Below are 144179 nucleotides of genomic sequence, written 5' to 3' on the forward strand. Positions count from 1 at the left end.
TCCCCTAATCCTAACGCGTACACCCACACTAACCCGCGCCCTCACACGTACGCTCCCCCTAAACCGTTGTCGTACCCTCACCTGGACCCTAAACCGTCCCCGTCCCCTAACCCTAACCCTAGCCCGAACCCTATCCCTAACCCTTCCCCGAAGCCTTCCCCTCACCCGTCCCCTAATCCTAACCCGTACGCTCACACTAACCCATGCCCTCACACGTACGCTCGCCCTAAACCGTTGTCGTACCCTCACCTGGACCCTAAACCGTCCCCGTCCCCTAACCCTAACCCTAGCCCAAACCCTAACCCTAACCCTTCCCCGAAGCCTTCCCCTCACCCGTCCCCTAATCCTAACCCATACGCTCACACTAACCCGCGCCCTCACACGTACGCTCCCCCTAAATCGTTGTCGTACCCTCACCTGGACCCTAAACCGTCCCCGTCCCCTAACCCTAACCCTAGCCCGAACCCTAACCCTTACCCTTCCCCGAAGCCTTCCCCTCACCCGTCCCCTAATCCTAACCCGTACGCTCACACTAACCCACGCCCTCACACGTACGCTCGCCCTATACCGTTGTCGTACCCTCACCTGGACCCTAAACCGTCCCCGTCCCCTAATCCTAACCCTAGTCCGAACCCTAACCCTAACCCTTCCCCGAAGCCTTCCCCTCACCCGTCCCCTAATCCTAACCCGTACGCTCACACTAACCCGCGCCCTCACAAGTACGCTCCGCCGAAACCGTTGTCGTGCCCTCACCTGGACCCTAAACCGTCCCCATCCCCTAACCCTAACCCTAGCCCGAAGCCTAACCCTAACCCTTCCCCGAAGCCTTCCCCTCACCCGTCCCCTAATCCTAACCCGTACGCTCACACTAACCCACGCCCTCACACGTACGCTCCCCCTAAACCGTTGTCGTACCCTCACCTGGACCCTAAACCGTCCCCGTCCCATAACCCTAACCCTAGCCCGAACCCTAACCCTAACCCTTCCCCGAAGCCTTCCCCTCACCCGTCCCCTAATCCTAACCCGTACGATCACACTAGCCCGCGCCCTCACACGTACGCGCCCCCTAAACCGTTGTCGTACCCTCACCTGGACCCTAAACCGGCCCGGTCCCCTAACCCTAACCCTAGCCCGAACCCTAACCCTAACCCTTCCCCGAAGCCTTCCCCTCACCCGTCCCCTAATCCTAACCCGTACGCTCACACTAACCCGCGCCCTCACACGTACGCTCCCCCTAAACCGTTGTCGTACCCTCACCTGGACCCTAAACCGTCCCCGTCCCCTAACCCTAACCCTAGCCCGAACCCTAACCCTAACCCTTCCCCGAAGCCTTCCCCTCACCCGTCCCCTAATCCTAACCCGTACGCTCACACTAACCCGCGCCCTCACACGTACGCTCCGCCTAAACCGTTGTCGTACCCTCACCTGGACCCTAAACCGTCCCCGTCCCCTAACCCTAACCCTAGCCCGAACCCTAACCCTAACCCTTCCCCAAAGCCTTCCCCTCACCCGTCCCCTAATCCTAACCCGTACGCTCACACTAACCCGCGCCCTCACACGTACGCTCCCCCTAAACCGTTGTCGTACCCTCACCTGGACCCTAAACCGTCCCCGTCCGCTAACCCTAACCCTAGGCCGAACCCTAACCCTAAACCTTCCCCGAAGCCTTCCACTCACCCGTCCCCTAATCCTAACCCGTACGCTCACACTAACCCGCGCCCTCACACGTACGCTCCCCCTAAACCGTTGTCGTACCCTCACCTGGACCTTAAACCGTCCCCGTCCCCTAACCCTAACCCTAGCCCGAACCCTAACCCTAACGCTTCCCCGAAGCCTTCCCCTCACACGTCACCTAATCCTAACCCGTACGCTCACACTAACCAGCGCCCTCACACGTACGCTCCCCCTAACCCGTTGTCGTACCCTCACCTGGACCCTAAACCGTCCCCGTCCCCTAACCCTAACCCTAGCCCGAACCCTAACCCTTCCCCGAAGCCTTCCCCTCACCCGTCCCCTAATCCTAACCCGTAAGCTCACACTAACCCACGCCCTCACATGTACGCTCCCCCTAAACCGTTGTCATACCCTCACCTGGACCCTAAACCATCCCCGTCCCCTAACCCTAACCCTACACCGAACCCTAACCCTAACCCTTCCCCGAAACCTTCCCCTCACCCGTCCCCTAATCCTAACCCGTACGCTCACACTAACCCGCGCCCTCACACGTACACTCTCCCTATACCGTTGTCGTACCCTCACCAGGACCCTAAACCGTCCCCGTCCCCTAACCCTAACCCTAGCCCGAACCCTAACCCTAACCCTTCCCCGAAGCCTTCCCCTCACCCGTCCCCTAATGCTAACCCGTAAGCTCACACTAACCCACGCCCTCACACGTACGCTCCCCGTAAACCGTTGTCGTACCCTCACCTGGACCCTAAACCATCCCCGTCCCCTAACCCTAACCCTAGACCGAACCCTAACCCTAACCCTTCCCCGAAGCCTTCCCCTCACCCATCCCCTAATCCTAACCCGTACGCTCACACTAACCCGCGCCCTCACACGTACGCTCGCCCTATACCGTTGTCGTACACTCGCCTGGACCCTAAACCGTCCCCGTCCCCTAACCCTAACCCTAGCCCGAACCCTAACCCTAACCCTTCCCCGAAGCCTTCCCCTCACCCGTCCCCTAATCCTAACCCGTACGCTCACACTAACCCGCGCCCTCACACGTACGCTCCGCCTAAACCGTTGTCGTACCCTCACCTGGACCCTAAACCGTCCCCGTCCCCTAACCCTAACCCTAGCCCGAACCCTAACCCTAACCCTTCCCCGAAGCCTTCCCCTCACCCGTCCCCTAATCCTAACCTGTACGCTCACACTAACCCGCGCCCTCACACGTACGCTCCCCCTAAACCGTTGTCGTGCACTCACCTGGATCCTAAACCGTCCCCGTCCCCTAACCGTAACCCTAGCCCGAACCCTAACCCTAACCCTTCCCCGAAGCCTTCCCCTCACCCGTCCCCTAATCCTAACCCGTACGCTCACACTAACCCGCGCCCTCAGACGTACGGTCCCCCTAAACCGTTGTCGTACCCTCACCTGGACCCTAAACCGTCCCATAACCCTAACTCTAACCCTAGCCCGAAACCTAACCCTAACCCTTCCCCGAAGCCTTCCCCTCACCCGTCCCCTAATCCTAACCCGTACGATCACACTAACCCGCGCCCTCACACGTACGCTCCCCCTAAACCGTTGTCGTACCCTCACCTGGACCCTAAACCGTCCCCGTCCCCTAACCCTAACCCTAGCCCGAACCCTAACCCTAACCCTTCCCTTAAGCCTTCCCCTCACCCGTCCCATAATCCTAACCCGTACGCTCACACTAACCCATGCCCTCACACGTACGCTCCCCCTAAACCGTTGTCATACCCTCACCTGGACCCTAAACCGTCCCCGTCCCCTAACCCTTACCCTAGCCCGAACCCTAAACCTAACACTTCCCCGAAGCCTTCCCCTCACCCGTCCCCTAATCCTAACCCGTACGCTCACACTAACCCACGCCCTCACACGTACGCTCCGCCTAAACCGTTGTCGTACCCTCACCTGGACCCTAAACCGTCCCCGTCCCCTAACCCTAACCCTAGACCGAACCCTAACCCTAACGCTTCCCCGAAGCCTTCCCCTCACCTGTCCCCTAATACTAATCCGTACGCTCACACTAACCCACGCCCTCACATGTACGCTCCCCCTAAACCGTTGTCGTACCCTCACCTGGACCCTAAACCGTCCCCGTCCCCTAACCCTAACCCTAGCCCGAACCCTAACCCTAACCCTTCCCCGAAGCCTTCCCCTCACACGTCCCCTAACCCTAACCCGTACGCTCACACTAACCCGCGCCCTCACACGTACGATCCCCCTAAACCGTTGTCGTACCCTCACCTGGACCCTAAACCGTCCCCGTCCCCTAACCCAAACCCTAGCCCGAACCCTAACCCTAACCCTTCCACAAAGCCTTCCCCTCACCCTTCCCCTAATCCTAACCCGTACGCTCACACTAACCCGCGCCCTCACACGTACGCTCCCCCTAAACTGTTGTCGTACCCTCACATGGACCCTAAACCGTCCCCGTCCCCTAACCCTAACCCTAGCCCGAACCCTAACCCTAACCCTTCCCCGAAGCCTTCCCCTCACCCGTCCCCTAATCCTAACCTGTATGCTCACACTAACCCGCGCCCTCACACGTACGCTCCCCCTAAACCGTTGTCGTACCCTCACCTGGACCCTAAACCGTCCCCGTCCCCTAACCCTAACCCTAGCCCGAACCCTAACCCTAACCCTTCCCGGAAGCCTTTCCTTCATCCGTCCCCTAATCCTAACCCGTAAACTCACACTAACCCGTGCCCTCACACGTATGCTCCCCCGAAACCGTTGTCGTACACTCACCTGGACCCTAAACCGTCCCCGTCCCCTAAGCCTAACCCTAGCCCGAACCCTAACCCTAACCCTTCCCCGAAGCCTTCCCCTCACCCGTCCCCTAATCCTAACCCGTACGCTCACACTAACCCGCGCCCTCACACATACGCACCCCCTAAACCGTTGTTGTACCCTCACCTGGACCCTAAACCGTCCCCGTCCCCTAACCCTAACCCTAGCCCGAACCCTAACCCCAACACTTCCCCGAAGCCTTCCCCTCACCCGTCCCCTAATCCTAACCGGTACGCTCACACTAACCCGCGCCCTCACACGTACGCTCCCCCTAAACCGTTGTAGTACCGTCACCTGGACCCTATACCGTCCCCGTCCCCTAGCCCTAACCCTAGCCCGAACGCTAACCCTAACCCTTCCCCGAAGCCTTCGCCTCACCCGTCCCCTAATCCTAACCCGTACGCTCACACTAACCCGCGCCCTCACATGTACGCTCCCGCTAAACCGTTGTCGTACCCTCACCTGAACCCTAAACCGTCCCCGTCCCCTAACCCTAACCCTAGCCCGAACCCTAACCCTAACCCTTCCCCGAAGCCTTCCCCTCACCCGTCCCCTAATCCTAACCCGTACGCTCACACTAACGCGCGCCCTCACACGTACCCTCCCCGTAAACCGTTGTCGTACCCTCACCTGGACCCTAAATCGTCCCCGTCCCGTAACCCTAACCCTAGCCCGAACCCTAACCCTAACACTTCCCCGAAGCCTTCCCCTCACCCGTCCTCTAATCCTAACCCGTACGCTCACACTAACCCGCGCCCTCACACGTACGCTCCGCCTAAACCGTTGTCGTACCCTCACCTCGACCCTAAACCGTCCCCGTCCCCTAACCCTAACCCTAGCCCGAACCCTAACCCTAACCCTTCCCCGAAGCCTTCCCCTCACCCGTCCCCTAATCCTAACCCGTACGCTCACACTAAACCGCGCCCTCACACGTACGCTCCCCCTAAACCGTTGTCGTACCCTCACCTGGACCCTAAACAGTCCCCGTCCCCTAACCCTAACCCTAGCCCGAACCCTAACCCTAACACTTTCCCGAAGCCTTCCCCTCACCCGTCCCCTAATCCTAACCCGTACGCTCACACTAACCTGCACCCTCACACGTACGATCCCCCTAAACCGTTGTCGTACCCTCACCTGGACCCTAAACAGTCCCCGTCCCCTAACCCTAACCCTAGCCCGAACCCTAACCCTAACCCTTCCCCGAAGACTTCCCCTCACCCGTCCCCTAATCCTAACCTGTACGCTCACACTAACCCGCGCCCTCACACGTACGCTCCCCCTAAACCGTTGTCGTACCCTCACCTGGACCCTAAACCGTCCCCGTCCCCTAACCCTAACCCTATCCTGAACCCTAACCCTAACCCTTCCCCGAAGCCTTCCCCTCACCCGTCCCCTAATCCTAACCCGTACGCTCACACTAAACCGCGCCCTCACACGTACGCTCCCCCTAAACCGTTGTCGTACCCTCACCTGGACCCTAAACCGTCCCCGTCCCCTAACCCTAACCCTAGCCCGAACCCTAACCCTAACCCTTCCCCGAAGCCTTCCCCTCACCCGTCCCCTAATCCTAACCCGTACGCTCACACTAACCCGCGCCCTCACACGTACTCGCCCCCTAAACCGTTGTCGTACCCTCACCTGGACCCTAAACCGTCCCCGTCCCCTTATCCTAACCCTAGCCCGAACGCTAACCCTAACCCTTCCTCGAAGCCTTCCCCTCACCCGTCCCCTATTCCTAACCCGTACGCTCACACTAACCCGCGCCCTCACACGTATGCTCCCCCTAAACCGTTGTCGTACCCTCACCTGGACCCTAAAACGTCCCCGTCCCCTAACCCTAACCCTAGCCCGAACCCTAACCCTAACCCTTCCCCGAAGCCTTCCCCTCACCCGTCCCCTAATCCTAACCCGTACGCTCACACTAACCCGCGCCCTCACACGTACGCTCCCCCTAAACCGTTGTCGTACCCTCACCTGGACCCTAAACCGTCCCCGTCCCCTAACCCTAACCCTAGCCCGAACCCTAACCCTAACCCTTCCCCGAAGCCTTCCCCTCACCCGTCCCCTAATCCTAACCCGTACGCTCACACTAACCCACGCCCTCACACGTACGCTCCCCCTAAACCGTTGTCGTACCCTCACCTGGACCCTAAACCGTCCCCGTCCGCTAACCCTAACCCTAGGCCGAACCCTAACCCTAAACCTTCCCCGAAGCCTTCCACTCACCCGTCCCCTAATCCTAACCCGTACGCTCACACTAACCCGCGCCCTCACACGTACGCTCCCCCTAAACCGTTATCGTACCCTCACCTGGACCCTAAACCGTCCCCGTCCCCTAACCCTAACCCTAGCCCGAACCCTAACCCTTCCCCGAAGCCTTCCCCTCACCCGTCCCCTAATCCTAACCCGTAAGCTCACACTAACCCACGCCCTCACAAGTACACTCCCCCTAAACCGTTGTCGTACCCTCACCTGGACCCTAAACCATCCCCGTCCCCTAACCGTAACCCTACACCGAACCCTAACCCTAACCCTTCCCCGAAGCCTTCCCCTCACCCGTCCCCTAATCCTAACCCGTACGCTCACACTAACCCACGCCCTCACACGTACACTCGCCCTATACCGTTGTTGTACCATCACCTGGACCCTAAACCGTCCCCGTCCCCTAACCCTAACCCTAGCCCGAACCCTAACCCTAACCCTTCCCCGAAGCCTTCCCCTCACCCGTCCCCTAATCCTAACCCGTAAGCTCACACTAACCCACGCCCTCACATGTACGCTCCCCCTAAACCGTTGTCGTACCCTCACCTGGACCCTAAACCATCCCCGTCCCCTAACCCGAACCCTAGACCGAACCCTAACCCTAACCCTTCCCCGAAGCCTTCCCCTCACCCGTCCCCTAATCCTAACCCGTACGCTCACACTAACCCGCGCCCTCACACGTACGCTCGCCCTATACCGTTGTCGTACCCTCGCCTGGACCCTAAACCGTCCCCGTCCCCTAACCCTAACCCTAGCCCGAACCCTAACCCTAACCCTTCCCCGAAGCCTTCCCCTCACCCGTTCCCTAATCCTAACGCGTACATCCACACTAACCCGCGCCCTCACACGTACGCTCCCCCTAAACCGTTGTCGTACCCTCACCTGGACCCTAAACCGTCCCCGTCCCCTAACCCTAACCCTAGCCCGAACCCTATCCCTAACCCTTCCCCGAAGCCTTCCCCTCACCCGTCCCCTAATCCTAACCCGTACGCTCACACTAACCCATGCCCTCACACGTACGCTCCCCCTAAACCGTTGTCGTACCCTCACCTGGACCCTAAACCGTCCCCATCCCCTAACCCTAACCCTAGCCCGAACCCTAACCCTAACCCTTCCCCGAAGCCTTCCCCTCACCCGTGCCCTAATCCTAACCCGTACGCTCACACTAACCCGCGCCCTCACATGTACGCTCCCCCTAAACCGTTGTCGTATCCTCACCTGGACCCTAAACCGTCCCCGTCCCATAACCCTAACCCTAGCCCGAACCCTAACCCTAACCCTTCCCCGAAGCCTTCCGCTCACCCGTCCCCTAATCCTAACCCGAACGCTCACACTAACCCGCGCCCTCACACGTATGCTCCCCCTAAATCGTTATGGTACACTCACCTGGACCCTAAACCGTTCCCGTCCCCTAACACTAACCCTAGCACGAACCCTATCCCTAACCCTTCCCCGAAGCCTTCCGCTCACCCGTCTCCTAATCCTAACCCGTACGCTAACACTAACCCGTGCCCTCACACGTACGCTCCCCCTAAACCTTTGTCGTACCCTCACCTGGACCCTAAACCGTCCCCGTCCCCTAACCCTAACCCTAGCCCGAACCCTAACCCTAACCCTACCCCGAAGCCTTCCCCTCACCCGTCACCTAGTCCTAACCCATACGCTCACACTAACCCGCGCCCTCACACGTATGCTCCCCCTAAACCGTGTTCGTACCCTCACCTTGACCGTAAACCGTCCCCGTCCCCTAACCCTAATCCTAGCCCGAACCCTAACCCTAACCCTTCCCCGAAGCCTTCCCTTCACCCGTGCCCTAATCCTAACCCGTACGCTCAGACTAACCCGCGCCCACACACGTACGCTCCCCCTCAACCGTTGTCGTACCCTCACCTGGACCCTAAACCGTCCCCGTCCCCTAACCCTAACCCTAGCTTGAACCCTAACCCTAACCCTTCCCCGAAGCCTGCCCCTCACCCGTCCCCTAATCCTAACCCGTACGCTCACACTAACCCGAGCCCAAACACGTACGCTCCCCCTAAACCGTTGTCGTACCCTCACCTGGACCCTAAACCGTCCCCGTCCCCTAAGCCTAACCCTAGCCCGAACCCTAACCCTAACCCTTCCCCGAAGCCTTCCCCTCACCCGTGCCCTAATCCTAACCCGTACGCTCACACTAACCCGCGCCCTCACATGTACGCTCCCCCTAAAACGTTGTCGTACCCTCACCTGAACCCTAAACCGTCCCCGTCCCCTAACCCTAACCCTAGCCCGAACCCTAACCCTAACCCTTCCCCGAAGCCTTCCCCTCACCCGTCTCCAAACCCTAAGCGGTACGCTCACACTAACTCGCGCCCTCACACGTACGCTCCCCCTAAACCGTTGTCGTACCCTCACCTGAACCCTAAACCGTCCCCGTCCCCTAACCCTAACCCTAGCCCGAACCCTAACCCTAACCCTTCCCCGAAGCCTTCCGCTCACCCATCCCCTAATCCTAACCCGTACGCTCACACTAACCCGCGCCCTCACACGTACGCGCCCCCTAAACCGTTGTCGTACCCTCACGTGGACCCTAAACCGTCCCCGTCCCCTAACCCTAACCCTAGCCCTAACCCTAACCCTAACCTTTCCCCGAAGCCTTCCCCTCACCCGTCCCCTAATCCTAACCCGTACGCTAACACTAACCCGTGCCCTCACACGTACGCTCCCCCTAAACCGTTGTCGTACCCTCACCTGGACCCTAAACCGTCCCCGTCCCCTAACCCTAACCCTAGCCCGAACCCTAACCCTAACCCTTCCCCAAAGCCTTCCCTTCACCCGTGCCCTAATCCTAACCCGTACGCTCACACTAACCCGCGCCCACACACGTACGCTCCCCCTCAACCGTTGTCGTACCCTCACCTGGACCCTAAACCGTCCCCGTCCCCTAACCCTAACCCTAGCTTGAACCCTAACCCTAACCCTTCCCCGAAGCCTGCCCCTCCCGCGTCCCCTAATCCTAACCCGTACGCTCACACTAACCCGAGCCCTCACACGTATGCTCCCCCTAAACCGTTGTCGTACCCTCACCTGGACCCTAAACCGTCCCCGTCCCCTAACCCTAACCCTAGCCCGAACCCTAACCCTAACCCTTCCCCGAAGCCTTCCCCTCACCCGTGCCCTAATCCTAACCCGTACGCTCACACTAACCCGTGCCCTCACATGTACGCTCCCCCTAAACCGTTGTCGTACCCTCACCTGAACCCTAAACCGTCCCCGTCCCCTAACCCTAACCCTAGCCCGAACCCTAACCATAACCCTTCCCCGAAGCCGTCCCCTCACCCGTCCACTAATCCTAACGCGTACGCTCACACTAACCCGCGCCCTCACACGTACGCTCCCCCTCAACCGTTGTCGTACCCTCACCTGGACCCTAAACCGTCCCCGTCCCCTAACCCTAACCCTAGCCCGAACCCTAACCCTAACCCTTCCCCGAAGGCTTCCCCTCACCCGTCCCCTAATTCTGACCCGTACGATCACACTAACCCGCGCCCTCACACGTATGCTCCCCCTAAACCGTTGTCGTACCCTCACCTGGACCCTAAACCGTCCCCGGCCCCTAACCCTAACCCTAGGCTGAACCCTAAACCTAACACTTCCCCAAAGCCTTCGCCTCACCCGTCCCCTAATCCTAAACCGTACGCTCACAGTAACCCGTGCCCTGACACATACGCTCCCCCTAAACCGTTGTCGTACCCTCACGTGGACCCTAAAACGTCCCCGTACCCTATCCCTAACTCTAGCCCGAACCCTAACACTAACCCTTCCCCGAAGCCTTCCCCTCACCCGTCCCCTAATCCTAACCCGTACGCTCACACTAACCCGCGCACTCACACGTACGCTCCCCCTAAATCGTTGTCGTACCCTCACCTGGACCCTAAACCGTCCCCGTCCCCTAACCCTAACCCTAGCCCGAACCCTAACGCTAACCCTTCCCCGAAGCCTTCCGCTCACCCGTTCCCTAATCCTAACCCGTACGCTCACACTAACCCGCGCCCTCACACGTACGCTCCCCCTAAACCGTTGTCGTACCCTCACCTGGACCCTAAACCGTCCCCGTCCCCTAACCCTAACCCTAGCCCGAACCCTATCCCTAACCCTTCCCCGAAGCCTTCCCCTCACCCGTCCCCTAATCCTAACCCGTACGCTCACACTAACCCATGCCCTCACACGTACGCTCCCCCTAAACCGTTGTCGTACCCTCACCTGGACCCTAAACCGTCCCCATCCCCTAACCCTAACCCTAGCCCGAACCCTAACCCTAACCCTTCCCCGAAGCCTTCCGCTCACCCGTCCCCTAATCCTAACCCGAACGCTCACACTAACCCGCGCCCTCACACGTACGCTCCCCCTAAATCGTTGTGGTACCCTCACCTGGACCCTAAACCGTTCCCGTCCCCTAACCCTAACCCTAGCACGAACCCTATCCCTAACCCTTCCCCGAAGCCTTCCGCTCACCCGTCTCCTAATCCTAACCCGTACGCTAACACTAACCCGTGCCCTCACACGTACGCTCCCCCTAAACCTTTGTCGTACCCTCACCTGGACCCTAAAACGTCACCGTCCCCTAACCCTAACCCTAGCCCGAACCCTAACCCTAACCCTACCCCGAAGCCTTCCCCTCACCCGTCACCTAGTCCTAACCCATACGCTCACACTAACCCGCGCCCTCACACGTATGCTCCCCCTAAACCGTGTTCGTACCCTCACCTTGACCGTAAACCGTCCCCGTCCCCTAACCCTAATCCTAGCCCGAACCCTAACCCTAACCCTTCCCCGAAGCCTTCCCTTCACCCGTGCCCTAATCCTAACCCGTACGCTCAGACTAACCCGCGCCCACACACGTACGCTCCCCCTCAACCGTTGTCGTACCCTCACCTGGACCCTAAACCATCCCCGTCCCCTAACCCTAACCCTAGCTTGAACCCTAACCCTAACCCTTCCCCGAAGCCTGCCCCTCATCCGTCCCCTAATCCTAACCCGTACGCTCACACTAACCCGAGCCCTAACACGTACGCTCCCCCTAAACCGTTGTCGTACCCTCACCTGGACCCTAAACCGTCCCCGTCCCCTAAGCCTAACCCTAGCCCGAACACTAACCCTAACCCTTCCCAGAAGCCTTCCCCTCACCCGTGCCCTAATCCTAACCCGTACGCTCACACTAACCCGCGCCCTCACATGTACGCTCCCCATAAACCGTTGTCGTACCCTCACCTGAACCCTAAACCGTCCCCGTCCCCTAACCCTAACCCTAGCCCGAACCCTAACCCTAACCCTTCCCCGAAGCCTTCCCCTCACCCGTCTCCAAACCCTAAGCGGTACGCTCACACTAACTCGCGCCCTCACACGTACGCTCCCCCTAAACCGTTGTCGTACCCTCACCTGAACCCTAAACCGTCCCCGTCCCCTAACCCTAACCCTAGCCCGAACCCTAACCCTAACCCTTCCCCGAAGCCTTCCGCTCACCCATCCCCTAATCCTAACCCGTACGCTCACACTAACCCGCGCCCTCACACGTACGCTCCCCCTCAACCGTTGTCGTACCCTCACCTGGACCCTAAACCGTCCCCGTCCCCTAACCCTAACCCTAGCCCGAACCCTAACCCTAACCCTTCCCCGAAGGCTTCCCCTCACCCGTCCCCTAATTCTGACCCGTACGATCACACTAACCCGCGCCCTCACACGTATGCTCCCCCTAAACCGTTGTCGTACCCTCACCTGGACCCTAAACCGTCCCCGTCCCCTAACCCTAACCCTAGGCTGAACCCTAAACCTAACACTTCCCCAAAGCCTTCGCCTCACCCGTCCCCTAATCCTAAACCGTACGCTCACAGTAACCCGTTCCCTGACACATACGCTCCCCCTAAACCGTTGTCGTACCCTCACGTGGACCCTAAAACGTCCCCGTACCCTATCCCTAACTCTAGCCCGAACCCTAACACTAACCCTTCCCCGAAGCCTTCCCCTCACCCGTCCCCTAATCCTAACCCGTACGCTCACACTAACCCGCGCACTCACACGTACGCTCCCCCTAAATCGTTGTCGTACCCTCACCTGGACCCTAAACCGTCCCCGTCCCCTAACCCTAACCCTAGCCCGAACCCTAACGCTAACCCTTCCCCGAAGCCTTCCGCTCACCCGTTCCCTAATCCTAACCCGTACGCTCACACTAACCCGTACCCTCACACGTACGCTCCCCCTAAACCGTTGTCATACCCTCACCTGGACCCTAAACAGTCCCCGTCCCCTAACCCTAACCCTAGCCCGAACCCTAACCCTAACCCTTCCCCGAAGCCTTCCCCTCACCCGTCACCTAATCCTAACCCGTACGCTCACACTAACCCGCGCCCTCACACGTACGCTCCCCCTAAACCGTGTTCGTACCCTCACCTTGACCCTAAACCGTCCCCGTCCCCTAAACCTAACCCTAGCCCGAACCCTAACCCTAACCCTTCCCCGAAGCCTTCCCTTCACCCGTGCCCTAATCCTAACCCGTACGCTCACACTAACCCGCGCCCACACACGTACGCTCCCCCTCAACCGTTGTCGTACCCTCACCTGGACCCTAAACCGTCCCCGTCCCCTAACCCTAACCCTAGCTTGAACCCTAACCCTAACCCTTCCCCGAACCCTGCCCCTCACCCGTCACCTAATCCTAACCCGTACGCTCACACTAACCCGAGCCCTCACACGTATGCTCCCCCTAAACCGTTGTCGTACCCTCACCTGGACCCTAAATCGTCCCCGTCCCCTAACCCTAACCCTAGCCCGAACCCTAACCCTAACCCTTCCCCGAAGCCTTCCCCTCACCCGTCTCCAAACCCTAACCTGTACGCTCACACTAACCCGCGCCCTCACACGTACGCTCCCCCTAAACCGTTGTCGTACCCTCACCTGGACCCTAAACCGTCCCCGTCCCATAACCCTAACCCTAGCCCGAACCCTAATCATAACCCTTCCCTGAAGCCGTCCCCTCACGCGTCCTCTAATCCTAACCCGTACGCTCACACTAACCCGCGCCCTCACACGTACGCTCCCCCTAAACCGTTGTCGTACCCTCACCTGGACCCTAAACCGTCCCCATCCCATAACCTTAACCCTAGGCTGAACCCTAAACCTAACACTTCCCCAAAGCCTTCCCCTCACCCGTCCCCTAATCCTAACCCGTACGCTCACAGTAACCCGTGCCCTAACACGTACGCTCCCCCTTAACCGTTGTCGTACCCTCACGTGGACCCTAAACCGTCCCCGTACCCTATCCCTAACCCTAGCCCGAACCCTAACCCTAACCCTTCCCCGAAGCCTTCCCCTCACCCGTCTCCAAACCCTAACCTGTACGCTCACACTAACCCGCGCCCTCACACGTACGCTCCACCTAAACCGTTGTCGTACCCTCACCTGGACCCTAAACCGTCCCCGTCCCCTAACCCTAACCCTAGCCCGAACCCTAACCCCAACACTTCCCCGAAGCCTTCCCCTCACCCGTCCCCTAATCCTAACCGGTACGCTCACACTAACCCACGCCCTCACACGTACGCTCCCCCTAAACCGTTGTAGTACCGTCACCTGGACCCTATACCGTCCCCGTCCCCTAACCCTAACCCTAGCCCGAACGCTAACCCTAACCCTTCCCCGAAGCCTTCGCCTCACCCGTCCCCTAATCCTAACCCGTACGCTCACACTAACCAGCGCCCTCACATGTACGCTCCCGCTAAACCGTTGTCGTACCCTCACCTGAACCCTAAACCGTCCCCGTCCCCTAACCCTAACCCTAGCCCGAACCCTAACCCTAACCCTTCCCCGAAGCCTTCCCCTCACCCGTCCCCTAATCGTAACCCGTACGCTCACACTAACGCGCGCCCTCACACGTACGCTCCCCGTAAACCGTTGTCGTACCCTCACCTGGACCCTAAATCGTCCCCGTCCCGTAACCCTAACCCTAGCCCGAACCCTAACCCTAACACTTCCCCGAAGCCTTCCCCTCACCCGTCCTCTAATCCTAACCCGTACGCTCACACTAACCCGCGCCCTCACACGTACGCTCCGCCTAAACCGTTGTCGTACCCTCACCTGGACCCTAAACCGTCCCCGTCCCCTAACCCTAACCCTAGCCCGAACCCTAACCCTAACCCTTCCCCGAAGCCTTCCCCTCACCCGTCCCCTAATCCTAACCCGTACGCTCACACTAACCCGCGCCCTCACACGTACACTCCCCCTAAACCGTTGTCGTACCCTCAGCTGGACCCTAAACCGTCCCCGTCCCCTAACCCTAACCCTAGCCCGAACCCTAACCCTTACCCTTCCCCGAAGCCTTCCCCTCACCCGTCCCCTAATCCTAACCCGTATGCTCACACTAACCCGCGCCCTCACACGTACGCTCCACCTAAACCGTTGTCGTACCCTCACCTGGACCCTAAACTGTCCCCGTCCCCTAACCCTAACCCTAGCCCGAACCCTAAACCTAACACTTCCCCGAAGCCTTCCCCTCACCCGTCCCCTAATCCTAACCCGTACGCTCACACTAACCCGCGCCCTCACACGTACGCTCGCCCTAAACCGTTGTCGTACCCTCACCTGGACCCTAAACCGTCCCCGTCCCCTAACCCTAACCCTAGCCCGAACCCTAACCCTAACACTTCCCCGAAGCCTTCCCCTCACCCGTCCCCTAATCCTAATCCGTACGCTCACACTAACCCGCGCCCTCACACGTACGCTCCCCCTAAACTGTTGTCGTACACTCACCTGGACCCTAAACCGTCCCCGTCCCCTAACCCTAACCTTAGCCCGAACCGTAACCCTAACCCTTCCCCGAAGCCTTCCCCTCACCCATCACCTAATCCTAACCCGTACGCTCACACTAACCCGCACCCTCACACGTACGCGCCCCCTAAACCGTTGTCGTACCCTCACCTGGACCCTAAACCGTCCCCGTCCCCTAACCCTAACCGTAGCCCGAACCCTAACCCTAACCCTTCCCCGAAGCCTTCCCCTCACCCGTCCCCTAAACCTAACTCGTACGCTCACACTAACCCGCACCCTCACACGTACGCTCCCCCAAATCGTTTTCATACCCTCACGTAATCCCTAAACCGTCCCAGTCCCCTAACCCAAACCCTAGCCCGAACCCTAACCCTAACCCTTTCCCGAAGCCTTCCCCTCACCCGTCCCCTAATCCTAACCCGTACGCTCACACTAACCTGCACCCTCACACGTACGATCCCCCTAAACCGTTGTCGTACCCTCACCTGGACCCTAAACAGTCCCCGTCCCCTAACCCTAACCCTAGCCCGAACCCTAACCCTAACCCTTCCCCGAAGACTTCCCCTCACCCGTCCCCTAATCCTAACCTGTACGCTCACACTAACCCGCGCCCTCACACGTACGCTCCCCCTAAACCGTTGTCGTACCCTCACCTGGACCCTAAACCGTCCCCGTCCCCTAACCCTAACCCTAGCCCGAACCCTAACCCTAACCCTTCCCCGAAGCCTTCCCCTCACCCGTCCCCTAATCCTAACCCGTACGCTCACACTAAACCGCGCCCTCACACGTACGCTCCCCCTAAACCGTTGTCGTACCCTCACCTGGACCCTAAACCGTCCCCGTCCCCTAACCCTAACCCTAGCCCGAACCCTAACCCTAACCCTTCCCCGAAGCCTTCCCCTCACCCGTCCCCTAATCCTAACCCGTACGCTCACACTAACCCGCGCCCTCACACGTACGCTCCCCCTAAACCGTTGTCGTACCCTCACCTGGACCCTAAACCGTCCCCGTCCCCTTATCCTAACCCTAGCCCGAACGCTAACCCTAACCCTTCCCCGAAGCCTTCCCCTCACCCGTCCCCTATTCCTAACCCGTACGCTCACACTAACCCGCGCCCTCACACGTATGCTCCCCCTAAACCGTTGTCGTACCCTCACCTGGACCCTAAAACGTCCCCGTCCCCTAACCCTAACCCTAGCCCGAACCCTAACCCTAACCCTTCCCCGAAGCCTTCCCCTCACCCGTCCCCTAATCCTAACCCGTACGCTCACACTAACCCGCGCCCTCACACGTACGCTCCCCCTAAACCGTTGTCGTACCCTCACCTGGACCCTAAACCGTCCCCGTCCCCTAACCCTAACCCTAGCCCGAACCCTAACCCTATCCCTTCCCCGAAGCCTTCCCCTCACCCGTCCCCTAATCCTAACCCGTACGCTCACACTAACCCTCGCCCTCACACGTACGCTCCCCCTAAACCGTTGTCGTACCCTCACCTGGACCCTAAACCGTCCCCGTCCCCTAACCCTAACCCTAGCCCGAACGCTAACCCTAACCCTTCCCCGAAGCCTTCCCCTCACCCGTCCCCTATTCCTAACCCGTACGCTCACACTAACCCATGCCCTCACACGTACGCTCCCCCTAAACCGTTGTCGTACCCTCACCTGGACCCTAAACCGTCCCCGTCCCCTAACCCTAACCCTAGCCCGAACCCTAACCCTAACCCTTCCCCGAAGCCTTCCCCTCACCCGTGCCCTAATCCTAACCCGTACGCTCACACTAACCCGCGCCCTCACATGTACGCTCCCCCTAAACCGTTGTCGTATCCTCACCTGGACCCTAAACCGTCCCCGTCCCATAACCCTAACCCTAGCCCGAACCCTAACCCTAACCCTTCCCCGAAGCCTTCCGCTCACCCGTCCCCTAATCCTAACCCGAACGCTCACACTAACCCGCGCCCTCACACGTACGCTCCCCCTAAATCGTTGTGGTACCCTCACCTGGACCCTAAACCGTTCCCGTCCCCTAACCCTAACCCTAGCACGAACCCTATCCCTAACCCTTCCCCGAAGCCTTCCGCTCACCCGTCTCCTAATCCTAACCCGTACGCTAACACTAACCCGTGCCCTCACACGTACGCTCCCCATAAACCATTGTCGTACCCTCACCTGGACCCTAAACCGTCCCCGTCCCCTAACCCTAACCCTAGCCCGAACCCTAACCCTAACCCTACCCCGAAGCCTTCCCCTCACCCGTCACCTAGTCCTAACCCATACGCTCACACTAACCCGCGCCCTCACACGTACGCTCCCCCTAAACCGTGTTCGTACCCTCACCTTGACCGTAAACCGTCCCCGTCCCCTAACCCTAATCCTAGCCCGAACCCTAACCCTAACCCTTCCCCGAAGCCTTCCCTTCACCCGTGCCCTAATCCTAACCCGTACGCTCAGACTAACCCGCGCCCACACACGTACGCTCCCCCTCAACCGTTGTCGTACCCTCACCTGGACCCTAAACCGTCCCCGTCCCCTAACCCTAACCCTAGCTTGAACCCTAACCCTAACCCTTCCCCGAAGCCTGCCCCTCACCCGTCCCCTAATCCTAACCCGTACGCTCACACTAACCCGAGCCCTCACACGTACGCTCCCCCTAAACCGTTGTCGTACCCTCACCTGGACCCTAAACCGTCCCCGTCCCCTAAGCCTAACCCTAGCCCGAACGCTAACCCTAACCCTTCCCCGAAGCCTTCCCCTCACCCGTGCCCTAATCCTAACCCGTACGCTCACACTAACCCGCGCCCTCACATGTACGCTCCCCCTAAACCGTTGTCGTACCCTCACCTGAACCCTAAACCGTCCCCGTCCCCTAACCCTAACCCTAGCCTGAACCCTAACCCTAACCCTTCCCCGAAGCCTTCCCCTCACCCGTCTCCAAACCCTAAGCGGTACGCTCACACTAACTCTCGCCCTCACACGTACGCTCCCCCTAAACCGTTGTAGTACCCTCACCTGAACCCTAAACCGTCCCCGTCCCCTAACCCTAACCCTAGCCCGAACCCTAACCCTAACCCTTCCCCGAAGCCTTCCGCTCACCCATCCCCTAATCCTAACCCGTACGCTCACACTAACCCGCGCCCTCACACGTACGCGCCCCCTAAACCGTTGTCGTACCCTCACCTGGACCCTAAACCGTCCCCGTCCCCTAACCCTAACCCTAGCCCTAACCCTAACCCTAACCTTTCCCCGAAGCCTTCCCCTCACCCGTCCCCTAATCCTAACCCGTACGCTAACACTAACCCGTGCCCTCACACGTACGCTCCCCCTAAACCGTTGTCGTACCCTCACCTGGACCCTAAACCGTCCCCGTCCCCTAACCCTAACCATAGCCCGAACCCTAACCCTAACCCTTCCCCGAAGCCTTCCCTTCACCCGTGCCCTAATCCTAACCCGTACGCTCACACTAACCCGCGCCCACACACGTACGCTCCCCCTCAACCGTTGTCGTACCCTCACCTGGACCCTAAACCGTCCCCGTCCCCTAACCCTAACCCTAGCTTGAACCCTAACCCTAACCCTTCCCCGAAGCCTGCCCCTCACGCGTCCCTAATCCTAACCCGTACGCTCACACTAACCCGAGCCCTCACACGTATGCTCCCCCTAAACCGTTGTCGTACCCTCACCTGGACCCTAAACCGTCCCCGTCCCCTAACCCTAACCCTAGCCCGAACCCTAACCCTAACCCTTCCCCGAAGCCTTCCCCTCACCCGTGCCCTAATCCTAACCCGTACGCTCACACTAACCCGCGCCCTCACATGTACGCTCCCCCTAAACCGTTGTCGTACCCTCACCTGAACCCTAAACCTTCCCCGTCCCCTAACCCTAACCCTAGCCCGAACCCTAACCATAACCCTTCCCCGAAGCCGTCCCCTCACCCGTCCACTAATCCTAACGCGTACGCTCACACTAACCCGCGCCCTCACACGTACGCTCCCCCTCAACCGTTGTCGTACCCTCACCTGGACCCTAAACCGTCCCCGTCCCCTAACCCTAACCCTAGCCCGAACCCTAACCCTAACCCTTCCCCGAAGGCTTCCCCTCACCCGTCCCCTAATTCTGACCCGTACGATCACACTAACCCGCGCCCTCACACGTATGCTCCCCCTAAACCGTTGTCGTACCCTCACCTGGACCCTAAACCGTCCCCGTCCCCTAACCCTAACCCTAGGCTGAACCCTAAACCTAACACTTCCCCAAAGCCTTCGCCTCACCCGTCCCCTAATCCTAAACCGTACGCTCACAGTAACCCGTGCCCTGACACATACGCTCCCCCTAAACCGTTGTCGTACCCTCACGTGGACCCTAAAACGTCCCCGTACCCTATCCCTAACTCTAGCCCGAACCCTAACCCTAACCCTTCCCCGAAGCCTTCCCCTCACCCGTCCCCTAATCCTAACCCGTACGCTCACACTAACCCGCGCACTCACACGTACGCTCCCCCTAAATCGTTGTCGTACCCTCACCTGGACCCTAAACCGTCCCCGTCCCCTAACCCTAACCCTAGCCCGAACCCTAACGCTAACCCTTCCCCGAAGCCTTCCGCTCACCCGTTCCCTAATCCTAACCCGTACGCTCACACTAAACCGCGCCCTCACACGTACGCTCCCCCTCAACCGTTGTCGTGCCCTCACCTGGACCCTAAACCGTCCCCGTCCCCTAACCCTAACACTAGCCCGAACCCTAACCCTAACCCTTCCCCAAAGCCTTCCCCTCACCCGTCCCCTAATCCTAACCCGTTCGCTAACACTAACCCATACCCTCACACGTACGCTCCCCCTAAACCGTTGTCATACACTCACCTGGACCCTAAACCGTCCCCGTCCCCTAACCCTAACCCTAGCCCGAACCCTAACCCTAACCCTTCCCCGAAGCCTTCCCCTCACCCGTCACCTAATCCTAACCCGTACGCTCACACTAACCCGCGCCCTCACACGTACGCTCCCCCTAAACCGTGTTCGTACCCTCACCTTGACCCTAAACCGTCCCCGTCCCCTAAACCTAACCCTAGCCCGAACCCTAACCCTAACCCTTCCCCGAAGCCTTCCCTTCACCCGTGCCCTAATCCTAACCCGTACGCTCACACTAACCCGCGCCCACACACGTACGCTCCCCCTCAACCGTTGTCGTACCCTCACCTGGACCCTAAACCGTCCCCGTCCCCTAACCCTAACCCTAGCTTGAACCCTAACCCTAACCCTTCCCCGAAGCCTGCCCCTCACCCGTCCCCTAATCCTAACCCGTACGCTCACACTAACCCGAGCCCTCACACGTATGCTCCCCCTAAACCGTTGTCGTACCCTCACCTGGACCCTAAATCGTCCCCGTCCCCTAACCCTAACCCTAGCCCGAACCCTAACCCTAACCCTTCCCCGAAGCCTTCCCCTCACCCGTCTCCAAACCCTAACCTGTACGCTCACACTAACCCGCGCCCTCACACGTACGCTCCCTCTAAACCGTTGTCGTACCCTCACCTGGACCCTAAACCGTCCCCGTCCCATAACCCTAACCCTAGCCCGAACCCTAATCATAACCCTTCCCTGAAGCCGTCCCCTCACGCGTCCTCTAATCCTAACACGTACGCTCACACTAACCCGCGCCCTCACACGTACGCTCCCCCTAAACCGTTGTCGTACCCTCACCTGGACCCTAAACCGTCCCCGTCCCATAACCCTAACCCTAGGCTGAACCCTAAACCTAACACTTCCCCAAAGCCTTCCCCTCACCCGTCCCCTAATCCTAACCCGTATGCTCACAGTAACCCGTGCCCTAACACGTACGCTCCCCCTTAACCGTTGTCGTACCCTCACGTGGACCCTAAACCGTCCCCGTACCCTATCCCTAACCCTAGCCCGAACCCTAACCCTAACCCTTCCCCGAAGCCTTCCCCTCACCCGTCCCCTAATCCTAACCCGTACGCTCACAGTAACCCGCGCCCTCACACGTACGCTCCCCCTAAACAGTTGTCGTACCCTCACCTGGACCCTAAACCGTCCCCGTCCCCTAACCCTAACCCTAGCCCGAACACTAACCCTAACCCTTCCCCGAAGCCTTCCGCTCACCCGTTCCCTAATCCTAACCCGTACGCTCACACTAACCCGCGCCCTCACACGTACGCTCCCCCTAAACCGTTGTCGTGCCCTCACCTGGACCCTAAACCGTCCCCGTCCCCTAACCCTAACCCTAGCCCGAACCCTAACCCTAACCCTTCCCCAAAGCCTTCCCCTCACCCGTCCCCTAATCCTAACCCGTACGCTCACACTAACCGACGCCCTCACACGTACGCTCCCCCTAAACCGTTGTCGTACCCTCACCAGGGCCCTAAACCGTCCCCGTCCCCTAACCCTAACCCTAGCCCGAACCTTAACCCTAACCTTTCCCCGAAGCCTTCCCCTCACCCATCCCCTGATCCTAACCCGTACGCTCACACTAACCCGCGCCCTCACACGTACGCTCCCCATAAACCGTTTTCGTACCCTCACCTGGACCCTAAACCGTCCCCGTCCCCTAACCCTAACCCTAGCCCGAACCCTAACCCTAACACTTCCCCGAAGCCTTCCCCTCACCCCTGCCCTAATCCTAACCCGTACGCTCACACTAAACCGCGCCCTCACATGTACGCTCACCCTAAACCTTTGTCGTACCCTCACCTGAACCCTAAACCGTCCCCGTCCCCTAACCCTAACCCTAGCCCGAACCCTAACCTTAACCCTTCCCCGAATCCTTCCCCTCACCCGTCTCCAAACCCTAACCTGTACGCTCACACTAACCCGCGCCCTCACACGTACGCTCCCCCTAAACCGTTGTCGTACCCTCACCTGGACCCTAAACCGTCCCCGTCCCCTAACCCTAACCCTAGCCCGAACCCTAACCATAACCCTTCCCCGAAGCCGTCCCCTCACCCGTGCCCTAATCCTAAGCCGTACGCTCACACTAACCCGCGCCCTCACATGTACGCTCCCCCTAAACCGTTGTTGTACACTCACCTGAAACCTAAACCGTCCCCGTCCCCTAACCCTAACCCTAGCCCGAACTCTAACCCTAACCCTTCCCCGAAGCCTTCCCCTCACCCGTCTCCAAACCCTAACCCGTCCGCTCACACTAACAAGCGCCCTCACACGTACGCTCCCCCTAAACCGTTGTCGTACCCTCACCTGGACCCTAAACCGTCCCCGTCCCATAACCCTAACCCTACCCCGAACCCTAACCCTAACCCTTCCCCGAAGCCTTCCCCTCACCCGTCCCCTAATCCTAACCCGTACGCTCACACTAACCCGCGCCCTCACACGTACGCTCCCCCTAAACCGTTTTCGTACCCTCACCTGGACCCTAAACCGTCCCCGTCCCCTAACCCTAAACCTAGCCCAAACCCTAACCCTAAACCTTCCCCGAAGCCTTCCCCTCACCCGTGCCCTAATCCTAACCCGTACGCTCTCACTAACCCACGCCCACACACGTACGCTCCCCCTCAACCATTGTCGTACCCTCACCTGGACCCTAAACCGTCCCCGTCCCCTAACCCTAACCCTAGCCCGAACCCTAACCCTAACCCTTCCCCGAAGCCTTCCCCTCACCCGTGCCCTAATCCTAACCCGTACGCTCACATTAACCCGCGCCCTCACACGTACGCTCCCCCTCAACCGTTGTCGTACCCTCACCTGGACCCTAAACCGTTCCCGTCCCCTAACCCTAACCCTAGCCCTAACCCTAACCCTAACCCTTCCCCGAAGCCTTCCCCTCACCCGTCCCCTAATCCTAACCCGTACGATAACACTAACCCGTGCCCTCACACGTACGCTCCCCCTAAACCGTTGTCGTACCCTCACCTGGACCCTAAACCGTCCCCGTCCCCTAACCCTAACCGTAGCCCGAACCCTAACCCTAACCCTTCCCTGAAGCCTTCCCCTCACCCGTGCCCTAATCCTAACCCGTACGCTCACACTAACCCGCGCCCTCACACGTACGCTCCCCCTAAATCGTTGTCGTACCCTCACCTGGACCCTAAACCGTCCCCATCCCCTAACCCTAACCCTAGCCCGAACCCTAACCCTAACCCTTCCCCGAAGCCTTCCCCTCACCAGTCCCCTAATCCTAACCCGTACGCTCACACTAACCCACGCCCTCACACGTATGCTCCCCCTAAACCGTTGTCGTACACTCACCAGGGCCCTAAACCGTCCCCGTCCCCTAACACTAACCCTAGCCTGAACCCTAACCCTAACCCTACCTCGAAGCCTTCCCCTCACCCGTCCCCTAATCCTAACCCGTACGCTCACACTAACCCGGGCCCTGACACTTACGCTCCCCCTAAACCGTTTTCGTACCCTCACCTGGACCCTAAACCATCCCCGTCCCCTAACAGTAACCGTAGCCCGAACCCTAACCCTAACCCTTCCCCGAAGCCTTCCCCTCACCCGTGCCATAATCCAAACACGTACACTAACACTAACCCGCACCCACACACGTACGCTCCCCCTCAACCGTTGTCGTACCCTCACCTGGACCTTAAACCGTGCCCGTCCCCTAATCCTAACCCTAGCTCGAACCCTAACCCTAACACTTCCCCGAAGCCTGCCCCTAACCCGTCCCCTAATCCTAACCCGTACGCTCACACTAACCCGCGCCCTCACACGTACGCTCCCCCTAAACCGTTGTCGTACCCTCACCTGGACCCTAAACCGTCCCCGTCCCCTAACCCTAACCCTAGCCCGAACCCTATCCCTAACACTTCCCTGAAGCCTTCCCCTCACCCGTCCCCTAATCCTAACCCGTACGCTCACACTAACCCGCGCCCTCACACGTACGCTCCCCCTAAACCGTTGTCGTACCCTCACCTGGACCCTAAACCGTCCCCGTCCCCTAACCCTAACCCTAGCCCGAAACCTAACCCTAACCCTTCCCCGAAGCCTTCCCCTCACCCCTCCCCTAATCCTAACCCGTACCCTCACACTGACATGCGCCCTCACACGTATGCTCCCCCTAAACCGTTGTTGTACCCTCACCTGGACCCTAAACCGTCCCTGTCACCTAACCCTAACCCTAGCCCGAACCCTAACCCTTGCCCTTCCCCGAAGCCTTCCACTCACCGGTCCCCTAATCCTAACCCGTACGCTCATACTAACCCGTGCCCTCACATGTACGCTCCCCCTAAACCGTTGTCGTACCCTCACCTGGACCCTAAACCGTCCCCGTTCCCTAACACTAACCCTAGCCCGAACCCTAACCCTAACCCTTCCCCGAAGCCTTCCCCTCACCCGTGCCCTAATCCTAACCCGTACGCTAACACTAACCCGCGCCCACACATGTACGCTCCCCCTCAACCGTTGTCGTACCCTCACCTGGACCCTAAACCTTCCCCGTCCCCTAACCCTAACCCTAGCCCGAACCCTAACCCTAACCCTTCCCCGAAGCCTTCCCCTCACCCGTCCCCTAATCCTAACCCGTACGCTCACACTAACCCGCGCCCTCACACGTACGCTCCCCCTAAACCGTTGTCGTACCCTCACCTGGACCCTAAACCTTCCCCGTCCCCTAACCCTAACCCTAGCCCGAACCCTAACCCTAACCCTTCCCCGAAGCCTTCCCCTCACCCGTCCCCTAATCCTAACCCGTACGCTCACACTAACTCTGGCCTTCACACGTACGCTCCCCCTAAACCGTTTTCGTACCCTCACCTGGACCCTAAACCGTCCCCGTCCCCTAACCCTAACCCTAGCCCGAACCCTAACGCGAACACTTCCCCGAAGCCTTCCCCTCACCCGTCCCCTAATCCTAACCCGTACGCTCACACTAACCCGCGCCCTCACACGTACGCTCCCCCTAAACCGTTTTCGTACCCTCACCTGGACCCTAAACCATCCCCGTCCCCTAACACTAACCCTAGCCCGAACCCTAACCCTAACCCTTCCCCGAAGCCTTCCCCTCACCCGTGCCCTAATCCTAACCCGTACGCTAACACTAACCCGCACCCACACACGTACGCTCCCCCTCAACCGTTGTCGTACCCTCACCTGGACCTTAAACCGTCCCCGTCCCCTAATCCTAACCCTAGCTCTAACCCTAACCCTAACACTTCCCCGAAGCCTGCCCCTAACCCGTCCCCTAATCCTAACCCGTACGCTCACACTAACCCGCGCCCTCACACGTACGCTCCCCCTAAACCGTTGTCGTACCCTCACCTGGACCCTAAACCGTCCCCGTCCCCTAACCCTAACCCTAGCCCGAACCCTATCCCTAACACTTCCCCGAAGCCTTCCCCTCACCCGTCCCCTAATCCTAACCCGTACGCTCACACTAACCCGCGCCCTCACACGTACGCTCCCCCTAAACCGTTGTCGTACCCTCACCTGGACCCTAAACCGTCCCCGTCCCCTAACCCTAACCCTAGCCCGAAACCTAACCCTAACACTTCCCCGAAGCCTTCCCCTCACCCGTCCCCTAATCCTAACCCGTACCCTCACACTGACACGCGCCCTCACACGTATGCTCCCCCTAAACCGTTGTTGTACCCTCACCTGGACCTTAAACCGTCCCTGTCCCCTAGCCCTAACCCTAGCCCGAACCCTAACCCTTACCCTTCCCCGAAGCCTTCCGCTCACCCGTCCCCTAATCCTAACCCGTACGCTCATACTAACCCACGCCCTCACATGTACGCTCCCCCTAAACCGTTGTCGTACCCTCACCTGGACCCTAAACCATCCCCGTTCCCTAACACTAACGCTAGCCCGAACCCTAACCCTAACCCTTCCCCAAAGCCTTCCCCTCACCCGTGCCCTAATCCAAACCCGTACGCTAACACTAACCCGCGCCCACACACATACGCTCCCCCTCAACCGTTGTCGTACCCTCACCTGGACCGTAAACCGTCCCCGTTCCCTAACCCTAACCCTAGCTCGAACCCTAACCCTAAGACTTCCCCGAAGCCTGCCACTCACCCGTCCCCTAATCCTAACCGGTACGCTCACACTAACCCGCGCCCTCACACGTACGCTCCCCCTAAACCGTTGTCGTACCCTTACCTGGACCCTAAACCGTCCCCGTCCCCTAACCCTAACCCTAGCCCGAACCCTATCCCTAACCCTTCCACGAAGCCTTCCCCTCACCCGTCCCCTAAACCTAACCCGTACTCTCACACTAACCCGCGCCCTCATACGTACGCTCCCCCAAACCGTTGTCGTACCCTCACCTGGACCCTAAACCTTCCCCGTCCCCTATCCCTAGCCCGAACCCTAAACCTAACCCTTCCCCGAAGCCTTCCCCTCACCCGTCCCCTAATCCTAACCCGTACGCTCACACTAACCCGCGCCCTCACACGTTCGCTCCCCCTAAACCATGTTCGTACCCTCACCTTGACCCTAAACCGTCCCCGTCACCTAACCCTAACCCTAGCCCGAACCCTAACCCTAACTCTTCCCCGAAGCCTTCCCCTCACCCGTCCCCTAATCCTAACCCGTACGCTCACACTAACCCACGCTCTCACACGTACTCTCCCCCTAAACCATTGTCGTACCTTCACCAGGGCCCTAAACCGTCCCCGTCCCCTAACCCTAACCCTAGCCCGAACCCTAACCCTAACCCTTCCCCGAAGCCTTCCCCTCACCCGTCACCTAATCCTAACCCGTTCGCTCACACTAACCCGCGCCCTCACACGTACGCTCCCCCTAAACCGTTGTCGTACCCTCACCTGGACCTTAAACCGTCCCCGTCCCCTAATCCTAACCCTAGCTCGAACCCTAACCCTAACACTTTCCCGAAGCCTGCCCCTAACCCGTCCCCTAATCCTAACCCGTACGCTCACACTAACCCGCGCCCTCACACGTACGCTCCCCCTAAACCGTTGTCGTACCCTCACCTGGACCCTAAACCGTCCCCGTCCCCTAACCCTAACCCTAGCCCGAACCCTATCCCTAACACTTCCCCGAAGCCTTCCCCTCACCCGTCCCCTAATCCTAACCCGTACGCTCACACTAACCCGCGCCCTCACACGTACGCTCCCCCTAAACCGTTGTCGTACCCTCACCTGGACCCTAAACCGTCCCCGTCCCCTAACCCTAACCCTAGCCCGAAACCTAACCCTAACCCTTCCCCGAAGCCTTCCCCTCACCCGTCCCCTAATCCTAACCCGTACCCTCACACTGACACGCGCCCTCACACGTATGCTCCCCCTAAACCGTTGTTGTACCCTCACCTGGACCCTAAACCGTCCCTGTCACCTAACCCTAACCCTAGCCCGAACCCTAACCCTTGCCCTTCCCCGAAGCCTTCCACTCACCCGTCCCCTAATCCTAACCCGTACGCTCATACTAACCCGTGCCCTCACATGTACGCTCCCCCTAAACCGTTGTCGTACCCTCACCTGGACCCTAAACCGTCCCCGTTCCCTAACACTAACCCTAGACCGAACCCTAACCCTAACCCTTCCCCGAAGCCTTCCCCTCACCCGTGCCCTAATCCTAACCCGTACGCTAACACTAACCCGCGCCCACACACGTACGCTCCCCCTCAACCGTTGTCGTACCCTCACCTGGACCCTAAACCTTCCCCGTCCCCTAACCCTAACCCTAGCCCGAACCCTAACCCTAACCCTTCCCCGAAGCCTTCCCCTCACCCGTCCCCTAATCCTAACCCGTACGCTCACACTAACCTGCGCCCTCACACGTACGCTCCCCCTAAACCGTTGTCGTACCCTCACCTGGACCCTAAACCTTCCCCGTCCCCTAACCCTAACCCTAGCCCGAACCCTAACCCTAACCCTTCCCCGAAGCCTTCCCCTCACCCGTCCCCTAATCCTAACCCGTACGCTCACACTAACTCTGGCCTTCACACGTACGCTCCCCCTAAACCGTTTTCGTACCCTCACCTGGACCCTAAACCGTCCCCGTCCCCTAACCCTAACCCTAGCCCGAACCCTAACGCGAACACTTCCCCGAAGCCTTCCCCTCACCCGTCCCCTAATCCTAACCCGTACGCTCACACTAACCCGCGCCCTCACACGTACGCTCCCCCTAAACCGTTTTCGTACCCTCACCTGGACCCTAAACCATCCCCGTCCCCTAACACTAACCCTAGCCCGAACCCTAACCCTAACCCTTCCCCGAAGCCTTCCCCTCACCCGTGCCCTAATCCTAACCCGTACGCTAACACTAACCCGCACCCACACACGTACGCTCCCCCTCAACCGTTGTCGTACCCTCACCTGGACCTTAAACCGTCCCCGTCCCCTAATCCTAACCCTAGCTCTAACCCTAACCCTAACACTTCCCCGAAGCCTGCCCCTAACCCGTCCCCTAATCCTAACCCGTACGCTCACACTAACCCGCGCCCTCACACGTACGCTCCCCCTAAACCGTTGTCGTACCCTCACCTGGACCCTAAACCGTCCCCGTCCCCTAACCCTAACCCTAGCCCGAACCCTATCCCTAACACTTCCCCGAAGCCTTCCCCTCACCCGTCCCCTAATCCTAACCCGTACACTCACACTAACCCGCGCCCTCACACGTACGCTCCCCCTAAACCGTTGTCGTACCCTCACCTGGACCCTAAACCGTCCCCGTCCCATAACCCTAACCCTAGCCCGAAACCTAACCCTAACTCTTCCCCGAAGCCTTCCCCTCACCCGTCCCCTAATCCTAACCCGTACGCTCACACTAACCCACGCTCTCACACGTACGCTCCCCCTAAACCATTGTCGTACCTTCACCAGGGTCCTAAACTGTCCCCGTCCCCTAACCCTAACCCTAGCCCGAACCCTAACCCTAACCATTCCCCGAAGCCTTCCCCTCACCCGTGCCCTAATCCTAACCCGTACGCTAACACTAACCCGCGCCCTCACACGTACGCTCCCCCTAAACCGTTGTCGTGCCCTCACCTGGACCCTAAACCGTCCCCGTCCCCTAACCCTAACCCTAGCCCGAACCCTAACCCTAACCCTTCCCCAAAGCCTTCCCCTCACCCGTCCCCTAATCCTAACCCGTACGCTCACACTAACCCACGACCTCACACGTACGCTACCCCTAAACCGTTGTCGTAACCTCACCAGGGCCCTAAACCGTCCCCGTCCCCTAACCCTAACCCTAGCCCGAACCCTAACCCTAACCCTTCCCCGAAGCCTTCCCCTCACCCATCCCCTGATCCTAACCCGTACGCTCACACTAACCCGCGCCCTCACACGTACGCTCCCCATAAACCGTTTTCGTACCCTCAACTGGACCCTAAACCATCCCCGTCCCCTAACCCTAACCCTAGCCCGAACCCTAACCCTAACCCTTCCCCGAAGCCTTCCCCTCACCCGTCTCCAAACCCTAAACTGTACGCTCACACTAACCCGCGCCCTCACACGTACGCTCCCCCGAAACCGTTGTCGTACCCTCACCTGGACCCGAAACCGTCCCCGTCCCATAACCCTAACACTAGCCCGAACCCTAACCATAACCCTTCCCCGAAGCCGTCCCCTCACCCGTCCCCTAATCCTAAACCGTACGCTCACACTAACCCGCGCCCTCACACGTACGCTCCCCCTCAACCGTTGTCGTACCCTCACCTGGACCCTAAACCGTCCCCGTCCCCTAACCCTAACCCTAGGCTGAACCCTAAACCTAACACTTCCCCAAAGCCTTCCCCTCACCCGTCCCCTAATCCTAACCCGTACGTTCACAGTAACCCGTGCCCTAACACGTACGCTCCCCCTAAACCGTTGTCATACCCTCACGTGGACCCTAAACCGTCCCCGTACCCTATCCCTAACCCTAGCCCGAACCCTAACCCTAACCCTTCCCCGAAGACTTCCCCTCACCCGTCCCCTAATCCTAACCCGTACGCTCACACTAACCCGCACCCTCACACGTACGCTACCCCTAAACTGTTGTCGTACCCTCACCTGGACGCTAAACCGTCCCCGTCCCCTAACCCTAACCCTAGCCCGAACCCTAACCCTAACCCTTCCCCGAAGCCTTCCGCTCACCCGTCCCCTAATCCTAACCCGTACGCTCACACTAACCCGCGCCCTCACACGTACGCTCCCCCTAAACCGTTGTCGTACCTCACCTGGACCCTAAACCGTTCCCGTCCCCTAACCCTAACCCTAGCCCGAACCCTAACCCTAACCCTTCCCCGAAGCCTTCCCCTCACCCGTCCCCTAATACTAACCCGTACGCTCACACTAACCCGCGCCCTCACATGTACGCTCCCCCTAAACCGTTGTCGTACCCTCACCTGGACCCTAAACCGTCCCCGTCCCCTAAACCTAACCCTAGCCCGAACCCTAAACCTAACCCTTCCCGGAAGCCTTTCCCTCACCCGTCACCTTATCCTAACCCGTACGCTCACCCTAACCCGCGCCCTCACACGTACGCTCCCCCTAAACCGTTGTCGTACCCTCACCTGGACCCTAAACCGTCCCTGTCCCCTAACCCTAACCCTAGCCCGAACCCTAACCGTAACCCTTCCCCGAAGCCTTCCCCTCACCCGTCCCCTAATCCTAACCCGTACGCTCACACTAACCCGTGCCCTCACACGTACGCTCCCCCTAAACCGTTTTCGTACACTCACCTGGACCCTAAACCGTCCCCGTCCCCTAACCCTAACCCTAGCCCGAACCCTAACCCTAACACTTCCCCGAAGCCTTCCCCTCACCCGTGCCCTAATCCTAACCCGTACGCTCACACTAACCCGCGCCCTCACATTTACGCTTCCCCTAAACCGTTGTTGTACCCTCACCTGAAACCTAAACCGTCCCCGTCCCCTAACCCTAACCCTAGCCCGAACTCTAACCCTAACCCTTCCTCGAAGCCTTCCCCTCACCCGTCTCCAAACCCTAACCCGTCCGCTCACACTAACCCGCGCCCTCACACGTTCGCTCCCCCGAAACCGTTGTCGTACACTCACCTGGACCCTAAACCGTCCCCGTCCCGTAACCCTAACCCTAGCCCGAACCCTAACCCTAACACTTCCCCGAAGCCTTCCCCTCACCCGTCCTCTAATCCTAACCCGTACGCTCACACTAACCCGCGCCCTCACACGTACGCTCCGCCTAAACCGTTGTCGTACTCTCACCTGGACCCTAAACCGTCCCCGTCCCCTAACCCTAACCCTAGCCCGAACACTAACCCTAACCCTTCCCCGAAGCCTTCCCCTCACCCGTCCCCTAATCCTAACCCGTACGCTCACACTAACCCGCGCCCTCACACGTACACTCCCCCTAAACCGTTGTCGTACCCTCAGCTGGACCCTAAACCGTCCCCGTCCCCTAACCCTAACCCTAGCCCGAACCGTAACCCTAACCCTTCCCCGAAGCCTTCCCCTCACCCATCACCTAATCCTAACCCGTACGCTCACACTAACCCGCGCGCTCACACGTACGCGCCCCCGAAACCGTTGTCGTACCCTCACCTGGACCCTAAACCGTCTCCGTCCCCTAACCCTAACCGTAGCCCGAACCCTAACTCTAACCCTTCCCCGAAGCCTTCCCCTCACCCGTCCCCTAATCCTAACCCGTACGCTCACACTAACCCGCGCCCTCACACGTACGCTCGCCCTATACCGTTGTCGTACCCTCGCCTGGACCCTAAACCGTCCCCGTCCCCTAACCCTAACCCTAGCCCGAACCCTAACCCTAACGCTTCGCCGAAGCCTTCCCCTCATCCGTCCCCTAATCCTAACGCGTACACCCACACTAACCCGCGCCCTCACACGTACGCTCCCCCTAAACCGTTGTCGTACCCTCACCTGGACCCTAAACCGTACCCGTCCCCTAACCCTAACCCTAGCCCGAACCCTATCCCTAACCCTTCCCCGAAGCCTTCCCCTCACCCGTCCCCTAATCCTAACCCGTACGCTCACACTAACCCATGCCCTCACACGTACGCTCGCCCTAAACCGTTGTCGTACCCTCACCTGGACCCTAAACCGTCCCCGTCCCCTAACCCTAACCCTAGCCCAAACCCTAACCCTAACCCTTCCCCGAAGCCTTCCCCTCACCCGTCCCCTAATCCTAACCCGTACGCTCACACTAACCCGCGCCCTCACACGTACGCTCCCCCTAAACCGTTGTCGTAACCTCACCTGGACCCTAAACCGTTCCCGTCCCCTAACCCTAACCCTAGCCCGAACCCTAACCCTAACCCTTCCCCGAAGCCTTCCCCTCACCCGTCCCCTAATCCTAACCCGTATGCTCACACTAACCCACGCCCTCACATGTACGCTCCCACTAAACCGTTGTCGTACCCTCACCTGGACCCTAAACCATCCCCGTCCCCTAACCCTAACCCTAGACCGAACCCTAACCCTAACCTTTCCCCGAAGCCTTCCCCTCACCCGTCGCCTAATCCTAACCCGTACGCTCACACTAACCCACGCCCTCACACGTACGCTCCCCCTAAACCGTGTTCGTACCCTCACCTTGACCGTAAACCGTCCCCGTCACCTAACCCTAACCCTAGCCCAAATCCTAACCCTAACTCTTCCCCGAAGCCTTCCCCTCACCCGTCCCCTAATCCTAACCCGTACGCTCACACTAACCCACGCCCTCACACGTATGCTCCCCCTAAACCGTTGTCGTCCCCTCACCAGGGCCCTAAACCGTCCCCGTCCCCTAACCCTAACCCTAGCCCGAACGCTAACCCTAACACTTCCCCGAAGCCTTCCCCTCACCCATCCCCTAATCCTAACCCGTACGCTCACACTAACCCACGCCCTCACACGTACGCTCCCCCTAAACCGTTTTCGTACCCTCATCTGGACCCTAAACCTTCCCCGTCCCCTAACCCTAATCCTAGCCCGAACCCTAACCCTAACCCTTCCCCGAAGCCTTCCCTTCACCCGTGCCCTAATCCTAACCCGTACGCTCACACTAACCCGCGCCCACACACGTACGCTCCCCCTCAACCGTTGTCGTACCCTCACCTGGACCCTAAACCGTCCCCGTCCCCTAACCCTAACCCTAGCTTGAACCCTAACCCTAACCCTTCCCCGAAGCCTGCCCCTCACCCTTCCCCTAATCCTAACCCGTACGCTCACACTAACCCGAGCCCTAACACGTACACTCCCCCTAAACCGTTGTCGTACCCTCACCTGGACCCTAAACCGTCCCCGTCCCTTAACCCTAACCCTAGCCCGAACCCTAACCCTAACCCTTCCCCGAAGCCTTCCCCTCACCCGTGCCCTAATCCTAACCCGTACGCTCACACTAACCCGCGCCCTCACATGTACGCTCCCCCTAAACCGTTGTCGTACCCTCACCTGGACCCTAAACCGTCCCCGTCCCCTAAGCCTAACCCTAGCCCGAACCCTAACCCTAACCCTTCCCCGAAGCCTTCCCCTCACCCGTGCCCTAATCCTAACCCGTACGCTCACACTAACCCGCGCCCTCACATGTACTCTCCCCCTAAACCGTTGTCGTACCCTCACCTGAACCCTAAACCGTCCCCGTCCCCTAACCCTAAACCTAGCCCTAACCCTAACCCTAACCTTTCCCCGAAGCCTTCCCCTCACCCGTCCCCTAATCCTAACCCGTACGCTAACACTAACCCGTGCCCTCACACGTACGCTCCCCCTAAACTGTTGTCGTACCCTCACCTGGACCCTAAACCGTCCCCGTCCCCTAACCCTAACCCTAGCCCGAACCCTAACCCTAACCCTTCCCCGAAGCCTTCCCTTCAACCGTGCCCTAATCCTAACCCGTACGCTCACACTAACCCGCGCCCACACACGTACGCTCCCCCTCAACCGTTGTCGTACCCTCACCTGGACCCTAAACCGTCCCCGTCCCCTAACCCTAACCCTAGCTTGAACCCTAACCCTAACCCTTCCCCGAAGCCTGCCCCTCACCCGTCTCCAAACCCTAACCTGTACGCTCACACTAACCCGCGCCCTCACACGTACGCTCCCCCTAAACCGTTGTCGTACCCTCACCTGGACCCTAAACCGTCCCCGTCCCCTAACCCTAACCCTAGCCCGAACCCTAACCATAACCCTTCCCCGAAGCCGTCCCCTCACCCGTGCCCTAATCCTAAGCCGTACGCTCACACTAACCCGCGCCCTCACATGTACGCTCCCCCTAAACCGTTGTTGTACCCTCACCTGAAACCTAAACCGTCCCCGTCCCCTAACCCTAACCCTAGCCCGAACTCTAACCCTAACCCTTCCCCGAAGCCTTCCCCTCACCCGTCTCCAAACCCTAACCCGTCCGCTCACACTAACAAGCGCCCTCACACGTACGCTCCCCCTAAACCGTTGTCGTACCCTCACCTGGACCCTAAACCGTCCCCGTCCCATAACCCTAACCCTACCCCGAACCCTAACCCTAACCCTTCCCCGAAGCCTTCCCCTCACCCGTCCCCTAATCCTAACCCGTACGCTCACACTAACCCGCGCCCTCACACGTACGCTCCCCCTAAACCGTTTTCGTACCCTCACCTGGACCCTAAACCGTCCCCGTCCCCTAACCCTAAACCTAGCCCAAACCCTAACCCTAAACCTTCCCCGAAGCCTTCCCCTCACCCGTGCCCTAATCCTAACCCGTACGCTCTCACTAACCCACGCCCACACACGTACGCTCCCCCTCAACCATTGTCGTACCCTCACCTGGACCCTAAACCGTCCCCGTCCCCTAACCCTAACCCTAGCCCGAACCCTAACCCTAACCCTTCCCCGAAGCCTTCCCCTCACCCGTGCCCTAATCCTAACCCGTACGCTCACATTAACCCGCGCCCTCACACGTACGCTCCCCCTCAACCGTTGTCGTACCCTCACCTGGACCCTAAACCGTTCCCGTCCCCTAACCCTAACCCTAGCCCTAACCCTAACCCTAACCCTTCCCCGAAGCCTTCCCCTCACCCGTCCCCTAATCCTAACCCGTACGATAACACTAACCCGTGCCCTCACACGTACGCTCCCCCTAAACCGTTGTCGTACCCTCACCTGGACCCTAAACCGTCCCCGTCCCCTAACCCTAACCGTAGCCCGAACCCTAACCCTAACCCTTCCCTGAAGCCTTCCCCTCACCCGTGCCCTAATCCTAACCCGTACGCTCACACTAACCCGCGCCCTCACACGTACGCTCCCCCTAAATCGTTGTCGTACCCTCACCTGGACCCTAAACCGTCCCCATCCCCTAACCCTAACCCTAGCCCGAACCCTAACCCTAACCCTTCCCCGAAACCTTCCCCTCACCAGTCCCCTAATCCTAACCCGTACGCTCACACTAACCCACGCCCTCACACGTATGCTCCCCCTAAACCGTTGTCGTACACTCACCAGGGCCCTAAACCGTCCCCGTCCCCTAACACTAACCCTAGCCTGAACCCTAACCCTAACCCTACCTCGAAGCCTTCCCCTCACCCGTCCCCTAATCCTAACCCGTACGCTCACACTAACCCGGGCCCTGACACTTACGCTCCCCCTAAACCGTTTTCGTACCCTCACCTGGACCCTAAACCATCCCCGTCCCCTAACAGTAACCGTAGCCCGAACCCTAACCCTAACCCTTCCCCGAAGCCTTCCCCTCACCCGTGCCATAATCCAAACACGTACACTAACACTAACCCGCACCCACACACGTACGCTCCCCCTCAACCGTTGTCGTACCCTCACCTGGACCTTAAACCGTGCCCGTCCCCTAATCCTAACCCTAGCTCGAACCCTAACCCTAACACTTCCCCGAAGCCTGCCCCTAACCCGTCCCCTAATCCTAACCCGTACGCTCACACTAACCCGCGCCCTCACACGTACGCTCCCCCTAAACCGTTGTCGTACCCTCACCTGGACCCTAAACCGTCCCCGTCCCCTAACCCTAACCCTAGCCCGAACCCTATCCCTAACACTTCCCCGAAGCCTTCCCCTCACCCGTCCCCTAATCCTAACCCGTACGCTCACACTAACCCGCGCCCTCACACGTACGCTCCCCCTAAACCGTTGTCGTACCCTCACCTGGACCCTAAACCGTCCCCGTCCCCTAACCCTAACCCTAGCCCGAAACCTAACCCTAACCCTTCCCCGAAGCCTTCCCCTCACCCCTCCCCTAATCCTAACCCGTACCCTCACACTGACATGCGCCCTCACACGTATGCTCCCCCTAAACCGTTGTTGTACCCTCACCTGGACCCTAAACCGTCCCTGTCACCTAACCCTAACCCTAGCCCGAACCCTAACCCTTGCCCTTCCCCGAAGCCTTCCACTCACCGGTCCCCTAATCCTAACCCGTACGCTCATACTAACCCGTGCCCTCACATGTACGCTCCCCCTAAACCGTTGTCGTACCCTCACCTGGACCCTAAACCGTCCCCGTTCCCTAACACTAACCCTAGCCCGAACCCTAACCCTAACCCTTCCCCGAAGCCTTCCCCTCACCCGTGCCCTAATCCTAACCCGTACGCTAACACTAACCCGCGCCCACACATGTACGCTCCCCCTCAACCGTTGTCGTACCCTCACCTGGACCCTAAACCTTCCCCGTCCCCTAACCCTAACCCTAGCCCGAACCCTAACCCTAACCCTTCCCCGAAGCCTTCCCCTCACCCGTCCCCTAATCCTAACCCGTACGCTCACACTAACCCGCGCCCTCACACGTACGCTCCCCCTAAACCGTTGTCGTACCCTCACCTGGACCCTAAACCTTCCCCGTCCCCTAACCCTAACCCTAGCCCGAACCCTAACCCTAACCCTTCCCCGAAGCCTTCCCCTCACCCGTCCCCTAATCCTAACCCGTACGCTCACACTAACTCTGGCCTTCACACGTACGCTCCCCCTAAACCGTTTTCGTACCCTCACCTGGACCCTAAACCGTCCCCGTCCCCTAACCCTAACCCTAGCCCGAACCCTAACGCGAACACTTCCCCGAAGCCTTCCCCTCACCCGTCCCCTAATCCTAACCCGTACGCTCACACTAACCCGCGCCCTCACACGTACGCTCCCCCTAAACCGTTTTCGTACCCTCACCTGGACCCTAAACCATCCCCGTCCCCTAACACTAACCCTAGCCCGAACCCTAACCCTAACCCTTCCCCGAAGCCTTCCCCTCACCCGTGCCCTAATCCTAACCCGTACGCTAACACTAACCCGCACCCACACACGTACGCTCCCCCTCAACCGTTGTCGTACCCTCACCTGGACCTTAAACCGTCCCCGTCCCCTAATCCTAACCCTAGCTCTAACCCTAACCCTAACACTTCCCCGAAGCCTGCCCCTAACCCGTCCCCTAATCCTAACCCGTACGCTCACACTAACCCGCGCCCTCACACGTACGCTCCCCCTAAACCGTTGTCGTACCCTCACCTGGACCCTAAACCGTCCCCGTCCCCTAACCCTAACCCTAGCCCGAACCCTATCCCTAACACTTCCCCGAAGCCTTCCCCTCACCCGTCCCCTAATCCTAACCCGTACGCTCACACTAACCCGCGCCCTCACACGTACGCTCCCCCTAAACCGTTGTCGTACCCTCACCTGGACCCTAAACCGTCCCCGTCCCCTAACCCTAACCCTAGCCCGAAACCTAACCCTAACACTTCCCCGAAGCCTTCCCCTCACCCGTCCCCTAATCCTAACCCGTACCCTCACACTGACACGCGCCCTCACACGTATGCTCCCCCTAAACCGTTGTTGTACCCTCACCTGGACCTTAAACCGTCCCTGTCCCCTAGCCCTAACCCTAGCCCGAACCCTAACCCTTACCCTTCCCCGAAGCCTTCCGCTCACCCGTCCCCTAATCCTAACCCGTACGCTCATACTAACCCACGCCCTCACATGTACGCTCCCCCTAAACCGTTGTCGTACCCTCACCTGGACCCTAAACCATCCCCGTTCCCTAACACTAACGCTAGCCCGAACCCTAACCCTAACCCTTCCCCAAAGCCTTCCCCTCACCCGTGCCCTAATCCAAACCCGTACGCTAACACTAACCCGCGCCCACACACATACGCTCCCCCTCAACCGTTGTCGTACCCTCACCTGGACCGTAAACCGTCCCCGTTCCCTAACCCTAACCCTAGCTCGAACCCTAACCCTAAGACTTCCCCGAAGCCTGCCACTCACCCGTCCCCTAATCCTAACCGGTACGCTCACACTAACCCGCGCCCTCACACGTACGCTCCCCCTAAACCGTTGTCGTACCCTTACCTGGACCCTAAACCGTCCCCGTCCCCTAACCCTAACCCTAGCCCGAACCCTATCCCTAACCCTTCCACGAAGCCTTCCCCTCACCCGTCCCCTAAACCTAACCCGTACTCTCACACTAACCCGCGCCCTCATACGTACGCTCCCCCAAACCGTTGTCGTACCCTCACCTGGACCCTAAACCTTCCCCGTCCCCTATCCCTAGCCCGAACCCTAAACCTAACCCTTCCCCGAAGCCTTCCCCTCACCCGTCCCCTAATCCTAACCCGTACGCTCACACTAACCCGCGCCCTCACACGTTCGCTCCCCCTAAACCATGTTCGTACCCTCACCTTGACCCTAAACCGTCCCCGTCACCTAACCCTAACCCTAGCCCGAACCCTAACCCTAACTCTTCCCCGAAGCCTTCCCCTCACCCGTCCCCTAATCCTAACCCGTACGCTCACACTAACCCACGCTCTCACACGTACTCTCCCCCTAAACCATTGTCGTACCTTCACCAGGGCCCTAAACCGTCCCCGTCCCCTAACCCTAACCCTAGCCCGAACCCTAACCCTAACCCTTCCCCGAAGCCTTCCCCTCACCCGTCACCTAATCCTAACCCGTTCGCTCACACTAACCCGCGCCCTCACACGTACGCTCCCCCTAAACCGTTGTCGTACCCTCACCTGGACCCTAAACCGTCCCCGTCCCCTAACCCTAACCCTAGACCGAAACCTAACCCTAACCCTTCCCCGAAGCCTTCCCCTCACCCGTCCCCTAATCCTAACCCGTACCCTCACACTGACACGCGCCCTCACACGTATGCTCCCCCTAAACCGTTGTTGTACCCTCACCTGGACCCTAAACCGTCCCTGTCACCTAACCCTAACCCTAGCCCGAACCCTAACCCTTGCCCTTCCCCGAAGCCTTCCACTCACCCGTCCCCTAATCCTAACCCGTACGCTCATACTAACCCGTGCCCTCACATGTACGCTCCCCCTAAACCGTTGTCGTACCCTCACCTGGACCCTAAACCGTCCCCGTTCCCTAACACTAACCCTAGACCGAACCCTAACCCTAACCCTTCCCCGAAGCCTTCCCCTCACCCGTGCCCTAATCCTAACCCGTACGCTAACACTAACCCGCGCCCACACACGTACGCTCCCCCTCAACCGTTGTCGTACCCTCACCTGGACCCTAAACCTTCCCCGTCCCCTAACCCTAACCCTAGCCCGAACCCTAACCCTAACCCTTCCCCGAAGCCTTCCCCTCACCCGTCCCCTAATCCTAACCCGTACGCTCACACTAACCTGCGCCCTCACACGTACGCTCCCCCTAAACCGTTGTCGTACCCTCACCTGGACCCTAAACCTTCCCCGTCCCCTAACCCTAACCCTAGCCCGAACCCTAACCCTAACCCTTCCCCGAAGCCTTCCCCTCACCCGTCCCCTAATCCTAACCCGTACGCTCACACTAACTCTGGCCTTCACACGTACGCTCCCCCTAAACCGTTTTCGTACCCTCACCTGGACCCTAAACCGTCCCCGTCCCCTAACCCTAACCCTAGCCCGAACCCTAACGCGAACACTTCCCCGAAGCCTTCCCCTCACCCGTCCCCTAATCCTAACCCGTACGCTCACACTAACCCGCGCCCTCACACGTACGCTCCCCCTAAACCGTTTTCGTACCCTCACCTGGACCCTAAACCATCCCCGTCCCCTAACACTAACCCTAGCCCGAACCCTAACCCTAACCCTTCCCCGAAGCCTTCCCCTCACCCGTGCCCTAATCCTAACCCGTACGCTAACACTAACCCGCACCCACACACGTACGCTCCCCCTCAACCGTTGTCGTACCCTCACCTGGACCTTAAACCGTCCCCGTCCCCTAATCCTAACCCTAGCTCTAACCCTAACCCTAACACTTCCCCGAAGCCTGCCCCTAACCCGTCCCCTAATCCTAACCCGTACGCTCACACTAACCCGCGCCCTCACACGTACGCTCCCCCTAAACCGTTGTCGTACCCTCACCTGGACCCTAAACCGTCCCCGTCCCCTAACCCTAACCCTAGCCCGAACCCTATCCCTAACACTTCCCCGAAGCCTTCCCCTCACCCGTCCCCTAATCCTAACCCGTACACTCACACTAACCCGCGCCCTCACACGTACGCTCCCCCTAAACCGTTGTCGTACCCTCACCTGGACCCTAAACCGTCCCCGTCCCATAACCCTAACCCTAGCCCGAAACCTAACCCTAACTCTTCCCCGAAGCCTTCCCCTCACCCGTCCCCTAATCCTAACCCGTACGCTCACACTAACCCACGCTCTCACACGTACGCTCCCCCTAAACCATTGTCGTACCTTCACCAGGGTCCTAAACTGTCCCCGTCCCCTAACCCGAACCCTAGCCCGAACCCTAACCCTAACCATTCCCCGAAGCCTTCCCCTCACCCGTGCCCTAATCCTAACCCGTACGCTAACACTAACCCGCGCCCTCACACGTACGCTCCCCCTAAACCGTTGTCGTGCCCTCACCTGGACCCTAAACCGTCCCCGTCCCCTAACCCTAACCCTAGCCCGAACCCTAACCCTAACCCTTCCCCAAAGCCTTCCCCTCACCCGTCCCCTAATCCTAACCCGTACGCTCACACTAACCCACGACCTCACACGTACGCTACCCCTAAACCGTTGTCGTAACCTCACCAGGGCCCTAAACCGTCCCCGTCCCCTAACCCTAACCCTAGCCCGAACCCTAACCCTAACCCTTCCCCGAAGCCTTCCCCTCACCCATCCCCTGATCCTAACCCGTACGCTCACACTAACCCGCGCCCTCACACGTACGCTCCCCATAAACCGTTTTCGTACCCTCACCTGGACCCTAAACCATCCCCGTCCCCTAACCCTAACCCTAGCCCGAACCCTAACCCTAACCCTTCCCCGAAGCCTTCCCCTCACCCGTCTCCAAACCCTAAACTGTACGCTCACACTAACCCGCGCCCTCACACGTACGCTCCCCCGAAACCGTTGTCGTACCCTCACCTGGACCCGAAACCGTCCCCGTCCCATAACCCTAACACTAGCCCGAACCCTAACCATAACCCTTCCCCGAAGCCGTCCCCTCACCCGTCCCCTAATCCTAAACCGTACGCTCACACTAACCCGCGCCCTCACACGTACGCTCCCCCTCAACCGTTGTCGTACCCTCACCTGGACCCTAAACCGTCCCCGTCCCCTAACCCTAACCCTAGGCTGAACCCTAAACCTAACACTTCCCCAAAGCCTTCCCCTCACCCGTCCCCTAATCCTAACCCGTACGTTCACAGTAACCCGTGCCCTAACACGTACGCTCCCCCTAAACCGTTGTCATACCCTCACGTGGACCCTAAACCGTCCCCGTACCCTATCCCTAACCCTAGCCCGAACCCTAACCCTAACCCTTCCCCGAAGACTTCCCCTCACCCGTCCCCTAATCCTAACCCGTACGCTCACACTAACCCGCACCCTCACACGTACGCTACCCCTAAACTGTTGTCGTACCCTCACCTGGACGCTAAACCGTCCCCGTCCCCTAACCCTAACCCTAGCCCGAACCCTAACCCTAACCCTTCCCCGAAGCCTTCCGCTCACCCGTCCCCTAATCCTAACCCGTACGCTCACACTAACCCGCGCCCTCACACGTACGCTCCCCCTAAACCGTTGTCGTACCTCACCTGGACCCTAAACCGTTCCCGTCCCCTAACCCTAACCCTAGCCCGAACCCTAACCCTAACCCTTCCCCGAAGCCTTCCCCTCACCCGTCCCCTAATACTAACCCGTACGCTCACACTAACCTGCGCCCTCACATGTACGCTCCCCCTAAACCGTTGTCGTACCCTCACCTGGACCCTAAACCGTCCCCGTCCCCTAAACCTAACCCTAGCCCGAACCCTAAACCTAACCCTTCCCGGAAGCCTTTCCCTCACCCGTCACCTTATCCTAACCCGTACGCTCACCCTAACCCGCGCCCTCACACGTACGCTCCCCCTAAACCGTTGTCGTACCCTCACCTGGACCCTAAACCGTCCCTGTCCCCTAACCCTAACCCTAGCCCGAACCCTAACCCTAACCCTTCCCCGAAGCCTTCCCCTCACCCGTCCCCTAATCCTAACCCGTACGCTCACACTAACCCGTGCCCTCACACGTACGCTCCCCCTAAACCGTTTTCGTACACTCACCTGGACCCTAAACCGTCCCCGTCCCCTAACCCTAACCCTAGCCCGAACCCTAACCCTAACACTTCCCCGAAGCCTTCCCCTCACCCGTGCCCTAATCCTAACCCGTACGCTCACACTAACCCGCGCCCTCACATTTACGCTTCCCCTAAACCGTTGTTGTACCCTCACCTGAAACCTAAACCGTCCCCGTCCCCTAACCCTAACCCTAGCCCGAACTCTAACCCTAACCCTTCCTCGAAGCCTTCCCCTCACCCGTCTCCAAACCCTAACCCGTCCGCTCACACTAACCCGCGCCCTCACACGTTCGCTCCCCCGAAACCGTTGTCGTACACTCACCTGGACCCTAAACCGTCCCCGTCCCGTAACCCTAACCCTAGCCCGAACCCTAACCCTAACACTTCCCCGAAGCCTTCCCCTCACCCGTCCTCTAATCCTAACCCGTACGCTCACACTAACCCGCGCCCTCACACGTACGCTCCGCCTAAACCGTTGTCGTACTCTCACCTGGACCCTAAACCGTCCCCGTCCCCTAACCCTAACCCTAGCCCGAACACTAACCCTAACCCTTCCCCGAAGCCTTCCCCTCACCCGTCCCCTAATCCTAACCCGTACGCTCACACTAACCCGCGCCCTCACACGTACACTCCCCCTAAACCGTTGTCGTACCCTCAGCTGGACCCTAAACCGTCCCCGTCCCCTAACCCTAACCCTAGCCCGAACCGTAACCCTAACCCTTCCCCGAAGCCTTCCCCTCACCCATCACCTAATCCTAACCCGTACGCTCACACTAACCCGCGCGCTCACACGTACGCGCCCCCGAAACCGTTGTCGTACCCTCACCTGGACCCTAAACCGTCTCCGTCCCCTAACCCTAACCGTAGCCCGAACCCTAACTCTAACCCTTCCCCGAAGCCTTCCCCTCACCCGTCCCCTAATCCTAACCCGTACGCTCACACTAACCCGCGCCCTCACACGTACGCTCGCCCTATACCGTTGTCGTACCCTCGCCTGGACCCTAAACCGTCCCTGTCCCCTAACCCTAACCCTAGCCCGAACCCTAACCCTAACGCTTCGCCGAAGCCTTCCCCTCATCCGTCCCCTAATCCTAACGCGTACACCCACACTAACCCGCGCCCTCACACGTACGCTCCCCCTAAACCGTTGTCGTACCCTCACCTGGACCCTAAACCGTACCCGTCCCCTAACCCTAACCCTAGCCCGAACCCTATCCCTAACCCTTCCCCGAAGCCTTCCCCTCACCCGTCCCCTAATCCTAACCCGTACGCTCACACTAACCCATGCCCTCACACGTACGCTCGCCCTAAACCGTTGTCGTACCCTCACCTGGACCCTAAACCGTCCCCGTCCCCTAACCCTAACCCTAGCCCAAACCCTAACCCTAACCCTTCCCCGAAGCCTTCCCCTCACCCGTCCCCTAATCCTAACCCGTACGCTCACACTAACCCGCGCCCTCACACGTACGCTCCCCCTAAACCGTTGTCGTAACCTCACCTGGACCCTAAACCGTTCCCGTCCCCTAACCCTAACCCTAGCCCGAACCCTAACCCTAACCCTTCCCCGAAGCCTTCCCCTCACCCGTCCCCTAATCCTAACCCGTATGCTCACACTAACCCACGCCCTCACATGTACGCTCCCACTAAACCGTTGTCGTACCCTCACCTGGACCCTAAACCATCCCCGTCCCCTAACCCTAACCCTAGACTGAACCCTAACCCTAACTTTCCCCGAAGCCTTCCCCTCACCCGTCGCCTAATCCTAACCCGTACGCTCACACTAACCCACGCCCTCACACGTACGCTCCCCCTAAACCGTGTTCGTACCCTCACCTTGACCGTAAACCGTCCCCGTCACCTAACCCTAACCCTAGCCCAAATCCTAACCCTAACTCTTCCCCGAAGCCTTCCCCTCACCCGTCCCCTAATCCTAACCCGTACGCTCACACTAACCCACGCCCTCACACGTATGCTCCCCCTAAACCGTTGTCGTCCCCTCACCAGGGCCCTAAACCGTCCCCGTCCCCTAACCCTAACCCTAGCCCGAACGCTAACCCTAACACTTCCCCGAAGCCTTCCCCTCACCCATCCCCTAATCCTAACCCGTACACTCACACTAACCCACGCCCTCACACGTACGCTCCCCCTAAACCGTTTTCGTACCCTCATCTGGACCCTAAACCTTCCCCGTCCCCTAACCCTAATCCTAGCCCGAACCCTAACCCTAACCCTTCCCCGAAGCCTTCCCTTCACCCGTGCCCTAATCCTAACCCGTACGCTCACACTAACCCGCGCCCACACACGTACGCTCCCCCTCAACCGTTGTCGTACCCTCACCTGGACCCTAAACCGTCCCCGTCCCCTAACCCTAACCCTAGCTTGAACCCTAACCCTAACCCTTCCCCGAAGCCTGCCCCTCACCCTTCCCCTAATCCTAACCCGTACGCTCACACTAACCCGAGCCCTAACACGTACACTCCCCCTAAACCGTTGTCGTACCCTCACCTGGACCCTAAACCGTCCCCGTCCCTTAACCCTAACCCTAGCCCGAACCCTAACCCTAACCCTTCCCCGAAGCCTTCCCCTCACCCGTGCCCTAATCCTAACCCGTACGCTCACACTAACCCGCGCCCTCACATGTACGCTCCCCCTAAACCGTTGTCGTACCCTCACCTGGACCCTAAACCGTCCCCGTCCCCTAAGCCTAACCCTAGCCCGAACCCTAACCCTAACCCTTCCCCGAAGCCTTCCCCTCACCCGTGCCCTAATCCTAACCCGTACGCTCACACTAACCCGCGCCCTCACATGTACTCTCCCCCTAAACCGTTGTCGTACCCTCACCTGAACCCTAAACCGTCCCCGTCCCCTAACCCTAAACCTAGCCCTAACCCTAACCCTAACCTTTCCCCGAAGCCTTCCCCTCACCCGTCCCCTAATCCTAACCCGTACGCTAACACTAACCCGTGCCCTCACACGTACGCTCCCCCTAAACTGTTGTCGTACCCTCACCTGGACCCTAAACCGTCCCCGTCCCCTAACCCTAACCCTAGCCCGAACCCTAACCCTAACCCTTCCCCGAAGCCTTCCCTTCAACCGTGCCCTAATCCTAACCCGTACGCTCACACTAACCCGCGCCCACACACGTACGCTCCCCCTCAACCGTTGTCGTACCCTCACCTGGACCCTAAACCGTCCCCGTCCCCTAACCCTAACCCTAGCTTGAACCCTAACCCTAACCCTTCCCCGAAGCCTGCCCCTCATGCGTCCCCTAATCCTAACACGTACGCTCACACTAACCCGAGCCCTCACACGTATGCTCCCCCTAAACCGTTGTCGTACCCTCACCTGGACCCTAAACCGTCCCCGTCCCCTAACCCTAACCCTAGCCCGAACCCTAACCCTAACCCTTCCCCGAAGCCTTCCCCTCACCCGTGCCCTAATCCTAACCCGTACGCTCACACTAACCCGCGCCCTCACATGTACGCTCCCCCTAAACCGTTGTCGTACCCTCACCTGAACCCTAAACCGTCCCCGTCCCCTAACCCTAACCCTAGCCCGAACCCTAACCATAACCCTTCCCCGAAGCCGTCCCCTCACCCGTCCCCTAATCCTAACGCGTACGCTCACACTAACCCACGCCCTCACACGTACGCTCCCCCTCAACCGTTGTCGTACCCTCACCTGGACCCTAAACCGTCTCCGTCCCCTAACCCTAACCCTAGCCCGAACCCTAACCCTAACCCTTCCCCGAAGGCTTCCCCTCACCCGTCCCCTAATTCTGACCCGTACGATCACACTAACCCGCGCCCTCACACGTAGGCTCCCCCTAAACCGTTGTCGTACCCTCACCTGGACCCTAAACCGTCCCCGTCCCCTAACCCTAACCCTAGCCCGAACCCTAAACCTAACACTTCCCCAATGCCTTCCCCTCACCCGTCCCCTAATCCTAAACCGTACACTCACAGTAACCCGTGCCCTGACATGTACGCTCCCCCTAAACCGTTGTCGTACCCTCACGTGGACCCTAAACCGTCCCCGTACCCTATCCCTAACCCTAGCCCGAACCCTAACGCTAACCCTTCCCCGAAGCCTTTCGCTCACCCGTTCCCTAATCCTAACCCGTACGCTCACACTAACCCGCGCCCTCACACGTACGCTCCCCCTCAACCGTTGTCGTGCCCTCACCTGGACCCTAAACCGTCCCCGTACCCTAACCCTAACACTAGCCCGAACCCTAACCCTAACCCTTCCCCAAAGCCTTCCCCTCACCCGTCCCCTAATCCTAACCCATACGCTAACACTAACCCGTAACCTCACACGTACGCTCCCCCTAAACCGTTGTCATACCCTCACCTGGACCCTAAACCGTCCCCGTCCCCTAACCCTAACCCTAGCCCGAACCCTAACCCTAACCCTTCCCCGAAGCCTTCCCCTCACCCGTGCCCTAATCCTAACCCGTACGCTCACACTAACCCGCGCCCTCACACGTACGCTCCCCCTAAACCGTTGTCGTACCTCACCTGGACCCTAAACCGTCCCCGTCCCCTAACCCTAACCCTAGCCCGAACCCTAACCCTAACCCTTCCCCGAAGCCTTCCCCTCACCCGTCACCTAATCCTAACCCGTACGCTCACACTAACCCGCGCCCTCACACGTACGCTCCCCCTAAACCGTGTTCGTACCCTCACCTTGACCCTAAACCGTCCCCGGCCCCTAAACCTAACCCTAGCCCGAACCCTAACCCTAACCCTTCCCCGAAGCCTTCCCTTCACCCGTGCCCTAATCCTAACCCGTACGCTCACACTAACCCGCGCCCACACACGTACGCTCCCCCTCAACCGTTGTCGTACCCTCACCTGGACCCTAAACCGTCCCCGTCCCCTAACCCTAACCCTAGCTTGAACCCTAACCCTAACCCTTCCCCGAAGCCTGCCCCTCACCCGTCCCCTAATCCTAACCCGTACGCTCACACTAACCCGAGCCCTCACACGTATGCTCCCCCTAAACCGTTGTCGTACCCTCACCTGGACCCTAAATCGTCCCCGTCCCCTAACCCTAACCCTAGCCCGAACCCTAACCCTAACCCTTCCCCGAAGCCTTCCCCTCACCCGTCTCCAAAGCCTAACCTGTACGCTCACACTAACCCGCGCCCTCACACGTAGGCTCCCCCTAAACCGTTGTCGTACCCTCACCTGGACCCTAAACCGTCCCCGTCCCATAACCCTAACCCTAGCCCGAACCCTAATCATAACCCTTCCCTGAAGCCGTCCCTTCACGCGTCCTCTAATCCTAACCCGTACGCTCACACTAACCCGCGCCCTCACACGTACGCTCCCCCTAAACCGTTGTCGTACCCTCACCTGGACCCTAAACCGTCCCCGTCCCATAACCCTAACCCTAGGCTGAACCCTAAACCTAACACTTCCCCAAAGCCTTCCCCTCACCCGTCCCCTAATCCTAACCCGTACGCTCACAGTAACCCGTGCCCTAACATGTACGCTCCCCCTTAACCGTTGTCGTACACTCACGTGGACCCTAAACCTTCCCCGTACCCTATCCCTAACCCTAGCCCGAACCCTAACCCTAACCCTTCCCCGAAGCCTTCCCCTCACCCGTCCCCTAATCCTAACCCGTACGCTCACAGTAACCCGCGCCCTCACACGTACGCTCCCCCTAAACCGTTGTCGTACCCTCACCAGGGCCCTAAACCGTCCCCGTCCCCTAACCCTAACCCTAGCCCGAACCCTAACCCTAACCCTTCCCCGAAGCCTTCCCCTCACCCATCCCCTGATCCTAACCCATACGCTCACACTAGCCCGCGCCCTCACACGTACGCTCCCCATAAACCGTTTTCGTACCCTCACCTGGACCCTAAACCGTCCCCGTCCCCTAACCCTAACCCTAGCCCGAACCCTAACCCTAACACTTCCCCGAAGCCTTCCCCTCACCCCTGCCCTAATCCTAACCCGTACGCTCACACTAAACCGCGCCCTCACATGTACGCTCCCCCTAAACCTTTGTCGTACCCTCACCTGAACCCTAAACCGTCCCCGTCCCCTAACCCTAACCCTAGGCCGAACCCTAGCCCGAACCCTAACCCTAACCCTTCCCCGAAGCCTTCCCCTCACCCGTCTCCAAACCCTAACCTGTACGCTCACACTAACCCGCGCCCTCACACGTACGCTCCCCCTAAACCGTTGTCGTACACTCACCTGGACCCTAAACCGTCCCCGTCCCCTAACCCTAACCCTAGCCCGAACCCTAACCATAACCCTTCCCCGAAGCCTTCCCGTCACCCGTGCCCTAATCCTAACCCGTACGCTCACACTAACCCGCGCCCACACACGTACGCTCCCCCTAAACCGTTGTTGTACCCTCACCTGAACCCTAAACCGTCCCCGTCCCCTAACCCTAACCCTAGCCCGAACCCTAACCCTAACACTTCCCCGAAGCCTTCCCCTCAGCCGTGCCCTAATCCTAACCCGTACGCTCACACTAACCCGCGCCCTCACATTTACGCTTCCCCTAAACCGTTGTTGTACCCTCACCTGAAACCTAAACCGTCCCCGTCCCCTAACCCTAACCCTAGCCCGAACTCTAACCCTAACCCTTCCCCGAAGCCTTCCCCTCACCCGTCTCCAAACCCTAACCCGTCCGCTCACACTAACCCGCGCCCTCACACGTACGCTCGCCCTATACCGTTGTCGTACCCTCACCTGGACCCTAAACCGTCCCCGTCCCCTAACACTAACCCTAGCCCGAACCCTAACCCTAACCCTTCCCTGAAGCCTTCCCCTCACCCGTGCCCTAATCCTAACCGGTACGCTCACACTAACCCGCGCCCTCACACGTACGCTCCCCCTAAACCGTTGTCGTACCCTTACATGGACCCTAAACCGTCCCCGTCCCCTAACCCTAACCCTAACCCTAACCCTAACCCGCGACCTCACACGTACGCTCCCCCTAAACCGTTGTCGTACCCTCACCTGGACCCTAAACCGTACCCGTCCCCTAACCCTAACCCTAGCCCGAACCCTAACCCTAACCCTTCCCCGAAGCCTTCCCCTCACCTATAACCTAATCCTAACCCGTACGCTCACACTGACCTGCGCCCTCACACGTATGCTACCCCTAAACCGTGTTCGTACCCTCACCTTGACCCTAAACCGTCCCCGTCCCCTAAACCTAACCCTAGCCCGAACCCTAACCCTAACCCTTCCCCGAAGCCTTCCCCTCACCCGTCCCCTAATCCTAACCCGTACGCTCACACTAACCCACGCCCTCACACGTATGCTCCCGCTAAACCGTTTTCGTACACTCACCAGGGCCCTAAACCGTCCCCGTCCCCTAAGCCTAACCCTAGCCCGAACCCTAACCCTAACCCTTCCCCGAAGCCTTCCCCTCACCCGTCCCCTAATTCTAACCCGTACGCTCACACTAACCTGTGCCCTCACACGTACGCTCCCCCTAAACCGTTTCCGTACCCTCACCTGGACCCTAAACCATCCCCATCCCCTAACACTAACCCTAGCCCGAACCCTAACCCTAACCCTTCCCCGAAGCCTTCCCCTCACCCTTTCCCTAATCCTAACCCGTACGCTAACACTAACCCGTGCCCACACACGTACGCTCCCCCTCAACCGTTGTCGTACCCTCACCTGGACCCTAAACCGTCCCTGTCCCCTAACCCTAACCCTAGCTCGAAACCTAACCCTAACACTTCCCCAAAGCCTGCCCCTAACCCGTCCCCTAATCTTAACCCATACTCTCACACTAACTCGCGCCCTCACACGTACGCTCCCCCTAAACCGTGTTCGTACCCTCACCTTGACCGTAAACCGTCCCCGTCACCTAACCCTAACCCTAGCCCAAATCCTAACCCTAACTCTTCCCCGAAGCCTTCCCCTCACCCGTCCCCTAATCCTAACCCGTACGCTCACACTAACCCACGCCCTCACACGTATGCTCCCCCTAAACCGTTGTCGTGCCCTCACCAGGGCCCTAAACCGTCCCCGTCCCCTAACCCTAACCCTAGCCCGAACGCTAACCCTAACCCTATCCCGAAGCCTTCCCCTCACCCATCCCCTAATCCTAACCCGTACGCTCACACTAACCCACGCCCTCACACGTACGCTCCCCCTAAACCGTTTTCGTACCCTCATCTGGACCCTAAACCTTCCCCGTCCCCTAACCCTAATCCTAGCCCGAACCCTAACCCTAACCCTTCCCCGAAGCCTTCCCTTCACCCGTGCCCTAATCCTAACCCGTACGCTCACACTAACCCGCGCCCACACACGTACGCTCCCCCTCAACCGTTGTCGTACCCTCACCTGGACCCTAAACCGTCCCCGTCCCGTAACCCTAACCCTAGCTTGAACCCTAACCCTAACCCTTCCCCGAAGCCTGCCCCTCACCCTTCCCCTAATCCTAACCCGTACGCTCACACTAACCCGAGCCCTAACACGTACACTCCCCCTAAACCGTTGTCGTACCCTCACCTGGACCCTAAACCGTCCCCGTCCCTTAACCCTAACCCTAGCCCGAACCCTAACCCTAACCCTTCCCCGAAGCCTTCCCCTCACCCGTGCCCTAATCCTAACCCGTACGCTCACACTAACCCGCGCCCTCACATGTACGCTCCCCCTAAACTGTTGTCGTACCCTCACCTGGACCCTAAACCGTCCCCGTCCCCTAACCCTAACCCTAGCCCGAACCCTAACCCTAACCCTTCCCCGAAGCCTTCCCCTCACCCGTGACCTAATCCTAACCCGTACGCTCACACTAACCCGCGCCCTCACATGTACGCTCCCCCTAAACCGTTGTCGTACCCTCACCTGAACCCTAAACCGTCCCCGTCCCCTAACCCTAACCCTAGCCCGAACCCTAACCCTAAACCTTCCCCGAAGCCTTCCCCTCACCCGTCTCCAAACCCTAAGCGGTACGCTCACAATAACTCGCGCCCTCACACGTACGCTCCCCCTAAACCGTTGTCGTACCCTCACCTGAACCCTAAACTGTCCCCGTCCCCTAAACCTAACCCTAGCCCGAACCCTAACCCTAACCCTTCCCCGAAGCCTTCCGCTCACCCATCCCCTAATCCTAACCCGTACGCTCACACTAACCTGCGCCCTCACACGTACGCGCCCCCTAAACCGTTGTCGTACCCTCACCTGGACCCTAAACCGTCCCCGTCCCCTAACCCTAACCCTAGCCCGAACCCTAACCCTAACCTTTCCCGGAAGCCTTCCCCTCACCCGTCCCCTAATCCTAACCCGTACGCTAACACTAACCCGTGCCCTCACACGTACGCTCCCCATAAACCGTTGTCGTACCCTCACCTGGACCCTAAACCGTCCCCGTCCCCTAACCCTAACCCTAGCCCGAACCCTAACCCTAACCCTTCCCCGAAGCCTTCCCTTCACCCGTGCCCTAATCCTAACCCGTACGCTCACACTAACCCGCGCCCACACACGTACGCTCCCCCTCAACCGTTGTCGTACCCTCACCTGGAGCCTAAACCGTCCCCGTCCCCTAACCCTAACCCTAGCTTGAACCCTAACCCTAACCCTTCCCCGAAGCCTGCCCCTCACGCGTCCCCTAATCCTAACCCGTACGCTCACACTAACCCGAGCCCTCACACGTATGCTCCCCCTAAACCGTTGTCGTACCCTCACCTGGACCCTAAACCGTCCCCGTCCCCTAACCCTAACCCTAGCCCGAACCCTAACCCTAACCCTTCCCCGAAGCCTTCCCCTCACCCGTGCCCTAATCCTAACCCGTACGCTCACACTAACCCGCGCCCTCACATGTACGCTCCCCCTAAACCGTTGTCGTACCCTCACCTGAACCCTAAACCGTCCCCGTCCCCTAACCCTAACCCTAGCCCGAACCCTAACCATAACCCTTCCCCGAAGCCGTCCCCTCACCCGTCCCCTAATCCTAACGCGTACGCTCACACTAACCCGCGCCCTCACACGTACGCGCCCCCGAAACCGTTGTCGTTCCCTCACCTGGACCCTAAACCGTCTCCGTCCCCTAACCCTAACCGTAGCCCGAACCCTAACCCTAACCCTTCCCCGAAGCCTTCCCCTCACCCGTCCCCTAATCCTAACCCGTACGCTCACACTAACCCGCGCCCTCACACGTACGCTCGCCCTATACCGTTGTCGTACCCTCACCTGGACCCTAAACCGTCCCCGTCCCCTAACCCTAACCCTAGCCCGAACCCTAACCCTAACACTTCCCTGAAGCCTTCCCCTCACCCGTGCCCTAATCCTAACCGGTACGCTCACACTAACCCGCGCCCTCACACGTACGCTCCCCCTAAACCGTTGTCGTACCCTTACATGGACCCTAAACCGTCCCCGTCCCCTAACCCTAACCCTAGCCCGAACACTATCCCTAACCCTTCCCCGAAGCCTTCCCCTCACCCGTCCCCTAATCCTAACCCGTACACTCACACTGACCCACGCCCTCATACGTACGCTCCCCCTAAACCGTTGTCGTACCCTCACCTGGACCCTAAACCGTCCCCGTCCCCTAACCCTAACCCTAGCTTGAACCCTAACCCGAACCCTTCCCCGAAGCCTTCCCCTCACCCGTGCCCTAATCCTAACCCGTACGCTCACACTAACCCGCGCCCACACACGTACGCTCCCCCTCAACCGTTGTCGTACCTTCACCTGGACCCTAACCCGTCCCCGTCCCCTAACCCTAACCCTAGCTTGAACCCTAACCCTAACCCTTCCCCGAAGCCTGCCCCTCACCCGTCCCCTAATGCTAACCCGTACGCTCACACTAACCCGCGCCCTCACACATACGCTCCCCCTAAACCGTTGTCGTACCCTCACCTGGACCCTAAACCGTCCCCGTCCCCTAACCCTAACCCTAGCCCGAACCGTAACGATAACCCTTCCCCGAAGCCTTCCCCTAACCCGTGCCCTAATCCTAACCCGTACGCTCACACTAACCCGCGACCTCACATGTACGCTCCCCCTAAACCGTTGTTGTATCCTCACCTGGACCCTAAACCGTCCCCGTCCCATAACCCTAACCCTAGCCCGAACCCTAACCCTAACACTTCCCCGAAGCCTTCCGCTCACCCTTCCCCTAATCCTAACCCGTACGCTCACACTAACCCGCGCCCTCACACGTACTCTCCCCCTAAATCGTTGTCGTACCCTCACCTTGGCCCTAAACCGTTCCCGTCCCCTAACCCTAACCCTAGCCCGAACCCTATCCCTAACCCTTCCCCGAAGCCTTCCGCTCACCCGTCCCCTAATCCTAACCCGTACGCTAACACTAACCCGTGCCCTCACACGTACGCTCCCCCTAAACAATTGTCGTACACTCACCTGGACCCTAAACCGTCCCCGTCCCCTAACCCTAACCCTAGCCCGAACCCTAACCCTAACCCTTCCCTGAAGCCTTCCCCTCACCCGTGCCCTAATCCTAACCCGTACGCTCACACTAACCCGCGACCTCACACGTACGCTCCCCCTAAACCGTTGTCGTACCCTCACCTGGACCCTAAACCGTACCCGTCCCCTAACCCTAACCCTAGCCCGAACCCTAACCCTAACCCTTCCCCGAAGCCTTCCCCTCACCTATAACCTAATCCTAACCCGTACGCTCACACTGACCCGCGCCCTCACACGTATGCTACCCCTAAACCGTGTTCGTACCCTCACCTTGACCCTAAACCGTCCCCGTCCCCTAAACCTAACCCTAGCCCGAAACCTAACCCTAACCCTTCCCCGAAGCCTTCCCCTCACCCGTCCCCTAATTCTAACCCGTACGCTCACACTAACCCGCGCCCTCACACGTACGCTCCCCCTAAACCGTTTTCGTACCCTCACCTGGACCCTAAACCATCCCCGTCCCCTAACACTAACCCTAGCCCGAACCCTAACCCTAACCCTTCCCCGAAGCCTTCCCCTCACCCTTTCCCTAATCCTAACCCGTACGCTAACACTAACCCGTGCCCACACACGTACGCTCCCCCTCAACCGTTGTCGTACCCTCACCTGGACCCTAAACCGTCCCTGTCCCCTAACCCTAACCCTAGCTCGAAACCTAACCCTAACACTTCCCCAAAGCCTGCCCTTAACCCGTCCCCTAATGTTAACCCATACTCTCACACTAACCCGCGCCCTCACACGTACGCTCCCCCTAAACCGTGTTCGTACCCTCACCTTGACCGTAAACCGTCCCCGTCACCTAACCCTAACCCTAGCCCAAATCCTAACCCTAACTCTTCCCCGAAGCCTTCCCCTCACCCGTCCCCTAATCCTAACCCGTACGCTCACACTAACCCACGCCCTCACACGTATGCTCCCGCTAAACCGTTGTCGTGCCCTCACCAGGGCCCTAAACCGTCCCCGTCCCCTAACCCTAACCCTAGCCCGAACGCTAACCCTAACCCTTCCCCGAAGCCTTCCCCTCACCCATCCCCTAATCCTAACCCGTACGCTCACACTAACCCACGCCCTCACACGTACGCTCCCCCTAATCCGTTTTCGTACCCTCATCTGGACCCTAAACCTTCCCCGTCCCCTAACCCTAATCCTAGCCCGAACCCTAACCCTAACCCTTCCCCGAAGCCTTCCCTTCACCCGTGCCCTAATCCTAACCCGTACGCTCACACTAATCCGCGCCCACACACGTACGCTCCCCCTCAACCGTTGTCGTACCCTCACCTGGACCCTAAACCGTCCCCGTCCGCTAACCCTAACCCTAGCTTGAACCCTAACCCTAACCCTTCCCCGAAGCCTGCCCCTCACCCTTCCCCTAATCCTAACCCGTACGCTCACACTAACCCGAGCCCTAACACGTACACTCCCCCTTAACCGTTGTCGTACCCTCACCTGGACCCTAAACCGTCCCCGTCCCTTAACCCTAACCCTAGCCCGAACCCTAACCCTAACCCTTCCCCGAAGCCTTCCCCTCACCCGTGCCCTAATCCTAAGCCGTACGCTCACACTAACCCGCGCCCTCACATGTACGCTCCCCCTAAACTGTTGTCGTACCCTCACCTGGACCCTAAACCGTCCCCGTCCCCTAACCCTAACCCTAGCCCGAACCCTAACCCTAACCCTTCCCCGAAGCCTTCCCCTCACCCGTGACCTAATCCTAACCCGTACGCTCACACTAACCCGCACCCTCACATGTACGCTCCCCCTAAACCGTTGTCGTACCCTCACCTGAACCCTAAACCGTCCCCGTCCCCTAACCCTAACCCTAGCCCGAACCCTAACCCTAAACCTTCCCCGAAGCCTTCCCCTCACCCGTCTCCAAACCCTAAGCGGTACGCTCACAATAACTCGCGCCCTCACACGTACGCTCCCCCTAAACCGTTGTCGTACACTCACCTGAACCCTAAACTGTCCCCGTCCCCTAACCCTAACCCTAGCCCGAACCCTAACCCTAACCCTTCCCCGAAGCCTTCCGCTCACCCATCCCCTAATCCTAACCCGTACGCTCACACTAACCTGCGCCCTCACACGTACGCGCCCCCTAAACCGTTGTCGTACCCTCACCTGGACCCTAAACCGTCCCCGTCCCCTAACCCTAACCCTAGCCCTAACCCTAACCCTAACCTTTCCCCGAAGCCTTCCCCTCACCCGTCCCCTAATCCTAACCCGTACGCTAACACTAACCCGTGCCCTCACACGTACGCTCCCCATAAACCGTTGTCGTACCCTCACCTGGACCCTAAACCGTCCCCGTCCCCTAAACCTAACCCTAGCCCGAACCCTAACCCTAACCCTTCCCCGAAGCCTTCCCTTCACCCGTGCCCTAATCCTAACCCGTACGCTCACACTAACCCGCGCCCACACACGTACGCTCCCCCTCAACCGTTGTCGTACCCTCACCTGGACCCTAAACCGTCCCCGTCCCCTAACCCTAACCCTAGCTTGAACCCTAACCCTCACCCTTCCCCGAAGCCTGCCCCTCACGCGTCCCCTAATCCTAACCCGTACGCTCACACTAACCCGAGCCCTCACACGTATGCTCCCCCTAAACCGTTGTCGTACCCTCACCTGGACCCTAAACCGTCCCCGTCCCCTAACCCTAACCCTAGCCCGAACCCTAACCCTAACCCTTCCCCGAAGCCTTCCCCTCAACCGTGCCCTAATACTAACCCGTACGCTCACACTAACCCGCGCCCTCACATGTACGCTCCCCCTAAACCGTTGTCGTACCCTCACCTGAACCCTAAACCGTCCCCGTCCCCTAACCCTAACCCTAGCCCGAACCCTAACCATAACCCTTCCCCGAAGCCGTCCCCTCACCCGTCCCCTAATCCTAACGCGTACGCTCACACTAACCCGCGCCCTCACACGTACGCTCCCCCTCAACCGTTGTCGTACCCTCACCTGGATCCTAAACCGTCTCCGTCCCCTAACCCTAACCCTAGCCCGAACCCTATCCCTAACCCTTCCCCGAAGGCTTCCCCTCACCCGTCCCCTAATTCTGACCCGTACGATCACACTAACCCGCGCTCTCACACGTAGGCTCCCCCTAAACCGTTGTCGTAACCTCACCTGGACCCTAAACCGTCCCCGTCCCCTAACCCTAACCCTAGGCTGAATCCTAAACCTAACACTTCCCCAATGCCTTCCCCTCACCCGTCCCCTAATCCTAAACCGTACGCTCACAGTAACCCGTGCCCTGACATGTACGCTCCCCCTAAACCGTTGTCATACCCTCACGTGGACCCTAAACCGTCCCCGTACCCTATCCCTAACCCTAGCCCGAAACCTAACCCTAACCCTTCCCCGAAGCCTTCCCCTCACCCGTCCCCTAATCCTAACCCGTACGCTCACACTAACCCGCGCACTCACACGTACGCTCCCCCTAAATCGTTGTCGTACCCTCACCTGGAACCTAAACCGTCCCCGTCCCCTAACCCTAACCCTAGCCCGAACCCTAACGCTAACCCTTCCCCGAAGCCTGTCGCTCACCCGTTCCCTAATCCTAACCCGTACGCTCACACTAACCCGCGCCCTCACACGTACGCTCCCCCTCAACCGTTGTCGTGCCCTCACCTGGACCCTAAACCGTCCCCGTACCCTAACCCTAACACTAGCCCGAACCCTAACCCTAACCCTTCCCCAAAGCCTTCCCCTCACCCGTCCCCTAATCCTAACCCATACGCTAACACTAACCCGTAACCTCACACGTACGCTCCCCCTAAACCGTTGTCATACCCTCACCTGGACCCTAAACCGTCCCTGTCCCTTAACCCTAACCCTAGCCCGAACCCTAACCCTAACCCTTCCCCGAAGCCTTCCCCTCACCCGTGCCCTAATCCTAACCCGTACGCTAACACTAACCCGCGCCCTCACACGTACGCTCCCCCTAAACCGTTGTCGTACCTCACCTGGACCCTAAACCGTCCCCGTCCCCTAACCCTAACCCTAGCCCGAACCCTAACCCTAACCCTTCCCCGAAGCCTTCCCCTCACCCGTCACCTAATCCTAACCCGTACGCTCACACTAACCCGCGCCCTCACACGTACGCTCCCCCTAAACCGTGTTCGTACCCTCACCTTGACCCTAAACCGTCCCCGGCCCCTAAACCTAACCCTAGCCCAAACCCTAACCCTAACCCTTCCCCGAAGCCTTCCCTTCACCCGTGCCCTAATCCTAACCCGTACGCTCACACTAACCCGCGCCCACACACGTACGCTCCCCCTCAACCGTTGTCGTACCCTCACCTGGACCCTAAACCGTCCCCGTCCCCTAACCCTAACCCTAGCTTGAACCCTAACCCTAACCCTTCCCCGAAGCCTGCCCCTCACCCGTCCCCTAATCCTAACCCGTACGCTCACACTAACCCGAGCCCTCACACGTATGCTCCCCCTAAACCGTTGTCGTACCCTCACCTGGACCCTAAATCGTCCCCGTCCCCTAACCCTAACCCTAGCCCGAACCCTAACCCTAACCCTTCCCCGAAGCCTTCCCCTCACCCGTCCCCTAATCCTAACCCGTACGCTCACACTAACTCTGGCCTTCACACGTACGCTCCCCCTAAACCGTTTTCGTACCCTCACCTGGACCCTAAACCGTCCCCGTCCCCTAACCCTAACCCTAGCCCGAACCCTAACGCGAACACTTCCCCGAAGCCTTCCCCTCACCCGTCCCCTAATCCTAACCCGTACGCTCACACTAACCCGCGCCCTCACACGTACGCTCCCCCTAAACCGTTTTCGTACCCTCACCTGGACCCTAAACCATCCCCGTCCCCTAACACTAACCCTAGCCCGAACCCTAACCCTAACCCTTCCCCGAAGCCTTCCCCTCACCCGTGCCCTAATCCTAACCCGTACGCTAACACTAACCCGCACCCACACACGTACGCTCCCCCTCAACCGTTGTCGTACCCTCACCTGGACCTTAAACCGTCCCCGTCCCCTAATCCTAACCCTAGCTCTAACCCTAACCCTAACACTTCCCCGAAGCCTGCCCCTAACCCGTCCCCTAATCCTAACCCGTACGCTCACACTAACCCGCGCCCTCACACGTACGCTCCCCCTAAACCGTTGTCGTACCCTCACCTGGACCCTAAACCGTCCCCGTCCCCTAACCCTAACCCTAGCCCGAACCCTATCCCTAACACTTCCCCGAAGCCTTCCCCTCACCCGTCCCCTAATCCTAACCCGTACGCTCACACTAACCCGCGCCCTCACACGTACGCTCCCCCTAAACCGTTGTCGTACCCTCACCTGGACCCTAAACCGTCCCCGTCCCCTAACCCTAACCCTAGCCCGAAACCTAACCCTAACACTTCCCCGAAGCCTTCCCCTCACCCGTCCCCTAATCCTAACCCGTACCCTCACACTGACACGCGCCCTCACACGTATGCTCCCCCTAAACCGTTGTTGTACCCTCACCTGGACCTTAAACCGTCCCTGTCCCCTAGCCCTAACCCTAGCCCGAACCCTAACCCTTACCCTTCCCCGAAGCCTTCCGCTCACCCGTCCCCTAATCCTAACCCGTACGCTCATACTAACCCACGCCCTCACATGTACGCTCCCCCTAAACCGTTGTCGTACCCTCACCTGGACCCTAAACCATCCCCGTTCCCTAACACTAACGCTAGCCCGAACCCTAACCCTAACCCTTCCCCAAAGCCTTCCCCTCACCCGTGCCCTAATCCAAACCCGTACGCTAACACTAACCCGCGCCCACACACATACGCTCCCCCTCAACCGTTGTCGTACCCTCACCTGGACCGTAAACCGTCCCCGTTCCCTAACCCTAACCCTAGCTCGAACCCTAACCCTAAGACTTCCCCGAAGCCTGCCACTCACCCGTCCCCTAATCCTAACCGGTACGCTCACACTAACCCGCGCCCTCACACGTACGCTCCCCCTAAACCGTTGTCGTACCCTTACCTGGACCCTAAACCGTCCCCGTCCCCTAACCCTAACCCTAGCCCGAACCCTATCCCTAACCCTTCCACGAAGCCTTCCCCTCACCCGTCCCCTAAACCTAACCCGTACTCTCACACTAACCCGCGCCCTCATACGTACGCTCCCCCAAACCGTTGTCGTACCCTCACCTGGACCCTAAACCTTCCCCGTCCCCTATCCCTAGCCCGAACCCTAAACCTAACCCTTCCCCGAAGCCTTCCCCTCACCCGTCCCCTAATCCTAACCCGTACGCTCACACTAACCCGCGCCCTCACACGTTCGCTCCCCCTAAACCATGTTCGTACCCTCACCTTGACCCTAAACCGTCCCCGTCACCTAACCCTAACCCTAGCCCGAACCCTAACCCTAACTCTTCCCCGAAGCCTTCCCCTCACCCGTCCCCTAATCCTAACCCGTACGCTCACACTAACCCGCGCTCTCACACGTACTCTCCCCCTAAACCATTGTAGTACCTTCACCAGGGCCCTAAACCGTCCCCGTCCCCTAACCCTAACCCTAGCCCGAACCCTAACCCTAACCCTTCCCCGAAGCCTTCCCCTCACCCGTCACCTAATCCTAACCCGTTCGCTCACACTAACCCGCGCCCTCACACGTACGCTCCCCCTAAACCGTTGTCGTACCCTCACCTGGACCTTAAACCGTCCCCGTCCCCTAATCCTAACCCTAGCTCGAACCCTAACCCTAACACTTTCCCGAAGCCTGCCCCTAACCCGTCCCCTAATCCTAACCCGTACGCTCACACTAACCCGCGCCCTCACACGTACGCTCCCCCTAAACCGTTGTCGTACCCTCACCTGGACCCTAAACCGTCCCCGTCCCCTAACCCTAACCCTAGCCCGAACCCTATCCCTAACACTTCCCCGAAGCCTTCCCCTCACCCGTCCCCTAATCCTAACCCGTACGCTCACACTAACCCGCGCCCTCACACGTACGCTCCCCCTAAACCGTTGTCGTACCCTCACCTGGACCCTAAACCGTCCCCGTCCCCTAACCCTAACCCTAGCCCGAAACCTAACCCTAACCCTTCCCCGAAGCCTTCCCCTCACCCGTCCCCTAATCCTAACCCGTACCCTCACACTGACACGCGCCCTCACACGTATGCTCCCCCTAAACCGTTGTTGTACCCTCACCTGGACCCTAAACCGTCCCTGTCACCTAACCCTAACCCTAGCCCGAACCCTAACCCTTGCCCTTCCCCGAAGCCTTCCACTCACCCGTCCCCTAATCCTAACCCGTACGCTCATACTAACCCGTGCCCTCACATGTACGCTCCCCCTAAACCGTTGTCGTACCCTCACCTGGACCCTAAACCGTCCCCGTTCCCTAACACTAACCCTAGACCGAACCCTAACCCTAACCCTTCCCCGAAGCCTTCCCCTCACCCGTGCCCTAATCCTAACCCGTACGCTAACACTAACCCGCGCCCACACACGTACGCTCCCCCTCAACCGTTGTCGTACCCTCACCTGGACCCTAAACCTTCCCCGTCCCCTAACCCTAACCCTAGCCCGAACCCTAACCCTAACCCTTCCCCGAAGCCTTCCCCTCACCCGTCCCCTAATCCTAACCCGTACGCTCACACTAACCTGCGCCCTCACACGTACGCTCCCCCTAAACCGTTGTCGTACCCTCACCTGGACCCTAAACCTTCCCCGTCCCCTAACCCTAACCCTAGCCCGAACCCTAACCCTAACCCTTCCCCGAAGCCTTCCCCTCACCCGTCCCCTAATCCTAACCCGTACGCTCACACTAACTCTGGCCTTCACACGTACGCTCCCCCTAAACCGTTTTCGTACCCTCACCTGGACCCTAAACCGTCCCCGTCCCCTAACCCTAACCCTAGCCCGAACCCTAACGCGAACACTTCCCCGAAGCCTTCCCCTCACCCGTCCCCTAATCCTAACCCGTACGCTCACACTAACCCGCGCCCTCACACGTACGCTCCCCCTAAACCGTTTTCGTACCCTCACCTGGACCCTAAACCATCCCCGTCCCCTAACACTAACCCTAGCCCGAACCCTAACCCTAACCCTTCCCCGAAGCCTTCCCCTCACCCGTGCCCTAATCCTAACCCGTACGCTAACACTAACCCGCACCCACACACGTACGCTCCCCCTCAACCGTTGTCGTACCCTCACCTGGACCTTAAACCGTCCCCGTCCCCTAATCCTAACCCTAGCTCTAACCCTAACCCTAACACTTCCCCGAAGCCTGCCCCTAACCCGTCCCCTAATCCTAACCCGTACGCTCACACTAACACGCGCCCTCACACGTACGCTCCCCCTAAACCGTTGTCGTACCCTCACCTGGACCCTAAACCGTCCCCGTCCCCTAACCCTAACCCTAGCCCGAACCCTATCCCTAACACTTCCCCGAAGCCTTCCCCTCACCCGTCCCCTAATCCTAACCCGTACACTCACACTAACCCGCGCCCTCACACGTACGCTCCCCCTAAACCGTTGTCGTACCCTCACCTGGACCCTAAACCGTCCCCGTCCCATAACCCTAACCCTAGCCCGAAACCTAACCCTAACACTTCCCCGAAGCCTTCCACTCACCCGTCCCCTAATCCTAACCCGTACCCTCACACTGACACGCGCCCTCACACGTATGCTCCCCCTAAACCGTTGTTGTACCCTCACCTGGACCTTAAACCGTCCCTGTCCCCTAGCCCTAACCCTAGCCCGAACCCTAACCCTTACCCTTCCCCGAAGCCTTCCGCTCACCCGTCCCCTAATCCTAACCCGTACGCTCATACTAACCCACGCCCTCACATGTACGCTCCCCCTAAACCGTTGTCGTACCCTCACCTGAACCCTAAACCATCCCCGTTCCCTAACACTAACGCTAGCCCGAACCCTAACCCTAACCCTTCCCCAAAGCCTTCCCCTCACCCGTGCCCTAATCCAAACCCGTACACTCACACTAACCCGCGCCCTCATACGTACGCTCCCCCAAACCGTTGTCGTACCCTCACCTGGACCCTAAACCTTCCCCGTCCCCTAACCCTAGCCCGAACCCTAAACCTAACCCTTCCCCGAAGCCTTCCCCTCACCCGTCCCCTAATCCTAACCCGTACGCTCACACTAACCCGCGCCCTCACACGTTCGCTCCCCCTAAACCGTGTTCGTACCCTCACCTTGACCCTAAACCGTCCCCGTCACCTAACCCTAACCCTAGCCCGAACCCTAACCCTAACTCTTCCCCGAAGCCTTCCCCTCACCCGTCCCCTAATCCTAACCCGTACGCTCACACTAACCCACGCTCTCACACGTACGCTCCCCCTAAACCATTGTCGTACCTTCACCAGGGTCCTAAACTGTCCCCGTCCCCTAACCCTAACCCTAGCCCGAACCCTAACCCTAACCATTCCCCGAAGCCTTCCCCTCACCCGTGCCCTAATCCTAACCCGTACGCTAACACTAACCCGCGCCCTCACACGTACGCTCCCCCTAAACCGTTGTCGTGCCCTCACCTGGACCCTAAACCGTCCCCGTCCCCTAACCCTAACCCTAGCCCGAACCCTAACCCTAACCCTTCCCCAAAGCCTTCCCCTCACCCGTCCCCTAATCCTAACCCGTACGCTCACACTAACCCACGACCTCACACGTACGCTACCCCTAAACCGTTGTCGTAACCTCACCAGGGCCCTAAACCGTCCCCGTCCCCTAACCCTAACCCTAGCCCGAACCCTAACCCTAACCCTTCCCCGAAGCCTTCCCCTCACCCATCCCCTGATCCTAACCCGTACGCTCACACTAACCCGCGCCCTCACACGTACGCTCCCCATAAACCGTTTTCGTACACTCACCTGGACCCTAAACCATCCCCGTCCCCTAACCCTAACCCTAGCCCGAACCCTAACCCTAACCCTTCCCCGAAGCCTTCCCCTCACCCGTCTCCAAACCCTAAACTGTACGCTCACACTAACCCGCGCCCTCACACGTACGCTCCCCCTAAACCGTTGTCGTACCCTCACCTGGACCCGAAACCGTCCCCGTCCCATAACCCTAACACTAGCCCGAACCCTAACCATAACCCTTCCCCGAAGCCGTCCCCTCACCCGTCCCCTAATCCTAAACCGTACGCTCACACTAACCCGCGCCCTCACACGTACGCTCCCCCTCAACCGTTGTCGTACCCTCACCTGGACCCTAAACCGTCCCCGTCCCCTAACCCTAACCCTAGGCTGAACCCTAAACCTAACACTTCCCCAAAGCCTTCCCCTCACCCGTCCCCTAATCCTAACCCGTACGTTCACAGTAACCCGTGCCCTAACACGTACGCTCCCCCTAAACCGTTGTCATACCCTCACGTGGACCCTAAACCGTCCCCGTACCCTATCCCTAACCCTAGCCCGAACCCTAACCCTAACCCTTCCCCGAAGACTTCCCCTCACCCGTCCCCTAATCCTAACCCGTACGCTCACACTAACCCGCACCCTCACACGTACGCTACCCCTAAACTGTTGTCGTACCCTCACCTGGACGCTAAACCGTCCCCGTCCCCTAACCCTAACCCTAGCCCGAACCCTAACCCTAACCCTTCCCCGAAGCCTTCCGCTCACCCGTCCCCTAATCCTAACCCGTACGCTCACACTAACCCGCGCCCTCACACGTACGCTCCCCCTAAACCGTTGTCGTACCTCACCTGGACCCTAAACCGTTCCCGTCCCCTAACCCTAACCCTAGCCCGAACCCTAACCCTAACCCTTCCCCGAAGCCTTCCCCTCACCCGTCCCCTAATACTAACCCGTACGCTCACACTAACCCGCGCCCTCACATGTACGCTCCCCCTAAACCGTTGTCGTACCCTCACCTGGACCCTAAACCGTCCCCGTCCCCTAAACCTAACCCTAGCCCGAACCCTAAACCTAACCCTTCCCGGAAGCCTTTCCCTCACCCGTCACCTTATCCTAACCCGTACGCTCACCCTAACCCGCGCCCTCACACGTACGCTCCCCCTAAACCGTTGTCGTACCCTCACCTGGACCCTAAACCGTCCCTGTCCCCTAACCCTAACCCTAGCCCGAACCCTAACCCTAACACTTCCCCGAAGCCTTCCCCTCACCCGTCCCCTAATCCTAACCCGTACGCTCACACTAACCCGTGCCCTCACACGTACGCTCCCCCTAAACCGTTTTCGTACACTCACCTGGACCCTAAACCGTCCCCGTCCCCTAACCCTAACCCTAGCCCGAACCCTAACCCTAACACTTCCCCGAAGCCTTCCCCTCACCCGTGCCCTAATCCTAACCCGTACGCTCACACTAACCCGCGCCCTCACATTTACGCTTCCCCTAAACCGTTGTTGTACCCTCACCTGAAACCTAAACCGTCCCCGTCCCCTAACCCTAACCCTAGCCCGAACTCTAACCCTAACCCTTCCTCGAAGCCTTCCCCTCACCCGTCTCCAAACCCTAACCCGTCCGCTCACACTAACCCGCGCCCTCACACGTTCGCTCCCCCGAAACCGTTGTCGTACACTCACCTGGACCCTAAACCGTCCCCGTCCCGTAACCCTAACCCTAGCCCGAACCCTAACCCTAACACTTCCCCGAAGCCTTCCCCTCACCCGTCCTCTAATCCTAACCCGTACGCTCACACTAACCCGCGCCCTCACACGTACGCTCCGCCTAAACCGTTGTCGTACTCTCACCTGGACCCTAAACCGTCCCCGTCCCCTAACCCTAACCCTAGCCCGAACACTAACCCTAACCCTTCCCCGAAGCCTTCCCCTCACCCGTCCCCTAATCCTAACCCGTACGCTCACACTAACCCGCGCCCTCACACGTACACTCCCCCTAAACCGTTGTCGTACCCTCAGCTGGACCCTAAACCGTCCCCGTCCCCTAACCCTAACCCTAGCCCGAACCGTAACCCTAACCCTTCCCCGAAGCCTTCCCCTCACCCATCACCTAATCCTAACCCGTACGCTCACACTAACCCGCGCGCTCACACGTACGCGCCCCCGAAACCGTTGTCGTACCCTCACCTGGACCCTAAACCGTCTCCGTCCCCTAACCCTAACCGTAGCCCGAACCCTAACTCTAACCCTTCCCCGAAGCCTTCCCCTCACCCGTCCCCTAATCCTAACCCGTACGCTCACACTAACCCGCGCCCTCACACGTACGCTCGCCCTATACCGTTGTCGTACCCTCGCCTGGACCCTAAACCGTCCCCGTCCCCTAACCCTAACCCTAGCCCGAACCCTAACCCTAACGCTTCGCCGAAGCCTTCCCCTCATCCGTCCCCTAATCCTAACGCGTACACCCACACTAACCCGCGCCCTCACACGTACGCTCCCCCTAAACCGTTGTCGTACCCTCACCTGGACCCTAAACCGTACCCGTCCCCTAACCCTAACCCTAGCCCGAACCCTATCCCTAACCCTTCCCCGAAGCCTTCCCCTCACCCGTCCCCTAATCCTAACCCGTACGCTCACACTAACCCATGCCCTCACACGTACGCTCGCCCTAAACCGTTGTCGTACCCTCACCTGGACCCTAAACCGTCCCCGTCCCCTAACCCTAACCCTAGCCCAAACCCTAACCCTAACCCTTCCCCGAAGCCTTCCCCTCACCCGTCCCCTAATCCTAACCCGTACGCTCACACTAACCCGCGCCCTCACACGTACGCTCCCCCTAAACCGTTGTCGTAACCTCACCTGGACCCTAAACCGTTCCCGTCCCCTAACCCTAACCCTAGCCCGAACCCTAACCCTAACCCTTCCCCGAAGCCTTCCCCTCACCCGTCCCCTAATCCTAACCCGTATGCTCACACTAACCCACGCCCTCACATGTACGCTCCCACTAAACCGTTGTCGTACCCTCACCTGGACCCTAAACCATCCCCGTCCCCTAACCCTAACCCTAGACCGAACCCTAACCCTAACCTTTCCCCGAAGCCTTCCCCTCACCCGTCGCCTAATCCTAACCCGTACGCTCACACTAACCCACGCCCTCACACGTACGCTCCCCCTAAACCGTGTTCGTACCCTCACCTTGACCGTAAACCGTCCCCGTCACCTAACCCTAACCCTAGCCCAAATCCTAACCCTAACTCTTCCCCGAAGCCTTCCCCTCACCCGTCCCCTAATCCTAACCCGTACGCTCACACTAACCCACGCCCTCACACGTATGCTCCCCCTAAACCGTTGTCGTCCCCTCACCAGGGCCCTAAACCGTCCCCGTCCCCTAACCCTAACCCTAGCCCGAACGCTAACCCTAACACTTCCCCGAAGCCTTCCCCTCACCCATCCCCTAATCCTAACCCGTACGCTCACACTAACCCACGCCCTCACACGTACGCTCCCCCTAAACCGTTTTCGTACCCTCATCTGGACCCTAAACCTTCCCCGTCCCCTAACCCTAATCCTAGCCCGAACCCTAACCCTAACCCTTCCCCGAAGCCTTCCCTTCACCCGTGCCCTAATCCTAACCCGTACGCTCACACTAACCCGCGCCCACACACGTACGCTCCCCCTCAACCGTTGTCGTACCCTCACCTGGACCCTAAACCGTCCCCGTCCCCTAACCCTAACCCTAGCTTGAACCCTAACCCTAACCCTTCCCCGAAGCCTGCCCCTCACCCTTCCCCTAATCCTAACCCGTACGCTCACACTAACCCGAGCCCTAACACGTACACTCCCCCTAAACCGTTGTCGTACCCTCACCTGGACCCTAAACCGTCCCCGTCCCTTAACCCTAACCCTAGCCCGAACCCTAACCCTAACCCTTCCCCGAAGCCTTCCCCTCACCCGTGCCCTAATCCTAACCCGTACGCTCACACTAACCCGCGCCCTCACATGTACGCTCCCCCTAAACCGTTGTCGTACCCTCACCTGGACCCTAAACCGTCCCCGTCCCCTAAGCCTAACCCTAGCCCGAACCCTAACCCTAACCCTTCCCCGAAGCCTTCCCCTCACCCGTGCCCTAATCCTAACCCGTACGCTCACACTAACCCGCGCCCTCACATGTACTCTCCCCCTAAACCGTTGTCGTACCCTCACCTGAACCCTAAACCGTCCCCGTCCCCTAACCCTAAACCTAGCCCTAACCCTAACCCTAACCTTTCCCCGAAGCCTTCCCCTCACCCGTCCCCTAATCCTAACCCGTACGCTAACACTAACCCGTGCCCTCACACGTACGCTCCCCCTAAACTGTTGTCGTACCCTCACCTGGACCCTAAACCGTCCCCGTCCCCTAACCCTAACCCTAGCCCGAACCCTAACCCTAACCCTTCCCCGAAGCCTTCCCTTCAACCGTGCCCTAATCCTAACCCGTACGCTCACACTAACCCGCGCCCACACACGTACGCTCCCCCTCAACCGTTGTCGTACCCTCACCTGGACCCTAAACCGTCCCCGTCCCCTAACCCTAACCCTAGCTTGAACCCTAACCCTAACCCTTCCCCGAAGCCTGCCCCTCACGCGTCCCCTAATCCTAACACGTACGCTCACACTAACCCGAGCCCTCACACGTATGCTCCCCCTAAACCGTTGTCGTACCCTCACCTGGACCCTAAACCGTCCCCGTCCCCTAACCCTAACCCTAGCCCGAACCCTAACCCTAACCCTTCCCCGAAGCCTTCCCCTCACCCGTGCCCTAATCCTAACCCGTACGCTCACACTAACCCGCGCCCTCACATGTACGCTCCCCCTAAACCGTTGTCGTACCCTCACCTGAACCCTAAACCGTCCCCGTCCCCTAACCCTAACCCTAGCCCGAACCCTAACCATAACCCTTCCCCGAAGCCGTCCCCTCACCCGTCCCCTAATCCTAACGCGTACGCTCACACTAACCCACGCCCTCACACGTACGCTCCCCCTCAACCGTTGTCGTACCCTCACCTGGACCCTAAACCGTCTCCGTCCCCTAACCCTAACCCTAGCCCGAACCCTAACCCTAACCCTTCCCCGAAGGCTTCCCCTCACCCGTCCCCTAATTCTGACCCGTACGATCACACTAACCCGCGCCCTCACACGTAGGCTCCCCCTAAACCGTTGTCGTACCCTCACCTGGACCCTAAACCGTCCCCGTCCCCTAACCCTAACCCTAGCCCGAACCCTAAACCTAACACTTCCCCAATGCCTTCCCCTCACCCGTCCCCTAATCCTAAACCGTACGCTCACAGTAACCCGTGCCCTGACATGTACGCTCCCCCTAAACCGTTGTCGTACCCTCACGTGGACCCTAAACCGTCCCCGTACCCTATCCCTAACCCTAGCCCGAACCCTAACGCTAACCCTTCCCCGAAGCCTTTCGCTCACCCGTTCCCTAATCCTAACCCGTACGCTCACACTAACCCGCGCCCTCACACGTACGCTCCCCCTCAACCGTTGTCGTGCCCTCACCTGGACCCTAAACCGTCCCCGTACCCTAACCCTAACACTAGCCCGAACCCTAACCCTAACCCTTCCCCAAAGCCTTCCCCTCACCCGTCCCCTAATCCTAACCCATACGCTAACACTAACCCGTAACCTCACACGTACGCTCCCCCTAAACCGTTGTAATACCCTCACCTGGACCCTAAACCGTCCCCGTCCCCTAACCCTAACCCTAGCCCGAACCCTAACCCTAACCCTTCCCCGAAGCCTTCCCCTCACCCGTGCCCTAATCCTAACCCGTACGCTAACACTAACCCGCGCCCTCACACGTACGCTCCCCCTAAACCGTTGTCGTACCTCACCTGGACCCTAAACCGTCCCCGTCCCCTAACCCTAACCCTAGCCCGAACCCTAACCCTAACCCTTCCCCGAAGCCTTCCCCTCACCCGTCACCTAATCCTAACCCGTACGCTCACACTAACCCGCGCCCTCACACGTACGCTCCCCCTAAACCGTGTTCGTACCCTCACCTTGACCCTAAACCGTCCCCGGCCCCTAAACCTAACCCTAGCCCGAACCCTAACCCTAACCCTTCCCCGAAGCCTTCCCTTCACCCGTGCCCTAATCCTAACCCGTACGCTCACACTAACCCGCGCCCACACACGTACGCGCCCCCTCAACCGTTGTCGTACCCTCACCTGGACCCTAAACCGTCCCCGTCCCCTAACCCTAACCCTAGCTTGAACCCTAACCCTAACCCTTCCCCGAAGCCTGCCCCTCACCCGTCCCCTAATCCTAACCCGTACGCTCACACTAACCCGAGCCCTCACACGTATGCTCCCCCTAAACCGTTGTCGTACCCTCACCTGGACCCTAAATCGTCCCCGTCCCCTAACCCTAACCCTAGCCCGAACCCTAACCCTAACCCTTCCCCGAAGCCTTCCCCTCACCCGTCTCCAAACCCTAACCTGTACGCTCACACTAACCCGCGCCCTCACACGTAGGCTCCCCCTAAACCGTTGTCGTACCCTCACCTGGACCCTAAACCGTCCCCGTCCCATAACCCTAACCCTAGCCCAAACCCTAATCATAACCCTTCCCTGAAGCCGTCCCTTCACGCGTCCTCTAATCCTAACCCGTACGCTCACACTAACCCGCGCCCTCACACGTACGCTCCCCCTAAACCGTTGTCGTACCCTCACCTGGACCCTAAACCGTCCCCGTCCCATAACCCTAACCCTAGGCTGAACCCTAAACCTAACACTTCCCCAAAGCCTTCCCCTCACCCGTCCCCTAATCCTAACCCGTACGCTCACAGTAACCCGTGCCCTAACACGTACGCTCCCCCTTAACCGTTGTCGTACACTCACGTGGACCCTAAACCTTCCCCGTACCCTATCCCTAACCCTAGCCCGAACCCTAACCCTAACCCTTCCCCGAAGCCTTCCCCTCACCCGTCCCCTAATCCTAACCCGTACGCTCACAGTAACCCGCGCCCTCACACGTACGCTCCCCCTAAACCGTTGTCGTACCCTCACCAGGGCCCTAAACCGTCCCCGTCCCCTAACCCTAACCCTAGCCCGAACCCTAACCCTAACCCTTCCCCGAAGCCTTCCCCTCACCCATCCCCTGATCCTAACCCATACGCTCACACTAGCCCGCGCCCTCACACGTACGCTCCCCATAAACCGTTTTCGTACCCTCACCTGGACCCTAAACCGTCCCCGTCCCCTAACCCTAACCCTAGCCCGAACCCTAACCCTAACACTTCCCCGAAGCCTTCCCCTCACCCCTGCCCTAATCCTAACCCGTACGCTCACACTAAACCGCGCCCTCACATGTACGCTCCCCCTAAACCTTTGTCGTACCCTCACCTGAACCCTAAACCGTCCCCGTCCCCTAACCCTAACCCTAGCCCGAACCCTAGCCCGAACCCTAACCCTAACCCTTCCCCGAAGCCTTCCCCTCACCCGTCTCCAAACCCTAACCTGTACGCTCACACTAACCCGCGCCCTCACACGTACGCTCCCCCTAAACCGTTGTCGTACACTCACCTGGACCCTAAACCGTCCCCGTCCCCTAACCCTAACCCTAGCCCGAACCCTAACCATAACCCTTCCCCGAAGCCTTCCCGTCACCCGTGCCCTAATCCTAACCCGTACGCTCACACTAACCCGCGCCCACACACGTACGCTCCCCCTAAACCGTTGTTGTACCCTCACCGGAACCCTAAACCGTCCCCGTCCCCTAACCCTAACCCTAGCCCGAACCCTAACCCTAACACTTCCCCGAAGCCTTCCCCTCACCCGTGCCCTAATCCTAACCCGTACGCTCACACTAACCCGCGCCCTCACATTTACGCTTCCCCTAAACCGTTGTTGTACCCTCACCTGAAACCTAAACCGTCCCCGTCCCCTAACCCTAACCCTAGCCCGAACTCTAACCCTAACCCTTCCCCGAAGCCTTCCCCTCACCCGTCTCCAAACCCTAACCCGTCCGCTCACACTAACCCGCGCCCTCACACGTACGCTCCCCCGAAACCGTTGTCGTACACTCACCTGGACCCTAAACCGTCCCCGTCCCGTAACCCTAACCCTAGCCCGAACCCTAACCCTAACACTTCCCCGAAGCCTTCCCCTCACCCGTCCTCTAATCCTAACCCGTACGCTCACACTAACCCGCGCCCTCACACGTACGCTCCGCCTAAACCGTTGTCGTACTCTCACCTGGACCCTAAACCGTCCCTGTCCCCTAACCCTAACCCTAGCCCGAACACTAACCCTAACCCTTCCCCGAAGCCTTCCCCTCACCCGTCCCCTAATCCTAACCCGTACGCTCACACTAACCCGCGCCCTCACACGTACACTCCCCCTAAACCGTTGTCGTACCCTCAGCTGGACCCTAAACCATCCCCGTCCCCTAACCCTAACCCTAGCCCGAACCGTAACCCTAACCCTTCCCCGAAGCCTTCCCCTCACCCATCACCTAATCCTAACCCGTACGCTCACACTAACCCGCGCCCTCACACGTACGCACCCCCGAAACCGTTGTCGTACCCTCACCTGGACCCTAAACCGTCTCCGTCCCCTAACCCTAACCGTAGCCCGAACCCTAACCCTAACCCTTCCCCGAAGCCTTCCCCTCACCCGTCCCCTAATCCTAACCCGTACGCTCACACTAACCCGCGCCCTCACACGTACGCTCGCCCTATACCGTTGTCGTACCCTCGCCTGGACCCTAAACCGTCCCCGTCCCCTAACCCTAACCCTAGCCCGAACCCTAACCCTAACCCTTCGCCGAAGCCTTCCCCTCACCCGTCCCCTAATCCTAACGCGTACACCCACACTAACCCGCGCCCTCACACGTACGCTCCCCCTAAACCGTTGTCGTACCCTCACCTGGACCCTAAACCGTCCCGGTCCCCTAACCCTAACCCTAGCCCGAACCCTATCCCTAACCCTTCCCCGAAGCCTTCCCCTCACCCGTCCCCTAATCCTAACCCGTACGCTCACACTAACCCATGCCCTCACACGTACGCTCGCCCTAAACCGTTGTCGTACCCTCACCTGTACCCTAAACCGTCCCCGTCCCCTAACCCTAACCCTAGCCCAAACCCTAACCCTAACCCTTCCCCGAAGCCTTCCCCTCACCCGTCCCCTAATCCTAACACGTCCGCTCACACTAACCCGCGCCCTCACACGTACGCTCCCCCTAAACCGTTGTCGTAACCTCACCTGGACCCTAAACCGTTCCCGTCCCCTAAACCTAACCCTAGCCCGAACCCTAACCCTAACCCTTCCCCGAAGCCTTCCCCTCACCCGTCCCCTAATCCTAACCCGTATGCTCACACTAACCCACGCCCTCACATGTACGCTCCCACTAAACCGTTGTCGTACCCTCACCTGGACCCTAAACTATCCCCGTCCCCTAACCCTAACCCTAGACCGAACCCTAACCCTAACCTTTCCCCGAAGCCTTCCCCTCACCCGTCCCCTAATCCTAACCCGTACGCTCACACTAACCCGCGCCCTCACACGTACGCTCGCCCTATACCGTTGTCGTACCCTCACCTGGACCCTAAACCGTCCCCGTCCCCTAACACTAACCCTAGCCCGAACCCTAACCCTAACCCTTCCCTGAAGCCTTCCCCTCACCCGTGCCCTAATCCTAACCGGTACGCTCACACTAACCCGCGCCCTCACACGTACGCGCCCCCTAAACCGTTGTCGTACCCTCACCTGGACCCTAAACCGTCCCCGTCCCCTAACCCTAACCCTAGCCCTAACCCTAACCCTAACCTTTCCCCGAAGCCTTCCCCTCACCCGTCCCCTAATCCTAACCCGTACGCTAACACTAACCCGTGCCCTCACACGTACGCTCCCCATAAACCGTTGTCGTACCCTCACCTGGACCCTAAACCGTCCCCGTCCCCTAAACCTAACCCTAGCCCGAACCCTAACCCTAACCCTTCCCCGAAGCCTTCCCTTCACCCGTGCCCTAATCCTAACCCGTACGCTCACACTAACCCGCGCCCACACACGTACGCTCCCCCTCAACCGTTGTCGTACCCTCACCTGGACCCTAAACCGTCCCCGTCCCCTAACCCTAACCCTAGCTTGAACCCTAACCCTCACCCTTCCCCGAAGCCTGCCCCTCACGCGTCCCCTAATCCTAACCCGTACGCTCACACTAACCCGAGCCCTCACACGTATGCTCCCCCTAAACCGTTGTCGTACCCTCACCTGGACCCTAAACCGTCCCCGTCCCCTAACCCTAACCCTAGCCCGAACCCTAACCCTAACCCTTCCCCGAAGCCTTCCCCTCAACCGTGCCCTAATACTAACCCGTACGCTCACACTAACCCGCGCCCTCACATGTACGCTCCCCCTAAACCGTTGTCGTACCCTCACCTGAACCCTAAACCGTCCCCGTCCCCTAACCCTAACCCTAGCCCGAACCCTAACCATAACCCTTCCCCGAAGCCGTCCCCTCACCCGTCCCCTAATCCTAACGCGTACGCTCACACTAACCCGCGCCCTCACACGTACGCTCCCCCTCAACCGTTGTCGTACCCTCACCTGGATCCTAAACCGTCTCCGTCCCCTAACCCTAACCCTAGCCCGAACCCTATCCCTAACCCTTCCCCGAAGGCTTCCCCTCACCCGTCCCCTAATTCTGACCCGTACGATCACACTAACCCGCGCTCTCACACGTAGGCTCCCCCTAAACCGTTGTCGTAACCTCACCTGGACCCTAAACCGTCCCCGTCCCCTAACCCTAACCCTAGGCTGAATCCTAAACCTAACACTTCCCCAATGCCTTCCCCTCACCCGTCCCCTAATCCTAAACCGTACGCTCACAGTAACCCGTGCCCTGACATGTACGCTCCCCCTAAACCGTTGTCATACCCTCACGTGGACCCTAAACCGTCCCCGTACCCTATCCCTAACCCTAGCCCGAAACCTAACCCTAACCCTTCCCCGAAGCCTTCCCCTCACCCGTCCCCTAATCCTAACCCGTACGCTCACACTAACCCGCGCACTCACACGTACGCTCCCCCTAAATCGTTGTCGTACCCTCACCTGGAACCTAAACCGTCCCCGTCCCCTAACCCTAACCCTAGCCCGAACCCTAACGCTAACCCTTCCCCGAAGCCTGTCGCTCACCCGTTCCCTAATCCTAACCCGTACGCTCACACTAACCCGCGCCCTCACACGTACGCTCCCCCTCAACCGTTGTCGTGCCCTCACCTGGACCCTAAACCGTCCCCGTACCCTAACCCTAACACTAGCCCGAACCCTAACCCTAACCCTTCCCCAAAGCCTTCCCCTCACCCGTCCCCTAATCCTAACCCATACGCTAACACTAACCCGTAACCTCACACGTACGCTCCCCCTAAACCGTTGTCATACCCTCACCTGGACCCTAAACCGTCCCTGTCCCTTAACCCTAACCCTAGCCCGAACCCTAACCCTAACCCTTCCCCGAAGCCTTCCCCTCACCCGTGCCCTAATCCTAACCCGTACGCTAACACTAACCCGCGCCCTCACACGTACGCTCCCCCTAAACCGTTGTCGTACCTCACCTGGACCCTAAACCGTCCCCGTCCCCTAACCCTAACCCTAGCCCGAACCCTAACCCTAACCCTTCCCCGAAGCCTTCCCCTCACCCGTCACCTAATCCTAACCCGTACGCTCACACTAACCCGCGCCCTCACACGTACGCTCCCCCTAAACCGTGTTCGTACCCTCACCTTGACCCTAAACCGTCCCCGGCCCCTAAACCTAACCCTAGCCCAAACCCTAACCCTAACCCTTCCCCGAAGCCTTCCCTTCACCCGTGCCCTAATCCTAACCCGTACGCTCACACTAACCCGCGCCCACACACGTACGCTCCCCCTCAACCGTTGTCGTACCCTCACCTGGACCCTAAACCGTCCCCGTCCCCTAACCCTAACCCTAGCTTGAACCCTAACCCTAACCCTTCCCCGAAGCCTGCCCCTCACCCGTCCCCTAATCCTAACCCGTACGCTCACACTAACCCGAGCCCTCACACGTATGCTCCCCCTAAACCGTTGTCGTACCCTCACCTGGACCCTAAATCGTCCCCGTCCCCTAACCCTAACCCTAGCCCGAACCCTAACCCTAACCCTTCCCCGAAGCCTTCCCCTCACCCGTCCCCTAATCCTAACCCGTACGCTCACACTAACTCTGGCCTTCACACGTACGCTCCCCCTAAACCGTTTTCGTACCCTCACCTGGACCCTAAACCGTCCCCGTCCCCTAACCCTAACCCTAGCCCGAACCCTAACGCGAACACTTCCCCGAAGCCTTCCCCTCACCCGTCCCCTAATCCTAACCCGTACGCTCACACTAACCCGCGCCCTCACACGTACGCTCCCCCTAAACCGTTTTCGTACCCTCACCTGGACCCTAAACCATCCCCGTCCCCTAACACTAACCCTAGCCCGAACCCTAACCCTAACCCTTCCCCGAAGCCTTCCCCTCACCCGTGCCCTAATCCTAACCCGTACGCTAACACTAACCCGCACCCACACACGTACGCTCCCCCTCAACCGTTGTCGTACCCTCACCTGGACCTTAAACCGTCCCCGTCCCCTAATCCTAACCCTAGCTCTAACCCTAACCCTAACACTTCCCCGAAGCCTGCCCCTAACCCGTCCCCTAATCCTAACCCGTACGCTCACACTAACCCGCGCCCTCACACGTACGCTCCCCCTAAACCGTTGTCGTACCCTCACCTGGACCCTAAACCGTCCCCGTCCCCTAACCCTAACCCTAGCCCGAACCCTATCCCTAACACTTCCCCGAAGCCTTCCCCTCACCCGTCCCCTAATCCTAACCCGTACGCTCACACTAACCCGCGCCCTCACACGTACGCTCCCCCTAAACCGTTGTCGTACCCTCACCTGGACCCTAAACCGTCCCCGTCCCCTAACCCTAACCCTAGCCCGAAACCTAACCCTAACACTTCCCCGAAGCCTTCCCCTCACCCGTCCCCTAATCCTAACCCGTACCCTCACACTGACACGCGCCCTCACACGTATGCTCCCCCTAAACCGTTGTTGTACCCTCACCTGGACCTTAAACCGTCCCTGTCCCCTAGCCCTAACCCTAGCCCGAACCCTAACCCTTACCCTTCCCCGAAGCCTTCCGCTCACCCGTCCCCTAATCCTAACCCGTACGCTCATACTAACCCACGCCCTCACATGTACGCTCCCCCTAAACCGTTGTCGTACCCTCACCTGGACCCTAAACCATCCCCGTTCCCTAACACTAACGCTAGCCCGAACCCTAACCCTAACCCTTCCCCAAAGCCTTCCCCTCACCCGTGCCCTAATCCAAACCCGTACGCTAACACTAACCCGCGCCCACACACATACGCTCCCCCTCAACCGTTGTCGTACCCTCACCTGGACCGTAAACCGTCCCCGTTCCCTAACCCTAACCCTAGCTCGAACCCTAACCCTAAGACTTCCCCGAAGCCTGCCACTCACCCGTCCCCTAATCCTAACCGGTACGCTCACACTAACCCGCGCCCTCACACGTACGCTCCCCCTAAACCGTTGTCGTACCCTTACCTGGACCCTAAACCGTCCCCGTCCCCTAACCCTAACCCTAGCCCGAACCCTATCCCTAACCCTTCCACGAAGCCTTCCCCTCACCCGTCCCCTAAACCTAACCCGTACTCTCACACTAACCCGCGCCCTCATACGTACGCTCCCCCAAACCGTTGTCGTACCCTCACCTGGACCCTAAACCTTCCCCGTCCCCTATCCCTAGCCCGAACCCTAAACCTAACCCTTCCCCGAAGCCTTCCCCTCACCCGTCCCCTAATCCTAACCCGTACGCTCACACTAACCCGCGCCCTCACACGTTCGCTCCCCCTAAACCATGTTCGTACCCTCACCTTGACCCTAAACCGTCCCCGTCACCTAACCCTAACCCTAGCCCGAACCCTAACCCTAACTCTTCCCCGAAGCCTTCCCCTCACCCGTCCCCTAATCCTAACCCGTACGCTCACACTAACCCGCGCTCTCACACGTACTCTCCCCCTAAACCATTGTAGTACCTTCACCAGGGCCCTAAACCGTCCCCGTCCCCTAACCCTAACCCTAGCCCGAACCCTAACCCTAACCCTTCCCCGAAGCCTTCCCCTCACACGTCACCTAATCCTAACCCGTTCGCTCACACTAACCCGCGCCCTCACACGTACGCTCCCCCTAAACCGTTGTCGTACCCTCACCTGGACCTTAAACCGTCCCCGTCCCCTAATCCTAACCCTAGCTCGAACCCTAACCCTAACACTTTCCCGAAGCCTGCCCCTAACCCGTCCCCTAATCCTAACCCGTACGCTCACACTAACCCGCGCCCTCACACGTACGCTCCCCCTAAACCGTTGTCGTACCCTCACCTGGACCCTAAACCGTCCCCGTCCCCTAACCCTAACCCTAGCCCGAACCCTATCCCTAACACTTCCCCGAAGCCTTCCCCTCACCCGTCCCCTAATCCTAACCCGTACGCTCACACTAACCCGCGCCCTCACACGTACGCTCCCCCTAAACCGTTGTCGTACCCTCACCTGGACCCTAAACCGTCCCCGTCCCCTAACCCTAACCCTAGCCCGAAACCTAACCCTAACCCTTCCCCGAAGCCTTCCCCTCACCCGTCCCCTAATCCTAACCCGTACCCTCACACTGACACGCGCCCTCACACGTATGCTCCCCCTAAACCGTTGTTGTACCCTCACCTGGACCCTAAACCGTCCCTGTCACCTAACCCTAACCCTAGCCCGAACCCTAACCCTTGCCCTTCCCCGAAGCCTTCCACTCACCCGTCCCCTAATCCTAACCCGTACGCTCATACTAACCCGTGCCCTCACATGTACGCTCCCCCTAAACCGTTGTCGTACCCTCACCTGGACCCTAAACCGTCCCCGTTCCCTAACACTAACCCTAGACCGAACCCTAACCCTAACCCTTCCCCGAAGCCTTCCCCTCACCCGTGCCCTAATCCTAACCCGTACGCTAACACTAACCCGCGCCCACACACGTACGCTCCCCCTCAACCGTTGTCGTACCCTCACCTGGACCCTAAACCTTCCCCGTCCCCTAACCCTAACCCTAGCCCGAACCCTAACCCTAACCCTTCCCCGAAGCCTTCCCCTCACCCGTCCCCTAATCCTAACCCGTACGCTCACACTAACCTGCGCCCTCACACGTACGCTCCCCCTAAACCGTTGTCGTACCCTCACCTGGACCCTAAACCTTCCCCGTCCCCTAACCCTAACCCTAGCCCGAACCCTAACCCTAACCCTTCCCCGAAGCCTTCCCCTCACCCGTCCCCTAATCCTAACCCGTACGCTCACACTAACTCTGGCCTTCACACGTACGCTCCCCCTAAACCGTTTTCGTACCCTCACCTGGACCCTAAACCGTCCCCGTCCCCTAACCCTAACCCTAGCCCGAACCCTAACGCGAACACTTCCCCGAAGCCTTCCCCTCACCCGTCCCCTAATCCTAACCCGTACGCTCACACTAACCCGCGCCCTCACACGTACGCTCCCCCTAAACCGTTTTCGTACCCTCACCTGGACCCTAAACCATCCCCGTCCCCTAACACTAACCCTAGCCCGAACCCTAACCCTAACCCTTCCCCGAAGCCTTCCCCTCACCCGTGCCCTAATCCTAACCCGTACGCTAACACTAACCCGCACCCACACACGTACGCTCCCCCTCAACCGTTGTCGTACCCTCACCTGGACCTTAAACCGTCCCCGTCCCCTAATCCTAACCCTAGCTCTAACCCTAACCCTAACACTTCCCCGAAGCCTGCCCCTAACCCGTCCCCTAATCCTAACCCGTACGCTCACACTAACACGCGCCCTCACACGTACGCTCCCCCTAAACCGTTGTCGTACCCTCACCTGGACCCTAAACCGTCCCCGTCCCCTAACCCTAACCCTAGCCCGAACCCTATCCCTAACACTTCCCCGAAGCCTTCCCCTCACCCGTCCCCTAATCCTAACCCGTACACTCACACTAACCCGCGCCCTCACACGTACGCTCCCCCTAAACCGTTGTCGTACCCTCACCTGGACCCTAAACCGTCCCCGTCCCATAACCCTAACCCTAGCCCGAAACCTAACCCTAACACTTCCCCGAAGCCTTCCACTCACCCGTCCCCTAATCCTAACCCGTACCCTCACACTGACACGCGCCCTCACACGTATGCTCCCCCTAAACCGTTGTTGTACCCTCACCTGGACCTTAAACCGTCCCTGTCCCCTAGCCCTAACCCTAGCCCGAACCCTAACCCTTACCCTTCCCCGAAGCCTTCCGCTCACCCGTCCCCTAATCCTAACCCGTACGCTCATACTAACCCACGCCCTCACATGTACGCTCCCCCTAAACCGTTGTCGTACCCTCACCTGAACCCTAAACCATCCCCGTTCCCTAACACTAACGCTAGCCCGAACCCTAACCCTAACCCTTCCCCAAAGCCTTCCCCTCACCCGTGCCCTAATCCAAACCCGTACACTCACACTAACCCGCGCCCTCATACGTACGCTCCCCCAAACCGTTGTCGTACCCTCACCTGGACCCTAAACCTTCCCCGTCCCCTAACCCTAGCCCGAACCCTAAACCTAACCCTTCCCCGAAGCCTTCCCCTCACCCGTCCCCTAATCCTAACCCGTACGCTCACACTAACCCGCGCCCTCACACGTTCGCTCCCCCTAAACCGTGTTCGTACCCTCACCTTGACCCTAAACCGTCCCCGTCACCTAACCCTAACCCTAGCCCGAACCCTAACCCTAACTCTTCCCCGAAGCCTTCCCCTCACCCGTCCCCTAATCCTAACCCGTACGCTCACACTAACCCACGCTCTCACACGTACGCTCCCCCTAAACCATTGTCGTACCTTCACCAGGGTCCTAAACTGTCCCCGTCCCCTAACCCTAACCCTAGCCCGAACCCTAACCCTAACCATTCCCCGAAGCCTTCCCCTCACCCGTGCCCTAATCCTAACCCGTACGCTAACACTAACCCGCGCCCTCACACGTACGCTCCCCCTAAACCGTTGTCGTGCCCTCACCTGGACCCTAAACCGTCCCCGTCCCCTAACCCTAACCCTAGCCCGAACCCTAACCCTAACCCTTCCCCAAAGCCTTCCCCTCACCCGTCCCCTAATCCTAACCCGTACGCTCACACTAACCCACGACCTCACACGTACGCTACCCCTAAACCGTTGTCGTAACCTCACCAGGGCCCTAAACCGTCCCCGTCCCCTAACCCTAACCCTAGCCCGAACCCTAACCCTAACCCTTCCCCGAAGCCTTCCCCTCACCCATCCCCTGATCCTAACCCGTACGCTCACACTAACCCGCGCCCTCACACGTACGCTCCCCATAAACCGTTTTCGTACACTCACCTGGACCCTAAACCATCCCCGTCCCCTAACCCTAACCCTAGCCCGAACCCTAACCCTAACCCTTCCCCGAAGCCTTCCCCTCACCCGTCTCCAAACCCTAAACTGTACGCTCACACTAACCCGCGCCCTCACACGTACGCTCCCCCTAAACCGTTGTCGTACCCTCACCTGGACCCGAAACCGTCCCCGTCCCATAACCCTAACACTAGCCCGAACCCTAACCATAACCCTTCCCCGAAGCCGTCCCCTCACCCGTCCCCTAATCCTAAACCGTACGCTCACACTAACCCGCGCCCTCACACGTACGCTCCCCCTCAACCGTTGTCGTACCCTCACCTGGACCCTAAACCGTCCCCGTCCCCTAACCCTAACCCTAGGCTGAACCCTAAACCTAACACTTCCCCAAAGCCTTCCCCTCACCCGTCCCCTAATCCTAACCCGTACGTTCACAGTAACCCGTGCCCTAACACGTACGCTCCCCCTAAACCGTTGTCATACCCTCACGTGGACCCTAAACCGTCCCCGTACCCTATCCCTAACCCTAGCCCGAACCCTAACCCTAACCCTTCCCCGAAGACTTCCCCTCACCCGTCCCCTAATCCTAACCCGTACGCTCACACTAACCCGCACCCTCACACGTACGCTACCCCTAAACTGTTGTCGTACCCTCACCTGGACGCTAAACCGTCCCCGTCCCCTAACCCTAACCCTAGCCCGAACCCTAACCCTAACCCTTCCCCGAAGCCTTCCGCTCACCCGTCCCCTAATCCTAACCCGTACGCTCACACTAACCCGCGCCCTCACACGTACGCTCCCCCTAAACCGTTGTCGTACCTCACCTGGACCCTAAACCGTTCCCGTCCCCTAACCCTAACCCTAGCCCGAACCCTAACCCTAACCCTTCCCCGAAGCCTTCCCCTCACCCGTCCCCTAATACTAACCCGTACGCTCACACTAACCCGCGCCCTCACATGTACGCTCCCCCTAAACCGTTGTCGTACCCTCACCTGGACCCTAAACCGTCCCCGTCCCCTAAACCTAACCCTAGCCCGAACCCTAAACCTAACCCTTCCCGGAAGCCTTTCCCTCACCCGTCACCTTATCCTAACCCGTACGCTCACCCTAACCCGCGCCCTCACACGTACGCTCCCCCTAAACCGTTGTCGTACCCTCACCTGGACCCTAAACCGTCCCTGTCCCCTAACCCTAACCCTAGCCCGAACCCTAACCCTAACACTTCCCCGAAGCCTTCCCCTCACCCGTCCCCTAATCCTAACCCGTACGCTCACACTAACCCGTGCCCTCACACGTACGCTCCCCCTAAACCGTTTTCGTACACTCACCTGGACCCTAAACCGTCCCCGTCCCCTAACCCTAACCCTAGCCCGAACCCTAACCCTAACACTTCCCCGAAGCCTTCCCCTCACCCGTGCCCTAATCCTAACCCGTACGCTCACACTAACCCGCGCCCTCACATTTACGCTTCCCCTAAACCGTTGTTGTACCCTCACCTGAAACCTAAACCGTCCCCGTCCCCTAACCCTAACCCTAGCCCGAACTCTAACCCTAACCCTTCCTCGAAGCCTTCCCCTCACCCGTCTCCAAACCCTAACCCGTCCGCTCACACTAACCCGCGCCCTCACACGTTCGCTCCCCCGAAACCGTTGTCGTACACTCACCTGGACCCTAAACCGTCCCCGTCCCGTAACCCTAACCCTAGCCCGAACCCTAACCCTAACACTTCCCCGAAGCCTTCCCCTCACCCGTCCTCTAATCCTAACCCGTACGCTCACACTAACCCGCGCCCTCACACGTACGCTCCGCCTAAACCGTTGTCGTACTCTCACCTGGACCCTAAACCGTCCCCGTCCCCTAACCCTAACCCTAGCCCGAACACTAACCCTAACCCTTCCCCGAAGCCTTCCCCTCACCCGTCCCCTAATCCTAACCCGTACGCTCACACTAACCCGCGCCCTCACACGTACACTCCCCCTAAACCGTTGTCGTACCCTCAGCTGGACCCTAAACCGTCCCCGTCCCCTAACCCTAACCCTAGCCCGAACCGTAACCCTAACCCTTCCCCGAAGCCTTCCCCTCACCCATCACCTAATCCTAACCCGTACGCTCACACTAACCCGCGCGCTCACACGTACGCGCCCCCGAAACCGTTGTCGTACCCTCACCTGGACCCTAAACCGTCTCCGTCCCCTAACCCTAACCGTAGCCCGAACCCTAACTCTAACCCTTCCCCGAAGCCTTCCCCTCACCCGTCCCCTAATCCTAACCCGTACGCTCACACTAACCCGCGCCCTCACACGTACGCTCGCCCTATACCGTTGTCGTACCCTCGCCTGGACCCTAAACCGTCCCCGTCCCCTAACCCTAACCCTAGCCCGAACCCTAACCCTAACGCTTCGCCGAAGCCTTCCCCTCATCCGTCCCCTAATCCTAACGCGTACACCCACACTAACCCGCGCCCTCACACGTACGCTCCCCCTAAACCGTTGTCGTACCCTCACCTGGACCCTAAACCGTACCCGTCCCCTAACCCTAACCCTAGCCCGAACCCTATCCCTAACCCTTCCCCGAAGCCTTCCCCTCACCCGTCCCCTAATCCTAACCCGTACGCTCACACTAACCCATGCCCTCACACGTACGCTCGCCCTAAACCGTTGTCGTACCCTCACCTGGACCCTAAACCGTCCCCGTCCCCTAACCCTAACCCTAGCCCAAACCCTAACCCTAACCCTTCCCCGAAGCCTTCCCCTCACCCGTCCCCTAATCCTAACCCGTACGCTCACACTAACCCGCGCCCTCACACGTACGCTCCCCCTAAACCGTTGTCGTAACCTCACCTGGACCCTAAACCGTTCCCGTCCCCTAACCCTAACCCTAGCCCGAACCCTAACCCTAACCCTTCCCCGAAGCCTTCCCCTCACCCGTCCCCTAATCCTAACCCGTATGCTCACACTAACCCACGCCCTCACATGTACGCTCCCACTAAACCGTTGTCGTACCCTCACCTGGACCCTAAACCATCCCCGTCCCCTAACCCTAACCCTAGACCGAACCCTAACCCTAACCTTTCCCCGAAGCCTTCCCCTCACCCGTCGCCTAATCCTAACCCGTACGCTCACACTAACCCACGCCCTCACACGTACGCTCCCCCTAAACCGTGTTCGTACCCTCACCTTGACCGTAAACCGTCCCCGTCACCTAACCCTAACCCTAGCCCAAATCCTAACCCTAACTCTTCCCCGAAGCCTTCCCCTCACCCGTCCCCTAATCCTAACCCGTACGCTCACACTAACCCACGCCCTCACACGTATGCTCCCCCTAAACCGTTGTCGTCCCCTCACCAGGGCCCTAAACCGTCCCCGTCCCCTAACCCTAACCCTAGCCCGAACGCTAACCCTAACACTTCCCCGAAGCCTTCCCCTCACCCATCCCCTAATCCTAACCCGTACGCTCACACTAACCCACGCCCTCACACGTACGCTCCCCCTAAACCGTTTTCGTACCCTCATCTGGACCCTAAACCTTCCCCGTCCCCTAACCCTAATCCTAGCCCGAACCCTAACCCTAACCCTTCCCCGAAGCCTTCCCTTCACCCGTGCCCTAATCCTAACCCGTACGCTCACACTAACCCGCGCCCACACACGTACGCTCCCCCTCAACCGTTGTCGTACCCTCACCTGGACCCTAAACCGTCCCCGTCCCCTAACCCTAACCCTAGCTTGAACCCTAACCCTAACCCTTCCCCGAAGCCTGCCCCTCACCCTTCCCCTAATCCTAACCCGTACGCTCACACTAACCCGAGCCCTAACACGTACACTCCCCCTAAACCGTTGTCGTACCCTCACCTGGACCCTAAACCGTCCCCGTCCCTTAACCCTAACCCTAGCCCGAACCCTAACCCTAACCCTTCCCCGAAGCCTTCCCCTCACCCGTGCCCTAATCCTAACCCGTACGCTCACACTAACCCGCGCCCTCACATGTACGCTCCCCCTAAACCGTTGTCGTACCCTCACCTGGACCCTAAACCGTCCCCGTCCCCTAAGCCTAACCCTAGCCCGAACCCTAACCCTAACCCTTCCCCGAAGCCTTCCCCTCACCCGTGCCCTAATCCTAACCCGTACGCTCACACTAACCCGCGCCCTCACATGTACTCTCCCCCTAAACCGTTGTCGTACCCTCACCTGAACCCTAAACCGTCCCCGTCCCCTAACCCTAAACCTAGCCCTAACCCTAACCCTAACCTTTCCCCGAAGCCTTCCCCTCACCCGTCCCCTAATCCTAACCCGTACGCTAACACTAACCCGTGCCCTCACACGTACGCTCCCCCTAAACTGTTGTCGTACCCTCACCTGGACCCTAAACCGTCCCCGTCCCCTAACCCTAACCCTAGCCCGAACCCTAACCCTAACCCTTCCCCGAAGCCTTCCCTTCAACCGTGCCCTAATCCTAACCCGTACGCTCACACTAACCCGCGCCCACACACGTACGCTCCCCCTCAACCGTTGTCGTACCCTCACCTGGACCCTAAACCGTCCCCGTCCCCTAACCCTAACCCTAGCTTGAACCCTAACCCTAACCCTTCCCCGAAGCCTGCCCCTCACGCGTCCCCTAATCCTAACACGTACGCTCACACTAACCCGAGCCCTCACACGTATGCTCCCCCTAAACCGTTGTCGTACCCTCACCTGGACCCTAAACCGTCCCCGTCCCCTAACCCTAACCCTAGCCCGAACCCTAACCCTAACCCTTCCCCGAAGCCTTCCCCTCACCCGTGCCCTAATCCTAACCCGTACGCTCACACTAACCCGCGCCCTCACATGTACGCTCCCCCTAAACCGTTGTCGTACCCTCACCTGAACCCTAAACCGTCCCCGTCCCCTAACCCTAACCCTAGCCCGAACCCTAACCATAACCCTTCCCCGAAGCCGTCCCCTCACCCGTCCCCTAATCCTAACGCGTACGCTCACACTAACCCACGCCCTCACACGTACGCTCCCCCTCAACCGTTGTCGTACCCTCACCTGGACCCTAAACCGTCTCCGTCCCCTAACCCTAACCCTAGCCCGAACCCTAACCCTAACCCTTCCCCGAAGGCTTCCCCTCACCCGTCCCCTAATTCTGACCCGTACGATCACACTAACCCGCGCCCTCACACGTAGGCTCCCCCTAAACCGTTGTCGTACCCTCACCTGGACCCTAAACCGTCCCCGTCCCCTAACCCTAACCCTAGCCCGAACCCTAAACCTAACACTTCCCCAATGCCTTCCCCTCACCCGTCCCCTAATCCTAAACCGTACGCTCACAGTAACCCGTGCCCTGACATGTACGCTCCCCCTAAACCGTTGTCGTACCCTCACGTGGACCCTAAACCGTCCCCGTACCCTATCCCTAACCCTAGCCCGAACCCTAACGCTAACCCTTCCCCGAAGCCTTTCGCTCACCCGTTCCCTAATCCTAACCCGTACGCTCACACTAACCCGCGCCCTCACACGTACGCTCCCCCTCAACCGTTGTCGTGCCCTCACCTGGACCCTAAACCGTCCCCGTACCCTAACCCTAACACTAGCCCGAACCCTAACCCTAACCCTTCCCCAAAGCCTTCCCCTCACCCGTCCCCTAATCCTAACCCATACGCTAACACTAACCCGTAACCTCACACGTACGCTCCCCCTAAACCGTTGTAATACCCTCACCTGGACCCTAAACCGTCCCCGTCCCCTAACCCTAACCCTAGCCCGAACCCTAACCCTAACCCTTCCCCGAAGCCTTCCCCTCACCCGTGCCCTAATCCTAACCCGTACGCTAACACTAACCCGCGCCCTCACACGTACGCTCCCCCTAAACCGTTGTCGTACCTCACCTGGACCCTAAACCGTCCCCGTCCCCTAACCCTAACCCTAGCCCGAACCCTAACCCTAACCCTTCCCCGAAGCCTTCCCCTCACCCGTCACCTAATCCTAACCCGTACGCTCACACTAACCCGCGCCCTCACACGTACGCTCCCCCTAAACCGTGTTCGTACCCTCACCTTGACCCTAAACCGTCCCCGGCCCCTAAACCTAACCCTAGCCCGAACCCTAACCCTAACCCTTCCCCGAAGCCTTCCCTTCACCCGTGCCCTAATCCTAACCCGTACGCTCACACTAACCCGCGCCCACACACGTACGCGCCCCCTCAACCGTTGTCGTACCCTCACCTGGACCCTAAACCGTCCCCGTCCCCTAACCCTAACCCTAGCTTGAACCCTAACCCTAACCCTTCCCCGAAGCCTGCCCCTCACCCGTCCCCTAATCCTAACCCGTACGCTCACACTAACCCGAGCCCTCACACGTATGCTCCCCCTAAACCGTTGTCGTACCCTCACCTGGACCCTAAATCGTCCCCGTCCCCTAACCCTAACCCTAGCCCGAACCCTAACCCTAACCCTTCCCCGAAGCCTTCCCCTCACCCGTCTCCAAACCCTAACCTGTACGCTCACACTAACCCGCGCCCTCACACGTAGGCTCCCCCTAAACCGTTGTCGTACCCTCACCTGGACCCTAAACCGTCCCCGTCCCATAACCCTAACCCTAGCCCAAACCCTAATCATAACCCTTCCCTGAAGCCGTCCCTTCACGCGTCCTCTAATCCTAACCCGTACGCTCACACTAACCCGCGCCCTCACACGTACGCTCCCCCTAAACCGTTGTCGTACCCTCACCTGGACCCTAAACCGTCCCCGTCCCATAACCCTAACCCTAGGCTGAACCCTAAACCTAACACTTCCCCAAAGCCTTCCCCTCACCCGTCCCCTAATCCTAACCCGTACGCTCACAGTAACCCGTGCCCTAACACGTACGCTCCCCCTTAACCGTTGTCGTACACTCACGTGGACCCTAAACCTTCCCCGTACCCTATCCCTAACCCTAGCCCGAACCCTAACCCTAACCCTTCCCCGAAGCCTTCCCCTCACCCGTCCCCTAATCCTAACCCGTACGCTCACAGTAACCCGCGCCCTCACACGTACGCTCCCCCTAAACCGTTGTCGTACCCTCACCAGGGCCCTAAACCGTCCCCGTCCCCTAACCCTAACCCTAGCCCGAACCCTAACCCTAACCCTTCCCCGAAGCCTTCCCCTCACCCATCCCCTGATCCTAACCCATACGCTCACACTAGCCCGCGCCCTCACACGTACGCTCCCCATAAACCGTTTTCGTACCCTCACCTGGACCCTAAACCGTCCCCGTCCCCTAACCCTAACCCTAGCCCGAACCCTAACCCTAACACTTCCCCGAAGCCTTCCCCTCACCCCTGCCCTAATCCTAACCCGTACGCTCACACTAAACCGCGCCCTCACATGTACGCTCCCCCTAAACCTTTGTCGTACCCTCACCTGAACCCTAAACCGTCCCCGTCCCCTAACCCTAACCCTAGCCCGAACCCTAGCCCGAACCCTAACCCTAACCCTTCCCCGAAGCCTTCCCCTCACCCGTCTCCAAACCCTAACCTGTACGCTCACACTAACCCGCGCCCTCACACGTACGCTCCCCCTAAACCGTTGTCGTACACTCACCTGGACCCTAAACCGTCCCCGTCCCCTAACCCTAACCCTAGCCCGAACCCTAACCATAACCCTTCCCCGAAGCCTTCCCGTCACCCGTGCCCTAATCCTAACCCGTACGCTCACACTAACCCGCGCCCACACACGTACGCTCCCCCTAAACCGTTGTTGTACCCTCACCGGAACCCTAAACCGTCCCCGTCCCCTAACCCTAACCCTAGCCCGAACCCTAACCCTAACACTTCCCCGAAGCCTTCCCCTCACCCGTGCCCTAATCCTAACCCGTACGCTCACACTAACCCGCGCCCTCACATTTACGCTTCCCCTAAACCGTTGTTGTACCCTCACCTGAAACCTAAACCGTCCCCGTCCCCTAACCCTAACCCTAGCCCGAACTCTAACCCTAACCCTTCCCCGAAGCCTTCCCCTCACCCGTCTCCAAACCCTAACCCGTCCGCTCACACTAACCCGCGCCCTCACACGTACGCTCCCCCGAAACCGTTGTCGTACACTCACCTGGACCCTAAACCGTCCCCGTCCCGTAACCCTAACCCTAGCCCGAACCCTAACCCTAACACTTCCCCGAAGCCTTCCCCTCACCCGTCCTCTAATCCTAACCCGTACGCTCACACTAACCCGCGCCCTCACACGTACGCTCCGCCTAAACCGTTGTCGTACTCTCACCTGGACCCTAAACCGTCCCTGTCCCCTAACCCTAACCCTAGCCCGAACACTAACCCTAACCCTTCCCCGAAGCCTTCCCCTCACCCGTCCCCTAATCCTAACCCGTACGCTCACACTAACCCGCGCCCTCACACGTACACTCCCCCTAAACCGTTGTCGTACCCTCAGCTGGACCCTAAACCATCCCCGTCCCCTAACCCTAACCCTAGCCCGAACCGTAACCCTAACCCTTCCCCGAAGCCTTCCCCTCACCCATCACCTAATCCTAACCCGTACGCTCACACTAACCCGCGCCCTCACACGTACGCACCCCCGAAACCGTTGTCGTACCCTCACCTGGACCCTAAACCGTCTCCGTCCCCTAACCCTAACCGTAGCCCGAACCCTAACCCTAACCCTTCCCCGAAGCCTTCCCCTCACCCGTCCCCTAATCCTAACCCGTACGCTCACACTAACCCGCGCCCTCACACGTACGCTCGCCCTATACCGTTGTCGTACCCTCGCCTGGACCCTAAACCGTCCCCGTCCCCTAACCCTAACCCTAGCCCGAACCCTAACCCTAACCCTTCGCCGAAGCCTTCCCCTCACCCGTCCCCTAATCCTAACGCGTACACCCACACTAACCCGCGCCCTCACACGTACGCTCCCCCTAAACCGTTGTCGTACCCTCACCTGGACCCTAAACCGTCCCGGTCCCCTAACCCTAACCCTAGCCCGAACCCTATCCCTAACCCTTCCCCGAAGCCTTCCCCTCACCCGTCCCCTAATCCTAACCCGTACGCTCACACTAACCCATGCCCTCACACGTACGCTCGCCCTAAACCGTTGTCGTACCCTCACCTGTACCCTAAACCGTCCCCGTCCCCTAACCCTAACCCTAGCCCAAACCCTAACCCTAACCCTTCCCCGAAGCCTTCCCCTCACCCGTCCCCTAATCCTAACACGTCCGCTCACACTAACCCGCGCCCTCACACGTACGCTCCCCCTAAACCGTTGTCGTAACCTCACCTGGACCCTAAACCGTTCCCGTCCCCTAAACCTAACCCTAGCCCGAACCCTAACCCTAACCCTTCCCCGAAGCCTTCCCCTCACCCGTCCCCTAATCCTAACCCGTATGCTCACACTAACCCACGCCCTCACATGTACGCTCCCACTAAACCGTTGTCGTACCCTCACCTGGACCCTAAACTATCCCCGTCCCCTAACCCTAACCCTAGACCGAACCCTAACCCTAACCTTTCCCCGAAGCCTTCCCCTCACCCGTCCCCTAATCCTAACCCGTACGCTCACACTAACCCGCGCCCTCACACGTACGCTCGCCCTATACCGTTGTCGTACCCTCACCTGGACCCTAAACCGTCCCCGTCCCCTAACACTAACCCTAGCCCGAACCCTAACCCTAACCCTTCCCTGAAGCCTTCCCCTCACCCGTGCCCTAATCCTAACCGGTACGCTCACACTAACCCGCGCCCTCACACGTACGCTCCCCCTAAACCGTTGTCGTACCCTTACATGGACCCTAAACCGTCCCCGTCCCCTAACCCTAACCCTAACCCTAACCCTAACCCGCGACCTCACACGTACGCTCCCCCTAAACCGTTGTCGTACCCTCACCTGGACCCTAAACCGTACCCGTCCCCTAACCCTAACCCTAGCCCGAACCCTAACCCTAACCCTTCCCCGAAGCCTTCCCCTCACCTATAACCTAATCCTAACCCGTACGCTCACACTGACCTGCGCCCTCACACGTATGCTACCCCTAAACCGTGTTCGTACCCTCACCTTGACCCTAAACCGTCCCCGTCCCATAAACCTAACCCTAGCCCGAACCCTAACCCTAACCCTTCCCCGAAGCCTTCCCCTCACCCGTCCCCTAATCCTAACCCGTACGCTCACACTAACCAACGCCCTCACACGTATGCTCCCGCTAAACCGTTTTCGTACACTCACCAGGGCCCTAAACCGTCCCCGTCACCTAAGCCTAACCCTAGCCCGAACCCTAACCCTAACCCTTCCCCGAAGCCTTCCCCTCACCCGTCCCCTAATTCTAACCCGTACGCTCACACTAACCTGTGCCCTCACACGTACGCTCCCCCTAAACCGTTTCCGTACCCTCACCTGGACCCTAAACCATCCCCATCCCCTAACACTAACCCTAGCCCGAACCCTAACCCTAACCCTTCCCCGAAGCCTTCCCCTCACCCTTTCCCTAATCCTAACCCGTACGCTAACACTAACCCGTGCCCACACACGTACGCTCCCCCTCAACCGTTGTCGTACCCTCACCTGGACCCTAAACCGTCCCTGTCCCCTAACCCTAACCCTAGCTCGAAACCTAACCCTAACACTTCCCCAAAGCCTGCCCCTAACCCGTCCCCTAATCTTAACCCATACTCTCACACTAACCCGCGCCCTCACACGTACGCTCCCCCTAAACCGTGTTCGTACCCTCACCTTGACCGTAAACCGTCCCCGTCACCTAACCCTAACCCTAGCCCAAATCCTAACCCTAACTCTTCCCCGAAGCCTTCCCCTCACCCGTCCCCTAATCCTAACCCGTACGCTCACACTAACCCACGCCCTCACACGTATGCTCCCCCTAAACCGTTGTCGTGCCCTCACCAGGGCCCTAAACCGTCCCCGTCCCCTAACCCTAACCCTAGCCCGAACGCTAACCCTAACCCTATCCCGAAGCCTTCCCCTCACCCATCCCCTAATCCTTACCCGTACGCTCACACTAACCCACGCCCTCACACGTACGCTCCCCCTAAACCGTTTTCGTACCCTCATCTGGACCCTAAACCTTCCCCGTCCCCTAACCCTAATCCTAGCCCGAACCCTAACCCTAACCCTTCCCCGAAGCCTTCCCTTCACCCGTGCCCTAATCCTAACCCGTACGCTCACACTAACCCGCGCCCACACACGTACGCTCCCCCTCAACCGTTGTCGTACCCTCACCTGGACCCTAAACCGTCCCCGTCCCCTAACCCTAACCCTAGCTTGAACCCTAACCCTAACCCTTCCCCGAAGCCTGCCCCTCACCCTTCCCCTAATCCTAACCCGTACGCTCACACTAACCCGAGCCCTAACACGTACACTCCCCCTAAACCGTTGTCGTACCCTCAACTGGACCCTAAACCGTCCCCGTCCCTTAACCCTAACCCTAGCCCGAACCCTAACCCTAACCCTTCCCCGAAGCCTTCCCCTCACCCGTGCCCTAATCCTAACCCGTACGCTCACACTAACCCGCGCCCTCACATGTACGCTCCCCCTAAACTGTTGTCGTACCCTCACCTGGACCCTAAACCGTCCCCGTCCCCTAACCCTAACCCTAGCCCGAACCCTAACCCTAACCCTTCCCCGAAGCCTTCCCCTCACCCGTGACCTAATCCTAACCCGTACGCTCACACTAACCCGCGCCCTCACATGTACGCTCCCCCTAAACCGTTGTCGTACCCTCACCTGAACCCTAAACCGTCCCCGTCCCCTAACCCTAACCCTAGCCCGAACCCTAACCCTAAACCTTCCCCGAAGCCTTCCCCTCACCCGTCTCCAAACCCTAAGCGGTACGCTCACAATAACTCGCGCCCTCACACGTACGCTCCCCCTAAACCGTTGTCGTACCCTCACCTGAACCCTAAACTGTCCCCGTCCCCTAAACCTAACCCTAGCCCGAACCCTAACCCTAACCCTTCCCCGAAGCCTTCCGCTCACCCATCCCCTAATCCTAACCCGTACGCTCACACTAACCTGCGCCCTCACACGTACGCGCCCCCTAAACCGTTGTCGTACCCTCACCTGGACCCTAAACCGTCCCCGTCCCCTAACCCTAACCCTAGCCCGAACCCTAACCCTAACCTTTCCCGGAAGCCTTCCCCTCACCCGTCCCCTAATCCTAACCCGTACGCTAACACTAACCCGTGCCCTCACACGTACGCTCCCCATAAACCGTTGTCGTACCCTCACCTGGACCCTAAACCGTCCCCGTCCCCTAACCCTAACCCTAGCCCGAACCCTAACCCTAACCCTTCCCCGAAGCCTTCCCTTCACCCGTGCCCTAATCCTAACCCGTACGCTCACACTAACCCGCGCCCACACACGTACGCTCCCCCTCAACCGTTGTCGTACCCTCACCTGGAGCCTAAACCGTCCCCGTCCCCTAACCCTAACCCTAGCTTGAACCCTAACCCTAACCCTTCCCCGAAGCCTGCCCCTCACGCGTCCCCTAATCCTAACCCGTACGCTCACACTAACCCGAGCCCTCACACGTATGCTCCCCCTAAACCGTTGTCGTACCCTCACCTGGACCCTAAACCGTCCCCGTCCCCTAACCCTAACCCTAGCCCGAACCCTAACCCTAACCCTTCCCCGAAGCCTTCCCCTCACCCGTGCCCTAATCCTAACCCGTACGCTCACACTAACCCGCGCCCTCACATGTACGCTCCCCCTAAACCGTTGTCGTACCCTCACCTGAACCCTAAACCGTCCCCGTCCCCTAACCCTAACCCTAGCCCGAACCCTAACCATAACCCTTCCCCGAAGCCGTCCCCTCACCCGTCCCCTAATCCTAACGCGTACGCTCACACTAACCCGCGCCCTCACACGTACGCGCCCCCGAAACCGTTGTCGTTCCCTCACCTGGACCCTAAACCGTCTCCGTCCCCTAACCCTAACCGTAGCCCGAACCCTAACCCTAACCCTTCCCCGAAGCCTTCCCCTCACCCGTCCCCTAATCCTAACCCGTACGCTCACACTAACCCGCGCCCTCACACGTACGCTCGCCCTATACCGTTGTCGTACCCTCACCTGGACCCTAAACCGTCCCCGTCCCCTAACCCTAACCCTAGCCCGAACCCTAACCCTAACACTTCCCTGAAGCCTTCCCCTCACCCGTGCCCTAATCCTAACCGGTACGCTCACACTAACCCGCGCCCTCACACGTACGCTCCCCCTAAACCGTTGTCGTACCCTTACATGGACCCTAAACCGTCCCCGTCCCCTAACCCTAACCCTAGCCCGAACACTATCCCTAACCCTTCCCCGAAGCCTTCCCCTCACCCGTCCCCTAATCCTAACCCGTACACTCACACTGACCCACGCCCTCATACGTACGCTCCCCCTAAACCGTTGTCGTACCCTCACCTGGACCCTAAACCGTCCCCGTCCCCTAACCCTAACCCTAGCTTGAACCCTAACCCGAACCCTTCCCCGAAGCCTTCCCCTCACCCGTGCCCTAATCCTAACCCGTACGCTCACACTAACCCGCGCCCACACACGTACGCTCCCCCTCAACCGTTGTCGTACCTTCACCTGGACCCTAACCCGTCCCCGTCCCCTAACCCTAACCCTAGCTTGAACCCTAACCCTAACCCTTCCCCGAAGCCTGCCCCTCACCCGTCCCCTAATGCTAACCCGTACGCTCACACTAACCCGCGCCCTCACACATACGCTCCCCCTAAACCGTTGTCGTACCCTCACCTGGACCCTAAACCGTCCCCGTCCCCTAACCCTAACCCTAGCCCGAACCGTAACGATAACCCTTCCCCGAAGCCTTCCCCTAACCCGTGCCCTAATCCTAACCCGTACGCTCACACTAACCCGCGACCTCACATGTACGCTCCCCCTAAACCGTTGTTGTATCCTCACCTGGACCCTAAACCGTCCCCGTCCCATAACCCTAACCCTAGCCCGAACCCTAACCCTAACACTTCCCCGAAGCCTTCCGCTCACCCTTCCCCTAATCCTAACCCGTACGCTCACACTAACCCGCGCCCTCACACGTACTCTCCCCCTAAATCGTTGTCGTACCCTCACCTTGGCCCTAAACCGTTCCCGTCCCCTAACCCTAACCCTAGCCCGAACCCTATCCCTAACCCTTCCCCGAAGCCTTCCGCTCACCCGTCCCCTAATCCTAACCCGTACGCTAACACTAACCCGTGCCCTCACACGTACGCTCCCCCTAAACAATTGTCGTACACTCACCTGGACCCTAAACCGTCCCCATCCCCTAACCCTAACCCTAGCCCGAACCCTAACCCTAACCCTTCCCTGAAGCCTTCCCCTCACCCGTGCCCTAATCCTAACCCGTACGCTCACACTAACCCGCGACCTCACACGTACGCTCCCCCTAAACCGTTGTCGTACCCTCACCTGGACCCTAAACCGTACCCGTCCCCTAACCCTAACCCTAGCCCGAACCCTAACCCTAACCCTTCCCCGAAGCCTTCCCCTCACCTATAACCTAATCCTAACCCGTACGCTCACACTGACCCGCGCCCTCACACGTATGCTACCCCTAAACCGTGTTCGTACCCTCACCTTGACCCTAAACCGTCCCCGTCCCCTAAACCTAACCCTAGCCCGAAACCTAACCCTAACCCTTCCCCGAAGCCTTCCCCTCACCCGTCCCCTAATTCTAACCCGTACGCTCACACTAACCCGCGCCCTCACACGTACGCTCCCCCTAAACCGTTTTCGTACCCTCACCTGGACCCTAAACCATCCCCGTCCCCTAACACTAACCCTAGCCCGAACCCTAACCCTAACCCTTCCCCGAAGCCTTCCCCTCACCCTTTCCCTAATCCTAACCCGTACGCTAACACTAACCCGTGCCCACACACGTACGCTCCCCCTCAACCGTTGTCGTACCCTCACCTGGACCCTAAACCGTCCCTGTCCCCTAACCCTAACCCTAGCTCGAAACCTAACCCTAACACTTCCCCAAAGCCTGCCCTTAACCCGTCCCCTAATGTTAACCCATACTCTCACACTAACCCGCGCCCTCACACGTACGCTCCCCCTAAACCGTGTTCGTACCATCACCTTGACCGTAAACCGTCCCCGTCACCTAACCCTAACCCTAGCCCAAATCCTAACCCTAACTCTTCCCCGAAGCCTTCCCCTCACCCGTCCCCTAATCCTAACCCGTACGCTCACACTAACCCACGCCCTCACACGTATGCTCCCGCTAAACCGTTGTCGTGCCCTCACCAGGGCCCTAAACCGTCCCCGTCCCCTAACCCTAACCCTAGCCCGAACGCTAACCCTAACCCTTCCCCGAAGCCTTCCCCTCACCCATCCCCTAATCCTAACCCGTACGCTCACACTAACCCACGCCCTCACACGTACGCTCCCCCTAATCCGTTTCCGTACCCTCATCTGGACCCTAAACCTTCCCCGTCCCCTAACCCTAATCCTAGCCCGAACCCTAACCCTAACCCTTCCCCGAAGCCTTCCCTTCACCCGTGCCCTAATCCTAACCCGTACGCTCACACTAATCCGCGCCCACACACGTACGCTCCCCCTCAACCGTTGTCGTACCCTCACCTGGACCCTAAACCGTCCCCGTCCCCTAACCCTAACCCTAGCTTGAACCCTAACCCTAACCCTTCCCCGAAGCCTGCCCCTCACCCTTCCCCTAATCCTAACCCGTACGCTCACACTAACCCGAGCCCTAACACGTACACTCCCCCTAAACCGTTGTCGTACCTTCACCTGGACCCTAAACCGTCCCCGTCCCTTAACCCTAACCCTAGCCCGAACCCTAACCCTAACCCTTCCCCGAAGCCTTCCCCTCACCCGTGCCCTAATCCTAAGCCGTACGCTCACACTAACCCGCGCCCTCACATGTACGCTCCCCCTAAACTGTTGTCGTACCCTCACCTGGACCCTAAACCGTCCCCGTCCCCTAACCCTAACCCTAGCCCGAACCCTAACCCTAACCCTTCCCCGAAGCCTTCCCCTCACCCGTGACCTAATCCTAACCCGTACGCTCACACTAACCCGCACCCTCACATGTACGCTCCCCCTAAACCGTTGTCGTACACTCACCTGAACCCTAAACCGTCCCCGTCCCCTAACCCTAACCCTAGCCCGAACCCTAACCCTAAACCTTCCCCGAAGCCTTCCCCTCACCCGTCTCCAAACCCTAAGCGGTACGCTCACAATAACTCGCGCCCTCACACGTACGCTCCCCCTAAACCGTTGTCGTACCCTCACCTGAACCCTAAACTGTCCCCGTCCCCTAACCCTAACCCTAGCCCGAACCCTAACCCTAACCCTTCCCCGAAGCCTTCCGCTCACCCATCCCCTAATCCTAACCCGTACGCTCACACTAACCTGCGCCCTCACACGTACACGCCCCCTAAACCGTTGTCGTACCCTCACCTGGACCCTAAACCGTCCCCGTCCCCTAACCCTAACCCTAGCCCTAACCCTAACCCTAACCTTTCCCCGAAGCCTTCCCCTCACCCGTCCCCTAATCCTAACCCGTACGCTAACACTAACCCGTGCCCTCACACGTACGCTCCCCATAAACCGTTGTCGTACCCTCACCTGGACCCTAAACCGTCCCCGTCCCCTAAACCTAACCCTAGCCCGAACCCTAACCCTAACCCTTCCCCGAAGCCTTCCCTTCACCCGTGCCCTAATCCTAACCCGTACGCTCACACTAACCCGCGCCCACACACGTACGCTCCCCCTCAACCGTTGTCGTACCCTCACCTGGACCCTAAACCGTCCCCGTCCCCTAACCCTAACCCTAGCTTGAACCCTAACCCTAACCCTTCCCCGAAGCCTGCCCCTCACGCGTCCCCTAATCCTAACCCGTACGCTCACACTAACCCGAGCCCTCACACGTATGCTCCCCCTAAACCGTTGTCGTACCCTCACCTGGACCCTAAACCGTCCCCGTCCCCTAACCCTAACCCTAGCCCGAACCCTAACCCTAACCCTTCCCCGAAGCCTTCCCCTCAACCGTGCCCTAATCCTAACCCGTACGCTCACACTAACCCGCGCCCTCACATGTACGCTCCCCCTAAACCGTTGTCGTACCCTCACCTGAACCCTAAACCGTCCCCGTCCCCTAACCCTAACCCTAGCCCGAACCCTAACCATAACCCTTCCCCGAAGCCGTCCCCTCACCCGTCCCCTAATCCTAACGCGTACGCTCACACTAACCCGCGCCCTCACACGTACGCTCCCCCTCAACCGTTGTCGTACCCTCACCTGGATCCTAAACCGTCTCCGTCCCCTAACCCTAACCCTAGCCCGAACCCTATCCCTAACCCTTCCCCGAAGGCTTCCCCTCACCCGTCCCCTAATTCTGACCCGTACGATCACACTAACCCGCGCTCTCACACGTAGGCTCCCCCTAAACCGTTGTCGTAACCTCACCTGGACCCTAAACCGTCCCCGTCCCCTAACCCTAACCCTAGGCTGAATCCTAAACCTAACACTTCCCCAATGCCTTCCCCTCACCCGTCCCCTAATCCTAAACCGTACGCTCACAGTAACCCGTGCCCTGACATGTACGCTCCCCCTAAACCGTTGTCATACCCTCACGTGGACCCTAAACCGTCCCCGTACCCTATCCCTAACCCTAGCCCGAAACCTAACCCTAACCCTTCCCCGAAGCCTTCCCCTCACCCGTCCCCTAATCCTAACCCGTACGCTCACACTAACCCGCGCACTCACACGTACGCTCCCCCTAAATCGTTGTCGTACCCTCACCTGGAACCTAAACCGTCCCCGTCCCCTAACCCTAACCCTAGCCCGAACCCTAACGCTAACCCTTCCCCGAAGCCTGTCGCTCACCCGTTCCCTAATCCTAACCCGTACGCTCACACTAACCCGCGCCCTCACACGTACGCTCCCCCTCAACCGTTGTCGTGCCCTCACCTGGACCCTAAACCGTCCCCGTACCCTAACCCTAACACTAGCCCGAACCCTAACCCTAACCCTTCCCCAAAGCCTTCCCCTCACCCGTCCCCTAATCCTAACCCATACGCTAACACTAACCCGTAACCTCACACGTACGCTCCCCCTAAACCGTTGTCATACCCTCACCTGGACCCTAAACCGTCCCCGTCCCTTAACCCTAACCCTAGCCCGAACCCTAACCCTAACCCTTCCCCGAAGCCTTCCCCTCACCCGTGCCCTAATCCTAACCCGTACGCTAACACTAACCCGCGCCCTCACACGTACGCTCCCCCTAAACCGTTGTCGTACCTCACCTGGACCCTAAACCGTCCCCGTCCCCTAACCCTAACCCTAGCCCGAACCCTAACCCTAACCCTTCCCCGAAGCCTTCCCCTCACCCGTCACCTAATCCTAACCCGTACGCTCACACTAACCCGCGCCCTCACACGTACGCTCCCCCTAAACCGTGTTCGTACCCTCACCTTGACCCTAAACCGTCCCCGGCCCCTAAACCTAACCCTAGCCCAAACCCTAACCCTAACCCTTCCCCGAAGCCTTCCCTTCACCCGTGCCCTAATCCTAACCCGTACGCTCACACTAACCCGCGCCCACACACGTACGCTCCCCCTCAACCGTTGTCGTACCCTCACCTGGACCCTAAACCGTCCCCGTCCCCTAACCCTAACCCTAGCTTGAACCCTAACCCTAACCCTTCCCCGAAGCCTGCCCCTCACCCGTCCCCTAATCCTAACCCGTACGCTCACACTAACCCGAGCCCTCACACGTATGCTCCCCCTAAACCGTTGTCATACCCTCACCTGGACCCTAAACCGTCCCCGTCCCCTAACCCTAACCCTAGCTTGAACCCTAACCCTAACCCTTCCCCGAAGCCTGCCCCTCACCCGTCCCCTAATCCTAACCCGTACGCTCACACTAACCCGAGCCCTCACACGTATGCTCCCCCTAAACCGTTGTCGTACCCTCACCTGGACCCTAAATCGTCCCCGTCCCCTAACCCTAACCCTAGCCCGAACCCTAACCCTAACCCTTCCCCGAAGCCTTCCCCTCACCCGTCTCCAAACCCTAACCTGTACGCTCACACTAACCCGCGCCCTCACACGTACGCTCCCCCTAAACCGTTGTCGTACCCTCACCTGGACCCTAAACCGTCCCCGTCCCATAACCCTAACCCTAGCCCGAACCCTAATCATAACCCTTCCCTGAAGCCGTCCCCTCACGCGTCCTCTAATCCTAACCCGTACGCTCACACTAACCCGCGCCCTCACACGTACGCTCCCCCTAAACCGTTGTCGTACCCTCACCTGGACCCTAAACCGTCCCCGTCCCATAACCCTAACCCTAGGCTGAACCCTAAACCTAACACTTCCCCAAAGCCTTCCCCTCACCCGTCCCCTAATCCTAACCCGTACGCTCACAGTAACCCGTGCCCTAACACGTACGCTCCCCCTTAACCGTTGTCGTACCCTCACGTGGACCCTAAACCGTCCCCGTACCCTATCCCTAACCCTAGCCCGAACCCTAACCCTAACCCTTCCCCGAAGCCTTCCCCTCACCCGTCCCCTAATCCTAACCCGTACGCTCACAGTAACCCGCGCCCTCACACGTACGCTCCCCCTAAACCGTTGTCGTACCCTCACCAGGGCCCTAAACCGTCCCCGTCCCCTAACCCTAACCCTAGCCCGAACCCTAACCCTAACCCTTCCCCGAAGCCTTCCCCTCACCCATCCCCTGATCCTAACCCGTACGCTCACACTAGCCCGCGCCCTCACACGTACGCTCCCCATAAACCGTTTTCGTACCCTCACCTGGACCCTAAACCGTCCCCGTCCCCTAACCCTAACCCTAGCCCGAACCCTAACCCTAACACTTCCCCGAAGCCTTCCCCTCACCCCTGCCCTAATCCTAACCCGTACGCTCACACTAAACCGCGCCCTCACATGTACGCTCCCCCTAAACCTTTGTCGTACCCTCACCTGAACCCTAAACCGTCCCCGTCCCCTAACCCTAACCGTGGCCCGAACCCTAGCCCGAACCCTAACCCTAACCCTTCCCCGAAGCCTTCCCCTCACCCGTCTCCAAACCCTAACCTGTACGCTCACACTAACCCGCGCCCTCACACGTACGCTCCCCCTAAACCGTTGTCGTACACTCACCTGGACCCTAAACCGTCCCCGTCCCATAACCCTAACCCTAGCCCGAACCCTAACCATAACCCTTCCCCGAAGCCGTCCCCTCACCCGTGCCCTAATCCTAACCCGTACGCTCACACTAACCCGCGCCCTCACATGTACGCTCCCCCTAAACCGTTGTTGTACCCTCACCTGAAACCTAAACCTTCCCCGTCCCCTAACCCTAACCCTAGCCCGAACTCTAACCCTAACCCTTCCCCGAAGCCTTCCCCTCACCCGTCTCCAAACCCTAACCCGTCCGCTCACACTAACAAGCGCCCTCACACGTACGCTCCCCCTCAACCATTGTCGTACCCTCACCTGGACCCTAAACCGTCCCCGTCTCCTAACCCTAACCGTAGCCCGAACCCTAACCCTAACCCTTCCCTGAAGCCTTCCCCTCACCCGTGCCCTAATCCTAACCCGTACGCTCACACTAACCCGCACCCTCACACGTACGCTCCCCCTAAATCGTTGTCGTACACTCACCTGGACCCTAAACCGTCCCCGTCCCCTAACCCTAACCCTAGCCCGAACCCTAACCCTAACCCTTCCCCGAAGCCTTCCCCTCACCAGTCCCCTAATCCTAACCCGTACGCTCACACTAACCCACGCCCTCACACGTATGCTCCCCCTAAACCGTTGTCGTACACTCACCAGGGCCCTAAACCGTCCCCGTCCCCTAACCCTAACCCTAGCCCGAACCCTAACCCTAACCCTTCCCCGAAGCCTTCCCCTCACCCGTGCCCTAATCCAAACCCGTACACTAACACTAACCCGCACCCACACACGTACGCTCCCCCTCAACCGTTGTCGTACCCTCACCTGGACCTTAAACCGTCCCCGTCCCCTAATCCTAACCCTAGCTCGAACCCTAACCCTAACACTTCCCCGAAGCCTGCCCCTAACCCGTCCCCTAATCCTAACCCGTACGCTCACACTAACCCGCGCCCTCACACGTACGCTCCCCCTAAACCGTTGTCGTACCCTCACCTGGACCCTAAACCGTCCCCGTCCCCTAACCCTAACCCTAGCCCGAACCCTAACGCGAACACTTCCCCGAAGCCTTCCCCTCACCCGTCCCCTAATCCTAACCCGTACGCTCACACTAACCCGCGCCCTCACACGTACGCTCCCCCTAAACCGTTTTCGTACCCTCACCTGGACCCTAAACCGTCCCCGTCCCCTAACCCTAACCCTAGCCCGAACCCTATCCCTAACACTTCCCCGAAGCCTTCCCCTCACCCGTCCCCTAATCCTAACCCGTACCCTCACACTAACCCGCGCCCTCATACGTACGCTCCCCCAAACCGTTGTCGTACCCTCACCTGGACCCTAAACCTTCCCCGTCCCCTAACCCTAGCCCGAACCCTAACCCTAACCCTTCCCCGAAGCCTTCCCCTCACCCGTCCCCTAATCCTAACCCGTACGCTCACACTAACCCACGCCCTCACACGTTCGCTCCCCCTAAACCGTGTTCGTACCCTCACCTTGACCCTAAACCGTCCCCGTCACCTAACCCTAACCCTAGCCCGAACCCTAACCCTAACTCTTCCCCGAAGCCTTCCCCTCACCCGTCCCCTAATCCTAACCCGTACGCTCACACTAACCCACGCTCTCACACGTACACTCCCCCTAAACCATTGTCGTACCTTCACCAGGGCCCTAAACCGTCCCCGTCCCCTAACCCTAACCCTAGCCCGAACCCTAACCCTAACCCTTCCCCGAAGCCTTCCCCTCACCCGTGCCCTAATCCTAACCTGTACGCTAACACTAACCCGCGCCCTCACACGTACGCTCCCCCTAAACCGTTGTCGTACCTCACCTGGACCCTAAACCGTCCCCGTCCCCTAACCCCCTAACCCTAGCCCGAACCCTAACCCTAACCCTTCCCCGAAGCCTTCCCCTCACCCGTCCCCTAATCCTAACCCGTACGCTCACACTAACCCGCGCCCTCACACGTACGCTCCCCCTAAACCGTGGTCGTACCCTCACCTTGACCCTAAACCGTCCCTGTCCCCTAAACCTAACCCTAGCCCGAACCCTAACCCTAACCCTTCCCCGAAGCCTTCCCTTCACCCGTGCCCTAATCCTAACCCGTACGCTCACACTAACCCGCGCCCACACACGTACGCTCCCCCTCAACCGTTGTCGTACCCTCACCTGGACCCTAAACCGTCCCCGTCCCCTAACCCTAACCCTAGCTTGAACCCTAACCCTAACCCTTCAACGAAGCCTGCCCCTCACCCGTCCCCTAATCCTAACCTGTACGCTCACACTAACCCGAGCCCTCACACGTATGCTCCCCCTAAACCGTTGTCGTACCCTCACCTGGAGCCTAAACCGTCCCCGTCCCCTAACCCTAACCCTAGCCCGAACCCTAACCCTAACCCTTCCCCGAAGCCTTCCCCTCACCCGTCTCCAAACCCTAACCTGTACGCTCACACTAACCCGCGCCCTCACACGTACGCTCCCCCTAAACCGTTGTCGTACCCTCACCTGGACCCTAAACCGTCCCCGTACCCTATCCCTAACCCTAGCCCGAACCCTAACCCTAACCCTTCCCCGAAGCCTTCCCCTCACCCGTCCCCTAATCCTAACCCTTACGCTCACACTAACCCGCGCCCTCACACGTACGCTCCCCCTAAACAGTTGTCGTACCCTCACCTGGACCCTAAACCGTCCCCGTCCCCTAACCCTAACCCTAGTCCGAACCCTAACCCTAACCCTTCCCCGAAGCCTTCCGCTCACCCGTTCCCTAATCCTAACCCGTACGCTCACACTAACCCGCGCCCTCACACGTACGCTCCCCCTAAACCGTTGTCGTGCCCTCACCTGGACCCTAAACCGTCCCCGTCCCCTAACCCTAACCCTAGCCCGAACCCTAACCCTAACCCTTCCCCAAAGCCTTCCCCTCACCCGTCCCCTAATCCTAACCCGTACGCTCACACTAACCCACGACCTCACACGTACGCTACCCCTAAACCGTTGTCGTACCCTCACCAGGGCCCTAAACCGTCCCCGTCCCCTAACCCTAACCCTAGCCCGAACCCTAACCCTAACCCTTCCCCGAAGCCTTCCCCTCACCCAACCCCTGATCCTAACCCGTACGCTCACACTAACCCGCGCCCTCACACGTACGCTCCCCATATACCGTTTTCGTACCCTCACCTGGACCCTAAACCGTCCCCGTCCCCTAACCCTAAACCTAGCCCGAACCCTAACCCTAACCCTTCCCCGAAGCCTTCCCCTCACCCGTGCCCTAATTCTAACCCGTACGCTCACACTAACCCGCGCCCTCACATGTACGCTCCCCCTAAACCGTTGTCGTACCCTCACCTGAACCCTAAACCGTCCCCGTCCCCTAACCCTAACCCTAGCCCGAACCCTAACCCTAACCCTTCCCCGAAGCCTTCCCCTCACACGTCTCCAAACCCTAACCTGTACGCTCACACTAACCCGCGCCCTCACACGTACGCTGCCCCTAAACCGTTGTCGTACCCTCACCTGGACCCGAAACCGTCCCCGTCCCATAACCCTAACCCTAGCCCGAACCCTAACCATAACACTTCCCCGAAGCCGTCCCCTCACCCGTCCCCTAATCCTAACCCGTACGCTCACGCTAACCCGCGCCCTCACACGTACGCTCCCCCTCAACCGTTGTCGTACCCTCACCTGGACCCTAAACCGTCCCCGTCCCCTAACCCTAACCCTATCCCGAACCCTAACCCTAACCCTTCCCTGAAGCCTTCCCCTCACCCGTGCCCTAATCCTAACCCGTACGCTCACACTAACCCGCGCCCTCACACGTACGCTCCCCCTAAATCGTTGTCGTACCCTCACCTGGACCCTAAACCGTCCCCGTCCCCTAACCGTAACCCTAGCCCGAACCCTAACCCTAACCCTTCCCCGAAGCCTTCCCCTCACCAGTCCCCTAATCCTAACCCGTACGCTCACACTAACCCACGCCCTCACACGTATGCTCCCCCTAAACCGTTGTCGTACCCTCACCAGGGCCCTAAACCGTCCCCGTCCCCTAACCCTAACCCTAGCCCGAACCCTAACCCTAACCCTTCCCCGAAGCCTTCCCCTCACCCGTCCCCTAATCCTAACCCGTACGCTCACACTAACCCGGGCCCTGACACGTACGCTCCCCCTAAACCGGTTTCGTACCCTCACCTGGACCCTAAACCATCCCTGTCCCCTAACACTAACCCTAGCCCGAACCCTAACCCTAACCCTTCCCCGAAGCCTTCCCCTCACCCGTGCCCTAATCCAAACCCGTACACTAATACTAACCCGCACCCACACACGTACGCTCACCCTCAACCGTTGTCGTACCCTCACCTGGACCTTAAACCGTCCCCGTCCCCTAATCCTAACCCTAGCTCGAACCCTAACCCTAACACTTCCCCGAAGCCTGCCCCTAACCCGTCCCCTAATCCTAACCCGTACGCTCACACTAACCCGCGCCCTCACACGTACGCTCCCCCTAAACCGTTGTCGTACCATCACCTGGACCCTAAACCGTCCCCGTCCCCTAACCCTAACCCTAGCCCGAACCCTATCCCTAACACTTCCCCGAAGCCTTCCCCTCACCCGTCCCCTAATCCTAACCCGTACGCACACACTAACCCGCGCCCTCACACGTACGCTCCCCCTAAACCGTTGTCGTACCCTCACCTGGACCCTAAACCGTCCCCGTCCCCTAACCCTAACCCTAGCCCGAAACCTAACCCTAAGCCTTCCCCGAAGCCTTCCCCTCACCCGTCCCCTAATCCTAACCCGTACCCTCACACTGACACGCGCCCTCACACGTATGCTCCCCCTAAACCGTTGTTGTACCCTCACCTGGACCCTAAACCGTCCCTATCACCTAACCCTAACCCTAGCCCGAACCCTAACCCTTGCCCTTCCCCGAAGCCTTCCACTCACCCGTCCTCTAATCCTAACCCGTACGCTCATACTAACCCGTGCCCTCACATGTACGCTCCCCCTAAACCGTTGTCGTACCCTCACCTGGACCCTAAACCGTCCCCGTTCCCTAACACTAACCCTAGCCCGAACCCTAACCCTAACCCTTCCCCGAAGCCTTCCCCTCACCCGTGCCCTAATCCTAACCCGTACGCTAACACTAACCCGCGCCCACACACGTACGCTCCCCCTCAACCGTTGTCGTACCCTCACCTGGACCCTAAACCGTCCCCGTCCCCTAACCCTAACCCTAGCTCGAACCCTAACCCTAACACTTCCCCGAAGCCTGCCACTAACCCGTCCCCTAATCCTAACCGGTACGCTCACACTAACCCGAGCCCTCACACGTATGCTCCCCCTAAACCGTTGTCGTACACTCACCTGGACCCTAAACCGTCCCCGTCCCCTAACCCTAACCCTAGCCCGAACCCTAACCCTAACACTTCCCCGAAGCCTGCCACTAACCCGTCCCCTAATCCTAACCGGTACGCTCACACTAACCCGAGCCCTCACACGTATGCTCCCCCTAAACCGTTGTCGTACACTCACCTGGACCCTAAACCGTCCCCGTCCCCTAAACCTAACCCTAGCCCGAACCCTAACCCTAACCCTTCCCCGAAGACTTCCCCTCACCCGTGCCCTAATCCTAACCCGTACGCTCACACTAACCCGCGCCCTCACATGTACGCTCCCCCTAAACCGTTGTCGTACCCTCACCTGAACCCTAAACCGTCCCCGTCCCCTAACCCTAACCCTAGCCCGAACCCTAACCCTAACCCTTCCCCGAAGCCTTCCCCTCACCCGTCTCCAAACCCTAACCTGTACGCTCACACTAACCCGCGCCCTCACACGTACGCTCCCCCTAAACCGTTGTCGTACCCTCACGTGGACCCTAAACCGTCCCCGTCCCCTAACCCTAACCCTAGCCCGAACCCTAACCCTAACACTTCCCCGAAGCCTTCCACTCACCCGTCCCCTAATCCTAACCCGTACGCTCACACTAACCCGCGCCCTCACACGTACGCTCCCCCTCAACCGTTGTCGTACCCTCACCTGGACCCTAAACCGTCCCCGTCCCCTAACCCTAACCCTAGGCTGAACCCTAAACCTAACACTTCCCCAAAGCCTTCCCCTCACCCGTCCCCTAATCCTAACTCGTACGCTCACAGTAACCCGTGCCCTAACACGTACGCTCCCCCTAAACCGTTGTCGTACCCTCACGTGGACCCTAAACCGTCCCCGTACCCTATCCCTAACCCTAGCCCGAACCCTAACCCTAACCCTTCCCCGAAGCCTTCCCCTCACCCGTCCCCTAATCCTAAACCGTACGCTCACACTAACCCGCGCCCTCACACGTACGCTCCCCCTGAACCGTTGTCGTACCCTCACCTGGACCCTAAACCGTCCCCGTCCCCTAACCCTAACCCTAGCCCGAACCCTAACCCTAACCCTTCCCCGAAGCCTTCCCCTAACCCGTCCCCTAATCCTAACCCGTACGCTAACACTAACCCGTGCCCTCACACGTACGCTCCTCCTAAACCGTTGTCATACCCTCACCTGGACCCTAAACCGACCCCGTCCCCTAACCCTAACTCTAGCCCGAACCCTAACCCTAACCCTTCTCCGAAGCCTTCCCCTCACCCGTCCCCTAATCCTAACCCGTACGCTCACACTAACCCACGCCCTCACACGTACGCTCCCCCTAAACCGTTGTCGTACCCTTACCTGGACCCTAAACCGTCCCCGTCCCCTCACCCTAACCCTAGCCCGAACCCTATCCCTAACCCTTCCCCGAAGCCTTCCCCTCACCCGTCCCCTAATCCTAACCCGTACACTCACACTGACCCGCGCCCTCATACGTACGCTCCCCCTAAACCGTTGTCGTACCTTCACCTGGACCCTAACCCGTCCCCGTCCCCTAACCCTAACGCTAGCTTGAACCCTAACCCTAACCCTTCCCCGAAGCCTGCCCCTCACCCGTCCCCTAATGCTAACCCGTACGCTCACACTAACCCGCGCCCTCACACGTATGCTCCCCCTAAACCGCTGTCGTACCCTCACCTGGACCCTAAACCGTCCCCGTCCCCTAACCCTAACCATAGCCCGAACCCTAACGCTAACCCTTCCCCGAAGCCTTCCCCTCACCCGTGCCCTAATCCTAACCCGTACGCTCACCCTAACCCGCGCCCTCACATGTACGCTCCCCCTAAACCGTTGTCGTATCCTCACCTGGACCCTAAACCGTCCCCGTCCCCTAACCCTAACCCTAGCCCGAACCCTAACCCTAACCATTCCCCGAAGCCTTCCGCTCACCCGTCCCCTAATCCTAACCCGTACGCTCACACTAACCCGCGCACTCACACGTACGCTCCCCCTAAATCGTTGTCGTACCCTCACCTTGACCCTAAACCGTTCCCGTCCCCTAACCCTAACCCTAGCCCGAACCCTATCCCTAACCCTTCCCCGAAGCCTTCCGCTCACCCATCCCCTAATCCTAACCCGTACGCTAACACTAACCCGTGCCCTCACACGTACGCTCCCCCTAAACCATTGTCGTACCCTCACCTGGACCCTAAACCGTCCCCGTCCCCTAACCCTAACCCTAGCCCGAACCCTAACCCTAACCCTTCCCCGAAGCCTTCCCCTCACCCGTGCCCTAATCCTAACCCGTACGCTCACACTAACCCGCGCCCTCACACGTACGCTCCCCCTAAACCGTTGTCGTACCCTCACCTGGACCCTAAACCGTACCCGTCCCCTAACCCTAACCCTAGCCCGAACCCTAACCCTAACCCTTCCCCGAAGCCTTCCCCTCACCTGTAACCTAATCCTAACCCGTACGCTCACACTAACCCGTGCCCTCACACGTATGCTCCCCCTAAACCGTGTTCGTACCCTCACCTTGACCCTAAACCGTCCCCGTCCCCTAACCCTAACCCTAGCCCGAACCCTCACCCTAACCCTTCCCCGAAGCCTTCCCCTCACCCGTGCCCTAATCCTAACCCGTACGCTCACACTAACCCGCGCCCTCACATGTACGCTCCCCCTAAACCGTTGTCGTATCCTCACCTGGACCCTAAACCGTCCCCGTCCCCTAACCCTAACCCTAGCCCGAACCCTAACCCTAAACCTTCCCCGAAGCCTTCCCCTCACCCGTCCCCTAATCCTAACCCGTACGCTCACACTAACCCGCGCCCTCACACGTACGCTTCCCCTAAACCGTTTTCGTACCCTCACCTGGACCCTAAACCATCCCCGTCCCCTAACACTAACCCTAGCCCGAACCCTAACCCTAACCCTTCCCCGAAGCCTTCCCCTCGCCCGTGCCCTAATCCTAACCCGTACGCTAACACTAACCCGCGCCCACACACGTACGCTCCCCCTCAACCATTGTCGTACCCTCACCTGGACCCTAAACCGTCCCCGTCCCCTAACCCTAACCCTAGCTCGAACCCTAACCCTAACACTTCCCCGAAGCCTGCCACTAACCCGTCCCCTAATCCTAACCCGTACACTCACACTAACCCGCGCCCTCATACGTACGCTCCCCCTAAACCGTTGTCGTACCCTCACCTGGACCCTAACCCGTCCCCTTCCCCTAACCCTAACCCTAGCTTGAACCCTAACCCTAACCCTTCCCCGAAGCCTGCCCCTCACCCGTCCCCTAATGCTAAACCGTACGCTCACACTAACCCGTGCCCTCACACGTACGCTCCCCCTAAACCGTTGTCATACCCTCACCTGGACCCTAAACCGTCCCCGTCCCCTAACCCTAACCCTAGCCCGAACCCTAACGCTAACCCTTCCCCGAAGCCTTCCCCTCACCCGTGCCCTAATCCTAACCCGTACGCTCACACTAACCCGCGCCCTCACACGTACGCTCCCCCTAAACCGTTGTCGTACCCTCACCTGGACCCTAAACCGTACCCGTCCCCTAACCCTAACCCTAGCCCGAACCGTAACCCTAACCCTTCCCCGAAGCCTTCCCCTCACCTGTAACCTAATCCTAAACCGTACGCTCACACTAACCCGCGCCCTCACACGTATGCTCCCCCTAAACCGTGTTCGTACACTCACCTTGACCCTAAACCGTCCCCGTCCCCTAAACCTAACCCTAGCCCGAACCCTAACCCTAACCCTTCCCCGAAGCCTTCCCCTCACCCGTCCCCTAATCCTAACCCGTACGCTCACACTAACCCACGCCCTCACACGTATGCTCCCCCTAAAACATTGTCGTACCCTCACCTGGACCCTAAACCGTCCCCGTCCCCTAACCCTAACCCTAGCCCGAACCCTAACCCTAACCCTTCCCCGAAGCCTTCCCCTCACCCGTGCCCTAATCCTAACCCGTACGCTCACACTAACCCGCCCCCTCACACGTACGCTCCCCCTAAACCGTTGTCGTACCCTTACCTGGACCCTAAACCGTCCCCGTCCCCTAACCCTAACCCTAGCCCGAACCCTAACCCTAACCCTTCCCCGAAGCCTTCCCCTCACCCGTCCCCTAATCCTAACCCGTACACTCACACTAACCCGCGCCCTCATACGTACGCTCCCCCTAAACCTTTGTCATACCCTCACCTGGACCATAAACCGTCCCCGTCCCCTAACCCTAACCCTAGCCCGAACCCTAACCCGAACCCTTCCCCGAAGCCTTCCCCTCACCCGTGCCCTAATCCTAACCCGTACGCTCACACTAACCCGCGCCCACACACGTACGCTCCCCCTCAACCGTTGTCGTACCCTCACCTGGACCCTAACCCGTCCCCGTCCCCTAACCCTAACCCTAGCTTGAACCCTAAACCTAACCCTTCCCCGAAGCCTGCCCCATACCCGTCCCCTAATGCTAACCCGTACGCTCACACTAACCCGCGCCCTCACACGTACGCTCCCCCTAAACCGTTGTCGTACCCTCACCTGGACCCTAAACCGTCCCCGTCCCCTAACCCTAACCCTAGCCCGAACCCTAACGCTAACCCTTCCCCGAAGCCTTCCCCTCACCCGTGCCCTAATCCTAACCCGTACGCTCACACTAACCCGCGCCCTCACATGTACGCTCCCCCTAAACCGTTGTCGTATCCTCACCTGGACCCTAAACCGTCCCCGTCCCCTAACCCTAACCCTAGCCCGAACCCTAACCCTAACCCTTCCCCGAAGCCTTCCCCTCACCCGTCCCCTAATCCTAACCCGTACGCTCACACTAACCCGCGCCCTCACACGTACGCTTCCCCTAAACCGTTTTCGTACCCTCACCTGGACCCTAAACCATCCCCGTCCCCTAACACTAACCCTAGCCCGAACCTTAACCCTAACCCTTCCCCGAAGCCTTCCCCTCACCCGTGCCCTAATCCTAACCCGTACGCTAACACTAACCCGCGCCCACACACGTACGCTCCCCCTCAACCGTTGTCGTACCCTCACCTGGACCCTAAACCGTCCCCGTCCCCTAACCCTAACCCTAGCTCGAACCCTAACCCTAACACTTCCCCGAAGCCTGCCACTAACCCGTCCCCTAATCCTAACCGGTACGCTCACACTAACCCGCGCCCTCACACGTACGCTCCCCCTAAACCGTTGTCGTACCCTTACCTGGACCCTAAAATGTCCCCGTCCGCTAACCCTAACCCTAGCCCGAACCCTATCCCTAACCCTTCCCCGAAGCCTTCCCCTCACCCGTCCCCTAATCCTAACCCGTACACTCACACTAACCCGCGCCCTCATACTTACGCTCCCCCTAAACCGTTGTCGTACCCTCACCTAGACCCTAACCCGTCCCCTTCCCCTAACCCTAACCCTAGCTTGAACCCTAACCCTAACCCTTCCCCGAAGCCTGCCCCTCACCCGTCCCCTAATGCTAACCCGTACGCTCACACTAACCCGTGCCCTCACACGTACGCTCCCCCTAAACCGTTGTCATACCCTCACCTGGACCCTAAACCGTCCCCGTCCCCTAACCCTAACCCTAGCCCGAACCCTAACGCTAACCCTTCCCCGAAGCCTTCCCCTCACCCGTGCCCTAATCCTAAGCCGTACGCTCACACTAACCCGCGCCCTCACACGTACGCTCCCCCTAAACCGTTGTCGTACCCTCACCTGGACCCTAAACCGTACCCGTCCCCTAACCCTAACCCTAGCCCGAACCCTAACCCTAACCCTTCCCCGAAGCCTTCCCCTCACCTGTAACCTAATCCTAAACCGTACGCTCACACTAACCCGCGCCCTCACACGTATGCTCCCCCTAAACCGTGTTCGTACCCTCACCTTGACCCTAAACCGTCCCCGTCCCCTAAACCTAACCCTAGCCCGAACCCTAACCCTAACCCTTCCCCGAAGCCTTCCCCTCACCCGTCCCCTAATCCTAACCCGTACGCTCACACTAACCCGCGCCCTCACACGTACGCTCCCCCTAAACCGTTTTCGTACCCTCACCTGGACCCTAAACCATCCCCGTCCCCTAACACTAACCCTAGCCCGAACCCTAACCCTAACCCTTCCCCGAAGCCTTCCCCTCACCCGTTCCCTAATCCTAACCCGTACGCTAACACTAACCCGTACCCACACACGTACGCTCCCCCTCTACCGTTGTCGTACCCTCACCTGGACCCTAAACCGTCCCTGTCCCCTAACCCTAACCCTAGCTCGAAACCTAACCCTAACACTTCCCCAAAGCCTGCCCCTAACCCGTCCCCTAATCTTAACCCATACTCTCACACTAACCCGCGCCCTCACACGTACGCTCCCCCTAAACAGTTGTCGTACCCTCACCTGGACCCTAAACAGTCCCCGTCCCCTAACCCTAACCCTAGCCCGAACCCTATCCCTAACACTTCCCCGAAGCCTTCCCCTCACCCGTCCCCTAATCCTAACCCGTACACTCACACTAACCCGCGCCCTCACACGTACGCTCCCCCTAAACCGTTGTCGTACCCTCACCTGGACCCTAAACCGTCCCTGTCCCCTAACCCTAACCCTAGCCCGAACCCTAACCCTAAACCTTCCCCGAAGCCTTCCGCTCACCCGTCCCCTAATCCTAACACGTACGCTCATACTAAACTGCGCCCTCACACGTACGCTCCCCCTAAACCGTTCTCGTACCCTCACCTCGACCCTAAACCGTCTCCGTCCCCTAACCCTAACCCTAGGCCGAACCCTAACCCTAACACTTCCCTGAAGCCTTCCCCTCACCCGTGCCCTAATCCTAACCCGTACGCTCACACTAACCCGCGCCCTCACACGTACGCTCCCCCTAAACCGTTGTCGTACCCTCACCTCGACCCTAAACCGTCCCCGTCCCCTAACCCTAACCCTAGCCCGAACCCTAACCCTAACCCTTCCCCGAAGCCTTCCCCTCACCCGTCCCCTAATCCTAACCCGGACACTCACACTAACCCACGTCCTCACACGTATGCTCCCCTTAAACCGTTGTCGTACCCTCACCAGAGCGCTAAACCGTCCCCGTCCCCTAACCCTAACCCTAGCCCGAACCCTACCCCTAACCCTTCCCCGAAGCCTTCCCCTCACCCGTCCCCTAATCCTAACCCGTATGCTCACACTAACCCGCGCCCTCACTCGTACTCTCCCCCTAAACCGTTTTCGTACCCTCACCTGGACCCTAAACCGTCCCCGTCCCCTAACCCTAACCCTAGCCCGAACCCTAACCCTAACCCTTCCCCGAAGCCTTCCCCTCACCCGTGCCCTAATCCTAACCCGTACGCTCACACTAACACGCGCCCACACATGTACGCTCCCCCTCACCCGTTGTCGTACCCTCACCTGGACCCTAAACCGTCCCCGTCCCCTAACCCTAACCCTAGCCCGAACCCTAACCCTAAACCTTACCCGAAGCCTTCCCCTCACCCGTCACCTAGTCCTAACCCATACGCTCACACTAACCCGCGCCCTCACACGTACGCTCCCCCTAAACCGTGTTCGTACCCTCACCTTGACCGTAAACCGTCCCCGTCACCTAACCCTAACCCTAGCCCGAACCCTAACCCTAACTCTTCCCCGAAGCCTTCCCCTCACCCGTCCCCTAATCCTAACGCGTACGCTCACACTAACCCACGCCCTCACACGTATGCTCCCCCTAAACCGTTGTCGAACCTCACCAGGGCCCTAAACCGTCCCCATCCCCTAACCCTAACCCTAGCCCGAACCCTAACCCTAACCCTTCCCCGAATCCTTCCCCTCACCCATCCCCTAATCCTACCCCGTACAATCACACTAACCCACGCCCTCACAAGTACGCTCCCCCTAAACCGTTTTCGTACCCTCACCTGGACCCTAAACCGTCCCCGTCCCCTAACCCTAATCCTAGCCCGAACCCTAACCCTAACACTTCCCCGAAGCCTTCCCTTCACCCGTGCCCTAATCCTAACCCGTACGCTCACACTAACCCGCGCCCACACACGTACGCTCCCCCTCAACCGTTGTCGTACCCACACCTGGACCCTAAACCGTCCCCGTCCCCTAACCCTAACCCTAGCTTGAACCCTAACCCTAACCCTTCCCCGAAGCCTGCCCCTCACCCGACCCCTAATTCTAACCCGTACGCTCACACTAACCCGCGCCCTCACACGTACGCTTCCCCTAAACCGTTGTCGTACCCTCACCTGGACCCTAAACCGTCCCCGTCCCCTAACCCTAACCCTAGCCCGAACCCTAACCCTAACCCTTCCCCGAAGCCTTCCCCTCACCCGTCCCCTAATCCTAACCCGTACGCTCACACTAACCCGCGCCCTCACACGTACGCTCCCCCTAAACCGTTGCCGTACCCTCACCTGGACCCTAAACCGTCCCCGTCCCCTAACCCTAACCCTAGCCCGAACCCTAACCCTAACCCTTCCCCAAAGCCTTCCCCTCACCCGTCCCCTAATCCTAACCCGTACGCTAACACTAAACCGTGCCCTCACACGTACGCTCCCCCTAAACCGTTGTCATACCCTCACCTGGACCCTAAACCGTCCCCGTCCCCTAACCCTAACCCTAGCCCGAACCCTAACCCTAACCCTTCCCCGAAGCCTTCCCCTCACCGGTCCCCTAATCCTAACCCGTACGCTCACACTAACCCACGCCCTCACACGTACGCTCCCCCTAAACCGTTGTCGTACCCTCACCAGGGCCCGAAACCGTCCCCATCCCCTAACCCTAACCCTAGCCCGAACCCTAACCCTAACCCTTCCCCGAAGCCTTCCCCTCACCCGTCCCCTAATACTAACCCGTACGCTCACACTAACCCGCGCCCTCACATGTACGCTCCCCCTAAACCGTTGTCGTACCCTCACCTGGACCCTAAACCGTCCCCGTCCCCTAAACCTAACCCTAGCCCGAACCCTAAACCTAACCCTTCCCGGAAGCCTTCCCCTCACCCGTCACCTTATCCTAACCCGTACGCTCACACTAACCCGCGCCCTCACACGTACGCTCCCCCTAAACCGTTGTCGTACCCTCACCTGGACCCTAAACCGTCCCTGTCCCCTAACCCTAACCCTAGCCCGAACCCTAACCCTAACCCTTCCCCGAAGCCTTCCCCTCACCCGTCCCCTAATCCTAACCCGTACGCTCACACTAACCCGTGCCCTCACACGTACGCTCCACCTAAACCGTTTTCGTACACTCACCTGGACCCTAAACCGTCCCCGTCCCCTAAACCTAACCCTAGCCCGAACCCTAACCCTAAACCTTCCCCGAAGCCTTCCCGTCACCCGTGCCCTAATCCTAACCCGTACGCTCACACTAACCCGCGCCCACACACGTACGCTCCCCCTAAACCGTTGTTGTACCCTCACCTGAACCCTAAACCGTCCCCGTCCCCTAACCCTAACCCTAGCCCGAACCCTAACCCTAACACTTCCCCGAAGCCTTCCCCTCACCCGTGCCCTAATCCTAACCCGTACGCTCACACTAACCCGCGCCCTCACATTTACGCTCCCCCTAAACCGTTGTTGTACCCTCACCTGAAACCTAAACCGTCCCCGTCCCTTAACCCTAACCCTAGCCCGAACTCTAACCCTAACCCTTCCCCGAAGCCTTCCCCTCACCCGTCCCCTAATCCTAACCCGTACGCTCACACTAACCCGCGCCCTCACACGTACGCTCCCCCTAAACCGTTTTCGTACCCTCACCTGGACCCTAAACCGTCCCCGTCCCCTAACCCTAAACCTAGCCCGAACCCTAACCCTAAACCTTCCCCGAAGCCTTCCCGTCACCCGTGCCCTAATCCTAACCCGTACGCTCTCACTAACCCGCGCCCACACACGTACGCTCCCCCTCAACCATTGTCGTACCCTCACCTGGACCCTAAACCGTCCCCATCCCCTAACTCTAACCCTAGCCCGAACCCTAACCCTAACACTTCCCCAAAGCCTTCCCCTCACCCGTGCCCTAATCCAAACCCGTACACTAACACTAACCCGCACCCACACACGTACGCTCACCCTCAACCGTTGTCGTACCCTCACCTGGACCTTAAACCATCCCCGTCCCCTAATCCTAACCCTAGCTCGAACCCTAACCCTAACACTTCCCCGAAGCCTGCCCCTAACCCGTCCCCTAATCCTAACCCGTACGCTCACACTAACCCGCGCCCTCACACGTACGCTCCCCCTAAACCGTTGTCGTACCATCACCGGGACCCTAAACCGTCCCCGTCCCCTAACCCTAACCCTAGCCCGAACCCTATCCCTAACACTTCCCCGAAGCCTTCCCCTCACCCGTCCCCTAATCCTAACCCGTACGCTCACACTAACCCGCGCCCTCACACGTACGCTCCCCCTAAACCGTTGTCGTACCCTCACCTGGACCCTAAACCGTCCCCGTCCCCTAACCCTAACCCTAGCCCGAAACCTAACCCTAACCCTTCCCCGAAGCCTTCCCCTCACCCGTCCCCTAATCCTAACCCGTACCCTCACACTGACATGCGCCCTCACACGTATGCTCCCCCTAAACCGTTGTTGTACTCTCACCTGGACCCTAAACCGTCCCTGTCACCTAACCCTAACCCTAGCCCTAACCCTAACCCTTGCCCTTCCCCGAAGCCTTCCACTCACCCGTCCTCTAATCCTAACCCGTACGCTCATACTAACCCGTGCCCTCACATGTACGCTCCCCCTAAACCGTTTTCGTACCCTCACCTGGACCCTAAACCGTCCCCGTCCCCTAACCCTAACCCTAGCCTGAACCCTAACCCGAACCCTTCCCCGAAGCCTTCCCCTCACCCGTGCCCTAATCCTAACCCGTACGCTCACACTAACCCGCGCCCACACACGTACGCTCCCCCTCAACCGTTGTCGTACCCTCACCTGGACCCTAACCCGTCCCCGTCCCCTAACCCTAACCCTAGCTTGAACCCTAACCCTAACACTTCCGCAAAGCCTTCCCCTCACCCGTCCCCTAATGCTAACCCGTACGCTCACACTAACCCGCGCCCTCACACGTACGCTCCCCCTAAACCGTTGTCGTACCCTCACCTGGACCCTAAACCGTCCCCGTCCCCTAACCCTAACCATAGCCCGAACCCTAACGCTAACCCTTCCCCGAAGCCTTCCCCTCACCCGTGCCCTAATCCTAACCCATACGCTCACACTAACCCGCGCCCTCACATATACACTCCCCCTAAACCGTTGTCGTATCCTCACCTGGACCCTAAACCGTCCCCGTCCCATAACCCTAACCCTAGCCCGAACCCTAACCCTAACCCTTCCCCGAAGCCTTCCGCTCACCCGTCCCCTAATCCTAACCCGTACGCTCACACTAACCCAAGCCCTCACACGTACGCTCCCCCTAAACCGTTGTCGTACCCTCACCTGGACCTTAAACCGTCCCCATCCCCTAACCCTAACCCTAGCCCGAACCCTATCCCTAACCCTTCCCCGAAGCCTTCCACTCACCCGTCCCCTAATCCTAACCCGTACACTCACACTAACCCGTGCCCTCACACGTACGCTCCCCCTAAACCATTGTCGTACCCTCACCTGGACCCTAAACCGTCCCCGTCCCCTAACCCTAACCCTAGCCCGAACCCTAACCCTAACCCTTCCCTGAAGCCTTCCCCTCACCCGTGCCCTAATCCTAACCCGTACGCTCACACTAACCCGCGCCCTCACACGTACGCTCCCCCTAAACCGTTGTCGTACCCTCACCTGGACCCTAAACCGTCCCCGTCCCCTAACCCTAACCCTAGCCCGAACCCTAACCCTAACCCTTCCCCGAAGCCTTCCCCTCACCCGTCCCCTAATCCTAACCCGTACGCTCACACTAACCCGCGCCCTCACACGTACGCTCCCCCTAAACCGTTCTCGTACCCTCACTTGGACCCTAAACCGTCCCCGTCCACTAACCCTAACCCTAGCCCGTACCCTAACCCTAAACCTTCCCCGAAGCCTTCCCCTCACCCGTCCCCTAATCCTAACCTATACGCTCACATTAACCCGCGCCCTCACACCTACGCTCCCCCTAAACCGTTGTCGTACCCTCACCTGGACCCTAAACCGTCCCCGTTCCCTAACCCTAACCCTAGCCTGAACCCTAACCCTAACCCTTCCCCGAAGCCTTCCCCTCACCCGTGCCCTAATCCTAAAACGTACGCTCACACTAACCCGCGCCCTCACACGTACGCTCCCCCTAAACCGTTGTCGTACCCTCACCTGGACCCTAAACCGTCCCCGTCCCCTAACCCTAACCCTAGCCCGAACCCTAACCCTAACCCTTCCCCGAAGCCTTCCGCTCACCCGTGCCCTAATCCTAACACGTTCGCTAACACTAACCCGCGCCCACACACGTACGCTCCCCCTCAACCGTTGTCGTACCCTCACCTGAACCCTAAACCGTCCCCGTCCCCTAACCCTAACCCTAGCTCGAACCCTAACCCTAACACTTCCCCGAAGCCTCCCCCTAACCCGTCCCCTAATCCTAACCCGTACGCTCACACTAACCCGCGCCCTCACACGTACGCTCCCTCTAAACCGTTGTCGTACCCTCACCTGGACCCTAAACCGTCCCCGTCCCCTAACCCTAACCCTAGCCCGAACCCTAACCCTAACACTTCCCCGAAGCCTTCAGCTCACCCGTGCCCTAATCCTAACCCGTACGCTCACACTAATCCGCACCCTCACACGTACGCTCCCCCTAAACCGTTGTCGTACCCTCACGTGGACCCTAAACCGTCCCCGTCCCCTAACCCTAACCCTAGCCCGAACTCTAACCCTAACACTTCCACGAAGCCTTCCCCTCACCCGTCCCCTAATCCTAACCCGTACGCTCTCACTAACCCTTGCCCTAACACGTACGCTCCCCCTAAACCGTTGTCGTACCCTCACGTGGACCCTAAACCGTCCCCGTAACCTATTCCTAACCCTAGCCCGAACCCTAACCCTAACCCTTCCCCGAAGCCTTCCCCTCACCCGTCCCCTAATCCTAACCCGTACGCTCACACTAACCCGCGCCCTCACACGTACGCTCCCCCTAAACCGTTGTCGTACCCTCACCTGGACCCTAAACCGTCCCCGTCCCCTAACCCTAACCCTAGCCTGAACCCTAACCCTAACCCTTCCCCGAAGCCTTCCGCTCACCCGTTCCCTAATCCTAACCCGTACGCTCACACTAACCCGCGCCCTCACACGTACGCTCCCCCTAAACCGTTGTCGTGCCCTCACCTGGACCCTAAACCGTCCCCGTCCCCTAACCCTAACCCTAGCCCGAACCCTAACCCTAACCCTTCCCCAAAGCCTTCCCCTCACCCGTCCCCTAATCCTAACCCGTACGCTAACACTAAACCGTGCCCTCACACGTACGCTCCCCCTAAACCGTTGTCATACCCTCACCTGGACCCTAAACCGTCCCCGTCCCCTAACCCTAACCCTAGCCCGAACCCTAACCCTAACCCTTCCCCGAAGCCTTCCCCTCACCGGTCCCCTAATCCTAACCCGTACGCTCACACTAACCCACGCCCTCACACGTACGCTCCCCCTAAACCGTTGTCGTACCCTCACCAGGGCCCGAAACCGTCCCCATCCCCTAACCCTAACCCTAGCCCGAACCCTAACCCTAACCCTTCCCCGAAGCCTTCCCCTCCCACGTCCCCTAATACTAACCCGTACGCTCACACTAACCCGCGCCCTCACATGTACGCTCCCCCTAAACCGTTGTCGTACCCTCACCTGGACCCTAAACCGTCCCCGTCCCCTAAACCTAACCCTAGCCCGAACCCTAAACCTAACCCTTCCCGGAAGCCTTCCCCTCACCCGTCACCTTATCCTAACCCGTACGCTCACACTAACCCGCGCCCTCACACGTATGCTCCCCCTAAACCGTTGTCGTACCCTCACCTGGACCCTAAACCGTCCCTGTCCCCTAACCCTAACCCTAGCCCGAACCCTAACCCTAAACCTTCCCCGAAGCCTTCCCCTCACCCGTCCCCTAATCCTAACCCGTACGCTCACACTAACCCGTGCCCTCACACGTACGCTCCCCCTAAACCGTTTTCGTACACTCACCTGGACCCTAAACCGTCCCCGTCCCCTAACCCTAACCCTAGCCCGAACCCTAACCCTAAACCTTCCCCGAAGCCTTCCCGTCACCCGTGCCCTAATCCTAACCCGTACGCTCACACTAACCCGCGCCCTCACACGTACGCTCCCCCTAAACCGTTGTCGTACCCTCACCTGGACCCTAAACCGTCCCCGTCCCCTAACCCTAACCCTAGCCCGAACCCTAACCCTAACCCTTCCCCGAAGCCTTCCCCTCACCTGTCACCTAATCCTAACCTGTACGCTCACACTAACCGGCGCCCTCACACGTATGCTCCCCCTAAACCGTGTTCGTACCCTCACCTTGACCCTAAACCGTCCCCGTCCCCTAACCCTAACCCTAGCCCGAACCCTAACCCTAACCCTTCCCCGAAGCCTTTCCCTCACCCGTCCCCTAATCCTAACCCGTACGCTCACACTAACCCGCGCCCTCACACGTACGCTCCCCCTAAACCGTTTTCGTACCCTCACCTGGACCCTAAACCATACCCGTCCCCTAACACTAACCCTAGCCCGAAACCTAACCCTAACCCTTCCCCGAAGCCTTCCCCTCACCCGTGCCCTAATCCTAACCCGTACGCTAACACTAACCCGTGCCCACACACGTACGCTCCCCCTCAACCGTTGTCGTACCCTCACCTGGACCCTAAACCGTCCCTGTCCCCGAACCCTAACCCTAGCTCGAACCCTAACCCTAACACTTCCCCGAAGCCTGCCCCTAACCCGTCCCCTAATCCTAACCCGTACGCTCACACTAAGCCGCGCCCTCACACGTACGCTCCCCCTAAACTCTTGTCGTACCCTCACCTGCACCCTAAACCGTCCCTCTCCCCTAAACCTAACCCTAGCCCGAACCCTAACCCTAACCCTTCCCCGAAGCCTTCCGCTCACCCGTCCCCTAATCCTAACCCGTACGCTCATACTAACCTGCGCCCTCACACGTACGCTCCCCCTAAACCGTTGTCGTACCCTCACCTGGACCCTAAACCGTCCCCGTCCCCTAACCCTAACCCTAGCCCGAACCCTAACCCTAACCCTTCCCCGAAGCCTTCCCCTCACCCGTCACCTAGTCCTAACCCATACGCTCACACTAAACCGCGCCCTCACACGTACGCTCCCCCTAAACCGTGTTAGTACCCTCACCTAGACCGTAAACCGTCCCCGTCACCTAACCCTAACCCTAATCCGAACCCTAACCCTAACCCTTCCACGAAGCCTTCCCCTCACCCGTCACCTAGTCCTAACCCATACGCTCACACTAACCCGCGCCCTCACACGTACGCTCCCCCTAAACCGTTGTCGTACCCTCACCAGGGCCCTAAACCGTCCCCGTACCCTAACCCTAACCCTAGCCCGAACCCTAACCCTAACCCTTCCCCGAAGCCTTCCCCTCACCCATCCCCTAATCCTAACCCGTACGCTCACACGAACCCGTGCCCACACACGTACGCTCCCCCTCAACCGTTGTCGTACCCTCACCTGGACCCTAAACCGTCCCCGTCCCCTAACCCTAAACCTAGCTTGAACCCTAACCCTAACCCTTCCCCGAAGCCTGCCCCTCACCCGTCCCCTAATCCTAACCCGTACGCTCACAGTAACCCGAGCCCTCACAAGTATGCTCCCCCTAAACCGTTGTCGTACACTCACCTGGACCCTAAACCGTCCCCGTCCCCTAACCCTAACCCTAGCCCGAACCCTAACCCTAACCCTTCCCCGAAGCCTTCCCCTCACCCGTGCCCTAATCCTAACCCGTACGCTCACACTAACCCGCGCCCTCACATGTACGCTCCCCCTAAACCGTTGTCGTACCCTCACCTGAACCCTAAACCGTCCCCGTCCCCTAACCCTAACCCTAGCCCGAACCCTAACCCTAACCCTTCCCCGAAGCCTTCCCCTCACCCGTCTCCAAACCCTAACCTGTGCGCTCACACTAACCCGCGCCCTCACACGTACGCTCCCCATAAACCGTTGTCGTACCCTCACCTGGACCCTAAACCGTCCCCGTCCCCTAACCCTAACCCTAGCCCGAACCCTAACCCTAACACTTCCCCGAAGCCTTCCCCTCACCCGTCCCCTAATCCTAACCCGTACGCTCACACTAACCCGCGCCCTCACACGTACGCTCCCCCTCAACCGTTGTCGTACCCTCACCTGGACCCTAAACCGTCCCCGTCCCCTAACCCTAACCCTAGGCTGAACCCTAAACCTAACACTTCCCCAAAGCCTTCCCCTCACCCGTCCCCTAATCCTAACTCGTACGCTCACAGTAACCCGTGCCCTAACACGTACGCTCCCCCTAAACCGTTGTCGTACACTCACGTGGACCCTAAACCGTCCCCGTACCCTATCCCTAACCCTAGCCCGAACCCTAACCCTAACCCTTCCCCGAAGCCTTCCCCTCACCCGTCCCCTAATCCTAAACCGTACGCTCACACTAACCCGCGCCCTCACACGTACGCTCCCCCTGAACCGTTGTCGTACCCTCACCTGGACCCTAAACCGTCCCCGTCCCCCAACCCTAACGCTAGCCCGAACCCTAACCCTAACCCTTCCCCGAAGCCTTCCGCTCACCCGTTCCCTAATCCTAACCCGTACGCTCACACTAACCCGCGCCCTCACACGTACGCTCCCCCTAAACCGTTGTCGTACCCTCACCTGGACCCTAAACCGTCCCCGTCCCCTAACCCTAACCCTAGCCCGAACCCTAACCCTAACCCTTCCCCGAAGCCTTCCCCTCACCCGTCCCCTAATCCTAACCCGTACGCTAACACTAACCCGTGCCCTCACACGTACGCTCCTCCTAAACCGTTGTCATACCCTCACCTGGACACTAAACCGACCCCGTCCCCTAACCCTAACTCTAGCCCGAACCCTAACCCTAACCCTTCCCCGAAGCCTTCCCCTCACCCGTGCCCTAATCCTAACCCGTACGCTCACACTAACCCGCGCCCTCACACGTACGCTCCCCCTAAATCGTTGTCGTACCCTCACCTTGACCCTAAACCGTTCCCGTCCCCTAACCCTAACCCTAGCCCGAACCCTATCCCTAACCCTTCCCCGAAGCCTTCCGCTCACCCATCCCCTAATCCTAACCCGTACGCTAACACTAACCCGTGCCCTCACACGTACGCTCCCCCTAAACCACTGTCGTACCCTCACCTGGACCCTAAACCGTCCCCGTCCCCTAACCCTAACCCTAGCCCGAACCCTAACCCTAACCCTTCCCCGAAGCCTTCCCCTCACCCGTGCCCTAATCCTAACCCGTACGCTCACACTAACCCGCGCCCTCACACGTACGCTCCCCCTAAACCGTTGTCGTACCCTCACCTGGACCTTAAACCGTACCCGTCCCCTAACCCTAACCCTAGCCCGAACCCTAACCCTAACCCTTCCCCGAAGCCTTCCCCTCACCTGTAACCTAATCCTAACCCGTACGCTCACACTAACCCATGCCCTCACACGTATGCTCCCCCTAAACCGTGTTCGTACCCTCACCTTGACCCTAAACCGTCCCCGTCCCCTAAACCTAACCCTAGCCCGAACCCTAACCCTAACCCTTCCCCGAAGCCTTCCCCTCACCCGTCCCCTAATCCTAACCCGTACGCTCACACTAACCCACGCCCTCACACGTATGCTCCCCCTAAACCGTTTTCGTACCCTCACCAGAGCCCTAAACCGTCCCCGTCCCCTAACCCTAACCCTAGCCCGAACCCTAACCCTAACCCTTCCCCGAAGCCTTCCCCTCACCCGTCCCCTAATCCTAACCCATACGCTCACACTAACCCGCCCCCTCACACGTACGCTCCCCCTAAACCGTTGTCGTACCCTTACCTGGACCCTAAACCGTCCCCGTCCCCTAACCCTAACCCTAGCCCGAACCCTAACCCTAACCCTTCCCCGAAGCCTTCCCCTCACCCGTCCCCTAATCCTAACCCGTACACTCACACTAACCCGCGCCCTCATACGTATGCTCCCCCTAAACCTTTGTCGTACCCTCACCTGGACCCTAAACCGTCCCCGTCCCCTAACCCTAACCCTAGCCCGAACCCTAACCCGAACCCTTCCCCGAAGCCTTCCCCTCACCCGTGCCCTAATCCTAACCCGTACGCTCACACTAACCCGCGCCCACACACGTACGCTCCCCCTCAACCGTTGTCGTACCCTCACCTGGACCCTAACCCGTCCCCGTCCCCTAACCCTAACCCTAGCTTGAACCCTAACCCTAACACTTCCCCGAAGCCTTCCCCTCACCCGTCCCCTAATGCTAACCCGTACGCTCACACTAACCCGCGCCCTCACACGTACGCTCCCCCTAAACCGTTGTCGTACCCTCACCTGGACCCTAAACCGTCCCCGTCCCCTAACCCTAACCATAGCCCGAACCCTAACGCTAACCCTTCCCCGAAGCCTTCCCCTCACCCGTGCCCTAATCCTAACCCGTACGCTCACACTAACCCGCGCCCTCACATATACACTCCCCCTAAACCGTTGTCGTATCCTCACCTGGACCCTAAACCGTCCCCGTCCCATAACCCTAACCCTAGCCCGAACCCTAACCCTAACCCTTCCCCGAAGCCTTCCGCTCACCCGTCCCCTAATCCTAACCCGTACGCTCACACTAACCCAAGCCCTCACACGTACGCTCCCCCTAAACCGTTGTCGTACCCTCACCTGGACCTTAAACCGTCCCCGTCCCCTAACCCTAACCCTAGCCCGAACCCTATCCCTAACCCTTCCCCGAAGCCTTCCACTCACCCGTCCCCTAATCCTAACCCGTACGCTCACACTAACCCGTGCCCTCACACGTACGCTCCCCCTAAACCATTGTCGTACCCTCACCTGGACCCTAAACCGTCCCCGTCCCCTAACCCTAACCCTAGCCCGAACCCTAACCCTAACACTTCCCTGAAGCCTTCCCCTCACCCGTGCCCTAATCCTAACCCGTACGCTCACACTAACCCGCGCCCTCACACGTACGCTCCCCCTAAACCGTTGTCGTACCCTCACCTGGACCCTAAACCGTCCCCGTCCCCTAACCCTAACCCTAGCCCGAACCCTAACCCTAACCCTTCCCCGAAGCCTTCCCCTCACCTGTCACCTAATCCTAACCTGTACGCTCACACTAACCGGCGCCCTCACACGTATGCTCCCCCTAAACCGTGTTCGTACCCTCACCTTGACCCTAAACCGTCCCCGTCCCCTAACCCTAACCCTAGCCCGAACCCTAACCCTAACCCTTCCCCGAAGCCTTTCCCTCACCCGTCCCCTAATCCTAACCCGTACGCTCACACTAACCCGCGCCCTCACACGTACGCTCCCCCTAAACCGTTGTCATACCCTCACCTGGACCCTAAACCATCCCCGTCCCCTAACACTAACCCTAGCCCGAAACCTAACCCTAACCCTTCCCCGAAGCCTTCCCCTCACCCGTGCCCTAATCCTAACCCGTACGCTAACACTAACCCGTGCCCACACACGTACGCTCCCCCTCAACCGTTGTCGTACCCTCACCTGGACCCTAAACCGTCCCTGTCCCCGAACCCTAACCCTAGCTCGAACCCTAACCCTAACACTTCCCCGAAGCCTGCCCCTAACCCGTCCCCTAATCCTAACCCGTACGCTCACACTAAGCCGCGCCCTCACACGTACGCTCCCCCTAAACTCTTGTCGTACCCTCACCTGCACCCTAAACCGTCCCTCTTCCCTAAACCTAACCCTAGCCCGAACCCTAACCCTAACCCTTCCCCGAAGCCTTCCGCTCACCCGTCCCCTAATCCTAACCCGTACGCTCATACTAACCTGCGCCCTCACACGTACGCTCCCCCTAAACCGTTGTCGTACCCTCACCTGGACCCTAAACCGTCCCCGTCCCCTAACCCTAACCCTAGCCCGAACCCTAACCCTAACCCTTCCCCGAAGCCTTCCCCTCACCCGTCACCTAGTCCTAACCCATACGCTCACACTAACCCGCGCCCTCACACGTACGCTCCCCCTAAACCGTGTTCGTACCCTCACCTTGACCGTAAACCGTCCCCGTCACCTAACCCTAACCATAGCCCGAACCCTAACCCTAACTCTTCCCCGAAGCCTTCCCCTCACCCGTCCCCTAATCCTAACGCGTACGCTCACACTAACCCACGCCCTCACACGTATGCTCCCCCTAAACCGTTGTCGAACCTCACCAGGGCCCTAAACCGTCCCCATCCCCTAACCCTAACCCTAGCCCGAACCCTAACCCTAACCCTTCCCCGAATCCTTCCCCTCACCCATCCCCTAATCCTACCCCGTACAATCACACTAACCCACGCCCTCACAAGTACGCTCCCCCTAAACCGTTTTCGTACCCTCACCTGGACCCTAAACCGTCCCCGTCCCCTAACCCTAATCCTAGCCCGAACCCTAACCCTAACACTTCCCCGAAGCCTTCCCTTCACCCGTGCCCTAATCCTAACCCGTACGCTCACACTAACCCGCGCCCACACACGTACGCTCCCCCTCAACCGTTGTCGTACCCACACCTGGACCCTAAACCGTCCCCGTCCCCTAACCCTAACCCTAGCTTGAACCCTAACCCTAACCCTTCCCCGAAGCCTGCCCCTCACCCGTCCCCTAATCCTAACCCGTACGCTCACACTAACCCGCGCCCTCACACGTACGCTTCCCCTAAACCGTTGTCGTACCCTCACCTGGACCCTAAACCGTCCCCGTCCCCTAACCCTAACCCTAGCCCGAACCCTAACCCTAACCCTTCCCCGAAGCCTTCCCCTCACCCGTCCCCTAATCCTAACCTGTACGCTCACATTAACCCGCGCCCTCACACCTACGCTCCCCCTAAACCGTTGTCGTACCCTCACCTGGACCCTAAACCGTCCCCGTTCCCTAACCCTAACCCTAGCCTGAACCCTAACCCTAACCCTTCCCCGAAGCCTTCCCCTCACCCGTGCCCTAATCCTAAAACGTACGCTCACACTAACCCGCGCCCTCACACGTACGCTCCCCCTAAACCGTTGTCGTACCCTCACCTGGACCCTAAACCGTCCCCGTCCCCTAACCCTAACCCTAGCCCGAACCCTAACCCTAACCCTTCCCCGAAGCCTTCCGCTCACCCGTGCCCTAATCCTAACACGTTCGCTAACACTAACCTGTGCCCACACACGTACGCTCCCCCTCAACCGTTGTCGTACCCTCACCTGAACCCTAAACCGTCCCCGTCCCCTAACCCTAACCCTAGCTCGAACCCTAACCCTAACACTTCCCCGAAGCCTCCCCCTAACCCGTCCCCTAATCCTAACCCGTACGCTCACACTAACCCGCGCCCTCACACGTACGCTCCCTCTAAACCGTTGTCGTACCCTCACCTGGACCCTAAACCGTCCCCGTCCCCTAACCCTAACCCTAGCCCGAACCCTAACCCTAACACTTCCCCGAAGCCTTCAGCTCACCCGTGCCCTAATCCTAACCCGTACGCTCACACTAACCCGCACCCTCACACGTACGCTCCCCCTAAACCGTTGTCGTACCCTCACGTGGACCCTAAACCGTCCCCGTCCCCTAACCCTAACCCTAGCCCGAACTCTAACCCTAACACTTCCACGAAGCCTTCCCCTCACCCGTCCCCTAATCCTAACCCGTACGCTCTCACTAACCCTTGCCCTAACACGTACGCTCCCCCTAAACCGTTGTCGTACCCTCACGTGGACCCTAAACCGTCCCCGTAACCTATTCCTAACCCTAGCCCGAACCCTAACCCTAACCCTTCCCCGAAGCCTTCCCCTCACCCGTCCCCTAATCCTAACCCGTACGCTCACACTAACCCGCGCCCTCACACGTACGCTCCCCCTAAACCGTTGTCGTGCCCTCACCTGGACCCTAAACCGTCCCCGTCCCCTAACCCTAACCCTAGCCCGAACCCTAACCCTAACGCTTCCCCAAAGCCTTCCCCTCACCCGTCCCCTAATCCTAACCCGTACGCTAACACTAAACCGTGCCCTCACACGTACGCTCCCCCTAAACCGTTGTCATACCCTCACCTGGACCCTAAACCGTCCCCGTCCCCTAACCCTAACCCTAGCCCGAACCCTAACCCTAACCCTTCCCCGAAGCCTTCCCCTCACCGGTCCCCTAATCCTAACCCGTACGCTCACACTAACCCACGCCCTCACACGTACGCTCCCCCTAAACCGTTGTCGTACCCTCACCAGGGCCCGAAACCGTCCCCATCCCCTAACCCTAACCCTAGCCCGAACCCTAACCCTAACCCTTCCCCGAAGCCTTCCCCTCACCCGTCCCCTAATACTAACCCGTACGCTCACACTAACCCGCGCCCTCACATGTACGCTCCCCCTAAACCGTTGTCGTACCCTCACCTGGACCCTAAACCGTCCCCGTCCCCTAAACCTAACCCTAGCCCGAACCCTAAACCTAACCCTTCCCGGAAGCCTTCCCCTCACCCGTCACCTTATCTTAACCCGTACGCTCACACTAACCCGCGCCCTCACACGTATGCTCCCCCTAAACCGTTGTCGTACCCTCACCTGGACCCTAAACCGTCCCTGTCCCCTAACCCTAACCCTAGCCCGAACCCTAACCCTAAACCTTCCCCGAAGCCTTCCCCTCACCCGTCCCCTAATCCTAACCCGTACGCTCACACTAACCCGTGCCCTCACACGTACGCTCCCCCTAAACCGTTTTCGTACACTCACCTGGACCCTAAACCGTCCCCGTCCCCTAACCCTAACCCTAGCCCGAACCCTAACCCTAAACCTTCCCCGAAGCCTTCCCGTCACCCGTGCCCTAATCCTAACCCGTACGCTCACACTAACCCGCGCCCTCACACGTACGCTCCCCCTAAACCGTTGTCGTACCCTCACCTGGACCCTAAACCGTCCCCGTCCCCTAACCCTAACCCTAGCCCGAACCCTAACCCTAACCCTTCCCCGAAGCCTTCCCCTCACCTGTCACCTAATCCTAACCTGTACGCTCACACTAACCGGCGCCCTCACACGTATGCTCCCCCTAAACCGTGTTCGTACCCTCACCTTGACCCTAAACCGTCCCCGTCCCCTAACCCTAACCCTAGCCCGAACCCTAACCCTAACCCTTCCCCGAAGCCTTTCCCTCACCCGTCCCCTAATCCTAACCCGTACGCTCACACTAACCCGCGCCCTCACACGTACGCTCCCCCTAAACCGTTTTCGTACCCTCACCTGGACCCTAAACCATCCCCGTCCCCTAACACTAACCCTAGCCCGAAACCTAACCCTAACCCTTCCCCGAAGCCTTCCCCTCACCCGTGCCCTAATCCTAACCCGTACGCTAACACTAACCCGTGCCCACACACGTACGCTCCCCCTCAACCGTTGTCGTTCCCTCACCTGGACCCTAAACCGTCCCTGTCCCCGAACCCTAACCCTAGCTCGAACCCTAACCCTAACACTTCCCCGAAGCCTGCCCCTAACCCGTCCCCTAATCCTAACCCGTACGCTCACACTAAGCCGCGCCCTCACACGTACGCTCCCCCTAAACTCTTGTCGTACCCTCACCTGCACCCTAAACCGTCCCTCTCCCCTAAACCTAACCCTAGCCCGAACCCTAACCCTAACCCTTCCCCGAAGCCTTCCGCTCACCCGTCCCCTAATCCTAACCCGTACGCTCATACTAACCTGCGCCCTCACACGTACGCTCCCCCTAAACCGTTGTCGTACCCTCACCTGGACCCTAAACCGTCCCCGTCCCCTAACCCTAACCCTAGCCCGAACCCTAACCCTAACCCTTCCCCGAAGCCTTCCCCTCACCCGTCACCTAGTCCTAACCCATACGCTCACACTAACCCGCGCCCTCACACGTACGCTCCCCCTAAACCGTGTTAGTACCCTCACCTAGACCGTAAACCGTCCCCGTCACCTAACCCTAACCCTAATCCGAACCCTAACCCTAACCCTTCCACGAAGCCTTCCCCTCACCCGTCACCTAGTCCTAACCCATACGCTCACACTAACCCGCGCCCTCACACGTACGCTCCCCCTAAACCGTTGTCGTACCCTCACCAGGGCCCTAAACCGTCCCCGTACCCTAACCCTAACCCTAGCCCGAACCCTAACCCTAACCCTTCCCCGAAGCCTTCCCCTCACCCATCCCCTAATCCTAACCCGTACGCTCACACGAACCCGTGCCCACACACGTACGCTCCCCCTCAACCGTTGTCGTACCCTCACCTGGACCCTAAACCGTCCCCGTCCCCTAACCCTAAACCTAGCTTGAACCCTAACCCTAACCCTTCCCCGAAGCCTGCCCCTCACCCGTCCCCTAATCCTAACCCGTACGCTCACAGTAACCCGAGCCCTCACACGTATGCTCCCCCTAAACCGTTGTCGTACACTCACCTGGACCCTAAACCGTCCCCGTCCCCTAACCCTAACCCTAGCCCGAACCCTAACCCTAACCCTTCCCCGAAGCCTTCCCCTCACCCGTGCCCTAATCCTAACCCGTACGCTCACACTAACCCGCGCCCTCACATGTACGCTCCCCCTAAACCGTTGTCGTACCCTCACCTGAACCCTAAACCGTCCCCGTCCCCTAACCCTAACCCTAGCCCGAACCCTAACCCTAACCCTTCCCCGAAGCCTTCCCCTCACCCGTCTCCAAACCCTAACCTGTGCGCTCACACTAACCCGCGCCCTCACACGTACGCTCCCCATAAACCGTTGTCGTACCCTCACCTGGACCCTAAACCGTCCCCGTCCCCTAACCCTAACCCTAGCCCGAACCCTAACCCTAACACTTCCCCGAAGCCTTCCCCTCACCCGTCCCCTAATCCTAACCCGTACGCTCACACTAACCCGCGCCCTCACACGTACGCTCCCCCTCAACCGTTGTCGTACCCTCACCTGGACCCTAAACCGTCCCCGTCCCCTAACCCTAACCCTAGGCTGAACCCTAAACATAACACTTCCCCAAAGCCTTCCCCTCACCCGTCCCCTAATCCTAACTCGTACGCTCACAGTAACCCGTGCCCTAACACGTACGCTCCCCCTAAACCGTTGTCGTACACTCACGTGGACCCTAAACCGTCCCCGTACCCTATCCCTAACCCTAGCCCGAACCCTAACCCTAACCCTTCCCCGAAGCCTTCCCCTCACCCGTCCCCTAATCCTAAACCGTACGCTCACACTAACCCGCGCCCTCACACGTACGCTCCCCCTGAACCGTTGTCGTACCCTCACCTGGACCCTAAACCGTCCCCGTCCCCCAACCCTAACCCTAGCCCGAACCCTAACCCTAACCCTTCCCCGAAGCCTTCCCCTCACCCGTCCCCTAATCCTAACCCGTACGCTCACACTAACCCACGCCCTCACACGTATGCTCCCCCTAAACCGTTTTCGTACCCTCACCAGAGCCCTAAACCGTCCCCGTCCCCTAACCCTAACCCTAGCCCGAACCCTAACCCTAACCCTTCCCCGAAGCCTTCCCCTCACCCGTCCCCTAATCCTAACCCATACGCTCACACTAACCCGCCCCCTCACACGTACGCTCCCCCTAAACCGTTGTCGTACCCTTACCTGGACCCTAAACCGTCCCCGTCCCCTAACCCTAACCCTAGCCCGAACCCTAACCCTAACCCTTCCCCGAAGCCTTCCCCTCACCCGTCCCCTAATCCTAACCCGTACACTCACACTAACCCGCGCCCTCATACGTATGCTCCCCCTAAACCTTTGTCGTACCCTCACCTGGACCCTAAACCGTCCCCGTCCCCTAACCCTAACCCTAGCCCGAACCCTAACCCGAACCCTTCCCCGAAGCCTTCCCCTCACCCGTGCCCTAATCCTAACCCGTACGCTCACACTAACCCGCGCCCACACACGTACGCTCCCCCTCAACCGTTGTCGTACCCTCACCTGGACCCTAACCCGTCCCCGTCCCCTAACCCTAACCCTAGCTTGAACCCTAACCCTAACCCTTCCCCGAAGCCTGCCCCATACCCGTCCCCTAATGCTAACCCGTACGCTCACACTAACCCGCGCCGTCACACGTACACTCCCCCTAAACCGTTGTCGTACCCTCACCTGGACCCTAAACCGTCCCCGTCCCCTAACCCTAACCCTAGCCCGAACTCTAACCCTAACACTTCCACGAAGCCTTCCCCTCACCCGTCCCCTAATCCTAACCCGTACGCTCTCACTAACCCTTGCCCTAACACGTACGCTCCCCCTAAACCGTTGTCGTACCCTCACGTGGACCCTAAACCGTCCCCGTAACCTATTCCTAACCCTAGCCCGAACCCTAACCCTAACCCTTCCCCGAAGCCTTCCCCTCACCCGTCCCCTAATCCTAACCCGTACGCTCACACTAACCCGCGCCCTCACACGTACGCTCCCCCTAAACCGTTGTCGTACCCTCACCTGGACCCTAAACCGTCCCCGTCCCCTAACCCTAACCCTAGCCTGAACCCTAACCCTAACCCTTCCCCGAAGCCTTCCGCTCACCCGTTCCCTAATCCTAACCCGTACGCTCACACTAACCCGCGCCCTCACACGTACGCTCCCCCTAAACCGTTGTCGTGCCCTCACCTGGACCCTAAACCGTCCCCGTCCCCTAACCCTAACCCTAGCCCGAACCCTAACCCTAACCCTTCCCCAAAGCCTTCCCCTCACCCGTCCCCTAATCCTAACCCGTACGCTAACACTAAACCGTGCCCTCACACGTACGCTCCCCCTAAACCGTTGTCATACCCTCACCTGGACCCTAAACCGTCCCCGTCCCCTAACCCTAACCCTAGCCCGAACCCTAACCCTAACCCTTCCCCGAAGCCTTCCCCTCACCGGTCCCCTAATCCTAACCCGTACGCTCACACTAACCCACGCCCTCACACGTACGCTCCCCCTAAACCGTTGTCGTACCCTCACCAGGGCCCGAAACCGTCCCCATCCCCTAACCCTAACCCTAGCCCGAACCCTAACCCTAACCCTTCCCCGAAGCCTTCCCCTCACCCGTCCCCTAATACTAACCCGTACGCTCACACTAACCCGCGCCCTCACATGTACGCTCCCCCTAAACCGTTGTCGTACCCTCACCTGGACCCTAAACCGTCCCCGTCCCCTAAACCTAACCCTAGCCCGAACCCTAAACCTAACCCTTCCCGGAAGCCTTCCCCTCACCCGTCACCTTATCCTAACCCGTACGCTCACACTAACCCGCGCCCTCACACGTATGCTCCCCCTAAACCGTTGTCGTACCCTCACCTGGACCCTAAACCGTCCCTGTCCCCTAACCCTAACCCTAGCCCGAACCCTAACCCTAAACCTTCCCCGAAGCCTTCCCCTCACCCGTCCCCTAATCCTAACCCGTACGCTCACACTAACCCGTGCCCTCACACGTACGCTCCCCCTAAACCGTTTTCGTACACTCACCTGGACCCTAAACCGTCCCCGTCCCCTAACCCTAACCCTAGCCCGAACCCTAACCCTAAACCTTCCCCGAAGCCTTCCCGTCACCCGTGCCCTAATCCTAACCCGTACGCTCACACTAACCCGCGCCCTCACACGTACACTCCCCCTAAACCGTTGTCGTACCCTCACCTGGACCCTAAACCGTCCCCGTCCCCTAACCCTAACCCTAGCCCGAACCCTAACCCTAACCCTTCCCCGAAGCCTTCCCCTCACCTGTCACCTAATCCTAACCTGTACGCTCACACTAACCGGCGCCCTCACACGTATGCTCCCCCTAAACCGTGTTCGTACCCTCACCTTGACCCTAAACCGTCCCCGTCCCCTAACCCTAACCCTAGCCCGAACCCTAACCCTAACCCTTCCCCGAAGCCTTTCCCTCACCCGTCCCCTAATCCTAACCCGTACGCTCACACTAACCCGCGCCCTCACACGTACGCTCCCCCTAAACCGTTTTCGTACCCTCACCTGGACCCTAAACCATCCCCGTCCCCTAACACTAACCCTAGCCCGAAACCTAACCCTAACCCTTCCCCGAAGCCTTCCCCTCACCCGTGCCCTAATCCTAACCCGTACGCTAACACTAACCCGTGCCCACACACGTACGCTCCCCCTCAACCGTTGTCGTACCCTCACCTGGACCCTAAACCGTCCCTGTCCCCGAACCCTAACCCTAGCTCGAACCCTAACCCTAACACTTCCCCGAAGCCTGCCCCTAACCCGTCCCCTAATCCTAACCCGTACGCTCACACTAAGCCGCGCCCTCACACGTACGCTCCCCCTAAACTCTTGTCGTACCCTCACCTGCACCCTAAACCGTCCCTCTCCCCTAAACCTAACCCTAGCCCGAACCCTAACCCTAACCCTTCCCCGAAGCCTTCCGCTCACCCGTCCCCTAATCCTAACCCGTACGCTCATACTAACCTGCGCCCTCACACGTACGCTCCCCCTAAACCGTTGTCGTACCCTCACCTGGACCCTAAACCGTCCCCGTCCCCTAACCCTAACCCTAGCCCGAACCCTAACCCTAACCCTTCCCCGAAGCCTTCCCCTCACCCGTCACCTAGTCCTAACCCATACGCTCACACTAACCCGCGCCCTCACACGTACGCTCCCCCTAAACCGTGTTAGTACCCTCACCTAGACCGTAAACCGTCCCCGTCACCTAACCCTAACCCTAATCCGAACCCTAACCCTAACCCTTCCACGAAGCCTTCCCCTCACCCGTCACCTAGTCCTAACCCATACGCTCACACTAACCCGCGCCCTCACACGTACGCTCCCCCTAAACCGTTGTCGTACCCTCACCAGGGCCCTAAACCGTCCCCGTACCCTAACCCTAACCCTAGCCCGAACCCTAACCCTAACCCTTCCCCGAAGCCTTCCCCTCACCCATCCCCTAATCCTAACCCGTACGCTCACACGAACCCGTGCCCACACACGTACGCTCCCCCTCAACCGTTGTCGTACCCTCACCTGGACCCTAAACCGTCCCCGTCCCCTAACCCTAAACCTAGCTTGAACCCTAACCCTAACCCTTCCCCGAAGCCTGCCCCTCACCCGTCCCCTAATCCTAACCCGTACGCTCACAGTAACCCGAGCCCTCACACGTATGCTCCCCCTAAACCGTTGTCGTACACTCACCTGGACCCTAAACCGTCCCCGTCCCCTAACCCTAACCCTAGCCCGAACCCTAACCCTAACCCTTCCCCGAAGCCTTCCCCTCACCCGTGCCCTAATCCTAACCCGTACGCTCACACTAACCCGCGCCCTCACATGTACGCTCCCCCTAAACCGTTGTCGTACCCTCACCTGAACCCTAAACCGTCCCCGTCCCCTAACCCTAACCCTAGCCCAAACCCTAACCCTTGCCCTTCCCCGAAGCCTTCCCCTCACCCGTCTCCAAACCCTAACCTGTGCGCTCACACTAACCCGCGCCCTCACACGTACGCTCCCCATAAACCGTTGTCGTACCCTCACCTGGACCCTAAACCGTCCCCGTCCCCTAACCCTAACCCTAGCCCGAACCCTAACCCTAACACTTCCCCGAAGCCTTCCCCTCACCCGTCCCCTAATCCTAACCCGTACGCTCACACTAACCCGCGCCCTCACACGTACGCTCCCCCTCAACCGTTGTCGTACCCTCACCTGGACCCTAAACCGTCCCCGTCCCCTAACCCTAACCCTAGGCTGAACCCTAAACCTAACACTTCCCCAAAGCCTTCCCCTCACCCGTCCCCTAATCCTAACTCGTACGCTCACAGTAACCCGTGCCCTAACACGTACGCTCCCCCTAAACCGTTGTCGTACACTCACGTGGACCCTAAACCGTCCCCGTACCCTATCCCTAACCCTAGCCCGAACCCTAACCCTAACCCTTCCCCGAAGCCTTCCCCTCACCCGTCCCCTAATCCTAAACCGTACGCTCACACTAACCCGCGCCCTCACACGTACGCTCCCCCTGAACCGTTGTCGTACCCTCACCTGGACCCTAAACCGTCCCCGTCCCCCAACCCTAACCCTAGCCCGAACCCTAACCCTAACCCTTCCCCGAAGCCTTCCGCTCACCCGTTCCCTAATCCTAACCCGTACGCTCACACTAACCCGCGCCCTCACACGTACGCTCCCCCTAAACCGTTGTCGTACCCTCACCTGGACCCTAAACCGTCCCCGTCCCCTAACCCTAACCCTAGCCCGAACCCTAACCCTAACCCTTCCCCGAAGCCTTCCCCTCACCCGTCCCCTAATCCTAACCCGTACGCTAACACTAACCCGTGCCCTCACACGTACGCTCCTCCTAAACCGTTGTCATACCCTCACCTGGACACTAAACCGACCCCGTCCCCTAACCCTAACTCTAGCCCGAACCCTAACCCTAACCCTTCCCCGAAGCCTTCCCCTCACCCGTGCCCTAATCCTAACCCGTACGCTCACACTAACCCGCGCCCTCACACGTACGCTCCCCCTAAATCGTTGTCGTACCCTCACCTTGACCCTAAACCGTTCCCGTCCCCTAACCCTAACCCTAGCCCGAACCCTATCCCTAACCCTTCCCCGAAGCCTTCCGCTCACCCATCCCCTAATCCTAACCCGTACGCTAACACTAACCCGTGCCCTCACACGTACGCTCCCCCTAAACCACTGTCGTACCCTCACCTGGACCCTAAACCGTCCCCGTCCCCTAACCCTAACCCTAGCCCGAACCCTAACCCTAACCCTTCCCCGAAGCCTTCCCCTCACCCGTGCCCTAATCCTAACCCGTACGCTCACACTAACCCGCGCCCTCACACGTACGCTCCCCCTAAACCGTTGTCGTACCCTCACCTGGACCTTAAACCGTACCCGTCCCCTAACCCTAACCCTAGCCCGAACCCTAACCCTAACCCTTCCCCGAAGCCTTCCCCTCACCCGTCCCCTAATCCTAACCCGTACGCTCACACTAACCCACGCCCTCACACGTATGCTCCCCCTAAACCGTTTTCGTACCCTCACCAGAGCCCTAAACCGTCCCCGTCCCCTAACCCTAACCCTAGCCCGAACCCTAACCCTAACCCTTCCCCGAAGCCTTCCCCTCACCCGTCCCCTAATCCTAACCCATACGCTCACACTAACCCGCCCCCTCACACGTACGCTCCCCCTAAACCGTTGTCGTACCCTTACCTGGACCCTAAACCGTCCCCGTCCCCTAACCCTAACCCTAGCCCGAACCCTAACCCTAACCCTTCCCCGAAGCCTTCCCCTCACCCGTCCCCTAATCCTAACCCGTACACTCACACTAACCCGCGCCCTCATACGTATGCTCCCCCTAAACCTTTGTCGTACCCTCACCTGGACCCTAAACCGTCCCCGTCCCCTAACCCTAACCCTAGCCCGAACCCTAACCCGAACACTTCCCCGAAGCCTTCCCCTCACCCGTGCCCTAATCCTAACCCGTACGCTCACACTAACCCGCGCCCACACACGTACGCTCCCCCTCAACCGTTGTCGTACCCTCACCTGGACCCTAACCCGTCCCCGTCCCCTAACCCTAACCCTAGCTTGAACCCTAACCCTAACCCTTCCCCGAAGCCTGCCCCATACCCGTCCCCTAATGCTAACCCGTACGCTCACACTAACCCGCGCCCTCACACGTACACTCCCCCTAAACCGTTGTCGTACCCTCACCTGGACCCTAAACCGTCCCCGTCCCCTAACCCTAACGCTAGCCCGAACCCTAAAGCTAACCCTTCCCCGAAGCCTTCCCCTCACCCGTGCCCTAATCCTAACCCGTACGCTCACACTAACCTGCGCCCTCACATGTACGCTCCCCCTAAACCGTTGTCGTATCCTCACCTGGACCCTAAACCGTCCCCGTCCCCTAACCCTAACCCTAGCCCGAACCCTAACCCTAACCCTTCCCCTAAGCCTTCCCCTCACCCGTCCCCTAATCCTAACCCGTACGCTCACACTAACCCGCGCCCTCACACGTACGCTTCCCCTAAACCGTTTTCGTACCCTCACCTGGACCCTAAACCATCCCCGTCCCCTAACACTAACCCTAGCCCGAACCCTAACCCTAACCCTTCCCCGAAGCCTTCCCCTCACCCGTGCCCTAATCCTAACCCGTACGCTAACACTAACCCGCGCCCACACACGTACGCTCCCCCTCAACCGTTGTCGTACCCTCACCTGGACCCTAAACCGTCCCCGTCCCCTAACCCTAACCCTAGCTCGAACCCTAACCCTAACACTTCCCCGAAGCCTGCCACTAACCCGTCCCCTAATCCTAACCGGTACGCTCACACTAACCCGCGCCCTCACACGTACGCTCCCCATAAACCGTTGTCGTACCCTTACCTGGACCCTAAAACGTCCCCGTCCGCTAACCCTAACCCTAGCCCGAACCCTATCCCTAACCCTTCCCCGAAGCCTTTCCCTCACCCGTCCCCTAATCCTAACCCGTACACTCACACTAACCCGCGCCCTCATACGTACGCTCCCCCTAAACCGTTGTCGTACCCTCACCTGGACCCTAACCCGTCCCCTTCCCCTAACCCTAACCCTATTTTGAACCCTAACCCTAACACTTCCCCGAAGCCTGCCCCTCACCCGTCCCCTAATGCTAACCCGTACGCTCACACTAACCCGTGCCCTCACACGTACGCTCCCCCTAAACCGTTGTCATACCCTCACCTGGACCCTAAACCATCCCCGTCCCCTAACCCTAACCCTATCCCGAACCCTAACGCTAACCCTTCCCCGAAGCCTTCCCCTCACCCGTGCCCTAATCCTAACCCGTACGCTCACACTAACCCGCGCCCTCACACGTACGCTCCCCCTAAACCGTTGTCGTACCCTCACCTGGACCCTAAACCGTACCCGTCCCCTAACCCTAACCCTAGCCCGAACCCTAACCCTAACCCTTCCCCGAAGCCTTCCCCTCACCTGTAACCTAATCCTAAACCGTACGCTCACACTAACCCGCGCCCTCACACGTATGCTCCCCCTAAACCGTGTTCGTACCCTCACCTTGACCCTAAACCGTCCCCGTCCCCTAAACCTAACCCTAGCCCGAACCCTAACCCTAACCCTTCCCCGAAGCCTTCCCCTCACCCGTCCCCTAATCCTAACCCGTACGCTCACACTAACCCACGCCCTCACACGTATGCTCCCCCTAAAACATTGTCGTACCCTCACCTGGACCCTAAACCGTCCCCGTCCCCTAACCCTAACCCTAGCCCGAACCCTAACCCTAACCCTTCCCCGAAGCCTTCCCCTCACCCGTGCCCTAATCCTAACCCGTACGCTCACACTAAGCCTCCCCCTCACACGTACGCTCCCCCTAAACCGTTGTCGTACCCTTACCTGGACCCTAAACCGTCCCCGTCCCCTAACCCTAACCCTAGCCCGAACCCTAACCCGAACCCTTCCCCGAAGCCTTCCCCTCACCCGTGCCCTAATCCTAACCCGTACGCTCACACTAACCCGCGCCCACACACGTACGCTCCCCCTCAACCGTTGTCGTACCTTCACCTGGACCCTAACCCGTCCCCGTCCCCTAACCCTAACCCTAGCTTGAACCCTAACCCTAACCCTACCCCGAAGCCTGCCCCTCACCCGTCCCCTAATGCTAACCCGTACGCTCACACTAACCCGCGCCCTCACACGTATGCTCCCCCTAAACCGCTGTCGTACCCTCACCTGGACCCTAAACCGTCCCCGTCCCCTAACCCTAACCCTAGCCCGAACCCTAACGCTAACCCTTCCCCGAAGCCTTCCGCTCACCCATCCCCTAATCCTAACCCGTACGCTAACACTAACCCGTGCCCTCACACGTACGCTCCCCCTAAACCATTGTCGTACCCTCACCTGGACCCTAAACCGTCCCCGTCCCCTAACCCTAACCCTAGCCCGAACCCTAACCCTAACCCTTCCCCGAAGCCTTCCCCTCACCCGTGCCCTAATCCTAACCCGTACGCTCACACTAACCCGCGCCCTCACACGTACGCTCCCCCTAAACCGTTGTCGTACCCTCACCTGGACCCTAAACCGTACCCGTCCCCTAACCCTAACCCTAGCCCGAACCCTAACCCTAACCCTTCCCCGAAGCCTTCCCCTCACCTGTAACCTAATCCTAACCCGTACGCTCACACTAACCCGTGCCCTCACACGTATGCTCCCCCTAAACCGTGTTCGTACCCTCACCTTGACCCTAAACCGTCCCCGTCCCCTAAACCTAACCCTAGCCCGAACCCTAACCCTAACCCTTCCCCGAAGCCTTCCCCTCACCCGTCCCCTAATCCTAACCCGTACGCTCACACTAACCCACGCCCTCACACGTATGCTCCCCCTAAACCGTTTTCGTACCCTCACCAGAGCCCTAAACCGTCCCCGTCCCCTAACCCTAACCCTAGCCCGAACCCTAACCCTAACCCTTCCCCGAAGCCTTCCCCTCACCCGTCCCCTAATCCTAACCCATACGCTCACACTAACCCGCCCCCTCACACGTACGCTCCCCCTAAACCGTTGTCGTACCCTTACCTGGACCCTAAACCGTCCCCGTCCCCTAACCCTAACCCTAGCCCGAACCCTAACCCTAACCCTTCCCCGAAGCCTTCCCCTCACCCGTCCCCTAATCCTAACCCGTACACTCACACTAACCCGCGCCCTCATACGTACGCTCCCCCTAAACCTTTGTCGTACCCTCACCTGGACCCTAAACCGTCCCCGTCCCCTAACCCTAACCCTAGCCCGAACCCTAACCCGAACCCTTCCCCGAAGCCTTCCCCTCACCCGTGCCTTAATCCTAACCCGTACGCTCACACTAACCCGCGCCCACACACGTACGCTCCCCCTCAACCGTTGTCGTACCCTCACCTGGACCCTAACCCGTCCCCGTCCCCTAACCCTAACCCTAGCTTGAACCCTAACCCTAACCCTTCCCCGAAGCCTGCCCCATACCCGTCCCCTAATGCTAACCCGTACGCTCACACTAACCCGCGCCCTCACACGTACGCTCCCCCTAAACCGTTGTCGTACCCTCACCTGGACCCTAAACCGTCCCCGTCCCCTAACCCTAACCCTAGCCCGAACCCTAACGCTAACCCTTCCCCGAAGCCTTCCCCTCACCCGTGCCCTAATCCTAACCCGTACGCTCACACTAACCTGCGCCCTCACATGTACGCTCCCCCTAAACCGTTGTCGTATCCTCACCTGGACCCTAAACCGTCCCCGTCCCCTAACCCTAACCCTAGCCCAAACCTTAACCCTAACCCTTCCCCGAAGCCTTCCCCTCACCCGTCCCCTAATCCTAACCCGTACGCTCACACTAACCCGCGCCCTCACACGTACGCTTCCCCTAAACCGTTTTCGTACCCTCACCTGGACCCTAAACCATCCCCGTCCCCTAACCCTAACCCTAGCCCGAACCCTAACCCTAACCCTTCCCCGAAGCCTTCCCCTCACCCGTGCCCTAATCCTAACCCGTACGCTCACACTAACCCGCCCCCTCACACGTACGCTCCCCCTAAACCGTTGTCGTACCCTTACCTGGACCCTAAACCGTCCCCGTCCCCTAACCCTAACCCTAGCCCGAACCCTAACCCGAACCCTTCCCCGAAGCCTTCCCCTCACCCGTGCCCTAATCCTAACCCGTACGCTCACACTAACCCGCGCCCACACACGTACGCTCCCCCTCAACCGTTGTCGTACCTTCACCTGGACCCTAACCCATCCCCGTCCCTTAACCCTAACCCTAGCTTGAACCCTAACCCTAACCCTACCCCGAAGCCTGCCCCTCACCCGTCCCCTAATGCTAACCCGTACGCTCACACTAACCCGCGCCCTCACACGTATGCTCCCCCTAAACCGCTGTCGTTCCCTCACCTGGACCCTAAACCGTCCCCGTCCCCTAACCCTAACCCTAGCCCGAACCCTAACGCTAACCCTTCCCCGAAGCCTTCCCCTCACCCGTGCCCTAATCCTAACCCGTACGCTCACCCTAACCCGCGCCCTCACATGTACGCTCCCCCTAAACCGTTGTCGTATCCTCACCTGGACCCTAAACCGTCCCCGTCCCATAACCCTAACCCTAGCCCGAACCCTAAACCTAACCCTTCCCCGAAGCCTTCCGCTCACCCGTCCCCTAATTCTAACCCGTACGCTCACACTAACCCGCGCACTCACACGTACGCTACCCCTAAATCGTTGTCGTACCCTCACCTTGACCCTAATCCGTTCCCGTCCCCTAACCCTAACCCTAGCCCGAACCCTATCCCTAACCCTTCCCCGAAGCCTTCCGCTCACCCATCCCCTAATCCTAACCCGTACGCTAACACTAACCCGTGCCCTCACACGTACGCTCCCCCTAAACCATTGTCGTACCCTCACCTGGACCCTAAACAGTCCCCGTCCCCTAACCCTAACCCTAGCCCGAACCCTAACCCTAACCCTTCCCCGAAGCCTTCCCCTCACCCGTGCCCTAATCCTAACCCGTACGCTCACACTAACCCGCGCCCTCACACGTACGCTCCCCCTAAACCGTTGTCGTACCCTCACCTGGACCCTAAACCGTACCCGTCCCCTAACCCTAACCCTAGCCCGAACCCTAACCCTAACCCTTCCCCGAAGCCTTCCCCTCACCTGTAACCTAATCCTAACCCGTACGCTCACACTAACCCGTGCCCTCACACGTATGCTCCCCCTAAACCGTGTTCGTACCCTCACCTTGACCCTAAACCGTCCCCGTCCCCTAAACCTAACCCTAGCCCGAACCCTAACCCTAACCCTTCCCCGAAGCCTTCCCCTCACCCGTCCCCTAATCCTAACCCGTACGCTCACACTAACCCACGCCCTCACACGTATGCTCCCCCTAAACCGTTTTCGTACCCACACCAGAGCCCTAAACCGTCCCCGTCCCCTAACCCTAACCCTAGTCCGAACCCTAACCCTAACCCTTCCCCGAAGCCTTCCCCTCACCCGTCCCCTAATCCTAACCCATACGCTCA

This window comes from Leucopleurus acutus (genome assembly GCF_964270905.1).
Source record: "Leucopleurus acutus genome assembly, chromosome: 11".
Classification (NCBI taxonomy): domain Eukaryota; kingdom Metazoa; phylum Chordata; class Mammalia; order Artiodactyla; family Delphinidae; genus Leucopleurus; species Leucopleurus acutus.